Source organism: Microcaecilia unicolor, chromosome 1 (assembly GCF_901765095.1).
Source record: "Microcaecilia unicolor chromosome 1, aMicUni1.1, whole genome shotgun sequence".
Classification (NCBI taxonomy): Eukaryota; Metazoa; Chordata; class Amphibia; order Gymnophiona; family Siphonopidae; genus Microcaecilia; species Microcaecilia unicolor.
The window spans coordinates 262625277-262747172 of NC_044031.1; the positions used below are offsets into that span (position 1 = coordinate 262625277).

General features: G+C 44.9%; 1 protein-coding gene across 1 annotated transcript; it reads left to right on the top strand.

The window, feature by feature from the left end:
• The first annotated feature begins 27311 nt into the window (after positions 1–27311).
• CMTM7 (CKLF like MARVEL transmembrane domain containing 7) lies at positions 27312–120511 on the top strand. Its single transcript, XM_030190022.1, has 5 exons — positions 27312–27480; positions 89409–89582; positions 101414–101512; positions 109050–109131; positions 119310–120511. The coding sequence occupies exons 1-5, from the start codon at positions 27358–27360 to the stop codon at positions 119321–119323; spliced, it is 492 nt and encodes a 163-aa protein (XP_030045882.1). The 5' UTR covers positions 27312–27357; the 3' UTR covers positions 119324–120511.
• The last annotated feature ends 1385 nt before the right edge of the window (positions 120512–121896 follow it).

Genomic DNA, 121896 nt, shown 5'->3' on the forward strand with positions numbered 1-121896 from the left:
CCTTATATAGTGTTTAGCCCTGCCCAGTGCATCCCAGAATGCACAGGGCTGGGATGCCACCATTTTGTTTCGGGCAGGCCCGAGGCAGGAGGAAGGAGCTGTTGCTCCTGCCCTCCTGCCTCCGCCTTGTTGTAAAGGTACAGGGAGGGGCGAGTGTGTGCCTGTACAGGGGAAGGGGTTTGGTCCACTGGACCACCATGGAAAATTTACAACAATCAGGTGCCCTTTTGTATCTTTGTAAGGCTGAAGGGTATAACAATCCACCATTTATTGCCATCTTGTCTACTGAAGCCACCTGCCAACAACTGGAGGCTGGGGAAACTGTAAGTGAATAATAACTGAGCGCTGGTACATGTTTAACATCTGTCCATATGGAAAGCAGATATTCTAAACTGTTTGCTTTAAAGACCCTCACCAACCAGGTAAGTAGGTTTAACCATCTAAGGGATTTATAATAACCATTAATTGTATTTTCATTTATGCCTGGAAAGAGGAGGAAAGAACTGTACATGGTTACTACTTGATCAGTGAAGATAAATGCACTGTGCCTAAAATAAAGTTTTGTTCAGGCATAAAGACTTTGCGTGGATTAATGGGGAAAGTACATGTAAATTTTAATCCCGCCCAAGCTACACCTAAACCATGCCTCCTTGAAATCTTTGTTTGAGAGGTGAAAACAGCACATTTTTAATAATCTTCGTAGGAGTCACAAAAATGAAGACCCAACCTGAAAAGTTCTGTTTATTTTACAGTATGTTGTCTACATCATTCATTTTTTTCCCAAATACATACACACAGATACATATACTCCATATTTCTTTGTCAGTCCCCGAGTTGGGGATACTCTTCCAAGCTATCTATATTTTATTGGTGGCCCTCATAATGAGGTACCTAAACTTTCCTTTCTATACGATCAGTGCGGTGAAATCTGGGTTTAGCACCTTCTAATGTGGGACTTTCCCATCAGTGGCGTAGCCAGAAGGCAATTTTTGGGTGGGCCAACAGGTTGGATGGATGGGCACTAGAAAAATACCTGCCACCTGATATGCCCTTCCCACGCCCCTACTCCTACCACATACCTACCCCATTCCCAATAACTTCAATGGGAGTAGCAGTGCTGGCCTCAGTGGCTGCAGGCCACATTGAGAGCTAGGGTAAACATAAGAGGGTGCACTCTTCATCCTCCACTGAGCCACGGTGCTCCAACACACATATGCTTCCCCCAAATATGCCCTAATTATTACAGTGGGGCCCTAAAATATCAATACATCTATCAAGAAAACTGAACAAGCCAAAGTACTATAGAATACTACATAGAAAATTGATGCTAAAGAAAAACTTCGGTCATGCACACAGAACACAAATTCCAAATACAGAATAAGTGATCACAAACCATAAACAAATTAAAATCCCAAGAGGCCAGACCTTGCATTTAGCACAGCACAGAGAAATACAAAGAGATGCATTTTCTCCTATACTGTGCAAAATATGATAGCACATGCAAGAGACAGTGTTAGGGGAGGTACAACTAGGGCAACTGCGTTTGGCCCCCTAGCCAGAGAGAACCCCAGGCCAACTGGAAGCTGAAGAAGGTGCAGCCTGTTAGTAAGCTTTTGTGTCTCCTCCCAAATTTCTGCCTTGGGCCCCAGCCATATCTAGCAGGATGTACATTTCAAATCTGACATATTCTAGTCACAAAATAGAAAAAATAAATTATTTTTTCTACCTTTTGTTGTCTGCTCATTTTATTTTTCAAGTCATGTTGGTCCCAGGCTCTGGTTTCTACATCCTTCTGTCTTCTCTTAACTCACTCATCAAGGTCTCATGCCCATTTGATATTTCTACTCTCTCTCCATATCCACTATCCATCTTCTTCCATCTCTGTACCTCTATCGTCCTCCATGTTTAGTATCTCCCTTTCTCTGTGTCCCTATATTTCTCTGTCCAGCTTCTCCCCTCTCTTTGTCCCCAGTGCTAATATATCTCTACCCTCTCTGACCCTACTCCATCCAGCTTCTCTCCCTCTCACTCCCTCCCCTTTCCAGCATCTGGTTTGGTTGCTTGATTCCCTGCAAGCCCACCCACCCCACCCTGTCCTCCCTCCCTCACGCTGTAGGTTTAGTATTTGTTCCCTTTTCCTTCATCTCCTTGGTCTGGTATCTCTGTTTCCCTTCCCTCCCTCCTTGTGCTGTACCAGCAGTTCTCTCCCTTGCCTCCAGTTCTCCTCCCTCTCTTCCTCCCACATCCAGCAGCTCTCTTCCTTCCCTTCCCTCCAGCCACCTCTTGCTCCCACATCCAGCAGCTCTCTCTATCCAGATCCCCTCCTCCTCTTACTCCCACATCCAGCAGCTCTCTTTCACTCCAGCCCCCTCCTCCTCTGGCAGCTCTCCCCCTTCCATCCAGATCCCCTCCTCTTCCTCCAACAGCTCTCTCCCTTCCATCCAGGCCCCGCCTCCTCTTCCTCACATGTCCAGCAGCTCTCTCCCTTCCATCCAGATCCCCTCCTCCTTTTCCTCCCACCTCCAGCAACCCCCTTCCATTCAGATCCCCTCCTCTCTCCCACATCCAGTAGCTCTTTCTCCCTTCCCTCCAATCCCTTTCCTCCCACAAGTCCGGCAGCATTATCCCTTCCCTCCAGCCCCCATCCTCCCCCCCCCCCCACAAGTCCAGCACTTAGTTCTGCCTTCCTGATCCTGCCCCCAACCCAACATCCCTCGCTGTCGCTGCCTTTTCTCCCGTGGCTCCGGGTACAGCCGTCCGGGAGCGTTCAGTGTTGTCTGCATGCCTGCCCTGAAATTCTTCTCCCCACCAGTGCTGCCTCAGTCCCTGCAGCATTATTGTTTTCGCCCATCGCCGACAGCGCTGCCATTCACACAGGCAGCTCCGCTCCCCTTTGCCGCGTCCATCCGGCCCTCTCTGATGCACTTCCTGTTTACGTAGGGCCAAATGGACGTGGCAGAGGGGAGCAAAGCTGCCTGTGTGAATGGCAGCGCTGCCGGTGATGGGTGAAAAAAAGAATGCTGCAGGGACCGAGGCAGCGCCGGCGGAGAAGAAAAGAATTTCAGGGCAGCCACACAGGTGACACTGAACGCGCCCGGATGACTGGAGCCACGGGAGAAAAGGCAACGACATGCAAGGGATGTTGGGTGGGCGGGCCTCGAGGGAAAGTGGCTGGGCATGGGCCCGTCCAGGCCTGCCTGTGGCTACGCCCCTGTTTCCCATGAACTGAGCCCAGATTTACTGCAGCATTAAAGTTGGGCATTTTTTTTGAGGGTCATGTGCTATTCTCATTAATATGCAGCACCTGCAAAAAAAAAGAAAAATAATAATAATGCAAGTGCACTTACCACCTCCTATCTCGGAGATGCTAAGTGCTCCCTGTTAACTCAGCATATGATAATCCTAACACGCTAGCTGGATAATACAGGAATGCCTACTCTGCAATGCTCCCTCTAAAAATGTTATTAAAAATGGTGAATGCGTACTTAGCATGGGCAAACAGAAAACTTACTGCAAAATGCTTTAATGCGTTATGTGGTAAGTCTTTCCTCACATGGTAACCACATACTAGGACTTAAAGCCCTTTAGTAAAAGGGCTCCTAAAATAGTAATCCACAGTGTTAATTAATCTCTGTATATAGTATAATGGAAGGATACAGATCAATAATGTGGCAATTGAATGCATCCCTGCTCTATTACTCCTAGCAAGTTACTGCATACACAGGGTTTCACTGCTGCCACCTGCTGTGTTTGCATGGTATTATTGCCGTACTTGAAGTGCAGACAAACAGGCACACAACAGAGGAAGACAAAAACAAAACAAATGAAGTTTCCCTTGTCTCGGCCATCTCTGGGTTCTCGTACAGTGTACCAGTTTGGATCAGATTTCTTGACAGTTCTTCCTCCGGGGAGGATCCAGATCGGAGTGGTGTTTTACACTCAGTCCTGAATCCACCAATTAAACAGAGTGCCCATTTGCCAATTCTTAAATTAGTGTTCAATGATTTCTTTTTATTACTGGGTCATTGGGACTAAAAGCAGTGTAGGTTGGATCTACGAGCATGCAGAGGTATGTCTCCTCTCTTTACCCAGTCATCAGGCTTCAGCTCTACTACGCTCATGATGGCTAACACATAAGGATAGTGGACCTTCTTACAAGTGTGAAACAAACCTTTGCATCACCCTCACTGCCTGGCTCTTATGTGACAGCTTACCTTCAGCTGTTCCTGACTCAACCAAAGGTCCCTCACCAATTCAAGTAGAACAGGCACAGTAGTTAGATCAAGCCCCTCAGGCAATCCTTCCTGGTTTGGAGGGTGAGGTTCCCAGGCAACTGCTGGTCCCTCCGAGAGACCCGGTCCCTATGCCTGATAATTCATTCTCTCCACTTCAGGGCTCAAAATACTCCATTCAGATGAGACCCCAGATGATGGGCTCTTGGTCAGATTTTCCAATGCTGACACACATTTTATTTTTATTTTATTGAACATTTGTTATATTGCCATTCATTATGCACATCTTGACAGTTTACAGGCACCTTATGAGTAACAGAACATTAAACTAGCATAAATAATACAACAGACATAGGGATATACAATTTATAAAATAACACGAATATTAAAAAGTAGATTAAATGACACATGAGATTAGGGATACATAGCACAACAATTTGTTCCAAATTACATAGAGTGTATAACAATATGCATAAGGTCTAAAACCAGGGGAACCCATTGATTCATGTATGGAGAGTGTGGTTGCTGAACAACTGACTACCTATCTTGACCAGCATAAGAACATAGTGTAATCATGAAGGGTTAAATATTTTACATACTGGGGGGGGGGGGGGAGGAGGTTCTGAGGGGTCTGGCCCTGTTTCCATCGTTGATGACCAGCGGAGGCACCCATTCGGGGTCCATTTTGTTTCTAGGGGGTCCGTGGGTCTCTATGGCAGAGTTGTGCTCCCTGCGGCTTGTCATGTCAGCCCAAATCGTGCTGTTTCTGGGCCAGGAGCACTCAGGGAAATGGCGGGGCAGCGATCTATGTCAGGCTCCAGAGCATACGTGTTGTTTTGCGCATGCACGATGGTGTTCTGGAGCCATGACTAGGCCCAAAACGGAGCCAGGGCCTAAATTTTGAGGCCTGCCCAGCCAGAGTTCTGCAGAATTTACGGTTTTCAGACGCTGGCATCCGAGGTTGCTTGGGGTCCATCAGGACCCAAACGAAAGGTGGACGCCAGGTGGGGGGCCCTGGGGAGCAAAGTAATGGATCTGGTGGCCCAGAAAAATTGTGTCACGTGCGCACGGTGCGCTTGAATGTTAGGTGGGAGAGTGGGAAAAAGTTTTGGAAAAAATATTTTTAAAGTGGTGAAAACCTAAAATTTACGTGGAGGGGCATAATCGAAAGGGGTGCCCAAGTTTTCCTGAGGACGTCCTCACAGGACGTCCCGGCAAAGGGGCAGGGAAACCCGTATTATTGAAACAAGATGGGCGCCCATCTTTCGTTTCGATAATACGGTCGGGGATGCCCAAATTGTGAGATTTAAGTTGACCTTAGAGATGGTCGTCCCCGATTTTCAGCGATAATGGAAACCAAGGACGCCCATCTCAGAAACGACCAAATCTAAGCCCTTTGGTCATGGGAGGAGCCAGCATTCGTAGTGCACTAGTCCCCCTGACATGCCAAGACACCAACTGGGCACCCTAGGGGGCACTGCAGTGGACTTCACAAATTGCTCCCAGGTGCATAGCTCCCTTATCTTGTATGCTGAGCCCCCCAAAACCCACTCCCCACAACTGTACACCACTACCATAGCCCTTATGGGTGAAGGGGGAGGCACCTACATGTGGGTTTGTGGTGGGTTTTGAAGGGCCCACATTTACCACCACACGTGTAACAGGTGGGGGAGATGGGCCTGGTTCCACCTGCCTGAAGTACAGTGCACCCACTAAAACTGCTCCAGGGACCTGACTGCTGTCATGGAGCTGGGTATGATATTTGAGGCTGAAAAAATATTTGTAAAATGTTTTTTTTGAGGGTGGGAGGGGGTTAGTGACCACTGGGGGAGTAAAGGGAGGTCATCCCCGATTCCCTCCGGTGGTCAGCTGGTCATTTAGGGCACATTTTTGTGGTTTGGTCGTAAGAAAAAAAGGACCAGGTAAAATCGTCCAAGTGTTCGTCAGGGACGCCCTTCTTTTTTCCATTATTGGTCAAGGTATGCCCCAGTCCCGCCTTCGCTACACCTCCGACATGCCCCTGTGAACTTTGGTCGTCCCTGCGACAGAAGGCAGTTGAGGACGCCCAAAATTGGCTTTTGATTATGCCGATTTGGGTGACCCTGTGAGAAGGATGCCCATCTTCCAATTTGTGTCGAAAGATGGGCATCCTTCTCTTTCGAAAATGAGCCTGATAGTAACATAGTAAATGATGGCAGATAAAGACCTGAACGGTCAATCCAGTCTGCCCAACAAGATAAACTCATTTTACATGGTATCTGAATGAAAGAAAAGGAAGGCCAGCGAGGAGCATGCCGAGCAGCCGCACATAACATGGCGGCTGCCGCACGGCAGCTCCCCGGCCTGAGTGACCCTTCCCTTCCGGCTTCCCTCTGACGGTCTGGGTGACATGGCAGGAGGCCCTGCCCGCCATTGGTTGGGAGGCCGGAAGGGGGCAGGGCCTTGGGGATGACCATGCACCACATAAGAGCTGCCAACAAGACGGGGGAGGTCTCTTTGTCGGCAGCGAGCGGTGCAGGAGTTTTTGGTGGAGTTTTCAAGATCCACGTGTTTTCAGAGGTCCCGGGTTCCACCAACGCAGTAAACGCAGACTTTTTCCCTGCTCGCGGCAGCCAACTGTGAAATGTTGTGGCCGGCCATTCGATCAGCTGACTGCACAGCCGCCTTTTTATTTTGGCTGGTTTTCCACATAATCGGCCATTTGCGCGTTTTGATTCCGCTAACGCGACCTACGCGGTAAACAGGCTGAAGCATTACAGCGGAGAGCAGTTGTAGCGGCCCATTCCGCTCAGCTGTTTAGCGGCTGCCTTTTATTTTGGCCAGTTTCCCGCATGGCCGGCCATTTTACCCGTTGTGTCCCGTAGCCTCCTAATTTTGCTGGCCCTTGTTTGGCCGGCCCTCTTTGTGGCCGGTCCTGCAAGCATCTTTTGGCCGTTTTTCTCAACATAGTTGCTATTTTGTTGTTTCTTTCATTCTCGCCTCGTGGCGTTCATTTTGGCGGTGTACCCTCACGCTCCTCTAGCGCGCCCCTCTATCCTACCTTACTCTGCAGCCAACATGCCTCGCCATGCATGGGTCCCGGGCTGGCCGCGCACCACTTCTGCCCTCCTTGCCGCAATCACCGAGCCAGGGAGGTGTCGGCGGTCGGGGCCTGGACAGCGGGGAACAGATCTTGTGATCGTGAGGTTGCGTTTCGGTTTTCAGGCACAGATGGAAGGAGAGGGCTCGGGGGATCTGCCATCAGAATCCCCTTACGGTGCTCCACAGTATGCCCGCTATTTAAGTAGAGCGGTGGCCGAGTGGTTAGAGCCGGGTTCATATCCCACTAGTAATTTCTTCACCGCATTGTCCTGCACCGGGTGAGGGTCCAGGCGGCCGCGCTTGGACAGCATTGTAGCTGCCCATGCCGCTCAGCTGTTTAATGGTATCCCCCCTTTTATTTTGTTTGGCTAGTTTTCCGCATAGCAGGCTAATGCACACATTCGGTTCCAATAACGTGACCTACGCGGTACGCTGACTGTTTCGTGACTCCAAAGAAAGTTTTCCAGCGGAGAGCGATTTTCGCCGCCCATGCCACTCAGCTGTTTAGCGCCCCCCCCCCCCCCCTTTTTATTTGGCCAGTTTTATTTTGGCCGGTTTTCCACATAGTCAGCCATTTCATGCGCTTGGTGACGATAATGTGACCAAGTACAGCTGTGGCTGAGTGGTTAGAGCACTGGTCTCCTAATCCATAGGTGGCGAGTTCAAATCCCACTGATACTTTTAAGCGGTAAACAGACTGTGTTTCGCAGCTCCACTGGTGTTACCCGTTTACAGGCTCCCTTTTATTTTGGCGGTTTCCCAGAGTTCAAATCCCACTATTCCTCCTCTCCTCGGCATGTCCAGTCCCCAGCTACTAGGGTGGGCCGGGAGCGGCATCACACCCTCTCGACCGGTGGACAAGAGGTCCCACAGTCACAACCAATCGCAGGGACACGCGCTGCGGGAGACGGCAATCCTTACTCCCAGGCATCAGGTGCTTAAGTGGAGGAAGAAAGATAAGAAGCGCAAGCACTACAGACGGTCCAGCACAACTTCATCCTCGTCCTCTTCTTCCTCCGCACCATCCCCTGCTAGAGACAAGAACGCTATACCCTTTACACTCGCGCCTGCATTCACATATGGTGTCCCCCCAGAGCGCTTTCCCAGGACCCTGAGGAAAAAGTACTTTGTCGGCGGTACTTTGATATTCTCAAGCTGGCGGACAGCTGACGCAGGAAATCAGCCTCCGCAAATCGACGCCATGCTCTGTTGCCTGGAAACAGTGCTTACCATTTATCGGGAGCACAAGGTACCTGCTATTGTGTAATTACGGCCAGAATTGTTAGACCTCTCTTCCAAATCACATCAGTACTGGTATGACAGGTTGCATGCTATTCTGATTTTCTCCCATGCAGCTCCCCTTATATATGTCTGGGCTAATTCAAGTGCCATCTCCCTATCTGAGGTTCCTTTCATATGGTACAGTGTACGTGCTAAGGAGAGACTTGGTGTTACCCGGTGGCCTTTTGAGTGGTTTTCATGCATACCGTACACTATTATTTTCCATCCGCTTCATTGTCCTTATCAGTCATAGGTACCTCTTCCTTCCTTGTTATGGCTGAGCTGCTAACCTTTTCACCTTTCATTTCATGCTTACTCGCTCTTGCTTATGAAACCCACAAGTATGGCTGATTCAGAGTGTTACCATTACCGTACAGATCACGAAAAGGCTGCTTGCTGTTGTATTTCCATGGATCCGTATCCTTGCCTGATTCCAGCATTGCACTTCTCTTTTCCCTACCCAAGGATTGACAGTTAAGCAGCACTGCGACTTCTGGGTTATCCTCCCCTAGCCCTTTATCTCCTCTACATGAATAAAGTGACGTTACTTTATGATACAGCTGTCTCTACGGCAGGCATATCACAGGGACAATAGTTGCATCCTTTGACCTTTACATAGTGGGTTCAAAATTATCAATTTCCCATGCTCAGTTTTGGAACTGCACTTGAACTACTGGTGGTTCATCTCCATAATGTTGTGTTACTTGGAGGGTACGAGACAAGTAAGGTTTCCTTGCACTACATGAAGTCAAATTCCCCCTCCCCCCGCATACAACATTGGCCCAATATTCTGTCCTTTGTCAGCCTTGCCTGGTTGGGAAAGATTCCTGAAATGCGCTATGCAAGGCATGCAGTTCCCACGTAGTGCAGACGCACTTGCTTACAAATTGTAGTTATTGGAGGGCTGGTGCCTCGACCTTTTCTCAACCTACCTTGTCTCTGTGCTCATGGGTCTTTGGACTCTGTGCTCTTTCTGACTCACTTGGTAACGGTCTCCGCAACATTTCTGTCCACGCTTGCCCTCATAGACTCCCAGATTCCTTGCGCCTTGTGGGGAATGCAGGATGAGCCTGAGTCACTGCGGCAGACTTTGTGCAAGGGCAAGTGGATTCAGTTCCCTTGGAAGCTAATTTTACCACTGAGTCAGCTTCCACAATAGGAAGACCCTTTACTAAAAGGCACCTCTTCTGACTTGCGAGCGAACTGTTTGTTATTCTATACATGACCATTCCGAAAAATACGGAGGCTTCAGGGTGTATTCCTGTGCTGGGGTCTACCTCAGGACACTTTGATCTTACAGTACCAGATCTTAAGCGGCCTGAACACCTGAAGCTTAGTTGTTCTTCCAATTGGTTGGAGTGAACGGTACAGAAGTGCAATATGTGAGCTTACACTGCGGAGGACGATCCTTTAGAGTCTTGACACTACTGATTTGATAGGCCTAGGTCTTGGAATAAAACACCCCGTTAGGCCTCGTAGACACTAACGATATGCTAGGTCCAGGTCTTGGAATACAACACCCGGTTAGGCCTCGTAGACAGTAACGATATGCTAGGTCCAGGTCTTGGAATAAAGCACTCCATTAGGCCTTGCGGCTGCTCTGGCAGGAGCTATACCATGCCTTGGTCAAGGTACCAGACACTGAGTGTGGAGCCTCTGGCTACGGAGCCCACGGCAACGGTGATTGGTTCTCCGTTCCTTGGCCGCTACACTGGACATGCTGTGGCCTCACCAAGACCATCACCTTCCTTGTATTATTCTCCCTTTTGCAGCTGCACTGGACACACTGTGGCCTCACCAAGACCATCACCTTCCTTGTATTATTCTCCCTTGTTGCAGCAGTCCGCATTTGGGGGGCCCGGCACCAGCTTACGGACGTGCAGCCGTGGGGGATCTCATAAGCAAGCAAACAGCACGTTGCTCGCACACTGCAGCACTCCTCCGGCATTTTGCTCCGTTGCACGTAACTTAAGTCGATCACCAGACGACTGGTGCTCTCTTCCGTTTCCAATTTGCACTCTTTCAACAGCTGACCCTTCGGCAGACAAGGAACCAACTCCAGTCCCCGAACACCTATGGCATTTGGTATCAACACCGCGCACTTGGCATTTGGTGTCGACACCGTGCACTTACTCATCAACACCGTGCACTTGCTCATCAGCAGATCATTAGCCCGTCCTGCTCCGTGCTCATACAGATGGGCATTTCATCGAGTTTCTGCATACCTCCTATGCCATGGGTGGCCAAATGGAGTGGTTCATGCTCACCTCATTGCACGTTATATCACGGCTGCTTTCGGGCAAGGCGCCTTCAGGTAAATGGCCATCTTGCACATTGCAGACCCCTCCGGCTTCTTCTTTTGCCAAGCTCTGTGGAAGGCAACCCTCGTGCTAGCTTACTGACCAGGACTCTGTTGGGAGGATGCGCACGGTTATCCTTAGTGACATCATAGGAGCCACCTTTTCAAAATTATTGGGGGTGATAAGCCCAATGGAAATGACCCCTCCCTGGACACATACAAGGAATTTTCTCAATATTGGGGGTGCTCAAGCACCCACAGCACCCACAGAGTCGGTTCCAATGAGTAGCATGATCCTGCATTGCCTATGGTTCGCCCTTCACACACTGTGCAACGATAGCTACAAGGCTGCATTGTTCAGGCCACCTCCTTTTGACCTTCTTCACTGCTCTTAGGTGAGCTTATCGCGCACGCTGGAGGCCTGCAGATGGCCAGCATCTCAGTAGCATGGGAAGTCTGATCAGGCGGGCAAAGGGCTCGCAGGCGGGCAAAGGGCTCACCATTACCCTCATAGACTTGCTCACTAGTCCGCTAGCTAACCTCAATGCATACCTAAACAAACAGATCGCCAGCTGGCTCATGACAGTCATCCTCTCATGAGTTTTCAGTTCAAGGCTGTCTTTCGACAAGCTCTTCTGTAAATGGAAACTGGCAGTGCCCCGACAATTACGGGACTCACTCTTTCTGATCTCCAGCTACTGACAGGTGCGGTGTGGATCATCGGGTCCGCATACCTCCAGTGCTGGCAAATGTTTAACGGCCTGGAGACCGGGTTTACATCTTGGGCTAGACGCTAAATGGCTTGGAATTCCTGGTATGAGTTAGCTCCGGCTTTTGCCACTGCTGTTCACCCCATGCCACCGCCTGATTGCCATGGCCAGGCAGAATCCCCTAGCATTCTCGGCTACTCTGGAAGGGACCACCATACTCCAGCGGATATCATCCTGCGGTGGCATTGCAGTCCAGAGGCATGACTAAGGTCACAGGCATGACCAAGGTCACACATGGGTGGTGCAGCCCGGCGGAGCTCAGATCTGGCATCATGCGGATCCCAGGCTTGACTAAGGTCACAGGCATGACCAAGATCACACGTGGGTGGTGCAGCCCGGCGGAACTCAGATCTGGCATCATGCGGAGCGCCATTCCTGAAGGGGGGACAGGGGGGGACCCGTGGACCCTGATTCTCAGGCCCCCCAGGTTGTGGCGGAGGCACCCGAGCCTAGGAACCCTGGGATGTGCTGGAACAACAGCCGAAAGGAAGATCGCTCGCTGCAGGCAAGGGACAGGAGCACTCACTGCTGGCAGACTAGTCACCTCGCTGGTTGCACAGGGCAGGTGGGATGCTGGTCTGGGGGAGGCTGCCCCAAGCAGATGGATGCTCGACCACACTGGGGGCGGAGACAGGGCTGGCCGCAGCATGGGCGGTGATGCTGGCTCTCTAGCTAGATAGGCACGGCAGAGAGCTGAAGCTTATGATACGTCAAACCCAGGGCTCGGATGCTTCCTAGGGATTGATTAATGTGTTGTTTCAATAAAGCTGTGGCCATTTATTCCCAAACCTGTCTCATGCTTGGTCTGTGAGTACGCTAGGGGTAAAAGCGAGGGCAGGAGCGATAGGGCGTGCAGCCTGCCTATGTTAAGCTTTATAAAAAGAGTTCAAAAGGTCTGGTGAATGTGCTGGAGGTGTTATCAGAAAACGTTAAATCAAAAGCCTTAGGGGTCCTTTTACTAAGCTGCGGTAAAGGGGGTCCTGCGCTAGCATCAGCGCGTGTTTTTAATGTGCGCTGAGGCCCCCTTTTACCACAGCGGGTAAAAGGCTATCTTTTTTGTGTTAAAGAAATGGTCGTGCGGTGTGAAACACTGCACAGCCATTTTGGGGGGGAGCCCTTACTGCCACCCATTGAGATGGCGATAAGGGCTCCTGTGCTAACCTGGTGGTAGCCAGTCAGTGCATGGCGCTGCCCGATTAACACCGGTTAAGTTCCGGTGCTATAAAAATAGGACATATTTTTGTAGTGCCAGAAATGGTTCACGCTAGGGTTGGGAACTATTGCTGGGCTCCTGCAATAGCCTGGCAGTAGTTCCAGATTGGTGTGCAGTAAGCCCGTGGTGGGCTTAACACTGCTTTGTAAAAGGGCCCCTCAGTGAGTGAGAGTGTATGATTGAAAGAAGACAAGAGGTTTAGGAATAAATTCTTTTGAACTAAAAAGTGAAGTGTAGAAGTTTGGGGTGACTGAAATCAAGAATGTATAAGTGAGTCACTAGTATTTTTTTGTATGAGAGGACTGTGAAGCAGAATAAGCTACAAGCTCTTCTCCAGTGTCAAGGAAAAGTAAATAGAATAGGTCCTGGAAGTCAGGGAAAGTAATTAGCTTTTATTTAGTATATTTCATTAACTACAGTGGCCACAGTGTTTAAAATTTGAGTCCCAGTTCCTTTCCCTTTGGGGTATAGGCAGTCAAGGTTTTATCTCATTTGAATTTGTAAACTGTGTCTTTCCACTTATCTGATATAATGTTTGTTCAAGGCAAGTCCCTTGTGGTGCTATGTTGTCTACAGCCGTAACTCTCTTCCACCAGAGTAAGTGTTCTTTCGTGATTAAAAACAATTCTGAAGGTAGGATATCTTTCCCTTGAACAGGCAGGATGTTCCTTGGAGGTAGGATGTTCTTTGCCTTGAACAAACATTATATCAGATAAGTGGAAAGAGGATTTTTGCTGGGGAGATCCAAGATGGCGACGGTTTGACTCGCGCCGACGGACGTGCTACCAACCGGTGCTCAGGCAGTACCTGGAAAGAGCTCCTTTACCTGTCAAGGAGATGGGAAAGCGACGAGGAAAAGTCAGGGATGTTCCCTCCGACCCTGGCGGGAAACCTCAGCTCTCACAGCCGACGCTTGAACATTTTGGAATTGCGTCCGGTTCTGCCTTCACTTCTACTCCCGCAGCTGGTGCCAGCGTCTCGGCGCTGACCGACAGTGGTGACGGGGCTTCTCTAAGCCCTGTTTTACGTATAGCGCCCCCTCAACCAGGAGGAGAGAGCTCCCAGACAAGTCCTGCCACTTCCAACCTAAGTGGTGAAGGGAGCGAGCAGGGAGGGAACTTGCAGGCAGCAGGAACATCAATTGAATGATTGACTGAACCAGAGAAGAAAACAACTCCGTTTGTGGCATCTACAATCGTGAGTACCCTGGAACAAGTTGTTCAAGCACCTCCCCTGGTTTTTATTGAAGGGAATATTGAAAAACCAGCTATAGTGACTTTGGAGTCACTTTGGGACCTGAATTCCACAACTCTCTCGGCTTTGAAATTATCTATTTCAAAGAATTCTGAAACTATTAAAGTTTTAGCTGAGACTGCACTTAAACAATTGCAAATTAATGAGGTTCAAGCAGCTGAAGTAAAAAGCCTCTCTGAAAAGTTTGAAAAAATGGAACTTGTGGAAAAATCATTGATTAAAGAAAGGAATTTTGCTTCTAGACGCATGGAATATTTGGAAAATCAATCTAAGAGACTTAACCTGCGTTTCATAAACTTTCCAAAATCACCATTACTTTCCCCGGTACAAATGGTTAAGAAATATTCTGTCGATATTTTGGGAATGCCTGAGACTTCACTGCCACCAATTACAAGAGCTTATTATATTCAAATTCCTGGGCAACTTCCAGAAAATTTAAATCCTCAGAATGCAATGAATCTGACGGCTTTCCTGGAATCATCTTTGGAGTTGGTCATGCAAAGAACTACTTTGTTAGTGACTTTTGCACTAGAACTAGATAGAGATGCAGTGCTTAGATTATCTCTAAGACATTTAAATTCTTTATTTATGGGTTCAAAAGTAAGGGTTTTCCTGGATTTGTCCAGGGAAACCCAAAAGAGACGTAAGTTATTTCTAGATTTGCGTCCTAGGGCAGTGGCTCTGGGAGCAAATTTCCTTTTGAAATTTCCCTGCGTGTGTAGGATTCTCCTCCACACAAAACAATACCAATTTTTTGAACCCAAACAGTTGGATGATTTTTTGAAAGGTAAAGAGAGTATTATTGTGAAAATTTAGACCCGAATGTAACACTGTAAAGCAGCTTTGAGTAAGTCGGCAGAACATGGCGCAGTCTTGGTTTAACAGAATTGATTATAAGCTGGGTACTAAATAGCTTGTTTAATATTTCTAAATTCTTGGATCATTTACCTTATTTGTGGACGATAACACTTCGTTAATTTCGTATTACTTATTTTTCCTTATGCTTTTTTCAGTATTGTGTATTATTATTCTTGATTGAATATTATTATGTATATTAAAATGTTATAAAGAAATAAAAAATAAAAAAAAGATAAGTGGAAAGAGAAAGACACGGTTTACACTTTTAATGTTTGTACAATTTACATTAAGAACTGAAGCGTTATGACCATGTACTAAGGAGGATAGGCAGGCCCAGTGCGGTGATGTTTGAAGTTGGTGCGCTGTTAGCAGTTACCGTGACCAATGGTATAAGGTACAGTCAGATAGGAGGGGAGACATTGGTAAGCTCAGCTCAGAGGAAGGACCTTGGGGTGATGATGTCTGAGAATCTGAAAGTGATGAAACAGTGCGACAAGGCAGTGGCCAGAAGGATGCTAGGCTGCATAGAGAGGGGTATGGCCAGGGGTGTGCTGGTAAATTTTTAACAACAGGCTCTTTCTCCGGACATAGCCAGCTCTGCAGTTGGAAGGGTCAGGGGCGGCCAGGGGGTGGGGGAGCAACACTTGCCTCTCTCTCCTCCCTCCTTTCGTGCGGGCATGCTAGGCATACCTTTGCTGGCAGCCAATAAATGGACTGCCACCACTCCCAACTGTCTTGCTCTGACCAGCATGCTGGAACTTCTCTCACATGCTCAAGAAGTCCCAGCCAGCTGCCTAGAGCTGGAAACAAGGAGCGGGGAGCAGCAGTAGTCTATTTACTTGGCTGGCAGGGCTCAGCATCCCCACCAGCAAAGTAAAAGAGAATTCAGCAGGGGGCCCAAGCCCACATTTTGGGAGGGCCCTACTTTAACAACCGGCTCCCAAAATTCTTAAAAACTTAACAACCGGCTCTTGCGAGCCTGTGAGAGCCTGCTCCAGCACACCACTAGGTATGGCCAGTAAAAGAACGGAGGTGTTGATGCCCCTGTACAAGTCGTTGTACAGGGGCCCCTCCTGGAGTATTGTGTTCAGTTTTGGAGGCCGTATCATGCTAAGGATGTAGAAGGACTTGAGGGGGTTCAGGGAAAGGCAATGAAAGTGGTATAGTATTTGTGTTGTAGGACATATGAGGAGAGACCTATTGACCTGAACGTGTATACCCTGGAGGAAAGGAGAAGCAGGGGTGATATGATACAGACATTCAAATATATGAAAGGTATTAATACGCAAACAAACCTTTTCCAGAAATGGGAAGGTGCTAGAACTAGAGGACATGAATTGAGGTTAAAAGGAGACAGACTCAGAAATGATGGGAAGTATTTTTTCACGAAGAGGGTGGTAGATGCCCGGAATTCCCCCCCCCCCCCCCCCCCCCACGTGAGGTGGTGGAGATGAAAACGGTAACGGAATTAAAAAATGTGTGGGATAAACACAAATAGATCCAAAGAAGCTTAGCAGAGAGATTAGGAAGCAACACTGGTAACTGGGAAGCATAGCTAGTACTGGGCAAACTTTATGTCTGTGCTCTGATCGTGGCTGGACAGATTCAGCTTCAGAAGTTGGAGAACAAGGACAGTGCTGGGCAGACTTAAGTAGATAAGTACATAAGTATTGCCATATTGGGACAGACCAAAGGTCCATCAAGTCCAGCATCCTGTTTCCAACAGTGGCCAATCCAGGTCACAAATACCTGGCAAGAACCCACGGGTTCTTGGGGACCGGATTTCCATCATTGTTGCCAGTGTCTCAGGAATATGGACAAGCTGGTGTGGAAACTTTGAAGGTTGCATCTTTGCAAATTCATTTGCCGGGTACTGAGACTTTTTCCTCCAACAGGAAGTGTGGCTGGAGTCGCTCCTATACTGAGGCTGCAGGTCTTCAATTTGGAAACTATATGGGAAGCTATTTCTTCCCTTCAGAGCTCTCTGGGAACGCAGATGCAAAAATTAAATTCACATATGAATATTATTACATCTGACTCGGCAGCATTAAAGAATAGAGTGACTTATGGAGAATAAATAAGTTTTTTAGACAAGGCTGGAAACATTGGAAATGGGATACTTGGATGAAAAATGTATATGCTAAAGCAGAGAACTTGGAAAGTGCTGTCAAATGTGAACATCTTAGATTAATTAATTTTCCTATACTTTATTCTATTTCAGCTCTTGATATGTTTAAGAAAGATTTGTCAGAAATTTTGAAGGTTCCGGAAACCTCCTATCCGCCTGTTTAAAAAATGTATTACCTTCCTGTTTGGTAAGAAGCAATCTCAGCCTGACCAACATGGTTTACCTATGGATCAATGGCGTAACCAAGGGTGGGCCCAGGCCCATCCACGTTGGGCTCAGGCCCACCCAGTAGCAGCACACCTATGATGTGGCTGGCAGGGATCCCCAAGCCCCACCAACTGAAAACTCCCAATAACTGTCCCTCCTGCCTACCTTGAAAAAAGCAGATCTTCGCCTGCCTAAAGCAGCGACTGGTACATACTGCTCGCACCGGCCCCACAGCCTTCCCCTCTGTTGTATTTCCGCCTTTGCAGAAACAGGAAGTTGCATTAGAGGGAAGGCTGTGGGATCAACATGAGCAGTGTGTATTAGTTGCTGCTTGCTGCCGGTGAAAATCTGCTGTTTAAAAGATATGCAGGGGAGGGAGGGATGTTTGAAAGACCATATGGCATGCAGGTGAGAGAGGGAGAGACCAAATCACTTGTGGGACAAGGCGAAGTTCTTCTGCCCACCCATCTTGGGCCTAGGCCCACCCAAAATTAGGTGTTTGGCTACACCCCTGCTATGGCTAGTTTAGATTTGACTAATTTCTTAGAATGGTCAGCTATGGAGGTTCTGGCCCTTGTAAAGTTGTTACTACAACTGGCTTTGGAATCTGACAGGGAATGGCTTCTGAAGCTAATCTTTAAATGTAAATATGTTTTATTTATGAATTATAAGATAAGAATGTATCTTGATGTATCGAGAGTGACTCAGAAAAGGAGAAGTGTCACTAAGACCAAACGTACTACAGTTATGGGTGACTTATGTTCTTTGCTTTACCTGTAAATGTATAATTACTTATTAGGGTGTGAGATGTGTTTTCTTTGATCTTGGGTAACTTACTACTTTTATAATAAGTCCGTTGTGTCTTCTAGTACTCCCCAATGAGTGTCCGCTGATCTTCACAATAGAGAGCCTTGGCCCATTAGCAGGCAACCTATTTTATTTTCCTTATTTCTGGCTCTGCCTAAGTCGCTGCTCTCCCCAGTATTATAGACTTAATAACAGTTTGTGGAAATGTAAATTTGTTGTATTTCGTTGTTGTTTACGTGTATTTCTTCACTTACTGTTAATTTCTTTGATATTATGTCATGATATATTTTCAAACTGATAAATCAAAAGTAAAAAAAAATGTTTTGCTCTTTTGGAATCTTGCCGGGTGCACCTGTATTGAAAGCACTTAATTGGCTTCCTATAGAACAAAGAATAACATTCATAATGTTATTACTGGTGTTTTAAGGTGTTTAGGGACCCTTTTACTAAGACACGTGGAGGGGCATAATTGAACGCGAACGCCCATCTCCATGGGCATCTATGTCCGAGAACGGGTACGTGAAGGGGTGGGACAGACCGTATTTTCGAAAAAAAAATGGGCGTCCATCTTCCGCTTTGAAAATACGGTTTGTACGGACCAAAATGCCATGGATTTAGTAGTTTCCGAGCTGGGCGTTTGCTTTTTTTAGCGATAATGGAAACTAAAAATGCCCAGTTAGGAAACGTCCCAGTCCAAGCCATTTGGTCGTGGGAGGAGCCAGGATTCGTAGTACACTTGCCCCCCTGACATGCCAGAACACCAACTGGACACCCTAGAGGTCAGTGCGGTGGATTTCAGACAACGCTCCCACATGCATAGGTCCCTTACCACGGGTGCTGAGCCCCCAACCCCCCTCCCCCAAAACCCACTACCTACAAATATACAACACTACCATAGCTCTTAGGGTTGAAGGGGGCACCTACATGTGGGTACAGTGGGTTTTGGAGGCCTCCCATTTACCAGCACAAGTGTTACAGGTAGGGGGGATGGGCCTCGGTCCGCCTGCCTGAAGTGCACTGCGGTACCCACTAAAAGTCCTCCAAGGACCTGCATACATGCAGGCCTCTAGGACTTGTTGCTGCTGTATAATCTTGGCACACCAGTTGACACCTGAAGACTAATGTCTCTGAAAACGTCCTTTATTGGAATAAGCACGTTTACTCACAGTTAACTGCAGATCAGAGGTTATGCCCCACTGGCAAAGAGTCTCCCTGGTACTGAGATGAGCAGTAGGTCAGAGCTGGCAGAATGCTGTACAATGCCCTCTTTCAGCCACATTCAAGGGAAGAACTAAGTTCTGTAACGTGGCTAACACATGAATGGGATGTAAAACTGTCTTACAAAAATGGCCACTACCTCATGGACTACCGAAAAACAAAACAGGGCACACTCTGACCCAGTAAGCAGAGGGAAAAGCACCATGGGAGTAGAGCCTACCAACTACCAACATCATGAGCATGTAACACAAGCTAGTGGAATCACGGAGTCCAATACCCTACACCCACCACAATGCATTGCTGATGTGACTCTACAGTGCCCTTAAAAGAAAAGGTGTCACACTCACCTGAGACCCGCATCAGAACCAGGGAAAGGCTGCCAGAGGATAGAACACATTCTGCTGTCATGGAGGTGGGTACGGCATTTGAGGCTGGCATACAGGCTGGGAAAAAAGTTTGTAAACTGTTTTTTTTTGGTGGGAGGGGGTTAGTGACCACTGGGGGAGTCAGGGGAGGTCATCCCCGATTCCCTCCGGTGGTCATCTGGTCAGTTGGGGCACTTTTTTGGGACTTGGACCTGAAAAAAAAGGGTCCAAATAAAGCGGACCAAATTCTCGTCCAAAACGCCCTTCTTGTTTCGATTATCAGCTAAAGACGCGCATCTCTCCTCGGCCAATAACCACGCCCCAGTCCCGCCTTCACCACGCCTCCGACACGCCCCCATCAACTTTGTTCGTTCTTGTGATGGAGTGCAGTTGAAGACGACCAAAATCGGCTTTCGATTATACCAATTTGTTCGCCCACGGGAGAAAGACGCCCATCTCCCGATTTGGGTCGAAATATGGGCGTCTTTCTCTTTCGAAAATAAGCTGGATAGGCACCTACATGCGTACAACATGTGTCAATTATAACTACCACCTGGCTACCATGTGACCTGGGCAGTAATTCTAATTTTGACCTGTGTCCAAAATGGACGGCAGAAAATAATTTTTATTTTCTACCCTAAAGAGAGGTGAGAAATTCCTATTCAGATTGAGCTAACATCAGAAATGCTGCTACAGTGAAAGTCTGTTTTAAAATCACTCTTTTTGGAACAGTACTGGCCTGACAACAGCTAGCAATGTCTAAATCCATTAACCAAACTTGCAGTAAGCTAGAATAAATATGTGGTATTGGCTGTATGGAAACATTATACATAACATCTTATTGAAACACAGATTGTAAGTTTCTACATATTTCATTAATCAGACCTTAATTACCTTTGTTAATTTGTGCATCTATTAATTTGAACTAAATAAAAGCCGTATATTAATTCCCAAGCAAAGTTGTATTCACTGAGCACCTCTTGCTTATTTAAAGCATAGCATTGGAAGGGTTTTCAAGTGTTGCCTAATAAGGTATAAACAGATCTTCTAACAATACCTCTAACGGAAGGAGTGACATGTACAAGTTTTACAGTGGATGTATTCTGTTATTGTTCTCAGGGGATGCAGGGGGGCAAAGGGATATATAAATGTAACTTTCTATGGGGATGTTTATAAGGTTTGTTGGAGGGGGAGGAGGGATCCTAAGTGAATGTGTTTATTTTTTTTTGTTACATTTGTACCCCACACTTTCCCACTCATGGCAGGCTCAATGCAGCTTACATGGGGCAATGGAGGGTTAAGTGACTTGCCCAGAGTCACAAGGAGCTGCCTGTGCCTGAAGTGGGAATTGAACTTAGTTCCCCAGGACCAGAGTCCACCACCCTAACCACTAGGCCATTCCTCCACTTATTGAAATATTGGGAGTGCTGACAGGTGCTGCCTAGCGATTCAGCCGCAATAAGCTGTGGTTGGTTATGGGGGAGAGTGTGATGGGGAGGGAGGTATAATGGGGGGGGGGGGGGTATTGGAAGGGGAGCTGTGAAATTCTGGAGTTCATGGTTCTCTTGGGTCATGAGTAGTAAAAGTTTTAGAGTAGGCACCCTAAATGTTAAGGGGTTAAATTCACCATGGAAAAGGAGCTTAATGTTAAGGAGTTTCTTAGATTATGGTTAGATGTAATTTTTATACAGGAAACTCACCTCACTAATTTGGGAGTGAAAATGCAGGCACTTAGGTAATATGTCCACATTATAAGCCATTCCAGTCCCAAGGGCAGTAAAAAAAAAAGGGGGGTATAGCTCTCTTGCTCCATAGGAAGCTTCCTTTACACTAAGCAAATAGAAAAAGCTATGGATGGTGGGGTAATCATTGTCATAGGGGAGTTGCAAGGAGCCATAGTTACACTGGTCAATGTTACTCTCCTGGTGATCATCAGAGACCATTTTGTCAGGCTGTTTATGAGTTTATAGACAACAAAGGTCAGGGTCATATTTTACCTAGGAGGGGCTTTAACTTGGTATTGAATCCTAAAATGGATAGATTGTCCTCTACAGTTCAGAGCAGGGGACGCTCCTAAGTATCACAATGTTATTGCATTATTATAAGCTGGCTGATTATGGTATACAGTACATCCTTGGGGGAGGCAATACTCTCTGTTCAGCTGTTCAGGACAGCTATGTGAGGCTGGACATGTTGCTGGGCTCAGCATTTTAGCTGGAATGTTTGAGTCAAATTCTGAACAAACTTCCTTGGAACCGGTAACATTGGCAGGCTCTTTGAGTGTTGCACTGGGGTAGGGTAGGTAGGAGTGGGAAGGGGGGAGGGGGGATGGCCATGACCTGTTATGGAGCTCTGAATAAAGTTGTGTTGGGAGGTTGGGGGAGGGAAAATCATAATCCTAGTAGGAAGCTGACTGGAATTCATGGTTAGCAAACAGTATATGGTGTTGTGGAATGATGTACTGATATGTCTGGAACAGTTGCAATCAGCGGAATGCTGTGGTTAAAATTGTCTAACCATAAGGCGGGGGGGGGGGGGGGGGGGGGGGGGAACAAGGAGAGGGAGAACTTGTAAAAAGTTTGATGATGAAGCTCTAGTTATGTCTAGTTAGTATGGATGTCATAGCAACATCAATTATGTATGTTTTGACAATGCTGTTTGAATATGCAGTTTCATCAATAAAAATACTTAAACATAGCTGGAATGTTTGGAAGATATACACATTGAGCCAAGCACATGGTCTAACCATGCACTAGTTTGGGCAGGATATACATTACCAGAGAAGAGGCATAGTAAGACTTATTGGTGCCTAAATGAAAGTTTATTAAAGGATAGATGAGTGGTGGAAGACATTACATTAGACCTTTGGAATTACTAACTAACTAAAGATAACGGAGAGATTACTGATGCTACATTGTGGAGTGGTCTAAAGATAGTGATCAGGGGATCATTGATAAAATGGGGAGTGAGAATAAAGCAGAAACGGGTGCAGAGAGAGCGTTAGTTACTGACCCATATAGCTGAAGCAGAACTGAGATATCAACAATTAGGTATGAAATGGGACTGACAGTATTTGGATAAGTTGCACAGTGATTCACATCGTTTGCGCCTTCATGTTGTTGAATAGCAATTAAGGTGGGAATGGCAAACATACTTTGAGTCTGGGGATAAGACAGGCAGACCGTTGGCTAGGAAGCTTCAAAGGAGACAGTTGCAAGACCACGTTTTGAAAATCATGAATAACAAAGGAGATTTAGTCTTCAAGGAACAACAAATTCAAAATCGGTTTTTAGAATTTCATACTCAATTATAAAAGCAGGACCTTAATATTTGAGAAGCTGATATCACTATTTTTTGGGTTGGTTTCTCTTTGTCTAGAGTGGTTACAGGGGTGTTACAGATTTGGGAGAGAGGGATAACAGGGGAGGAAATGAGTGGGGTGATTAGACCCTTGCGAGGGGGGAGGGATTCCCAGGACTAGATAGGTTTTCTAATCTATTTTTTTTTTTTTTATAAAACCTGTTCTCATCTGGTTTCTCCTGTATTAGTTAGGTTTTTTAATTCTCTGCAGGAGGGTCAACGTCTTGCCCAACAGGATAGTACTGCAGGAATTAGAATATTGTGGAAACGAGGAAGAGACAACACCTGCTGTGATAGGCCGATTTCATTGGTAATTGTAGACCTAAAAGTTTTGGCTAGACTGCTGGCTAATTGGCTGGCAGGGATGTTGCCATCAGACATTGGATAATATTAAGCGGATCATTCGGATAAACGTGGGTAGCGGGTCCATCAGCGTCTGCCAGCCATGCTTTTGGCCATAGACATGGAGAAAGCTTTTTGACCGCATTCACTGGCCCTTCATATTTGCCATCTTAGACAAATTTGGTATGGGGTGGGTTTCACTTCTTGGATTGCAGCCTAGTATAGTTCCCCGAGGGCTTGAATTAAGTCAATGGGGGTGTACTGTATCTTTTGAGCTAGGGAGAGGTACATGACAGGGTTGTTTCATTTCACAACTCCTGTTTGCACTTGTAATGAGCCATTTGCTCAGAGAGGTCAAGAGACCACCAGGTCCAGGGGATCCAGGTAGGGGCTTGTACCCACAAAATATCTATGTTTGCTGATATAAATTAAGACCTTCTGTTTATCAGTGTGTTGCTTTGAAGCCAGAGACAATCCCATAAGCCTAATTTCTTGTATTAATTGCTTGGACAGAAACCCTAAGATGGGTAATAGATAAAATAACAAGGTCTTAATTTAACTTTAGAGCAGGAGGAATGGAATTATAAAACCCAGATTAAATATTTAGGGGTCCAAATAACTCCTAATTATGCAGACTTATATAGAGCAAATTATGTCCTTCTGATAACACAGTTGCAACAGGCATTTGAGGAAATGGAATAGAGGTTTTCTCTTGGTTGGGGTCATATTACCATTATCAAGATGAATGTCTTAAGTAGGTTACATCACTTTTCTCGAGCTCTGCCCATTATGATACCTAGACCTGTGCTATCTCAGTGGCAGTGCAGGATTACTCAATTATATGGAAAGAGCCATATAGCACCACGAATAGCACATTCTATTTTGTCTAAACATAAGAACCTAGGTGGGTTGGGGGTTCCCGATTTAAATACATATTATCTAGCTGCTCAAGTTTGGCACCTTTGGGACTGGAGAAGGACAGGGGCCCCCAAGCCCTGTGTTAGCATTGAGCAGCATTATTTACAATATATCCCTCTGAAGGGAGTCCCTTGGGGGAGGTGGAGCTCTGCCTGGACTGCGGCTGTAGTGAACCCCTTTGCTAAACAAATCGTACAGCTTTGGCAGACAGTCTTGTGTAATTTATGGGGTGGACATTGGAAATCTAGGTGTTTACCATTGTCATTACTTTTTGGAAGTGCCAATCCTATATTTGATAGAAGGTTCGCTTCTTGGGCATATGAGGGTTTGCACTCTGTGTACCAGGTGTATGAAGGTAAGATCCTGAGGTCATTTTCAGCCTTACAGCAGGAATATAACTTGAGTAAACATGATTTCTTTAAATATTTGCAGATATGACATTGTTTAAGTGGGGAGGGTTATACAGTATTATGCAAAATAAGCTGCATCCCATAATAGAGTTTTGGCTTCTTAGGTCCTCAACTCGGGGGTTAATTTCTCATTTATACAAAATTATTAGTCAATATGGATTTACTAAGTTGAATTATATGCTTCAATGGATCTGGGGGTTTTGTTTCCTGATGCTCAATGGGAGGACATTGTTATTGTTACTAATACATTTTTAATTTCAGCATGACTGAAAGAAATAGTTTGAAAGGTTGCTTATGAGGTGGTATCTTACCCCATATAGATTGGCAAAGTTCATGCCTTTTAGATCTACTGAATGTTGGAAGGGCTGTGGGGCTACTGGGACATTTTTACACTTACGGTAGCACTGCTTGCTGATGCAACGTTTTTGGCAAGACATACAGCTCACGCTTTCCAAACTTTTTTGGAGTATCATTACACTTTGCAGTGTAACTCCATCTTTTAAATTTGAAGCCCGTACAGCTGGGTTATGAGACCTGGGAGTTTCCTGTGATATTTACGCAGCTAGAGCTCTTATTGCTGCAGACTGGAAGGCGAGCACTCCTTCCATGTGTAGGTGGCACCTACAATTCCAGTTTGTCATTCCCATAGAAAAACTCACAGTTGCGGCACATAATCGGGAAAATCCTTTTGAGCCCATTGAGAACTATTACAGAAGTATTTGATGGACATGTTGATAGGGGTGGGGGAGGGAGAGGGAGAGGGCAATGGAATGGGAAAGAAAGAAGGATCGGGGTTACAGTATTTCAATTTGTTATGTAGTTCTTGTTTAAGCTTGTACTGCACCGTGGTGCATTTTGTTGTGTAGTGTCTTTTGTGTTAAATGTTAATAAAGACTCAAGTTTCAAAGAAAAGCCAATATAATTTAATGCTATCTTGATTAATTTGCAAAGCAGTACTACACTTAAATCATTCTAGATGTATCCCCTGGCCTGGATGTACCATCTGAAAAATGTCATTCTCTGGCCTTCAGTCTCGCTTCTTGGTGTGGTAAACTTCGCTCTTTAGGATGGCTCACCCTTGGCATCTCTGCTACTTTTTTCATGGTATGATAGCATCTTAATGTTGGCGCATAAATGCCAACTTATGCTGTATTCAATATTGGAATGTGGGCGTCCAGATGTCGTTATAGAATTTGAATTTAGTGCTCAAAATCTGGTGCCCAAAGGTGGAGGACCTTTCTAGAGTTGCCCTTTGTTGTGCACTTATGGATGAATTTACTTTGTATAGGTGGCTACATATAAGTTTGCAATTGACGGTGCGAATGTGGCACCCATAGATGTTCCTTATTTGTCCTGTCTGTCTGGCCTGATTTAGATTGTAAGCTCTTTTGAGCAGGGACTGTCTTTCTTCATGTTAAATTGTGAAGCGCTGCGTACAACTGGTAGTGCTATACAAATGATTTATAGTAGTAGTAGTAGTATATGGATGTTCTGTATCCTCGCTATACATTTTTGGAATCTGGTATGATTTTCACAGTAAAGCAGAATATAAATGTCCATACTGAATAAAAACAGGCTAAAAAATAGGTGTTTTTTTTCCACCTATGCACCTTGTTATAAAATTACTCTTCACCTGTGTACTTTCAGCCATCTGGCTTAAAAGTGTAAGATGGCTGAAGATATGCATAAAATTATATGGATAAATTATTCGTATATCTTTGAGTTTGTTACTGAACTGTGCTTTAATACTCTGTTGCTCTTTTTTTCTTTAACAATAGAAATCAAACAAAATAAAACAGGGAAAAGAAATAAGATGATACCTTTTTTATTGGACATAACTTAATACAATTCTTGATTAGCTTTCGAAGGTTGCCCTTCTTCGTCAGATCGGAAATAAGCAAATGTGCTAGCTTACAGTGTATATAAGTGAAAACATTCAAGCATTACTATGACAGTCTGACAGGGTGGGAGGATGGGGGTGGGTAGGCGGTATGCATGGGGACATCAAAGCATATCATTGATATTCTAACAGGATGGGTGTGGATAGGTGAGGGGTAGGGTGATCAACAGAGACATACAGCTTTATGGTTTATAATGGGCTAGGAACCCCAGGTCCTTGTTAAGTCCTTTCTGTTGGGTGTTAAAATATTCAATCATTCTGACTTCAAAGTTCTTGTATTAAGTTATGTCCAATAAAAAAGGTATCATCTTATTTTCTTTTCCATGTTTTATTTTGTTTGATTTCTATTGATAACCTTAAGAGTGGACTAACACGGCTACCACACTCCTTTTCTTTAACAAAAAATCATTGTCTATTAATACATTCTTGTTTCTTTCAGTGGGTGAGATTAGTTGGTTTGGTTGAATTATTATTCTGAATAATAAAAAAAAGCCCATAACTAAGCGGAGAAGGGGAGTGTCATTGCGATTGCGGACGGAAGAGGGATGCAGGACATACTAGACACACTCCCACCATTGCTTGAGGCTGCCTGAAAGTTCTTAGAAACGAGCGGGGAGGAGCCAGGAAGTGGAGAGGTGGAGCCAGGGAGGGGGAGGGGTCCACCCGCGGGCCCGTTTCGGTATAGGTTGTACGGTGCCCGGAGCGCAGGGAACGATGTCTCACGGGGTGACCATGGTGAGGACCACTACCAGCAGCCCCGCTGTCTCGCTGGAGCCGGGGTTTGTAGATTACGGCTACGCCAGGTCCTGCTCGGCCATGCTCAAGATCGCGCAGATGGTGAGTAAATGGAGGGATCGGGGGTGGGGGGCTCGCTAAAGTTTGTGAAGACCCTCAGAGCACACTAGCCCTTCAGAGGATTTTCCCTCCTTCCGTTACAAATCCCTGGATTTTAAGGCAGAGGATGGGGAGGATGACAATTTATGCAGGGGCAGAAAAAGGGGGAAGTTTGCACTGCAGTGCTGCAATAATGCTAAGAGTTCAGCCCTATCTCTTCCACGTTCTGCCTAAAATGGGAAAGAAAGAGGTGAGGCACGTGATTCCTTGAACGCCTTACTTTATATCTTCCAAAGGAAAGCATCCTCGGATGTTACTGTAAAGAACACGGGAGCCAGCTCAGTGGGTGCTGAGCACTCCCAGTATCGAGCAAGCACCCTTTATGTCCAGGGAGAGGCAATTTGTATTGTGTTCTGCACCCCCAGTCGTTTTTAAGTATGTTTAGGTATGTTGGTAATTTGTTTTAAAATGATGCACAAGTTAACGGGCATACGGTGACAAATCTTTTCTTCTCTGAAGGTGGCTAAAAAGTTTCTTTTTACAACCATGTTTGCTGTGGAGCATTAATTTATGTAAACATTACGAGGCAGGTAACAAAAACTACTACTTTTTTTTTTGTTTTGTTACATTTGTACCCCACGCTTTCCCACTCATGGCAGGCTCAATGCAGCTTGCATGGGGCAATGGAGGGTTAAGTGACTTGCCCAGAGTCACAAGGAGCTGCCTGTGCCTGAAGTGGGCATCGAACTCAGTTCCTCAGGACCAAAGTCCACCACCCTAACCACTAGGCCACTCCTCCACTAACCACTAGGCCACTCCTCCACTCTCATTCATATCTCTTTTTACAACCATGTTTGCTGTGGAGCATTAATTTATGTAAACATTACAAGACAGGTAACAAAAACTACTAGGGTTACACAGCGCGTACACAACCATTAAAACAGTTCACATATACATATATAATTAATCTTCATATATAATTCAGAACATTATTTCTTCACCCTCATAAAAACATGTAATCATATCAGGTCATCTACAAATATCTACGTCCCAAAGTATGCCTATGGAAATAACAATGCCTAATACCAAGACCCTGCAATAGACAGAGCCTCAGTGGCAATTCATTCCACCCAATGGGACCCACATAGGAAAACACCGCTTTCGCAGTAACGGAAAGGTGCAAACAGTCAATTGCTGTAAATTCGCAGAACGCAGTGCCCAAGTACACATATGACATAGCAACACCTTTTTAAAATAGGCAGGAACTGAGTCATATACAAAGTCTCTTGGCAATGCCGACACATCCCATTCAAAGAGAATGGACTGTGTCGGCATTAGCGCTAGAGAAAGACACAGGGACGTGATGGGGACAGACTTTGTCCCTGCGTCATTTTCTATGTTGAAGCCTATTAATGAATTGGACCATAGGAGCCGACTCTGTGGGTGCTTGAGCACCCCCAATATTGAGAAAATTGCTTGTTTTTGTCCAAGAAAAGGTTATTTCCACTGGGCTTAGCACCCCCAATAATTTTGAAAAGTTGACTCCTATAAATTGGACTGTTATTTATGTTTGAGTGATGCAGACGATAGATTTTTTTTGGAAAAATAAGCAAACATGTTGGACACAGCTAGCAAAATGTGCATGGGAGATCCTGTACATCCTACTATCAGCACATCGTCTAAGAAAACACCTTTTATTGCAGGAAAGACTGTGGAAGAAAGGAGAGCTAGACTGAATCCTGAGATTATTGATGATTTATTATTAATCCACAGATTAAAAAATCATAACAGGGCTTCATAGGGCATATTTCTCCCCTCTAGGGCATACAGAACGGGTTGTATTTTGTACCCCTGGATTAGGATTCCTTAGGGTAGTAGAAATCAGCTATCGTTGGGGTTGGAAGGGTAGAGCTGCTCACTGTTATTATTGTTTTCTATTTGTAATTTATACACAATAGTTGCACAGCATATGTTCCTTTTTATACTTTAATAAAAAGATTTAAATATAAAATCATAATTGTTCGAGGCTTCTGCAGAGAAGGACATAGCCCATGGGAATGGGGACGGAGACAGAACCCACGGGGACGGGGACAAACTTAGCACACCTGCAGCCACTGCATGGCTTTGTAAACACGGGGGATGGAGTCTTAAAAGCCACCACCAATAACCATTTAAAACAAACTATACAATTGTTAACACCATGCTGTCTTTAGCTTTCAAGGTAATTTTTTTTGCATTGGAAATCCTTGGATCAGACCACCTACCAAGAATAGTGGAACTTATTGTTTCAAACTTATATGAAGCATGTCTTGCTAAAAAATCATTTCAATTTGCTCTGCATGAGGAGAAATGGTGTCCACTTTTATCTTTCTTTAAAGTTGCCTAGTGTGATATGTTGTGCTAATATCACTATCCACTGCTCTTTGGGTGTCTATGGATTATGCATGAAATGTACTTTGTTATGTATCCTCCACTTTTGTTTCTTCCCCTTTGATTTCTTAGCAGTTTTGTACAATTGTTCATTGTTTCATAGTTGTTATTTCTTGATTTACTAAGACTGAAAACAAACTATAAGCAGCTGGCGGCCAATGAAGAGTCTTCATCTCACCTGTAACAGATTCAAAACGACTCAAACCAAAAATCATACTTACTGCAGCATGCTACACAACTTGCAGTGCATGCATTCTACTTTTTCACATCCCTAAAACAAACTATTACCATAATGCAGTTTTGTAAGCACAAGGCTTTGAACCACAATCTGAAACTCATATTGGCGATAATGGTTTCAGTTTACTCAAAACTTTTAACTGAAAGAAACATAACTGTACCAGTCTAGGAAACGTGCTTGCATTGTCAGCTGCTCATCAATAATAACACCCAAACTCACAATTTGATTTTTAATTCGGATCTGCATCCCCTAAAAAAACAGGGCTATAATCCCCATCGACAAAAGACCTAGTCACAATCATCACTCCAGTCTTTCTTCTAGCGAAACCTGCAGGTGTCAGCGGGTAGCTGAGAATAACAGTGCATTTTTCATTTACATATTCAAATGTTGCGCAATCAATCATTAGTCATCACAAATTAGAGACCTGGTTTTGTATTGCATGCTTGTCTTTTTTTTTTTTTTTTTTTAAATCTTGCCGCCCAACTTAGAAAGTGTATAGGTACACAGTACCCTGCACTGTGTAAAGTGCAGTGAATGAAATTTCTGTTGACAAAACCTGCTTCTAGAGGTTTAAATCAAACTTCATATAATGGGTTATGGCCCAAGGTGTAGTTTGTCTGCTTAAGGGTAAGAAGGTCAGATCGGGTAGGTTTTAGCCTCCGCTTTGCCCTCCCCCCCCCCCCCCCCCCCACCATCCTTCTCCACAAACGATCACTTCCTTTTGCTTCAGCAGGGTGGTGCAGTGCTAACCCCTTTTCCTGCAGGCCCAGCATCTGGGCTGACATGAGTCCTTCCTCTGGCTTAGGCTGATACCTCGATGCTAATTCTCATTGGAAATGTCAGTCAATTCAGCAGTTGGTGGTGAAACTCCACCTATAGTTGTGGCTTTGTCTTCCTCTGTATGATTTGTTTTGTGATACTAAAACCTACCTCTAGTTTATTTGCATATGAATGGGGTTATAATTGCTTGGATCCTCTTTGGCTTCCTTGCTCCTACTTAAATTTTTCATTAAAAAAAACCCAACATAATTTGTATTTCTGTTTAGACTTGAATCCTAGCTTACCCAGGGCTGGCTCAAGGGACTGTGATGCCTTGAGCCAACTTTTGCATTGGTGCCCCCCCCCCCCCAATGATCTGGTAGCTCCCCCTCTCTTAAGCCCCCCACCCCCTGATGATAAAGGGCACTCTTCTCTGTACTCTCTTGCTCCTGCTCTCCGCTGGGGATATCAATCCCAATCCTGGCCCTCCACATCAGCTCTCATCCTATTCGTGCAGGTCACACCGTGAGGTCTCCAATCTAATTTCTGTTCCTCTCCTCCCCCTTCTTCCCTGCCTTTTTCATGTGCTCTGTGGAATACCTGCTCTGTCTGCAACAAAACTTTCCTACATCCACAACCTCTTTATCTCCCATACTCTCCATCAGCTTGCCCTAACTGAGACTTGGCTTTGACCTGAAGACTCTGTTTCAGCCATGGCCCTGTGTCATGGAGGTTACCTTTTCTCCCATACTCCTCGATCGGTTGGCCGCAGAGATGGTATTGGGCTACTACTTTCATCCTCCTGTAGATTTCAACCTCTTCTTCGAAGTCCACTCCATCTGTCTATTCACTCCTCTGCCTCTCCAAGTAGCTGTCATTTATCAACCCCCTGATAAGTCCCTTTCTTCCTTTCACGCCTGGCTTTCCTTCTTTCTTGAACTTTCACCTCCTTCTCTCATTCTTGGGGATTTTAACATTCATGCTAATGATCCCTCTGACTCTTATGCTTCTCAGTTTCTCCCTTTAACATCCTCTTTCAATCTTCAACTGCACTCCACTACCCCCACTCACCAGAATGGCCACTGTCTTGATCTTATCTTCTTCTCAAACTTCTCACTCTCCAGTTTCTGTGCCTCAGCTCTTCCCCTCTCTGACCATCATCTGATGACTTTCACACTTAAACACCCTCCCTCCCCCCAGTCCCATCCAATCTTAACTAATACATTTAGGAATCTTCAGGCTATTGACCCTTCTACTCTGTCCTTCAGTGTTTCAAATCTCTTCTCAACCACTATGTTATCCAAGTCTGTCAATAAGGCTGTCTCTGCCTATAATACTACTCTCTTCTGCTCTAAATACTCTCACTCCTCTCATTCCCCGTTCTGTAAGGTGTACCAAACTCCAGCCTTGGTAGAGCTCTAGAACCCGCTACCTACATTCCTGTGCCCGCTCTGCCAAACGCCTTTGGTTGAAATCCCGTGTCCATGCTTACTTCATACATTTCAAATTCTTGATGACCTCCTTTAGTTTCTCCCCAGACTCTGGCTTTCATGATAAGGTTCACAAGATTAAACTTGAATTCTCAACCAAGTCACCTGTCCTTCCCTTAGTCCATTCTCTCAACCTTTCTTCAACCCCTGCCTCCTTTTCTGAAGAGGAAACTGCACATTTTCTTTCCTCCTCGAAACTAACTACCTGTTCCTCTGATCCTATTCCCACCCATCTACTTACCATTATCTTTCCTACTGTCATATCCTCAATCTTTCACTTTCCACTGCCACTATTCCTGATGCCTTCAAACATGCTGTAGTCACACCACTCCTCAAAAAACCTTCATTGGACCCTACCTGTCCTTCCAACTATTGCCCCATCTCCCTCCTCCCTTTCCTATCCAGGGTACTTGAACATGCTGTTCCCCGCAGTTGTCTTGACTTCCTTTCATCTCAAGCTATTCTTGATCCACTTCAGTCTGGTTTTTGCCCTCTTCATTCAACTGAAAAAGTGCTTGCTAAAGTTTCCAATGTTCTGTTCCTGGCCAGTTCCAAAGGACTCTATTCTATCCTCATCCTTCTTGATCTGCTGTGTTTGACACTGTTGATCACCACCCACTCCTTGATACACTATCCTCACTTTGATTTCAGGGCTCTGTGCTTTTCTGTTTTTCTTCTTATCTCTCACCTCACACTTTTAGTGTATACTCTGACAGATCCTCCTCCACTATCAGTTGGTGTACCTCAGGGATCTGTCCTGGGACCTCTTCTTTTCTCCATCTATACTTCTTCCCTTGGTACTCTGATCTCATCCCATGGTTTTCAGTATCACCTTTATGCCGATGACTCCCAGATCACCCTCGCCACACCATACATTTCAGCAGGAATCTAGCCTGCCTGTCTGACATTGCTGCCTGGATGTCTCACCACCATCTGAAACTAAACATGACCAAGACTGAGCTTCTTGTCTTTTTCCCCTAAACCCACCTCTCCTCTTCCCCCATTCTCTATCTCTGTGGATAACACTGTCATCCTCCCATTCTCATCAGCTTGTAACCATGGGGTCATCTTTGACTCCTCTCTGTCCTTCTCTGCCCATATTCAACAGACTGCTAAAACCTGTCATTTCTTTCTCTATAACATCATCAAAACTCGTCCTTTCCTTTCTAAGCACACTACCAGAACCCTTATCCACACACTTATCACCTCTCGCTTAGACTATTTCAACTTGCTTCTCACATTTCTCCCACTAAGCCATCTCTCTCCCCTTCAATCTGTTCAAAATTCTGCTGCACGACTTATATTCCACCAGTGTCACTATACTCATATTAGCTCTCTCCATTGGCTCCCTATTTGTTTCCGCATATTCAAACTCCTCTTATTGACTTACAAGTGCATTCACTCTGCAGCTCCTCAGTACCTCTCCACTCTTCCTACACTTCTCCCCGGGAACTCCGTTCAATGGGTATATCGCTCTTATCTGCCAATTCCAGACTCCACTCCTTTTATCTTGCTGCACCATATGCCTGGAATAGACTTCCTAAGTAGGTACGTCAAGCTCCATCTCTGGCCGTCTTCAAATCTAGGCTAAAAGCCCACCTTTTTGATGCTGCTTTTAACTCCTAACCCTTACTCACTTTTTCAGTACCCATGTTTTATCATTCCCACCTTAGTAATTCCCTTATCCCATTTTTGTCCTGTTTGTCCTAATTAGGTTGTAAACTCTGTCGAGCAGGGACTGTCTCTTCATGTCCAGTGTACAGCACTGCGTATGCCTAGTAGCACTATAGAAATGATAAGTAGTAGTAGGGAAGAGAGAGATTGAGAGGGATGCCACACTGTGATTTTGGCACCCTTTATCACTGGCACCCTCAGCCAGTGCTTCACCTGGTCTATAGATTGAAGTTATACCCCTCACCTGTTCTTCATGGTCTCCAGCAACATTCCATACTAAGAAGAATCTGTTTACATCCTGGAAACCTAGCACTTCCTTTATAGCCCTGCAAGAGGGCGCTGGCTGATGTCATCACTTCTAGACAGGAAGTGATGACATCAGCCAGCGCCCTCTTGCAGGGCTACTGTCTTATATACTGTCCTTATATACATCCTTATATACTGTCTGGAAGTATATAAGGATGTTCCTGACTCCCAGCCAGTGCCTTTGCAACAGGTGTCCTAGAGTGTTCTAGTGTGTGTTGCAGCCTTGTTCCTGTTTGTTCCCTGTTCCTGCCTGTGTCTTGTTCTACTCCTGCTCTGTGTTCCAGCCTTGTTCTTCCCATGCTTCCTGCCTTGCTCCAGCCTTGTCTTCAGTCCACCCTTGCCTAGATGTCTCGCCCGCCACTAGTCAGGGCCTTGCTAGCCCTCGGGTTGGCTAGATAGCGTCAACTCAGCTGCAGCTCAAGGGCTCACCCCAAGTCATGACAAATTGGAAAGGCCATGAGCTTGAGTGAGTCACCCACCTTGCAGCTGGTCCAGCAACTGGCCCTTCAGCTCCAGCAACTTTCTGACTCTGTTCAGGACCTGACCAGCTGCATGGCCCAGCACCAGCATCTCCAGGACCTCGACCAGGAGGTCCAGCAGCAAAGACACAACTTCAGCAGATTACAGAAAACCTTCTGGGAGTCTGTGCTCAGTTTGCAGCCATGCACACCACAGGCCCCCTAGGTCCAAACTCACCTCCAGGATCTGCTTCAGTGGTACTACCTCCGGCTTACCCGATGTCTCAGCCTCAACTCTCGGCACCACTGCCCTTTGATGGGAACCCCAAGGCATGCCAAGGATTTAGTAACCAGTGTTTGATGAACTTTGAATTACAGCCCTCTAGTTTTCCTTCGGATTGAGTCAAGATTACCTTTATTTTCTCTCTCCTTTCTGGGAGCAGAATGACCCAACTTGGACCCTGGAAAGATTCTTGCTGTCTCCCAGATCATTGTACCTCCAGAGAGTACTCCGGACCCCAAGCAGTCAAGGATGCAGGCCTTGCACAGAACATACAACCTTCAGTCTACAGGATACTCAGGTTTCCAAGTATTATCCTCCTTACCCTTCTGATGTCTAGAATATACTATCAGTGTTCATACCCCTGCACTTATAAGACATAATCATCATTTTTATTTCCCCAAACCTGAACCTACAGGTTCAGGAAGGGGGGTACTGTCATGACCCTCATCTGTTGATATTATTAGGAAAGGAATGGAAAACAAAAATGAAGATGTTATAATGCCTTTGTATAGCTCCATGGTGTGGCCGCACCTCGAATATTGTGTTCATTCTGGTTGCCGCATCTCAAAAAAGATATAGGAGAATTAGAAAAGATACAGAGAAGGGGACGAAAATGATAAAGGGGATGGGATGACTTCCCTATGAGGAAAGGCTAAAGCGGCTAGGGCTTTTCAGTTTGGAGAAAAGACGGCTGAGGGGAGATATGATAGAGGTCTATAAAATAATGAGTGGAGTTGAACAGGTAGATGTGAAGCATCTGTTTACACTTTCCAAAAATACTAGGACTAGGAGGCATGCGATGAAGCTACAATGTAGTACATTTAAAATGAATCGGAGAAAATGTTTCTTCACTCAACGTGTAATTAAACTCTGGAATTCATTGCCAGAGAATGTGGTAAAGGCGGAGCTTAGTGGAGTTTAAAAAAAGGTTTGGATGGCTTCCTAAACAAAAAGTCCATAGACCATTATTAAAATGGACTTGGGGAAAATCCACCGCTTATTTCTGGGATAAGCAGTATAAAATGTTTTGTACTGTTTTGAGATCTTGCCAGGTACTTGTGACCTAGAACGGCCACTGTTGGAAACAGGATGTTGGGCTTGATGGACCTTTGGTCTTTCCCACTATGGCAGTACTTTTGTACTTATGTTCCCTGTGGTCTCCAGCAGCATTCCATGCCAAGAAGGATCTGTTTACTAACTGAAAACCCAGTACTTCCTTTATAGCCGCTGCAAAAGGGCACTGGCTGATGTCATCACTTCCTGTCTGGAAGTATATAAGGAAGTTCCTGACTCCCAGCCAGTGCCTTTGCAACAGGTCTCCTGGAGTGTTCTAATGTGTGTTGCAGCCTTGTTCCTGCTTGTTCCCTGTTCCTGCCTGTGTCTTGTTTTAGTCCTGTTCCGTGTTGGAGCCTTGTTCTTGCTCTGCTTCCTGCCTTGCTCCAGCCCTGTCTTCTAGTTCCAGCCCTGCCTTCCAGCTTTAGTCCTGTTTCCAAGCTCTAGCCTCGTCTTCAGTCCAGCCTTGCCCGGGTGCCTAGCAAGCCCTTAGGTTGGTTAGGTAGCGTCAACTTGACTGCGACCCAAGGGCTCATGTACTTCCTAGATCTATCCATTAAGTAATTTTGGGTCTTCCCTGGTTGCAGAAACATGAACCTTGTATTGACTGATACTCTGGTGACACTCTAGCCGGGGGTCTTAGTCTAGCCTGGGGTCTTAGTCAACGTCTGTTTAACTTCAGTTTACCGTGCCTAAGATGGATTTACCCCAGGGCAAGCCTTCCATCTTGGAATCCTGACCCAACTTGGACCCTGCAGAGATTCTTGCTGTCTCCCAGATCATTGTACCCTGGAGAGAACTCTGGACCCCAAGTGGTCAAGGAAGCAGACCTTGCATGGGATGCACAATTTCAAGTCTACAGGATACTCAAGATGTTCTAGATGTCAGAAGGGTAAGGAGGATAATACATGTAAACCTATTAGTGTTTACACTTCTGCACTTATAAGACGTTGTCAACATCTTTAGTCCCTCAAACGCGAACACACAGTCTGTCTTCAAGCGCCACCCTTGTCTTCAGTCCAGCCTTGCCCAGATGTCTCGACCGCTGCCAGTCGGGGCCTAGTCAACCCTCAGGTTAAGTAGGTAGCGTCAACTCAGCTGCGGCCTAAGGGCACACTTGTGATGGTTGAGTTGGCCCTGACCGGAGCATACAACCAGAGTGGCTTACAGACTAATAAAAATAAAATGAAAAAAAAAAAATAGAGTATACTCCTCTCTCTCCCACCTCCATCTACCTGGAGAGAGGGAAAGGGATTGGGATTGATACATTTGTTGGAAATAGCAGACTATATTTATCTGCATTTTTATAACAAAGCCAATAGATTTCACTCATATAACAAAACATACTTGTGAAACAAAACATCTGATGTCCTACTCCCTGCGCTCACTAGGGGGTGGTTTAGTTAAAGTCTGGCACATTTAGGTTAAATATCCTCTGAGACAAGAACTTTGTGAGAATGTGTACAAAAAAAATCATGATTACCAACTTTTTATTCTTACTTAAACTGTGCACATGTCGCAAGAGACAGTAGCATTGATATGTTTCCCATTTGTGTTTAGTTATTGTTTATCATTTATTTTGCTACAAGCTGTAAAGCCCGTTACAACGGGCGCCATTTCTGTAGTATGTAATGAAGTAGCCAAATGGTCAAGCTTTTTTATTTTAGAAATGTAATTTATTAGATGATGAATGTAATTTTAGTTGATGTCTACAGTACACTTTTATATACTATGTTTCTGGTGTAAGTAGCATTAGATCCTTCAATTAATTTACCTTGTTCTAATGTTTGTTTAACTAAAACTTTTACATCTGAAGCATTTCTTACTCTCGAGAATGTGACATACAGCTGTCCATGGCTAAATACAGGGTTTGGTAAGTAGATTCCCACCTTGTCCAAAGTTTGTCCTTGTGATGTATTTATAGTTATGGCAAATGCTAAATTTAGTGGGAATTGACGTTTTCTAAGTTGAAATGGTAATCCTGAATCTGTTATGAGATCAATTCTTGGAATGAATACTGTTTCTGATTGTGCATTGTTACTTAACTTCGTTGCTATTATTAAGTTTGGTTTTACGTCTACAACAATCAATCGTGTTCCATTACATAAACCTCTTTTAGTGTTTAAGTTCCACAGTAGCATAACAATTGCTCCCTTCTTCACTTTTAAAATATGAGGTGTTGTTCCGGAAGGACTTAAAGAATTGAGGAATTCAACTGGGTAGTCACTAATGACATCTCCGTCTTCACTGATGAGATCGTCGTAACTTAGATATGTTTTCTCCTCCTCTTCTATTTTGCTTAGTACTTCAAGATTTATTTCATTGACATCTTCATTTTTGGGTGATAAAATAGCAATTTTAGAATATGCTGTAATATCTTTGGATGCTAATGTTGTGCCAAAAGTATCTGTAATAATATTGTTGGTTACCATAGCAGATGGAATTTCGATTATGTCTTCATAGAGGCCCACATTATTTGTTAATTCTCCATTACCAAGCTTAATAAGCCAGTTACTGTACGTTAAGTCTGTACACCTCATATTAGTTTGTAGGTTCAATTGCTTAAAGTGTTTCCAATTGGTATTAAACTTTAGGGACGACTGAACTACTTCTGATGAATTTGCTCTGGTATAACAGATAAACATTGTCTGAAGTCACCACCCATTAATAGTAGTTTTCCACCAAATGGAAGAGTTTCATAACGTGTTATTTCCTTCAGCAAACGATCTACAAAATGAAGTGCTAAGCCGGGTGTCATGGTTGCTTCATCCCAAATGATTAGTACGGAATCTGTGATTGTTTTTGCATCTTTTGATGTCATTTTTATACCTGATACAGATGTTTCGTTAAGTGTTAAAGTAGTGAGTGGTAGGTTCTCCCAGATGTTAGAAGATTAGCTGCAATTCCTATAGACGCAACTACCATTACAACGTGTCCAGTACTTCTAATGTAACTTATTAAAGCTCTATATAAATTGTTTTTCCTGTTCCACCTGGCCCATCTAAGAAGAAGCAGTTAGTTTGCTTTGTGGTACAATTGATACCACTTGTTATTGCATCAAACACTATTCTTTGTTCATGGTTTAAACTTGCTTGCAATTGTTCAGATACTTGTTTCTCAAGTTGGACATCAATTGCATCATTAAATTGTAAAGGTAGGTTTGGCAAAGGTATTTGCAGAGAGAAGTCATTGCATGGTTCCCATGTGTTTTCAAAATGTCTTCTATATCTCTTAATGCATATGATGTGCAGACATTGCAGGGAATGTTAAGTAAATGACCATGTTTTGTGCAGTAGTCTTCAATTAAAGTTCGTGATGATTACCCCATAAAGTGGGACATGTCAGTGAGCCCACTAAAATACAAATGTAGGCAAATAACTCCCTTAAACTTCTGGGCATAGCTGCTCCTGCAGTATCTAATTTTCTTCTTCTATAAATAGGATATCCGTCCTCATTTGCAGCTGTTTCATTTTGAAACTTCTTTGGAAACCCTTTACAGCACTTTCCATTGACTAAGCATGGGGAATTTGGATTTCAGTAATCACATGGTCCATGTATCTTAGTGGTTTGATAATGTTGTGGTAACGTAGGCTGCAAATTAGCATCTGGTATTTCTGCGGAAATTATTTGATCGATTGTGACTACTTCTTTTGGTTTGTCACTTAAAGCCAAAGTAAAGATCATATGTGCATGTGGTAGTCCTCTTTTTTGAAAACTCTATTACTTGAACGTAGGCGTTACCTTTCCAAATATTTCTTCTTTTGCAATGTTGTCCATAAGTTGTTTAAGTTTCAGTTTAAATACCCCTATCTACCAAGTCGGGTCCTATTTCTGGTGTTTCTGCATTTGCCATATTTTCTGTAATTTCTTTCCATTTTGGATTACATGTCATCGTAATGAAAAGGTCTGGTTTTCCATATCTCATTGTTATTGCCATAGCATCTTGGTAACATTGTTGCATGTTTCTTGGACTTCCAGTAAACGTAGATGGTAAAATTGTTAGTTTTCCAGCATTTTGTGCATCAGCATCGTCTTCAATATAGTTCAATTCATAAAGTTTTTCTGCTCTTAGTTCTTTTTGTTTGCTTCTTATGAAGTTCAGATCATTGCCTTCTGCTTTTACATAAGCATCGACAATGTATTGTTGTGTCAAGCGTCCTGCTCTTAAGAATGGATTAAAATTGTCTCTAATTTGAAAATAATATGAATAGTATTGTTTAAGTGATACTTGCCTTGCGCTGTTAGTTTTTACATTGTGTAAAGCTAAGCCAATACCCCAACTTGTTCACCGTTTGGAAATAAAAGTCTATTCTACTTGTTGCAGGTACATTTCCGTTAGGTCTCAAGTGAACCAATAAGTCTCTGTCGATTGGGGGTTTGCCATCGGGGCACACAAACACCATAGCAACCTCATTGCAATGTTGTGGATTGTAACGTCTTGGATCTGTATTTCTGGTTTTCAAAATTCTCATGTGTATACTGAAAGTGTTGACATTATGTATTTGTTTCTGTTCTTTTTCCACCTCATGCATCATTTTGTATGCTCTTGCTAAAGGATTAGACCCAATAATGTTTGCTAAGTGTTTACATGTGGTTTGCAAGTTTTATTTGCAGGATTGTTCATCCTTTCCTCATTTGCAAGACATTCGTCTAAAAATATATAACTGAGCATATTTAGGTTCTTTATGTTGTGGTGGATGAAGGGTTCCTGATAGATGATACATTTGTCCGTGTATTTTGAAACAGTATGGTCCAAAACCTTTTGGAACATTAATATTAGCTCCCACTGATACAAAAGCTAATGCACTATTATACGATCGTATATTTTGCATGAATAGTTTAGAATCAGGATGTTGTCCAGTCATGAGGATTATAATGTAATCATTGGTACTTATAGGTGATAAAACAACAGATCCTTTATTGCAGCAGACATTAAACTTGTGGTCATTTGGGCGCTCAGTTGTAAAATGTTTAGCCTTACAATGTTCACAGATGTCATTCAAACTGCCCAGGTAGCTAATTAATATATAGTTTTCTTTAAAGTTCTATACGTTTGTTAAACCTTTTTTTCTTGTCATTGAAATTTGTAGTAAGCGATTTGTAATCCTGGAGGTTTTACGTCTCTATATTTCTGCCTGTCTTTGGTCTTCATTTCTCTGTGATCTTAATTTCCGTACTCTTTCTAGGTCTGCGTGTCGTTGTTGTGGTGTTCTTTTTTGACATCTAAATGTTTATTTTTCTGCTTTCCTCCCTTGTTTTGTAATTCATTTTCTGTACAGTCATTTGGGTTTTTTGTTTTTTTTGGTAGGTCCCATATGTCTTCAGTTAGGCAGATTGTGAAGAGAAAGTGTGTGTGTGTGTGTGTGTGTGTGTGTGTGTGTGTGCGTCTGTCTGAAAGAGAGAGTGTGTGAGTGCGTAGAGAGAGAGTGAGAGTGTATTTGTGCATGACAGAGAGAGAGAGTGAGCTGTTAGAAGACTCTATGACAGTGGAGGTTCAGTTGCACCTTATAGGCTGTTGCTTATTGTTGTATTAATTTTTGTCTGTGTGTGTGAGAGAGAGTGTCAGTGTGTCTGAGAGAGAGACAGAGAGGAAGTGTGTGTGTGTGTGAGTGAGAGAGAGAGAGTCTGAGAGTGAAGGTGTGTGCGTCTGAAAGAGACAGAGAATGTGAGAGTGAGTTCAGAGAGAGATAGAGTGTATATGTGTGTGTGTGTGTGTGTGTGTGTGTGTGAGAGAGAGAGAGAGAGCTGGTAGTAGTTCCTGTGACAGTGGAGGGACAGATGTTCCTTATAGGCAGTGTTTTGTTTGTGTAATATGTTTTGTCTGTAACAGAGAGAGAATGTGTTTGTGTGTCAGAGAGTGAAAGTGTATGTGTGTGGGTGTGTGTGTGAGGGAGAGTCAGAGAGAATGAAAGTGTGTGTGTGTTTTTGTGTTAAAGAGACAGACAGTGTGAGAGTGAGTTCAGAGAGAGATAGAGTGTGTATATATGTATGTGTGTGTGTGTGAGAGAGAGAGAGCTGGTAGTAGTTCCTGTGTCAGTGGAGATGCAGTTTTTCATTGGGGGGGAGGGTTTCTGTGTGTGTCTCTTTGAGAGATACACAGAGTGTGTGTGTGTGTGACAGAGAGAGAGAGAGCGAAAAAATGTGTGTGTGTGTTTGAAAGAGAGAGGGAGAGTTATAGAGAAAAGGTGTGTTTGTGTCTGTCAGAAAGACACAGAGAGTGTGAGAGTGAGGTCAGAGAGTGTATGTGTGTGTCTCTCTCTGAGAGTGAGAGAGAGAGTGAGCTGGTAGTATGTGTGTGTGAGAGACGGAGAGAGCTCGTAGGAGTCCCTGTGCCAGTATTTTGTGTGTGTGTGTGTGTGTGTGTGTGTGTGTGTGAAACAGAAAGATAGGGAGTCTGTGTGACAGACAGAGAGAGAGAGAGAGAGAGAGAGAGAGAGAGCTGGTAGGAGTGCCTGTGACAGTGGAGGGTCAGTTGCTCCTTATAGGCAGTTGTTTATTGTGTAAATAAGTTTTGTCTGTGTGTGTCACAGACAGTGTCTGTGTGTGTGAGAGAGACACAGGTAGAAAGTGTGTGTGTGTGAGAGAGAGAGACAGTCAGTGAGAGTAAAAGTGTCACAGTGAGTTGGTAGTAGTACCTGTGACAGTGGAGGGTCAGCTGCTCTTTATAGGCAGTTGTTTATTCTTGTAGTACTTTTTTTCTCTGTGTGTGAGAGAGATATAGGTAGAAAGTGTGTGTGTCTGTCTGAAATAGAGAGACAGTGTGAGAGTGACTGTAGAGAGTGAGAGAGGGAGAGACAGATATAGAGAGTTTGTATATGTATGTGTGAGAGACAGTGACAGCTGTTAGTAGTCCCTGTGCCAGTGCTTCTCCTTGTAGCAGTTGTTCCTGGTGACCAGTTTGAAAGGGTTAGCGTTTGAAAAGGGCAGGTGCAGGAGGTGGGTGTGGTTAGGAATATGAGTGGTGTGGTGTTGGTTATTAATCAGGGTTTTCCACTGGCTACTGATTTGAGGGCGTGCGCAGGAGGTGGGTGTGGTTAAGAACATGTTTCTCCTGTTCGGTTTTTTTCGCGTTTGCAAAGGGCGGGAGCAGGAGGTGGGTGTGTTCAACAGTGTGCTTGTTTGAAAGGGGCGGGCATAGGAGGTGGGTGCGGGAGATCCATCAGTGTTCTACCCGGAGGCCAGGCCAGCCCCACTGCCACCAGTCTCTGTTCTCCAGTGTCCAGAACAGGTTCCACCCAGGCTACCCAATGTTATTTCTGATTGGGGGAAACTGTCGCGAATTGCAACCTTTCAGGGCGGGACGGAATAGTGATTGGCCCTTACTGGCGTGAATGGGGTCTTTGACCGAGGATCTTGCATGGGAATGGGAATGGCTGTGGAGCTTGAGTTGGCTGAAAGAGCGGACAGTAGAGTTTTATTGTCCACCATGTTGGCTATGGCATATTGAAGAGAGAGAGAGGGAGAGACAGGAGGTACTTTAAAAAAAACACCTCAGAAATCGGCTACAGAAAGTTAGAGCCTCTATCAACGTCAGGACAGATCTGTGACGTGCTGCACATGTGCAGTACAACGCGGCTGCAGAAAGGTAGAGCTCTAACAACGTCGGAACAGATCTGTGACGTGCCGCACATGCGCAGAACAGCTGCTGTTCTGTGCATGTGCGGCACGTCGGTCACTCTTCATTTATATAGTAGGATACCATAATTTATTGCAAAGCAAATAAGAACAGTTCAAAAAGTACAATATAGAATAAAAACAGTACAATATACAATAAAAAGGATTAAAATACCTCCAATTTAAAACAGGAAAGAAGACTGACATACCTTTCATATAAAAGAAACACTGAAAAGCATTCTAACATTCATATTATCAATCATAGCAAACCAAACAAGTAGTACAGTTTTAAGTCTGGGTGGGTTTAAGTTTTAAGGCTGGGTGGGGCGCTGCCAGAGAGGATGTTTTTATTGTTGCGGGGGGGGGGGGGGGGGGTATGGCGGCCGGGGTGGACGCCCATCCAGGAAGGAACCTCCATTTTCGCTGTTGTTCCCCCTTGCAGTGATGGAAGGACATCTTTTTTGGCAGTGCTTCACTCGGCTGGGACCTGGGGGTCCCTGAGCCAATCGTGGCGCGTTTGGCTGAGCTGGGCGCGCTGTGGTTGGCTCGGGGACTTCCAGGTCTCTCGGCTGGGTGGCGCACTGCCAAGGAGGACGTTTTTATTATTGCAGGGGTGGGGATGATCAGCAGGGAAACCTCTTCTTCTTCAGGGTTCAGCAGCAGGGTTAAAGACTGCGGGGGGAGGGGGATGACGTTTTTTTTTTAGCGGAGCATTTTTTTGTTCCCTGATTTTTTTTTTTTTGTTACTTTGGGCCAAGTTTTATCCCGCACAGCCCCAACGAGAGATGCAGACCTCTCGTTAGATTTTCCAGCATTAAGGCAATCGGAAAAGGTTAGTGCATCTCATTACAATAGGGTTTCTACACAATTTGCTCATCTGCATTCCGTTTTCATTAGCTGCTAGAGTCAGAAAAAAGTCTTTAGTGCATGCCAGGGTTTACTACTTGTTTGTTAAGGGCTGTTAAGTTTAGTGCATCTGGCCCAGAGTCCCCACCCTTGCAATATGTCATTCTGCTTTCCTGTCTTGTCTCTCTCCATCTCTGTCAATTGCCTTGCCTCCTTCACATGGTAATTAGTTCTTATCAGATGGAAACCTAACTGCAGTCTAAAAAGTATCCAACTAGCCTCTTTGAACACACTTATCGAACATGAAAAATAGAAAATAACAAGAAATCAGTAGCAGCAGATAAAAAGCAGGGTAGGGAGGGAACATGGAAATGGTTGCATATTCCTTAGTCTGTTGAAACAGACTGAGAAAGATTTTCATTGACCCCCCTCTGCCTTCCAGACCAAGCATTTATATAGGGTTTCTCAGCCCAAAGTACAAAGAACTGTTTTTTTTTTTCAGGAATACATCATATTTGATATGTCAATTGTTTGTTACAATTGCCAAAAGGTACATAAAAAATATTGCATTTTCTTAAAAGATACATTTCAGTTCTTTTATCATCCTCTCTTTAATATTCCCTTATCTCTTGTTTGTTCTGTCTGTCCTAATTAGATTGTAAACTCTGTTGAGCAGGGACTGTCTCTTCAAGTTCAAGTGTACAGCGCTGCGTACATCTAGTAGCGCTTTAGAAATGATAAGTAGTAGTAAGTCCAATTGAAGGGTTCTATGCAAAAACCTTAAAGGGAGATTTAATCATCAGCAAGAGCCAAAGCTAGTTGAAAGTAATATGTCTTTAAAGCATCACTGAAAAGGGGATAAGACCTTTCCAGTCTAATTGGTTGTGGCAGTGAGTTCCACAATGCTGGTGAAAGAAAATAAAAGGCCGAAGCATACATAGATTCCTGTTTCGCACTGGAAGGCAATGGTAAGACCAATCTGTTATCAACAAGTGAACACAGAGTACAGGCTGGTGTGTAAGGAATAGTCAGAGTAGCAAGATAAGATAGAGTTGGAGTATGGAGAGCCTTATGTGTCAAAGTTAAAATCTTAAACTTAATCCTAAATTTGATGGGAATCCAATGTAAGCGTTGGAAGGAGAGGAGTAGCCTTGTCAAATCTAGAGGCCCGACAAATAATGCGAGCTGTGTTCTGAATCGTTTGTTATCGTTTTAAATTAGTTTTTGTAATACCAGCATAAATAATAGTACAGTAATCATATCATGTGGTAATATACGAATATGATAAAGTACACAGAGAATCCAAATCAAGCATATTTCTGACTGATCGAAGGAAATAGAAAGATTTCTATACAACATCTGAAACCTGAGGGCTGAAAGAAAGAGCAGAATCAATGATAATTCCAAGATATTTAAAGGAGGATACAGGGGTAATCTGTCTATCAAACAGTGTGGGTACTAAAGGAGGCTATTGTTTTGTCTGGGATTAAGACAAGATGATGTTTATTAAGCCATCTGGCCACCTCCTGGAGACATATCTGGACTGGTTTCAAGTCGATAAAATATGGATCTGTGTAATGTAATCATCAGCATAGGAGTATGAACTGATTCCAAATGATTGAATAAGCAACGCCAGGGGGCTTACATATAGATTGAATAGTAACAGAACCGATCTCTGTGGAACCCCACAGAATGAGAATGAGAGACCCTAAAAGAGTGGTAGAATGAGAATGAGAGACACTAAAAGAGCCATCATCCAGAAATGAGGAAAACCAACTGTAGACCGTGCCAGAAATACCGGGTGAATGTAGACGCTGTAGCAAGAGGTTATGATCAATTAAATCAAATGCTGCAGAAAGCTGTAGAGAAATTATTAATGCTGCCTGGCCCTGTTCTAGACGGGAGTGCAGTTCACTCAAGAGAGCTGTTATTACTGTTTCTGTACTATAGCCTGGCCTAAAACTGGATTGACATGGGGTGCAGTGCATTAACTGATTCTGAAAATGATTGAAGGATAAACATGATGTGGAGGGGCATTTTTGAAAGAATATCCAAGTCAGAATTAGGACCAGGGCTGGTTCAAGAGGTTGTGGTGCCCTGGAACATCTTTTGTTTTTGCGTCCACCACCTCCCATGCCCCCACCTCACACCTGTCCCACCCCTTGACCTACTCCCTACATTGAATATTTTATTCCTCTTTTCCTAGTTTTAAAGCCACGCCCCCCCCAATCTTTTCTCCTGCTGCCTCAATGTACTGGAATGTCCTTGCCTTTCAACAACCCCCCGCCAGCCCAGCAGTTTCTAGAAAACTCCCCCCCCCCCCCCCACCCAGAACAGCAATTTCCATAATTCCACTCTCCTTTCCCCCTCCAACAACAACTTCCACAATTCCGCCTTCCATTCTCCCCCAACAGCAACGTTCACAATTGCACCCTCCCTCCCCCTCCTCCAACAGCAATTTCGTCAATTCCACCCTTCTCCCCCCCCCCCCCCAGGGGACTCAGAACAAGATCGGGCCCCTTGCCTGCTGAAGCTGTGGTGGAAAAGTTGTTCTTTTCAGGTCAGCAGAGCAGTGGCAGCAGAGACAGTCGGCAGAGACAGTCGGCAGTGGGCCAAAAAAAAAAAAGAACATGGTAGACACTGAAGCAGTTAAATGCTTCAGTGTCCCACTCCTCCCTGCAAGGCACACTGGGATTGGATGTTGGGGGTCCAGTCCCAGCGTGCCTTGCAAGTTGCAACTAGCATGTTGGAAGAGGGGGAGTGGGAGGGGGCTGTTCCAAGGTGTTGTGTGCACCTATCAAGAGGCAAGCTCCAGGTCAGCATCCAGCGGAGGGAGGAGGGAGGAGGAAAGAGATGAGGAAAGCATGAAGCAATCTGCCTGGCGCCCGTTCCTCCTCCATACTGGGAGTCGGGACCAATGGTAAAAGAAGGGGTTTTTTTTTGGGGGGGGGGGGGGGTTAACCTATGGGCCAGTGAAATAACGGGCTCAGTCTATTGGTGCCCTTTAGCACCGGAACCCTGGGCGACAGCCTCACTGGTCCATAGGCTGAACTGGCCCTGAATGGGTTGTCCCGCTCATAACATCTTTAAAAAAAAAGAAAAAAAGCAGCAGCCATCCTGTGGCCATTTTCAAACAGGAAAAACGTTGGGGTTTCTTGTTTGAAAATACATGAGAACCATCCAAAATGAACAGCCATGTCCCAAAATAAAACGTACAAATTATGAACAACAAAAAACAGTGACAAGGATGTCTGGCAGAATTTGTACAGAAATGGCCACATAGATATCCCTGCAGAGCAGAAGGGCAGCCTACTGGTCAGTGTACTGAACTTCAATCCAGGGTGCCCAGGTTCATATTCCACAGCTCTGTTTATAACAGGAGCTCAGTAAAATAAAGCAGGAATTAGATGCAATTAAAGCAACTTCTAAGACTGCACAAAATCATACTGCACAGAATCAAGCCAAATTCACACCACTGCCTCAAAGGATAAAACCACCTAAGAATAGAGGGTTCACAATAGGCTTAGGCAGGCTTCGTTATGTGCCTCACAAGTGTTGCAGAATTCTTTTGCTCCATTACAGCACTCTGATGTTCCTGAAAATAGAACTGAGGCAGAAGAAACAGCAAAAGCAATGAAGGTGGAACAAAAAGATATGAAGGTACCCAAAGACAAAAAACACCCCCAAATCACTAATGTTGAAACACATACCAGGAAATGTAGATGGAAAGCGATGACCACAAATGCTCGCAGTCTAAGCAATAAAGTTCATGACCTTCAAGCCCTGATGTTGGAGGCAGACTTAGACATTGTTGCAATCACAGAGACGTGGCTCAGTGGTTCCCACGAATGGGATGCAAACATACCAGGCTATAATCTATTTAGGAAGGATAGAGAGGGTCGTAAAGGTGGAAGAGTAGCTCTGTATGTGAGAAATGACATCGAGGCAACTGAAATGGCAGGGACCTGGGGAAAGGAAGAAGTGATATGGATCACCTTAAAAAGAGATGATAAAACCTCTATACATGTGGGTGTTGTCTACAGACCTCCGACACAATTGCAGGAACTAGATAAAGATCTCATCACAGATATTCAAAAGTTGGGAAAGAAGAGAGAGGTGCTGTTGCTGGGAGATTTCAATCTGCCGGATGTAGATTGGAAGGTTCCGTCTGCGGGATCGGAAAGAAGTAGAGAGATCGTGGATGCTTTTCAAAGTGCTCTGCTCAGGCTAATGGTGACGGAACCCACGAGGGAGGGAGCGACGCTGGATCTGGTGCTCACAAATGGGGATAGCATATCAAATGTCAGAGTGGGTGCCCACCTGGGCAGCAGTGACCATCAAATGGTTTGGTTTGATATGACAGCTGAAGAGGAGGTCAGCCACTCAAAGTCCTGGATTTCAAGCGTGCTGACTTTAGTAAAATGGGGGAATACCAGAGGAAGGAGCTCATGGGCTGGGAGGATGAACGAGAGGTGGAAGGACAGTGGTCTGTCCAGACTGAAAGAAGCTATAAATAGGGCCGCAAACCTTTATGTAAAGAGAGTAAATAAAAGCAAGAGAAAAAGGAAACCGATATGGTTCTCCAAGCAAGTGGCTGATAAAATAAAGGCTAAAGAGTTAGCATTCCTGAAGTACAGAAAAACTCAAGAAGAGGAACACGGAGAGGAATACCGGATAAAACTGAAAGATGCAAAGAGAGAGATACGTCTGGCGAAAGCACGAGCGGAAGAACAAGTGGCTAGAAAGGTAAGGAGAGGTGACAAAAATTTCTTCAGGTATATTAGTGAAAGGAGAAAGACTAAAAATGGAATTGTGAGACTGAAAGATGCTGCGAACCTCTATGTAGAAAATGATGAAGAAAAAACAAATTTGCTAAACAGATACTTTTGTTCTGTTTTCACAGAAGAAAATCCTGGAGAAGGACCGCGATTGACTAACAAAAGTACATATGAAAATGGAGTGGATATAGCACCGTTCACGGAAGAGAGTGTGTATGAACAACTTCAAAATCTAAAGCCGTGGGACCGGACGGGATCCACCCCAGGATATTGAAGGAGCTCAGAGAGGTTCTGGCGGGTCCTATTAAAGATGTGTTTAATAAATCCTTAGAGACAGGAGAGGTTCCGTGGGAGTGGAGAATGGCGGATGTGGTCCCTCTTCACAAAAATGGTGATAGGGAAGAAGCTGGAAACTACAGGCTGGTAAGCCTCACTTCGGTTATTGGAAAAGTAATGGAAGCAATGCTGAAGGAAAGGATAGTGAATTTCCTGGAAACCAACAAGTTGCAAGATCCGAGACAACATGGTTTTACCAAAGGGAAATCGTGCCAAACGAATCTCATTGAATTCTTTGACTGGGTGACCAGACAATTGAATCAGGGACATGCTATGGATATAATCTACTTAGATTTCAGCAAAGCTTTTGACACGGTTCCCCACAGGAGGCTTTTGAATAAACTAGATGGGCTGAAGATAGGTCCCAAAGTGGTGAACTGGATTAGGAACTGGTTGACGGACAGACGCCAGAGGGTGGTGGTGAATGGAATTCGCTCGGATGAGGGAAAGGTGAGTAGTGGAGTGCCTCAGGGATTGGTGCTGGGGTCCATTCTGTTCAATATATTTGTGAGTGACATTGCCGAAGGGTTAGAAGGTAAAGTTTGCCTTTTTGCGGATGATACTAAAATTTGTGAGAGTCTGATAGGTACGGACAGGGAGAGGGATCTTGGGGTGATAGTATCTGAGGATCTGAAGGCGACGAAACAGTGTGACAAGGCGGTGGCCGTAGCTAGAAGGTTGGTAGGCTGTATAGAGAGAGGTGTGACCAACAGAAGAAAAGAAGTTTTAATGCCCCTGTATAAGTCATTGGTGAGGCCCCACCTGGAGTATTGTGTTCAGTTTTGGAGGCTGTATCTTACGAAGGATGTAAAAAAAATAGAAGCGGTGCAGAGAAAAGCAACGAGAATGGTATTGGATTTACGTTACAAGACGTATGAGGAGAGACTTGCGGATCTGAATATGTATACCCTGGAGGAAAGGAGACATAGGGGTGATATGATACAGACGTTCAAATACTTGAAAGGTATAAATCCGCAAACGAACCTTTTCTGGAGATGGGAAGGAGGTAGAACGAGAGGACATGAAAGGAGATTGAAGGGGGGTAGACTCAGGAAAAATGTCAGAAAGTATTTTTTCACAGAGAGAGTGGTGGATACTTGGAATGCCCTCCCGCGGGAGGTGGTGAAGATGAAAACGGTAACGGAATTCAAACATGCGTGGGATAAACATAAAGGAATCCTGTTCAGAAGGAAGGGATCCTCAGAAGCTTAGCCGAGATTGGGTGGCAGTATAGCACTGTGTGAGTCTGGTAGCGCCTTGGAAATGTTGAGTAGTAGTAGTAGAGCCGGTGAGGGGGAGGCGGGGCTAGTGCTGGGCAGAATTATACGGTCTGTGCCCTGACAATGGCAGATACAAATCAAGGTAAGGTATACACAAATCGTAGCACATATGAGTTTATCTTGTTGGGCAGACTGGATGGGCCGTGCAGATCTTTTTCTGCCGTCATCTACTATGTTACTATCCAGCTTATTTTCGAAAGAAAAAGACGCCCATATTTCGACCCAAATCGGGAGATGGGCGTCTTTCTTTCTCCCGTGGGCGTCCAAATCGGTATAATCGAAAGCCGATTTTGGGCGTCTTCAAGTGCAATCTGTCGCGGAAACGGCCAAAGTTGACGGGGGCGTGTCGGAGGCGTGGTGAAGGCGGGACTGGGGCGTGTTTATCGGCGAGGAGAGATGGGCGTCCTCGGCCGATAATCGAAAAAAGAAAGGCATTTTTAGCGCGAATTTGGGTCACTTTTTGGACTCTTTTTTTTCACGAGCAAGTCCCAAAAAAGTGCCCTAAATGACCAGATGACCACCGGAGGGAATCAGGGATGACCACCCCTGACTCCCCCAGTGGTCACTAACCCCCTCCCACCCAAAGAAAAACAACTTTAAAAACTTTTTTTTCCAGCCTGTATGCCAGCCTCAAATGTCATACCCAGCTTCATCACAGCAGCATGCAGGTCCCTGGAGCAACTGTTGTTAGTGGGTTCAGTGGACTTCAGGCAGGTGGACCCAGGCCCATCCCCCCCCACCTGTTACATTTGTGGTGGTAAATGGGAGCCCTCCAAACTGCCCCCAAAACCCACTGTACCCACATCTAGGTGCCCTCCTTCAGCCATAAGTGCTAAGGTAATGGTGTAGAGTTGTGGGGAGTGGGTTTTGGGGGGGGGGGGATTTGGGGGGCTCAGCACCCAAGGGAAGGGAGCTATGGGCGTCAGAGGTAGTTTGCTTTGTTTTTTTAATTGTTACAAGTGCCCCCTAGGGTGCCCGGTTGGTGTCCTGGCATGTGAGGGGGGACCAGTGCACTACAAATCCTGGCCCCTCCCACAACCCAATGCCTTGGATTTGGTCGTTTTTGAGCTGGGCGCCTTTGGTTTCCATTAGCGCTGAAAAACGATACCGCCCAGCTCAAATCCGCACAAATCCGGTGCATTTGCCTGGCACAAACCGTATTATCGAAAAAAAGATGGACGCCCATCTTTTTCGAAAATACGGTCTGTCCCGCCCCTTCACGTACCCGTTCTCGGAGATAGATGCCCATGGATATTGGCATTCGCGTTCGATTATGCCCCTCCACGTATATGGTGAGCCCTCTAGAGAAAGGGAAATACCTACTGTACCTGACTGTGCCCCACCTCAATAGTCCTGTGGCTTGTAGGTGTCTTCAATATTTAGGTACAGTAGGTATATCTCTGTTTCTGGAGGGCTCACAATTTAAAGGTTAAAAAGAAAATTATTTCTACTAATATTGGACAATAAGTGTGTTTCCAACGAAATAAATTGACTATACACTGTTTTGGGTTTGAAGAAGCCAACCAGACGATCAATGTGGAATAATGATTCAGATAAATAATAACTGTGGATAATCAGGTTAATACCACATTTTTTTCTATTTACTGTTGTTTAATTGATCTCCTTGTCTTGTTTCAGTCTCCCTATTTTGTGGTCTAAAGAAGAGTATAGAATTACCGGATTGAAATCATTCTTGTGTATTACTATTGTTTTGTTGCCCTATCAGTTTCCCGTTGTTTCTTTCCATTGTTCCATTGTTCTTTTCCATTGTTCTATTCCCTTAACGATACTTTGACTTTGTCTTCGCATAACTCCTCACAATGTAATCCATAACCGAGTTGTAACAAATTGTATTTCCATCTTTCACAATGTATTGTAAGCCACACTGAACCCGCAAATAGATGGGAAAATGTGGGATACAAATGCAATAAATAAATAAATAAATACTTTCTCTGTATTTCTAGCAAGTTATTTTATTGCTTGTAAATTTAAATTCTTATAAAAAAAAAAGATAGTTGAAGTAAGATTTCATCCTGGGTTACCGGATTTACAATCCACTAGCCTACCCTTCAAACCTGCTTTCTGCTGTGTTCAGAATGCCCATAATACCTGATGTTGTCAGGGAGCCTAGTTTCCCTTTCATGGGTGAGGGAGGGGGAGAGTAACCACTGAGGGATTCATGAGGGGTCGTACCTTAATCCCTCCAGCGGTCAGCTGCTCAATCAGACCACCTTTTTGTACCCTGGACATAACTGAAACAGGTCTAAATAAAAATGTTGCCCTTTTTAGACTTGGACATTTTGTCCTGTTCAGTTATTGCTGTTGGACATCCTATTTTTGAGAGAGGGTCAGTGACCACTGAGGGAGTAAGGGGGGCATCCCTGAATCCCTCCAGTTGTCATCTGGTCATTTAGAGCATCTTTTTGTGTCTTATTTGTTATAAAAACAGGTCTAGACCAAAATGTTGCAGTTTTTGCCCTAGACTTTTTGGTTTTGTTCCATTATGGCTGTAAAACATCCAAGTGTTAGGCACATCCTAATCCCACCTTTGAAGCACCCCCAACACGCCCTCTTTATGTCTGCAAAATAGGTTTTGAAAATACAGATTTGGATGTTTTGAGAAGAAATTCATCCAAATGGGGCTTTATGACATTTTTTAGATGTTTTTCTCATTTGAGAATGAGCCCCATAGGGGTTCATTTTCAAAGCATTTAGACTTACAAAGTTCCATAGGTTACTATCTAACTTTGTAAGTCTTAAGTGCTTTGAAAATGAGCCCATAGGATTTCTTACAGTATGAATCCAAATATATTTTTCTTTAATTGTGACCAGTTTAAGGGTGGTTCGGGCACCAGCATTTTAATCCCCTTTAATTTTTTCCCTCATGGCCAGATCGGAAGAACTGATTACATTTTATTTATTATCTAGAAAATGTGCAATCAAGGCAAAATACTTAACCCCCCCCCCCCCTTTTTACAAAGCTGCGCAGTAATGCCGACACAGCCCATTCTCTTTGAATGGGCTGTGTTGGCATTACTGCACCTGCAGCCGCTAGCATGGCTTTGTAAAAAAGGGGGGGTGTTAGTGTCTTCTTAGTCAATCACCATAAACCACAAATAGTGAGACAGAGGACAAGTGATTGAATATATATCAAGAGGTCTGGACTTGGAATAGATGTAGTCCAATAAGAGGCCCGATGACCCTGTGTTAAGTTATATTCTGATGTCCTTACAGCATTTTCTATATTGAAAAAGTATAGACTACCACAGATGGTCTTCTCAGTTTCACTGTTTGTGGTTTGCATTTAATTTATAACAGTGTTGATCTATTGAACTGCAAATGGAAAAGTAATAGGGCCTCTTACAGGATGTTTTAACTTAACTAAACATTTTATACTGTGCTCCTGCCCATTGCTTCCTGCCTGCTAGAAACATGGTGCTTCCTGTCAGTGTGGCACACCTCAGAGGAAGTGATGCTTGCATTCTGCTTGACTGATTTACAACTGCAGCACTAACAAAGTGTGTGTGTGTTTTTTTTTTTAATGTAATCAGTTTGATATGAAATTTGTTTCACTCTCGCATAGCTCTTACAATTTAATTTTTTCTACTTAGTCATTCCCACATTTCTGAATCAGAAGAGAATAGGAGCAGCCCTGCTGCAGTGACCCTCATTGAAATGTCTTCACTGAGGCATGTGATGTGTGATTTCCGCACACACTAGCTTTCTAGAGAGATTTATAGCTACCCTATGGCATAGTCATAGTAATTGTGTATTATCTGCAGCGTCATGCAAGATGATTTTAACTTGCTGCCAATTCCTCTCTTCCTGAGAGGAATCCACTGTACACTGTTATTTCTCTTATTGACTGGACAGGAAGGAAAGTTTTGGGTTTTTTTTTTTTTTATAGAGTAACTAATTACCATTCAATTAGTTATAAACAGTACGAATAGAGTAACTGAACAAATGTGTAGTTTGGCTTCCGTCAGTGGAAGAGGTTAAGCAGGAGCCCAGGCCTACCCAATCTCAGCTCAGGCCCACTCAGTCTCTCTGACCCGCCAATCGGTGCCTGTGTTCTTAGGCATCGGTTAGGCTGCACAGCAGCATGCAGCCACGTGGAAGCCTCCATTACCATGGCAGCAAGCAAAGAGAAGCCCTCCTGCCTGTCTTTTACATTCTTGCTGCAGCGCTCAGGAAATCGGGCATCGGGACCTGCACTGGTATGCAGCTGTATCTACCTCTGTCATCAAGGCTGCTGCTACTACATGCTTGTAGATGTAGCCTGCCACCAGACCCACGGCCTGCAAACACAGCATCTGTCTGCCCCCGTGGCCCATGCACACAGTGCCAGTCTCCCCCCACGGCCCGTGCACATAGTGTCTGTCTTCCCCCATGGCCCAGGCATACAGCGCCTATCTCCCCCCACGGCCCGTGCACACAGCACCTGTATCCCTCTGCAGTCCGTGCACACATCGCCTGTCTCCCCCTGCGGCCCGTGCACACTGGTCTGCCACGGCTTAGGTCTCCTTCATACCAGGCAGACACAGCATGTGAGCACCGAGCAGTATGCTCCTAGAAACCGGACTCCTATGTACAGAGTCATCAGGGGCAGTAGACTTCTATAAGAAGCTCAAGGCCAGGTAACAAAAAAGAAAAATAGTTTTAATATGTGTATTGCTGGTGGGCTGCTGGGTGGGGGTCGGCTCTGCACTACCCAGGTTAAAAAAAAAAAGTGTTTAAATATAAAACTTTTTTTTTAACCTGGACGTTGCAGAGCTCACTCCCACCCAGAAATTCATCAACATTAAATATAAATGTTGGTGAGTTTCTGGATGGGGATGGGTTCTGTAGTAGCCTTTCCATAAAATATTAAACTTTTCTGGCGCTCTTACTCCCTTGTTTTTGGTCTGTTTTGGTTTATCTTCCGCCTTTTTTGTGTTTTGTTCTGTAGTAGCCAGCACGTGTTAAAAAAAAAAAAGGTTTTGTGTTTAATTCTGGTGTGCATCAGGGTGGGGGGGTGGCAGAGAGATTGGGAAGGACAGGGGAGATGCCTGGAAGGAAGACAAAGAGAGAATTTGAAAAAAAAGATTGCATTGGAGGCAAAAACATATCGTAAACATTTTTTTTTAGGTATATTAAAAGCAAGAAGATGGCAAAAGAATCAGTAGGACCGCTAGATGACTGAGGGTTAAAAGGGGCAATCAGGGAAGACAAAGCCATAGCAGAGAGATTAAATGAATTCTTCCCTTACCGATCAGGAAAGGTGAGCCTGACATCAGTGCCGGGCAAAATGGTAGAGACTATTATAAAGAACAAAATTACTGAGCATATTCAAAAGCATGGATTAATGAGACAAAGCCAACATGGATTTAGTGAAAGGAAATCTTGCCTCACCAATCTGTTACATTTCTTTGAAGGGGTGAACAAACATGTGGATAAAGGTGAGCCAGTCAATATTGTGTATCTAGATTTTCAAAAGGCGTTTGGCAAAGTACCTCATGAAAGACTCCAGAGGAAATTGGAAAGTCATGGGATAGGAGGTAGTGTTCTATTGTGGATTAAAAACTGGTTATGATAGAAAACAGAAAGTAGGGTTAAATGGTCATTATTCTCAATGGAGAAGGGTAGATAGTGGGGTTCCCCAGAGGTCTGTGCTGGGTCCGCTGCTTTGTAACATATTTATAAATGAAATAGAGATGGGAGTAACTAGTGAGGTAATTAAATTTGCTGATGACACAAAGAGGGGGATAATCGAATGGAGGCGCCCATCTCTAAGGATGGCCCCGTAAAGGGGCGGGGCAACCCGTATTATCAAAACAAGATGGATGTCCATCTTTCGTTTCGATAATACGGTCGGGGACGCCCAAATCATGAAATTTAGGTTGACCTTAGAGATGGTCATCCTCGGTTTTTGGCGATAATGGAAACCAAGGATGCCCATATCAGAAACGACCAAATCCAAGCCATTTGGTCATGGGAGGAGCCAGCATTCGTAGTGCACTGGTCCCACTAACTGAATGGAAAAAGCCCTTCCCTTACCGATCAGGAAAGGAAAGGGCATGCATGAAGGAAATTGCATGCAAATGAGCTGCTTGCTGTTAGCTTATTTGCACATGATTTCCTTCCTAAGGAGGGGAAGCAACAGCAGCTGAAGACGTCCCGAATGTGAATGTTTCTGTGAGAAGGACATCCATACTTTTGCTATGCCTCCGACACCCTCTTTATTTATTTATTTGGATTGTGGATCACAAGTAGCAGCAGCAGTGGGATTTGAACCGGCCACCTCTAGATTGCAAGACCAGTGCTCTAACCACCAGGCCACTCCTCCATTCTACTCCACTCCCTTGAAATTTGGCCGTGCCTGTGGGGGGGTAGTTGAGGACGTCCAAAATGTTTGAAAGAAGGACGTCCATGCCTTCGTTATGCCTCCGCTGACACACACATACCTCTCCCCCCCCCCCCCCCCCCCTCCACAGGGATGGCCAAATTTCAAGGGAGTGGAGTGAATTGGAGGAGTGGCCTTGTGGTTAGAGCACTGGTCTTGCAATCCAGAGGTGGCTGGTTCAAATCCCACTGCTGCTACTTGTGATCCAAAATTCAAACAAATAAATAAAGAGGGTGTTGGAGGCATAGCAAAGGCATGGATGTCCTTCTCACAGAAACATCCACATTTTGGACGTCCTCAACTGCCGTCACAGGGAAGGAGACATAGCAAAGGAAATACTCTAAAAAAAAAAAAAAAAGACAAAAGTTTTTGAAGTTGTTTTTTTCGGGGTGGGAGGTGGTTAGTGACCACTGGGGAAGTCAGGGGAGGTCATCCCCGATTCCCTCCTGTGGTCATCTGGTCAGTTTGGGCACCTTTTTGATGCTTGGTCGTGAAAAAAAATGGACCAAGTAAAGTCAGCCAAATGTTCGTGAGGGACACCCTTCTTTTTTCCATTATCGGCCAAGGATGCCCATCTGTTAACCACGCCCCCATCCTGCCTTCGGTACACTGCCAACATGCCCCCTTGAACTTTGGTCATCCCCGCGATGGAAAGCAGTTAAGGACGCCCAAAATCGGCTTTCGATTATGCCGATTTGGGCGACCTTAGGAAAAGGACGCCCATCTCCCGATTTGTGTCGGAAGATGGGCGCCCTTTTCCTTCAAAAATTTATTTATTTCAGTACATTTATACCCTGCCTTTTGCCACAGTGTTGCGAAAAATAAGCAGGAAAGTTATTAAAGTTGTTAAATAGCGAGAGGATTGTGAAAATTTTCAAGAGGACCTTATGAGACTGGGAAACTGGGCGTCTAAATGGCAGATGATGTTTAATGTGAGCAAGTGTAAAGTGATGCATGTGGGAAAGAGGAACCCGAATTATAGTTATGCAATGCAAGGATCCACAGTAGGAGTCTCCGATCAGGAAAGGAATCTAGGCGTCATCATTGATAATATGTTGAAACCCTCTGCTCAGTGTGTGGCAGCGGCTAAGAAAGCAAATAGAATATTAGGTATTATTAGGAAAGAAATGGAAAACAAAAATGAGAACATTATAATGCCTTTGTATTGTGTCTTGTGTTCAATTCTGGTCACCACATCTCAGAAAAGATATAGTGGAATTAGTAAAGGTACAGAGAAGGGCTACGAAAATGATAAAGGGGATGGGACGACTTCCCTATGAGGAAAGGCTAAAGCCGCTAGGGCTCTTCAGCTTGGAGAAAAGACAGCTGAGGGGAGATATGATAGAGGTCTATAAAATAATGAGTGGATTGGAACGGGTAGACGTGAGTCGCTTGTTTACTCTTTCCAAAAATACTAGGGCTAGGGGGCACGCAATGAAGCTAGAAAGTAGTAAATTTAAAACAAATTGGAGAAAATATTTCTTCACTCAATGTGTAATTAAACTCTGGAATTAATTGCTGGAGAATGTAGTTAAAGCAGTTTGCTTAATGGGGTTTAAAAATGGTTTGGATGGCTTCCTAAAGGAAAAGTCCATAAACTATTATTAAAATGGACTTGGGGAAAATCCACCGCTTATTTAAGCAGCATAAAATGTATTGTACTGTTTTGGGATCTTGCCAGGTACTTGTGACCTAGAACGGCCACTGTTGGAAACAGGATGCTGGGCTTGATGGACCTTCAGTCTGTCCCAGTATGGCAATACTTATGTACTTATGCCAGACTATGGGGGGCAAGTAAGGGGCAGGGTGGGGCTGATGCTAAGCTACTGGCAGGAGTGGGGGGGGGGCAGGGCAGATTCCTGATTGAGGGGGTAGGAAGAGAAGGGTAGGGATGATGCTGGGCTACAGGACAATTTCAAATTTTGGTCCTTTATTCTCCAGTTAATGATGGTTGCTCTGTGTTCTGCATGTGACCGAGAGCATGTGGTGTTTGTAGGGATCTATATCAGTCTAGCTCTTCCAATGGGACACGTATTTCTATTGCCTTTTTAAAAGCGCAGTTACGTATTTGAGTATTCAGAATTGGTGTTGTTAAGGTTTGCAGCATAGGTTCTGAATATGTATGTGGTTTATGTTGTAGGGCGCTGTTGGGCAGACTATTAAAAATTATTTAGGAGTATCCAAAAAAACACTACTCACACCTATATATACATAGTGCCCACCCATGTTAGCTTGGGATCCACCTAAAATGTCAGGTCTAGCTACGCCACTGGGGTTTAATAGAATTTGCTAGACAAGTCCAGTAATTGGGGAAATAAGGCCAGACTTCTATGGTCTGTACCCCAGTTATGGCTAGAGAGATCTGGATGGGCTGGAGTGGAGTTTCAATGGCAACTCCAGTAGATGGGGAATAAGTAGTAGTAGTAGTAGTAGTAGTAAGACCAGTGTTGGGCAGATTTCTACAGTCTGTGCCCTGAAAATGGCAAGGACAGATCAAAACCAAGTATATGTTATATCACATCATACCATATGCAGTGAGTTTATCTTGGTGGGCAGATTGGATGGACCGTGCAGGTCTTTATCTGCTGTCCTCTACTGTGTTACCACGTAATTTTTGTATTCGTGTATTTACTGTAGGTGGCACTTCATTGAAAGATAATGTCTTTCTCTGCATAACTCTGAATTCATCTTGGGCCACTGTCTTTCCTATCTGGCTCCGCTTGGGGGGGATAGGGGGTCCTTTGGCCCTGCTGTTCTTTCAGGGAAGACTTGGGGCAGTAGTGACTGTCCTTTTAAATAGGAATTTGCTGCCGGTGGGGGGGGGGGGGGGAGAACAAAAGGGTGATGGAACAAAGAACACATTTAGCAGCTGGATGTTCAAAGTAACTCAGGCAGTTCTAGGATGTTGAAATGCTAGCTGATTTGGGCTGCAAGGCCTTTACACTGAAGCATTGTTAACAGACTTTTTCTGGCAGACTGCCTAGGAAGGGGGAAGTGTGCAATGAGCTCATAGGACTTTTCAGCATTCCTGGTGATCTCAGCACTGGTAGAGCTATGTATGAATTTGTCATTCGCCCCACTGGAAGCTTTCCGGAAAGAGCGCTAAGATCCTGAGTTACTTCATGGGGTGTTCCAGGCACCCCAGCCTATATTTCTAATTTTGACTTTAACCCCCCCCCCCCCCCCCATTATTTCTTCCTTGGATACCATCTGGAAAAAGTTATTCATGCCTCCCAGGAACTTAGGGACACAAAGACACAGAGCATGACAGCAAATAAGAGCCAGAGCTGGTTGTAGGCTAACTGGTGCCCTGAGCAAAAACTGAAATTGGATCAAGTAAGGGCTCAGGAGTGGAAGGAGGAGGAAAAGGAAATCTCCAACACACAGAAAACGTTCTTAAATTAGAACCACCAAGGGTCACCATGTACTCCAACATGAAGCATTTAACACATTTTGTGAGTCAAAAACTATGTAAAGCAACTAACTGTGTGCCAGGCAGTAATAGTGGGCAGCCAAAATAGTTTTTTATCATTTTTTTCCATTCCGAAATGAATGCCGTCAAGAGGGTGCAGTCTGTGCAGAGAGAGTGCACCTTTCTTAGAGTGTGCACTCTTTACATATTTGGGTAAACTCTCCATAGATCACCTACAAATTGCAAAAAAAGTGATCTAGAAAAATGTCCACGCTGCAGACTTCACTTACCTAGGAACCAAATGATGGAACTCCTTACCACCCAAAATAAGAAATATACAGGAATATACTAGATTCCGCAAAATCCTCAAATCGTTCCTGTTCAAACAAACCCTCACAAAGAACAACCGTATCTCAAACAACTAATTATTACCTGAATTGATTATTGGTGTACAGCGCTGCGTCTGCCTTGTAGCGCTATAGAAATGATAAATAGTAATAGTAGTACTCTATTTGCCATTAACTTTCTCTTTGCTGCCTGTACAATTTCTCATTCATAATAGATTTTCTAAATGTTAAACATCCATAGCTATCCCAGTATGTTTATGATATTGTATTGTAAAATTGGATTCTTACAACAAATTACTTTCTTATGCATTATTCTGTGTTATGTATCCTATACAGTTTGTTGTAAGCCACATTGAATTCAAACTTGTTTGGGATAATGTGGGATATAAATGTCACAAATAAATAAATAAGTTTCGGGATGATGCATGCTAAGCGCAAATTCTATTTTGGCAATTGCAGTTATAGAATACCAGTGAGAGAGTCTGCATCTGCGCTCCTAACTTCAGGCATGAACACCTAAACGGCTGGTGCAAAATGCTTGTGCCTTAATGTAGGCAGTTAGGCACCTAAATGTTAGTATTCTAGAGCCCGTATGCATAAGTGCCACCCCTGACCCACCCATGCCCCTCCTTATGAATTTTAAACATGCAGTTTTCAGAATCCTGACTAAGGTAGCATTTTTCGCTCGCCATATAAATCAGCTGGCGGTAAACTCAGAGACTACCATAGGAATATAGGGCCTTATTCTATAAAGGTTATGCTCCTGAATTTACGCTCCTAAATTACGAGCATACTCTATGCTCCAAAAATAGATTATGTTTGTAATTTAGGAGCATAACCTTTATAGAATAAGGCCTATAATGGGCATCTCAGCAAACTGTGCCAACACATATCACAGGACCCCACAGTCACTCTCACATGGGAAAAACAATCAGCATGAGGGGATCTTACACATGCTCACCTTCAAATGCAGTGTATATTATTTAAAGCAAAAATGTAAAGAAAGATGCTATGTTGGAGAGACAGGCCAAATTCTTAAAACAAGACTGAACCCATATAGATACCACATGCTAACCAGAGAGACACCTCTGTAGAACAGCAGTTTGCCAGACCAGAGCACTACATGAATGACCTTATAGTGAGAAAATACTAAAAGGAAATTTCAAAACTATCCAGGAATGTGAAACCTTTGAAGTTAAAATGATGAAATATGTTGACACCCATCAGATAGGATTTAAGAAAGATCTGGGTTTCCTATCACATTATAAACCACAAAATTATACTGCTTTGTCACCCTCTGATCACCCATCTATCTCTCCTTGTTTCTTGCACTTCCCCCCCCCTACTTTTCCCCATATGACTGTCATGGGGATGCTTTTATGTTTATATATATATAATTCTCACTTCCAGCGTTCTAATGTGCCTGGTACCGTGGCTCCCTTGGAGGTGGTCTGCTAGGCAGTTTAGAATGCACTGAGGTCAGTGATGTCACTGACAGCTGATTCCAAGGCAAGGGGAGGAGTAGGGAAACACGTGGAGCGTGTTTCCCTACTCCTCCCCCTGCCTGGGAACCAGTTGTCAGTGCCCCCCCCCCTCGGCGTAACACCCAAGCCCATGCCCTGCAAAACCGCGAGCCAGGCAGGGGAGGGTCTGCGTGTTTCCCTACTCCTCCCCCTGCCTATCAGTCAGCCCTCAGTGCCCCTCCTCGGCGCAGCACCCAAGCCCCTACCCCCCCTCGACGCATCACCCAAGACCCTCCCCGGCGCATCACCAAAGCCCCTACCCCCCCTCTCGGGCACATCAACTCCCTCGCCACCCGCAGCCGCCAATACTAACGCTGTCCGGCCGCTGCTGCTACTCCTGTGGAGCAGCAGCAGCCGGTACAAAAAGAAAAAAGCCAAAAAAATATTTTTAACCTGAAACGCGGCTCCGTAGACAGCCAGCTGGCATTGGCTGTCGTCACTGCAGCCGCTCCTCCTCTCCCCTCCACGTCACTGCCCCTGCAGGAAGACCCCGGAGGAGCGCAGCGACGTCAGAGGGGAGAGGAGGAGCGTCTGCAGAGATGACAGCCAATGCCAGATGGCTGTCTACGGAGCCGTGTTTCAGGTTTAAAATCTTTTTTTGGCTTTTTTCTTTTTGTACCGGCCGCTGCTGCTCAACAGGAGACGCAGTAGCGGCCGGACAGCGTTAGTATTGTCGGCTGCGGGTGGCGAGGGGGTTGATGTGCCCGAGGGGGGGGTAGGGGCTTGGGTGATGTGCTGGGGGGGGGGGGGGTTTGGGTGATGCGCCGAGGGGGGAGGGGAGGGTCGCTGGACATGGGTGGCTGGAGGGGGGCAGGGGGAGGGGAGGGTCACTGGACATGGGTGGCTGCGGGGGGAGAGGAGGGTTGCTGGACATGGATGGCTGCGGGGGGGCAGGGAAGAGGGAGGTGGGGAGGGGGTCCTGAGACCAGATGGGTGGCTACAGGGGAGGGTAGGGGAGACAGAAGGGACGCTGCAGGGGGGGGCAAGGGGAGAGGAGGGTCACTGGACATGGGTGGCTGCAGGGGGGGCAGGGGAGAGAGGTGGGTCGCTGGACATGGGTGGCTACAGGGGGGGCAAGGGGAAAGGAGAGGAGGGTCGTTGGACATGGGTGGCTGCAGGGGGGGCAGGGGAGAGGAGGGTCACTGGACATGGGTAGCTGCAGGGGGAGCAGGGGAGAGAGGAGGACTGCTGCACATGCGTGGCTGCAGGGGCAGAGGAGGGTTGCTGGGGAGGGGGTCCTGAGACCAGATGGGTGGCTGCAGGGGGAGCAGGGGAGACAGGAAGGATGCTGCGGGGGGGTATTACCTTGCTAGCACCTGTTTCATTGCCTACCGAAACTGGCCTTTTATACCACTATATATTTATATTTCCTTGTCATCAAACAGATGAAGCCATTACGTATGGGTTGTGTCCATCAACCAGCAGGGGGAGATAGAGAGCACTCAACTTTTCACAGTGCCTCATGCCTCGTCAATATTCTCTATCTCCCCAAGCAGGGTGGCTGCAGCTTCTTCGAGCAAAAATCTGCCTGGGGGTGGCTCCTGGCTTGCCAGTTGTTAGCCGGGGTGTTAGAGGCTATAGCAGCTTCACTTTGAAGGCACATAGGTCAGCCCTTTTCCTGCCTTACCCATGCCCCCGTGGATGTGGACATATTAGCTTGCTTTTCCCTGTCCTTTCCCACTCAGTGGATGCAGGCACATTGGTTCGCCTTTCCCTGCCTTTCCCACTTATCTGAGCCTCCGGAATGTTTTTATTTACCTCTTTTGCCTCTGCTTTCCTCACAGCATTAAAAATAAATAAATAATAAGTCACGTCGCGCATTAGCGCAGCGATCTTGGAACAGAGGTTTTTTTTCTTGAGATTCTTCTGCAGGACTGGAGCTGTGATACTCGGTCTAGTGAGGTAAGAGTGTTTTCTGACTCCTCCAGGGTGGGCCCGCGATCAGGACGTTTTTGGCGCAAACCGTCATTTTTTAATTTTACCGCTGTTTTCGGCGATGGCTGCGGAGACTGTAAAGCGCTGTTCTAAATGTGGCAAGCGCAAATCAGCAGCGGGGCTCTGTAATTCGTGCTGTACAGATGGTAGAGCCGGCCCGAGCATGGCGAGCGGTGATTTTTTGCGCTCTGAGCTGGCAGCGGACGCCATTTTGGATTTTCCACATGGCGCGGCCTCCGTTGCGACGGAGAGCCCTGAATCTGGGGGGGGGGTCCTCTGAGTGAGGCTAATAATAGAGCTGATAGCCCTGGGCAGATCCAGGCAGTCAGGGAGCGGTTTTCTCCCCTGATTTTGTTTTAATGCTGCATAGGGCGTACATGTTTAAAAGAGCTCTTCCACAGGGATCTTTGGACCCTCTGCCTGCCCCCCCGGTGGATCCTGGCCTTTTGGAGTTGACTTTGCCTGTTTCTTATCCTCCTGATAAACGCAGAAGGGCTAATTCCCCTTCTGAGTGTGGCGCACCCCCTTCCCCCCGTGGCCGGGCCTGGCAGAACTTCTTGGGCTGAGGAGCCAGAGTCGGGTGCAGAATTGCCACAGGAGCTTGATGATCCGTCTGCGGTGAGGATTTTCCACCGCGAGGAGCTGCCAGCGCTTATTTCAGATGCCTTACAAGCCCTCTCGATTGAAGATCCTGGGAGTGGCACAGCCTCCGCTGTTAATCCAAGGATGGCTAGTACCAGAAAGCCTGCTCGAGCCTTTCCTTTGCATGACTCCATCCAAGAGCTTATTTCGGCTCAATGGGCTGACCCCGAGGGACCTTTGAAGGTTGCCAGGGCTATGGGGCAATTATACCCTCTGAGTGAGGAACATTTGGCTCGCTTTGCAATGCCTAAAGTGGATGCCCTGGTCACGGCTGTGACAAAGAGAACTACCCTCCCTGTTGAAGGAGGTGTTGCCCTGAAGGATATTCAAGACCGCCGGTGTGATTCAGCTCTGAAGCGGTCCTTTGATTTGGCAGGTCTCACTGTTCGGGCATCTGCATGCAGTTGTTATGCTGCTAGAGCCTGCCTGGCTTGGTTACAACAGGCAGTGGAACAGCCCGGTGATGGAGCGGAGACCTTATCTGAAGTGGCTCCGCGGATGGAGTCGGCCTTGTCCTTTTTGGCTGACGCCCTTTATGATATGGTCAGAGCTTCAGCTAAACAAATGGCTGTAGCAGTGGCGGCTCGCCGCACTCTTTGGCTATGACATTGGGCGGCGGACATGGCCTCTAAGCAAAGGTTGGTGAAGTTGCCCTTTCAAGGCCTTCTCCTGTTTGGTGAGGAGCTGGAAAACATTGTTAAAGGCCTGGGGGATTCCAAACCTCAGCGCTCTAAGGGTCAGGCGGTCCGCTTCTCTTACAGACCTCACTTCCATGAAGCTAGAAGGTACCGCCCGGGGTGTGCTGCTGGGTTCACTTCGCGTGCCCGCTTTCAGCAGAGAAACTCTTTTCGCTCGGACAAACGTTCCGCAGCTGCCGGTTCAAGGTCTGGAGTTCAGGGGCGACCCTCTCAATGATGGTGCGCCGGCCCCCTCCTCGTTTCCTGTCATCGGAGGAAGACTTTCCCTCTTTTTCGAGGAGTGGGCCAAAATCTCCGCAGATCAGTGCATCTTGGACCTGATCAGAGACGGATACCGAATAGAATTCGATGCCCCAGTGAGAGACGTGTTGCTTAATGGTAGCTGCACCCCTGGCCATTTTAGCCTTTATTTCTCATCTACTATGTTGTTGTTCTTTTGTAGGTCCTTTGTAATTTCTTTTGATCTTGGCATGATGAGTACAGACTTTTATTTAGATACTAGTGAAAAAGGCCTGTTTCTGACAGAAGTGAAACGGGCACTAGCAAGGTTTTCCTCAGAGAGTGTGTGAGAGAGAGTGAATGTGCGAGTGTGTGTGTGACAGAGAGAGAGTGAGACTGGGTGCGAGTGTGTCCTTGAGAGAGAGAAAGTGTGTGTGTGAGAATCAGAGTGTGAGCCAGGGGCCCCTCCCTCCTCCGTCCCAGTTCCAGGGTCCCCCCTCCATCCCTCCGAGTTTCAGGGTCCCCACCCTCCCAGTTCCAGGGTCACCTTCCCTCCCAGTTCCATAGTGCGCCTCCCAGTTCCAGGGTCCCCTACCAGTTCAAGGGTCCCTCCCCCTCCCTCCCAGTTCCATGGTCCTGTCCTCTCCCTTCCTCCCTCTGAGGTGCTTGGGGGGGGGGGGGGGGTTGCTATTTGCTGTCAACCTAAGGAGACACTGCTTCTGGCGTCCAGCAGCTAAGTCCTGTCGTGACCCACAGGCAGCCGAAGCTCCCTCATACCCTTTCAGTGACACACATTGACAGGGAACAGCTGGATAAACTGTTTTAGTGATATGTAAATTTCAGCAATTTCCCCACCCTAGCTGTCTGTTCATCTGTCCAATTTAGATTGTAAGCTCTGTTAGCATGGACTGTCTTTTCATGTTAATTTGTACAGCGCTGCGTAAATCTAGTAGCGCTATAGAAGTGTTTAATAGTAGTAGTAGTAGTGGAGTCCCGATGTGGTTCTGCTGCCAAACGGGCAGCGGTAGAGGAGACTTTGCACAGTCTGTGCCAGATAGGGGCTGTGACCCCGGTGCCTCCCGCCGAAGAAGGTTTAGGCCGCTACTCCATTTACATTGTGGTGCCACGGAAAGGTGGGTCTTTTCGCCCGATCCTGGACTTAAAAGAGCTAAACAAGTCCTTAAGAGTGCGGCATTTTCACATGGAAACCCTGCGCTCCGTCATTGCGGCGGTACAGCCAGGAGAGTTTCTCACGTCTCTGGACCTGAAAGAAGCTTACTTGCACATACCAATTTGGCCCCCGCACCAGAAGTTTCTGCGGTTTGCGGTGTTGGGAAAACATTTCCAGTTTTGGGCCTTGCCTTTTGGCCTCACCACAGCTCCCTGAACCTTCTCCAAGGTAATGGTGGTAGTAGCTGCCTTTCTCAGGCGAGAGGGTATCCGGGTTCACCCGTACCTAGACGACTAGCTCATCAGAGCAGACTCAGAAAAAGAGAGTCATCTGGCTACAGCCAGAGTGGTTTCAGTCCTGCAATCTCTGGGCTGGGTCGTCAATATGGCCAAAAGCTACCTGACCCCCTCGCAATCTCTAGAATATTTGGGGGCCAGGTTCGACACAGCCTCGGGCTATGTGTTTCTTCCCGAGCAAAGGCGGTGCAAGCTTCAGAATCAGGTCCATCTGCTCCTGAGGATGCCGCGCCCGCGAGCTTGGGACATTGTCCAGCTGTTGGGATCGATGACGGCCACCTTGGAAGTGGTGCCATGGGCAAGAGCGCACCTGAGACCTCTACAGTATTCTCTACTTCAATGATGGTCTCCAGTATCTCAGGATTATCAGTGCAGACTTTCTTGGCTCCCTGCGGCCCGCCTCAGTATGGAGTGGTGGCTCTCAGACAGCATGTTGCGGCGGGGAATGCCGCTGACGCTCCCCGATTGGTGCCTAGTGGTGACAGATGCCAGCCTGAAGGGCTGGGGTGCACATTGCCAGGGGAAGCATGCCCAGGGTCTGTGGACGCCCAACAAGTCGGAGTGGTCTATCAACCGTCTGGAGTTGAAAGCGGTGTTTCTGGCTCTTCTGGCCTTTCAAGTGACCCTGGAAGGATTGGCTGTCCAAGTGATGTCGGACAACACAACAGCAGTGGCCTACATAAATCGACAAGGCGGCACTCAGTGCAGAGCTCTAGCTGCGCAGGCCGAACAAATTTGCCACTGGGCCGAGCTGCATCTACAGTCCCTGTCAGCAGCTCACATTGCAGGTCAGAGCAACGTGCAAGCCGACTATCTAAGCAGGCATCAGATCGATCCAGCGGAGTGGGAACTAGCAGACGATGTATTCCTGCAGATATGTGCCAAATGGGGCAAGCCAGTGATGGATCTTATGGCGACCAGTTCCAATGCCAAAGTCCCGTGCTTCTTCAGCAGACGGAGGGATCCTCGCGCTGCCGGGTTGGATGCCTTGGCTCAACCCTGGCCCCTGGGCTTGCTGTATGTCTTCCCTCCGTGGCCCTTGATAGGGCGAGTGCTCCTGCGGATTCGGCTGCATCCAGGAGAAGTGGTGCTCATCGCCCCGGATTGGCCCAGGAGGCCTTGGTATGCGGACCTCCGACAGATGCTGTTGGAGGCTCCCTTTCTGTTACCTCTGGTTCCGCACTTGTTGTCACAGGGTCCGGTGGCCATGGAGGACGCCTGTCGCTTTGGTCTTATGGCATGGCGATTGAGAGGGCGCAATTGAGAGATAAAGGCTACTCAAATAAGGTAATTTCCACTCTCTTGCAGGCCCGTAAGCACTCCACTTCCGTGGCTTAAGCCAGGATTTGGCGCCAGTTTGAAGTCTGGTGTGTTTCAAGAGCGCTTTCTCCATTGCGGGCTCCTGTCTCGCCGATTCTGGACTTTTTGCAGGATGGTGTACACAAAGGCTTGGCCTATAATTCCCCGCGGGTGCAAGTGGCAGCATTGGCCTCCCTGCGTGGCAAGGTTGAAGGCGTGTCCTTAGCTGCTCATCCAGATGTGGCACGGTTTCTTAGAGGGGTGCTTTGGCTCTGTCCTCCCGTGTGGGCACCTTGTCCAGCTTGGAACCTGGGGTTAGTATTGAAGGCTCTTCAGGGGGCTCCCTTTGAACCGCTTCGGCGTGCTTCAGAGAAAGATTTGACACTGAAGGCAGTCTTTTTAGTGGCCATTACCTCGGCGAGACGGGTGTCAGAGCTCCAGGCGCTGTCCTGTAGAGACCCTTTTCTGCAGTTCTCAGAGTCAGGGGTCACGGTTCGGACCGTGCCTTCCTTCATGCCTAAGGAGGTTTCAGCGTTTCACCTAAACCAGCCTGTTTTTCTTCCCTCCTTTTTTGAGGAGGAGTTTCCAGATTCATTTGGGCAGTTGCATCTTTTGGATGTGCGCAGGACTCTGTTGCAGTATCTGCGAATTACAAATTCTTTCAGGACCTCTGATCATCTTTTTGTGCTGTTTGCAGGTCCTCACAGAGGGTCTTCAGCGTCTAAAGCCACTATTGCCCGTTGGCTCAAAGAAGCTATCTTTTCAGCATATCTGCTGTCTGGCCGGGCTCCGCCTGAAGCCTTTAAGGCACATTCCACAAGAGCGATTTCCTCTTCCTGGGCGGAAACTGGAGCACTATCTCTTCATGAGATTTGCAGTGCTGCAACATGGCTTCTAAGCTCTCTTTCGCCCGACATTACAGGCTGGATGTGGCTGCCAGGAGGGATGCGCGTTTTGGAGCACAGGTGCTATCGCGTGGTGTGGCTTGTTCCCACCCTATTTAGGGATTGCTTTGTTACATCCCATACATAATGGCTTCATCTGCTTGATGACAAGGAAGGGAAAATTAGGTTCTTACCATGATAATTTTCTTTCCTTTAGTCATAGCAGATGAAGCCATGAGCCCTCCCTGTATGATTGTCTGTATTGCAGTGATTCTGATTTTAGGTGCTGTTCTTGTTTCCTGAAGTTATATTCCTTACTTGGGGAGTCGGAAAACAGTCTTCAGGATTCTTGTTACAGTTATAGGAGGATGAGTTCATTCCCTCCAGTTCATGTTTTGGGATGATGAGTTTATTCCCTCCTTGTTTGGAGTTTATGCCCTTGTTAAGGGGCCATCGTTCGCTGTGAGGAAAGTTCATGTTATTCCCATTGCAGTTTGCCATACTGCTTTGGAAGCTTCAAATACTGAAGAGGCAGTGGAGCTAGCTGGCCATGAGGCACTGTGAAAAGTTGAGTGCTCTCTATCTCCCCCTGCTGGTTGATGGACACAACCCATACGTAATGGCTTCATCTGCTATGACTAAAGGAAAGAAAATTATCATGGTAAGAACCTAATTTTCCCATATATATATATATATATATATATATATATATATATATTCTGATTTGTCATCATTTGCTCATTTCTAATCTGATGAAGAAGGTATTGCCTTCAAAAGCTAATAAAACAAAAATGTATTAAGTGAGTCCAATAGAAAAGGTATCATCTTATTTTCTTTTCTTTGTTCTGCTTTATTTCTGTTTATCACGTTTGGATTAACATGGCAGCCACACCATTTCACTCAATGATAGGTTGCAGCTTGCTGATAATAGTACTCCTGTGGGAATTCTGTGCTATTACACAATGCAGAATTTGAGCAGAATTCCCCAGACTGTACAGAATTATACCTTTCCCGTGCTTAATTCTGTACAGTGTCCTGTTGCGGTGCAGTGCAGCAGAGATGCTCAGTTTCTGGCTGCCTCCCTCTCTCTCTCTCTGCACACATACCCACTCCAGCACAGCAAGAGGAGGAGCTACATACTTGCACATTGAGCTGCTTCCACCTTCTGTGCAGCCTTGATCCCCCCCCCCCCCCCCCCCCCCCGACGGTTCCTTTAAGCCAGGGGTTTTAAACCTAGGCCTTGGGACACACCCTATCAGCCAGAGTTTTCAGGATATCTCCAATGAATTCTATGTACTATTTTGGGTATCTCAATTTCAATATAGTTACAACTGTTTCAATATATGAATGACAAGTAACTATATCATTCAATAATATATTCTTTATTCAATACAAGCTTCATACATGTTTTTTTATAACTTTCTTAACACATTTACTTACCATTCACCCCTTCTAATTAAAAAAAAAAAAAAAAATTTTCACTCAGCTCACTCAAAATACACATAGTTAAGCCTGCCTTCCCTTCTGTCTCAGCTCTGCCTCTGATCCCGCCCTTCCAGAAACAGGAAATGAGGGTGGGGGGGGGGGGGGAAACGACTGAAACAAGGTGCCTGGTGTGTTGTGTGACTGGAAGGGGGATGGGCTGGGATAAGGTAGATGGGTTGATGGGCACCATTACAGGGAATGGTGAAAAGTGGATAGTGTGTTCATGTGTGTCTTGGGGGAGCGCTGGAGAAAAGTCAGGTGGGTGTTTGCCTGGCAGAGGGGGAAGAGACCTTGTGGGTGGACAGAACAGGGGTCTTGCTGGGAGTTAGAGGGAGAACACAGGGAGGGCAGTGAAAGCTGAGGAATGGGGAGAGAGAACACTAGAAGGGTCCTGCTGCAGATAGCTCGAGCTAAGCTTTAGTAAACAACCCCTTAAATATTTTGCATAAAGGCTGGAGTGGTTTAGGGGCCATTTTACAAAGGCGCACTGAAAAATGGCATGCAGTTGTGTAGGCGCAAGTTTTGGGCGCGTGTTGATTCACTTTTTAGCGCACTTATAAAAAAGTCCTTTTTTTATTTCTGCTGAAAATGGACATGTGGTGTGGCAAAATGAAAATTGCCGCATGTCCATTTTGGGTCTGAGACCTTACCGTCAGCCATTGACCTAGTGGTAAAGACTCACACGGTAACCGGGCGGTAATGACCTACGTGCGCTCGAAAATAAAAAATATTTTCCAGCCGCGCGTATCGGACGCACACCGAAAATGAAATTACCGCAAGAGCCAAGCAGTAGTCGAGTGGTAACTCCATTTTGGCGCGGGTATGGGCATGCGTAGACGCTTACGCAGCTTAGTAAAAGGACCCCTTAGTGATTAGAGCACAGATATCTGAATCATGATATGCCATGATCATAAGTCTGAGAGTTTTCTCTTTTGGTTTCTGTGACCAGAATGTAAACAAGGTATTTGACGTACCTGAGCACAGCAGGCGAGCAGGCTTTACTAACATAGAGACTATAATATATTCTTTCAGGTTCAGCTTAATAGTGATGCTCCATGCTCCTGTCCAGACATTTTCTAGTTTTATCGGCTTTGTTGGCTTGACGGGAATTTTGGAGCCTTTTTACTATAATGCGCTAAAATTTGCAGTTTCCGTGGCTTAATGTAGGATTTTACCATGCGGTAGCTGCAAGTTTTACACGGCAGCTTCTGGGGGCATTCTCACTATTTTTATTGTAGGTCGTGTTAATGTTCCCATTTGCACATGGTACCTTGCTGAGAGTTAACGCTGGACCACTTTAGGAGGTGGTACGTGGTCCCACGTTAACTCTGTGTTAGCCAGTTAGCGTGCGGTAAGTGTAACTTGCTAACTGTCTAATGCTTCCACACCCACTCTCTGCCTATGTCACACCTCATGAGGGAAAAACAAATCTCAAAATACAGTAATGTGGAGTTTAATGTGTGGAAATAGGCAAACTACTGCAAAACCCTCTTAACCTGGTCACAGCTTAACACCCTTTAGTAAAAGGGCCCATTTATTTATTTTTCTGGGATCACTACATGAGTTTCGATACTGAGACAAAAATAGTCCACAGGAAATATTAGGTTTATTTTGTTCTTTAAATGTAAGCATTTTATCCTAGATCATTTATGAAGTACAGCTTTTCAATAAGAATTCTAACAAATAACTTTGCATGTGTGTGTGTTAGGAGATTATAATCTTTTTAATTTTTACTGTTTTGCTACACTGGGTTTGCCCTTGGTTGTGTACGCCATTGTCAGGCCTGAATGCAGTTCAGACTTCCAGTTCTGTCATGTGCACTAGAACATGTTAAGATTTATGCTGCTTGAGTTTATGCAGATCCGGAAATGTATTATTTTGAGGAAGTTGTAAGCTATTTCCTGTACTACTGCCAGACCCGTATATCTTCCTCATATAGGTGTAATATATGTTCATCCCTCTGCAGAGAAAATTGAAACAAAGGTCAAATCTGTGTGTGTTACTATTTTGCTCACTTCTTTTCAGTGGTAGCTCAAAGCTGTCAGACCTGTGAGTTCTTGTACCAAGTAGAGCGCTGCCGAGCCCGGTACTCGGACCAGGTTCTGCTTGGCGGCCGGACAACCCCGGGTTTCACCTGTGCTGACCGCCGTTCCCCAGAGTTTGAGCCCCTAGGTGCAGGCGGCCTGCAGGGCTTATGAGATGGAACAGGAAGTGGGGTGATGAACATGACAGGCATCAGGCAAGAGAGTGATCCAGGTACAGGCAGAGTCAGTAGGCAGGCAGCAGGTCAAGAGAGTAATCCAGGTACAGGCAGAGTCAGTAGGCAGGCAGCAGACACAAGAGTAATCTAGATACAGGCAAGGTCAGTAGGCAGGCAGCAGACACAAGAGTAATCCAGGTACAGGCAGAGTCAGTAGGCAGGCAGCAGACACAAGAGTAATCCAGGTACAGGCAGAGTCAATAACGAAGAACAAAGTAGAGGAGAAGCTCACTACTGAGCAAGAAACACCTACCAAAGTAGAAGCCGAAGCAAGGAGACTAGGGAGAGCTCAGTGATCGCCATTACGGTATAATGTAAGCCACATTGAGCCTGCAAACTGGTGGGAAAATGTGGGATACAAATGCAACAAATAAATACATAAAATAAAGTGCTGGTGTCTGACATCAGCAGGGACCAGCAGGGAGAAGGGGCACAGCCATAGGACAAGAGCAGGGGAAGGAGGAACCGGAAGACCAGTAGGAGAGAATCAAGGGAAGCCAGGCAGAGGAAGAGCAGAACCAGGTGGGTGGAAGCAAAGCAATTAAGGAGCCTGCAACCACCGCTCTCTGAACAAACCCAGAGAGGACTATACACACATGGCTCAGGCAGTGCCAGTTAAGTGTGCGTGTCGACGGGACCCCGCGCAGCCCGAGGACGCCGCTTGTGTTGAGGTAGGGGACATGACAAAAGCAGGGTACTTTTCAGATACAGTAGATATTTCCCTGTCCCCAGAGGACTTTCAATTTGAGGCTCTCAATTACTAGGTTGTGTCAAGGTACTAATGTGTAAAAATGCTATTTAATGCATATTACATCACACAAATCCCATAATGCTCAGTGGGATCTATTTACGATGTGCAATGTGTGTGAAAACAGAAATGCAGTTTAGTAAGTGAGGGCCTAAGTTTGTACCTGATAGGCATCTGCATTCATTAATGTGCATTAAGAGGTCCTTTTACCAAAGCTCAGTCATTTTCGCACTTACTTTTTCTGGTAAACATGGGGTAACGTGTGGTAATTGTAAAGCTTGCCTGGTAAATGCAGAGGGCCTGAAGGGGAGGGTGAGGGTGAGAATTGTGTCAGGTGGGTTCAAGGCCTTGGGGGGGGGTGGGGTTGGGGTAGTGTTCTCGTGTGACCAGTGACAATGTGCTATGCTACCGGACTGCCAGTCACACAGCTGTACTTACTCCTGCTTCTTCAGGTGGTAGTAATTTCATCTGCACTATCAGCAGTTGTGACAGCTAGTGCAGGATACTGAGCCACAAGCAGCCACACCTCCATCTGCCCATGTCACGCCCACTCCCATATTAGACAGCTAACAGGAGATTTTTAATGCAAAGGCTCACTTTTTAGCACAATATACAGTAGGTACTACTCTCAACCGAACTGAAAACCCCCTGTTAGCTACTTAAAATGGTTAGTGAAAGGGGTCCCTAAATCAATATAGCACGTATTAAATCTATGATACACTCAGGGCTTTTTTTGTGGGGGTACTTGGGGGTACTGAGTACCGGCACCTTTTCCATTGTCTGCTAAAATTGACCCAAGGACCCCAAGTTTTAATGAAAGAGCTCAGGCTCTACACACCAATTCTGCTTTGTCATAGGTTCTGTGATTGGTTGCAGGGGGCCTGGCTGTTGTGGGGTGGATCCCTCAATGATCACCCCACCCTTGAAGGGTAGCCTAGCATTTGAGTACCGGCACCTTTTTTGCTAGAAAAGATGCACTGGGTACACTAACACACTAATTAATTCATTCATTATTTACTGGGATTTATTAACCATCTTTATGAAGAGATTCACCCAAGGGGGTGTATGGCAGTGTTGCAATTTAGTGAAGAGCATAACAATAGTAAAATGATCAAATGAAAGCATAAATACAATCAATAAGATAAACTTGGAAATGGAAAATTGAATTTAAATAAAAGAAATAGCATGATATAGCATCAAATATACACTTTAAGACCACAAAGTAGAATAACCATATAAAAGAAATATGGTAAGTGCCTGCAAGGTTCAAATGATACATGATAGGCAGCATGGAGGAACATTCAAATAACACAGCTTGATTAATAGGCAATGATGAGTGAGGTAATTGTATTTGCAGATGACACAAAACTATTTAAAGTTGTTAAAACGTGTATGGATTGTGAAAAATTGCAGGAAGACCTTGGGAAGTTGGAAGACTGGGCGTCCAAATTGCAGATGAGATTTAATATGGACAAATGCAAAGTGATGCACATTGGGAAGAATAATCCGAATCACATTTATCTGATGCTAGGGTCCGCCTTGGGGATCAGCGCCCAAGAAAAAGATCTAGGTGTCGTCTTAGACAATATGCTGAAATCTTCTGCCCAGTGTGTGACAGTGGCCAAAAAAGCAAACAAAATTCTAGGAATTATTAGGAAAGGGATAGAAAATAAGACAAAGAATATTATAATACTTTTGTATTGGTCTATGGTGTGACCTCAGCTTGAGTATTGTGTGCAATTCTGGTTGCGGTATCTTAAAAAAGATATAGCAGAATTAGAAAAGGTTCAAAGAAGGGTGAAGAAAATGATTAAGTAGATGGAACTTCTCCCATATGAGGAAAGGCTTAAGAGGTTAGGGCTCTTCAGCTTGGAAAAGAGATGGCTGAGGGGGGATATGATAGAGGTCTACAAAATACTGAGTGGTGTAAAACGGGTAAACGTAAATCAATTTTTTACTCTTTCAAAAGGTACAAAGATTAGGGAGGGACACAAAAAAATGTTTTTTTCACTCAACAAATAGTTAAACTCTGGAACTCGTTACCAGAGGACGTGGTATCAGTGGTTAGTGTATCTAGGTTAAAAATGGTTTGGACAAGTTCCTGGAGGAGAAGTCCATGGTCTGCCGTTGAGAGAGACATGGGAAAAGCCAGTTCTTGTCCCTGGGATCAGTATCATAAATCTTGCTACTTTGGGGGATTCTGTCAGGTTCTTGTGACCTAAATTGGCCACTGCTGGAAGCAGGATACTGGGCTAGATGGACTGTTGATCTGACCAGTGCGGCTATTCTTATGTTCCTATGTATTTGAACAGTCATATAGCATAAATATGAGAAATACAGTGTCAGCACATTGCAAATGGAACATATTTAATAGGCACACATTAGAGCACAGCTTCCCAAACTGTGGTTTAGGGCCCCAAATTGGGTCACAAATCTTGCTTTTGGGATCACGAACTAGGTAGGCTGTGTATAGATACATCATTTTTCTGTATCTCCAGGGTGCTCACACAGTTTTATTTGGTTGCAACCATGGGGGTCAGGCACAAAATGATTTGGAAGCACTTCATTAGAGCATTCAAACAGATATGATGATCACGTTAGTATGATACAATGAAACATCTTCATAGGCAGTCAAGGGGGGCAAGTTCATTTGAGACATAAACATATATAGACGCATAGACAGGAAAGTTGTTGGAATAAATAGATGGGCAGCTAAGCCAAAGGCAGATTTATATGTACTGTTGAATAATGTATATGGAACTGGGCTTAGTTACAAGGTGTATGGCAAGCTAGTCCAGATGCTGAGCGAGTAGATAATCAGTTGCCACATGTATTAAAGCCTTTCATGTTCTTATTGCCAAATGGCTACTGAAATACTATAGGCATAATCAAAAACAGGGCACCCACGTTTTCCTGAGGGCGTCCTCGCAGGACATCCTCGGGAAGGGGCGGGAAACTACTACTACTACTACTTATCATTTCTATAGCGCTACAAGGCATACGCAGCGCTGTACACCACTACTACTACTATTAAACATTTCTATAGCGCTACTAGACTTACGCAGCGCTGTACAAATTAACATGAAAAGACAGTCCCTGCTCAACAGAGCTTACAATCTAAATTGGACAGACGAACAGACAGCTAGGGGTGGGGAAATTGCAGTGGTAGGGGTGATGTGAGGGTGTTGAGTAAGAGAGTCATGGTTAGGAGTCGAAAGCAGTAGCAAAGAGGTGGGTTTTAAGCCTAGACTTGAAGACAGCCAGAGACTGAGCCTGACGTACTGGCTCAGGGAGTCTATTCCAGGCATAGGGAGCAGCGAGATAGAAGGAACGGAGCCGGGAGTTAGCAGTGGGGGAGAAGGGGGACGACAGGAGACATTTACCCAGCGAACGGAGTTCCATACACAAAAAGACAGTGCCTTCTCAAAGAGCTTACAATCTAGATAAGAAACCCGTATTATCGAAACAAGATGGACGTCCATATTTCGTTTCGATAATACGGTTGGGGATGCCCAAATCTTAACATTTAGGTCGACCTTAGAGATGGTCGTCCCCGGTTTTCAGCGATAATGGAAACCGAGGACGCCCATCTCAGAAACAACCAAATCCAAGCCATTTGGTCATGGGAGGAGCCAGCATTCGTAGTGCACTGGTCTCCCTGACCACCCCCACCGCCCCACCCTTGGTACGCCACTGCAACCAAATCTAAGCCCTTGGGTCATGGGAGGAGCCAATATTCGTAGTGCACTGGTCTCCCTGACCACCCCCACCGCCCCACCCTTGGTACGCCACTGCAACCAAATCTAAGCCCTTGGGTCATGGGAGGAGCCAATATTCGTAGTGCACTGGTCCCCCTGACATGCCAAGATACCAACTGGGCACCCTAGGGGACACTGCAGTGGACTTCACAAATTGCTCCCAGGTGCATAGCTCCCTTACCTTGGGTGCTGAGCCCCCCAAAACCCCCGAAAACCCACTCCCCACAAATGTACAACACTAGCATAGCCCTTATGGGTGAAGGGGGGCACCTACATGTGGGTACAGTGGGTTTCTGGTGGGTTTTGAAGGGCTCACATTTACCACCACAAGTGTAACAGGTGGGGGGGGGGGCTGGGTCCGTCTTCCTGAAGTGCAGTGCACCCACTAAAACTGCTCCAGGGACCTGCATACTGCTGTCATGGAGCTGGGTATGACATCTGAGGCTGGTATAGAGGCTGGCAAAAAATATTTAAAAAAAATTTTTTGAGGGTGGGAGGGGGGTTAGTGACCACTAGGGGAATAAGGGAAGGTCATCCCTGATTCCCTCCGGTGGTCATCTGGTCAGTTTGGGCACCTTTTTGAGGCTTGGTCACAAGAAAAGTTGGACCAGGTAAAGTCGGCCAAGTGCTCGTCAGGGACGCCCTTCTTTTTTCCTTTATTGGCCGAGGACGCCCATGTGTTAATCACGCCCCAGTCCCGCCTTCGCTATGCTTCCGACACGCCCCCGGAAACTTTAATCATCCCCGCGATGGAAAGCAGTTGAGGACGCCCAAGATCGGCTTTCAATTATTACGATATGGGCGACCCTGGGAGAAGGACGCCCATCTTCCGATTTGTGTCGAAAGATGGGTGACCCTGGGAGAAGGATGCCCATCTCCCGATTTGTGTCGAAAGATGGGCGACCCTGGGAGAAGGATGCCCATCTCCCGATTTGTGTCGAAAGATCGGCGCCCTTCTCTTTCAAAAATAAGCCTGATGGTGGGCCAGATTATATAAAGGTAACTGAAAATTCGGTGCTCAGTGAATTTGGTGCTGAATTCAGCAGCACTCAAACTGAAACCTGGTGTAAATCCTGGTGGGCAAATTGGGCACAGATCCCCGCTTTTCTGTAACACTGTGTGCATCTTTTGTGAATGTCCCTGACCCACCTAGGCCGCTCCCATGGCCGTGCACCCTCCCCTTTGAGTTGTGCGCAGTTCAGTTTAGGCACCTATTGTTACAGAATAGTTCATTGCCAGATTGGCACCCAAATCATAATTTAATGCAAATTAAGTACTTGTTAGCTCCAATATCATTGAAGCTCATCAACTAATTATTTTGAGTGCTGATCTGGGATCTGTGCCCAGTTTTGGGCACCCAAATTTGGGCAGCCTTTATAGAATCCAGGGGATTGTGGGCATGAAAGGGTTCAAGGTTTGGGAGAAGATCCAGTCTGTCACCTGCTTCGTGAAGTAGAGGTGGCATTGATTTAGCCCCTTTGAGAGTGAGTTCCAGAGTGTGGGGGCCGCTTCTGAGGAAACTGCTTGCCAGATATCACCATGTGATTTCCTTTGACAAAGGTACTGAGAAGCCTCAAAACCATGTAGAGGGCTAACTTATTCTTTAGGTACTTTGACCCATTTTGCCTGAGAGCCATGAAAATCAAACATAAAGTTTTAAATGTATCTGTAAGCTGGAGGCTATCAGGACAGAAGTGCTGGAAATGAAGCTTAGGGTATTTGGGGTGGAAGGCAAGATGCAAGCACTTACGTCTGTTTTTGAAAGGCAAAACAATGATCATCAAAAATATCTCAAGTAATAAAGTAAAAGACAATAAATAACAGAAAATTATATACTTAGACCACAAGGGGAAAAAATAGCTTGAGAACAAGCTGCAGGCAGATGGGTTTAGGAGGAGTGGCCTAGTGGTTAGGGTGGTGGACTCTGGTCCTGAGGAACTGAGTTCAATTCCCACTTCTGGCACAGGCAGCTCCTTGTGACTCTGGGCAAGTCACTTAACCCTCCATTGCCCCAGGTACAAATAAGTACCTGTATATAATATGTGAGCCGCATTGAGCCTGCCATGAGTGGGAAAGTGCGGGGTACAAATGTAACAAAAGAAAAAGGAGAATGAGTGGGATACAGTGGTCAAAATCTTTAGCCCAGACACCCAATGTTGGATGGGCCTGGGCCCAAGATGGGTGGGCAGAAGAACCCCACCCCATCCCACAGGTGATTTGGTCTCTCCTTCTCTTGCCTGCATGCCATATGGTCTCTCAAATATCCCCCCTCTCCTGCACACCTTTTAAATAGCAGATTTTCACCGGCAGCAAGCATCAACTAATACACACTGCTCATGTTGGCCCCACAGTCTTCCCTTTGATGCAACTTCCTGTTTCCGCATAAGTGGGAATACATCAGAGGGAAGGCTGTGGGGCCAGTGTGAGTAGTATGTATCAGTCACTGCTCACTGCAGGCGAAGATCTGCTATTTACAAGGTATGCAGGAGGGACAGTTGTCGGGAGTTTTCAGCTTGGGAATCTCTGCCAGCCACATCATAGTTGTGCTGCTACTGGTGGGCCTGAGCTCAAAGTGGGTGGGCCTGGGCCCACCCAAGCCCACCCTTGGCTACGCCACTGCTTTAGCCCAGTTTGACATCTCATCTATTAGATCTAATTTTCTTAGATGTAGGAGCCAGAATAACTGGAATTATTTACTTATACAGATTCAGGCTTGCAGGTGGTATATAAGAAATAAAATAAAATGAATCGCACATTCATAGTATTCTCAATGTGATGTACTCAAGCTATTGATTATAGTAGCAGGGAAGGAGTGATTAAGAAGCTATTGCTTTCCCCATTGCCCAACCACCTGCAGTGTATCTGGCAATAGGGGAGAGGCAAAGGCTTCACCACCCCCTATCCCCCAAGCTGCAGTCTTAGCCTCTCTCCATTGCTCACCTGCCCCCAGGATCTTTTTTTAAATTATTTATATAAATAACACATACAACAAAAACTATATAACACAATATTTGAGACAGGCATATGAACAGTGGGAAATTTGTACCGTTCCATGTACATAATCTTAAGGACTGGGAAATAAATAAGAAAAATGTTGCGTTTTTAGTATTTTAGGTTTGGTTGGTTAGAACTATGTTGAGAGGGTGCTCAAGGAACATGAACTTTCTGACTGTGGAGTCAAAATTAGAGGTAGGGGGGTAAGGAGAAGGAACTGGGGGTCCAGTTAGATATAATCTAGACAGTGCTTAACTGGGTCAGGAATGTTGTAGGTCGTAAGTACATAAGTAGTGCCATACGGGGACAGACCAAAGGTCCATCAAGCCCAGCATCCTGTTTCCAACAGTGGCCAATCCAGGTCACAAATAACTGGCAAGATCCCAAAAAAGTACAAAACATTTTATACTGCTTATCCCAGAAATAGTGGATTTTCACCAAGTCCATTTAATAATGATCTATGGACTTTTCCTTTAGGAAGCTGTCCAAACCTTTTTTAAACTCCACTAAGCTTTTACTTCATTCTCTGGCAACAAATTCCAGAGTTTAATTACATGTTGAGTGAAGAAAAATTTTTTCAGATTTGTTTTAAATTTACTATATTGTAGCTTCATCGCATGCCTCCTAGTATTTTTGGAAAGCGTAAACAAACGCTTCACATCTACCCGCTCAACTCCACTCATTATTTTATAGACCTCTATCATATCTCCCCTCAGCGGCCTTTTCTCCAAGCTGAAGAGCCCTAGCCGCTTTAGCCTTTCCTCATAGGGAAGTCATTCCATCCCCTTTATCATTTTTGTCGCCCTTCTCTGCACCTTTTCTAGTTCCACTATATCTTTTTTGAGATGCGGCGACCAGAATTGAACACAATATTCGAGGTGCGGTTGCACCATGGAGCGATACAAAGGCATTATAACATCCTCATTTTTGTTTTCCATTCCTTTCCTAATAATACCTAACATTCTATTTGCTTTCTTAGCTGCAGCAGCACACTGAGCAGGTTTCAACGTATCAACAGCGATGACACCTAGATCCCTTTCTTGGTCTGTGACTCCTAACGTGGAACCTTGCATGACATAGCTATAATTCGGGTTTCTGTTTCCCACATGCATCACTTTGCACTTGCTCACATTAAACGTCATCTGCCATTTAGACGCCCAGTCTCGTAAGGTCCTCTTGTAATTTTTCACAATCCTCCCACAATTTAATTACTTTGAATAACTTTGTGTCATCAGCAAATTTAATTACCTCACTAGTTACTCCCATCTCTAGGTCATCCTCTATAATAATTTGCACCTCCAACGTTTTACATCTGGATGCCTAGGTTCGTAACACAATTCCCATTGGTCCGCCCTCGTGTTGGAATGTGATGACATCAGAGAGCGGATCAATGAGAGGGAAGGGAAACCAGCACCAGCCAGCCACAGAACATTGGAGGTGAGAATTCAATCGTGGGAGAATCGCCCCCCTCTTTCCCCCCCTGTCCTCCGAGTTCCAGACCCCCCTTCCCTGCGAGTTCCAGGCCCACCCCCTCCCTCTCCTCCCCTCCTCTCCGAGTTCTATGCCCCCATCTCTTCTCTGAGTTCCAGACCCCCACACCTCCCTCCCTTTCTCTCCCCTCCGAGTCGCAGCCCGACCTGCGTTGCCCGCCCTCTTCTCCCAGACTTCCGCCTGCCCCTCGCCTTCCTGCGTGCTGGCCTGAATTAAAAAGTTCTTACCTCGGGGTCCGCCGGCAGCAGTGAAAGGTGAGCAGGCACAACGCTTCAGCCTACCTTCCCTTCTGTCTCAGCTCTGCCTCTGGTCCCACCCTTCTGGAAACAGGAAATGAGGGCGGGACCAGAGGCAGAGCTGAGACAGAAGGGAAGGCAGGCTGAAGTGCCATGATTGCTCGCCTTTTACTGCTGCCGGCGGACCCCGAGGTAAGATTTGCTACTCTTCAATTTGTAGAACTGCCCCATTACATCCTCCAGGTTTATAGAGAATTCATTCAGTTTCTCCGACTTGTCAGCTTCAAATACCATTTCTGGCACCGGTATCTCTCCCAAATCTTCCTTGGTGAAGACCAAAGGAAAGAATTCATTTACAGGCTTATTTTCAAAAGAGAAGGGCGCCCATCTTTCAACACAAATTGCAAGATGGACGTCCTTCTCATAGGGTTGCCCAAATTGGCATTATTGAAAGCCGATTTTGGGCGTCCTCAACTGCTTTCCATCGCTGGGATGACCAAAGTTCACAGGGGCATGTCGGAGGCGTAGTGAAGGCGGGACTGGGGCGTGCCTAACACATGGGCGTCCTCAACCGATAATGGAAAAAAGAAGGGCGTCCCTGACGAACACTTGGATGACTTTACCTGGTCCTTTTTTTCTTATGACCAAGCCACAAAAATGTGCCCTAAATGACCAGATGACCACCGGAGGGAATCGGGGATGACCACCTCCAGTGGTCACTAACCCCCTCCCACCCTCAAAAAATTATTATATTAATAATATTTTTTCCAGCCTCTATGCCAGCCTCAAATATCATACCCAGCTCCATGACAGCAGTATGCAGGTCCCTGGAGCAATTTTAGTGGGTGCAGTGCACTTCAGGCAGGTGGACCCAGGCCCAATATTATTATTATTATTAGCATTTGTATAGCGCTACCAGACGTACGCAGCGCTGAACACCTGATACAAAGAGACAGTCCCTGCTCAAAAGAGCTTACAATCTAAATAATACAGACAGACAAGACAGTTACGGGTGAGGGAGTAATGGGAGCTAAAAAGCAGCAGTGAAAAGGTGGGTTTTCAGCGTAGATTTGTAGAAATGGAGCTAAACGTATAGGTCCAGGAAGTCTATTCCAGGCATAAGGTGCTGCGAGAGAAAAGGAGCGAAGCCTGGAGTTAGCAATGGAGGAGAAGGGGGATGACAAGAGAGATTTATTACACTTGTGGTGGTAAATGTGAGCCCTTCAAAACCCACCACAAACCCACTGTACCCACATGTAGGTGCCCCCCTTCACTCATAAGGGCTATGATAGTGGTGTACAGTTGTGGGGAGTGGGTTTGGGGAGGGGTTGGGGGGCTCAGCACCCAAGGTAAGGGAGCTATGCACCTAGGAGCAATTTGTGGTCCACTGCAGTGGCCCCTAGGGTGCCCGGTTGGTGTCTTGGCATGTCAGGGGGACCAGTGCACTACGAATACTGGCTCCTCCCATGACCAAAGGGCTTGGATTTGGTCGTTTCTGAGATGGGCGTCCTTGGTTTCCATTATCACTGAAAATCGGGGACGACCATCTCTAAGGTCGACCTAAATTTCGCTATGCACTAATTTCCCAATTAGCACATGGCTATTAGCAAGGGAGCCTTTACTGACATCTGTTTTCTGGGTGGTAAGGGCTCTCGCACTTACCATATTCTAATCGGTTAGCGCATGGCGATGTAGTTGCACCAACTGATTTGTGCTGGTCACGCCTACTCTCTGCCCCCTAACATACACCGATCCAAAAATTGCCATGGGACACCTGAGCGCACCCTGCAGTAGTGCATTTAGCATGCGGTAAGCATGTGTTAGTGCTACCGAGCTTAGTAAAAGGGTCCTATAGGCTCTAAAGCTTTTGCAATAAAAACCCAACTTGGATAGATTGAAACCACTATGGTTTATGGTTTATTATATTTGATGTACTGCCTCTCATATATGACAGTAAAGCAATTCACAATATTTTTATTTATTTGTTACATTTGTATCCCACATTTTCCCACCTATTTGCAGGCTCAGTGTGGCTTACATAGTACCATAAAGGCGTTCGCCAATTCCGGTATGAACAAATACAGTAATGTTGTGGTAGAATAAGGTTCATGTGTACAGACATATTAGGGATAAAATAGTAATAAAAGTAACAATAAAAGAAAAGAACTCCATTAAAAATTAAGATAGAGAAAACAGAGCCAGAGGAAAACGTAGGGTTGATGAATACACAAGATAGAGTATAGATGGAAGCAAGAGAACATGACGCTATTGGATCCACTCAGAACTTGGTCCGAACAGTAGTTTAAAAAGATGGGTTTTAAATAATGTTTTAAATTTAGGAAAGTTAACGTTCTATAGTGGCCTCTTCCTCTCAAATTCGCTCCCTCCCTCACTTTGCACAGAAGAAAGCGCTGTAACATGTCAAATCAAATCGAACACAGGAGACTGGTGGAACATAACAATGACCATCATGATAGAAACACAGGGTTCTAACGGGAATGTGGAATACGATAAGCAAAGAGAGATAGCTAGGGATACCAGAATAGAGAACCTTATGTATTACAGTAAGGATTTAAAACTGAATATGGGTTAGTATTGGTAACCAATGATTTATTTATTTCAATCTTTTCTATACCGCACAATCCAATAGTTCTTGGCGGTTTACAGTGTCACATACATAATATACAACTTACAAGCATAAAACCATACTAAAATCTTTAAAAACATTCTAAAACTGCTTGCCAATATGCTCTTTATCCTTTCTCAGCTCCATACGCTTGTACAAAGAGCTAGATCTTCAATTCTCACTTAAACTGTTTAACGTCTTGCAATTTTTTTAGCCTTAATGGTAGATTATTCCACAAAGTAGAACCTGCTACATAAAATATAGTTGTTCTGTACTCATTTAACTTTATAACTCGATATGAAGGTACATCAAGGTATAATTATTGTGCAGATCTCAAAGACCTTGAGGGCTGATAGACACTCAGGGCTTTTTTTATAAAGCTGCACTACCGATTCCCGAGTGGCAAATAGGAATTGAATGGGCTTCCTCTCATTTGCCGCACTGGGAATCGGTAGTGTGGCTTTGTAAAAGAGGCCCTCAATTTCGCCGATAGTGCTTCCGACACCTGACCAGTTAAAATCTTAAACACTAAAAGAAGAATTTTGAATTTGATACAAAACTCAATGGGTAGCCAATGTAAAGATTTCAGTATGGGCGTAATGTGCTCATCTAGCTTTTCATGCATCTGTACATAACGACACAACGATGGAATGAATTACCAACCACTATAAGAAAAACACGCGACCTGATGACCTTCCGGAAACTATTGAAGACTTACTTGTTCAAAAAAGCGTACAAAATGGATCCCTCAGAACGATCTGACTCCTAAACTACACCAGACACAATGTATATTGGAACTCTTTCATTTTGCCTATTTTATTTACACCCTAATTACCGATAATCATACCCTGTCCTGATATCATTATGTTATGTTGTTATCCATTTATCCTAATTACTGACAATTATCCCTTGTCCTTATATCATTATGTTATGGTGTTATCCATTTACCCACTTCTTAACATAATTTTCCAATGTACTTAACAGCAATAATTCTGAAATTCTTCTCCGTTAATACGATTACCATAATATTCCTATGCACCTTATCTGTTATATATATTCTGATTCTCTATTCCATCAATGTGATTGTAGTTGTATTATATTGTAAGCCAAATTGAGCCTGCAAATAGGTGGGAAAATGTGGGATATAAATGCAGCTAAATAAATAAATAAATATCGTTAGGAGAGGTGTAATTCTAAGAACCATATTCTGGATGGTCTGAATACACTTAATAGAATAAAGAGGAAGTCCAGCATATATAATATCACAATAGCTGAGTCAAGAGATGGTCAGAGTGTAAAGGAGGGTCATCTGGGATGAGGTTTTGATAGGAATGAACTGAACGGAACAGGTGCAAAGCAAGAAAACAATAACGCTGATAGAAATATATTCAGTATCAATAATCATCATAGAATATAAAATGCCCTACCCCCCCCCCCAACCTAGTAACAAAGATGTTTGGATACTGTGTCCCTGTTTTTTCCAGCCACCGCTCCTTGGATAAGTCCCCTATGTGTTAATTTTCAGTGACATTATATGATTAGTGCTCCTGAAAATGTCCTCTGACAGCTCTGGCAGTATCTATATAGTAGAAAATAAAAGAAATGCACAAGTGTAGCCAAACTAATTTTAATATGTATACAGGCTTTCCCCTCTAAGCCCAAAGACCTGCTAACTTGTTGCCAGCACACTGTCAATCATCGGTCTTAAAATCTCCTCTTTTTATTTCTTTTATCAGTTCTATTTGTGATTCATTCAATAATTACCATGCAGCGATTCAAAACACACAAGGGTGTACGAGGACATTTTGCCCAGCTGTACAAATAGTGCTGATATTAGCTGCAGTCTGTATAGCACTTTGTTAGGCTAGAAAAACTGCTACCTTAACAGCTTTGCTGTACGTATTGTGGCTTCTGCCGCACTTAGCCAGATAGCTGCACTGAATTTACATATTTTTTTTTTCTGTTTTTAAACTCCACAGTTGTGTTTTTTTTAAACAAATACTTGCTGCAAATTACCTTTCTGAATATTTCTTTACCTGTTCTTTTACACTGAAAATGAGAGTATGCTCCTTAGATCAGTGAAATTCTGCCATCCAGAAGTCCAAATTCAAAATGCAATGAATATGTAAAGCTTACAAGGGTTTGAAGACTTTTGTAGGGCTCTGTAGCTATGTTTGATATATAGGAGGAAGAAGAGGGAAGAGGTGAAACTAACTTACAAGTATCAGGCACAATGAGAGGAAAAATATTGGGAGTCAGCAGAGGGGGGGCTAGAAGGCCCTCAGAGTTTTTGGCAGTCTGATCCCTACTCTGTGAATTATAGGTTGTTAACTTTTTATAGGTTATCTTATGTGATTGTGACTGTCCTGTTCAAATAGGAGTTTTTTTTCTCTTTCTATATCTTGGATTGTAAACCACCCTGACCTGTTTGCCCAGATTGGCCAGTGTATCGAATAACCCAGTGGTTCCCAAACCTGGTCCTGGAGGCACTCCAGCCAGTCTGGTTTTCAGAATACCCACAATGAGTATTCATGAGAGAGATTTACATACAGTAGAGATTTGGGAACCACTGGAATAACCAATAAGGAAGGACACCAGATGCAGAAAAGAAGTTATGCTTGTGTCTATGTGAAATATAAGGAGGGTGAACTGCATTGCAAGGTGGGTTTATATAATCGTATGTGTGTTGTGAGGCGGTCTGAACCAGTGTGCAGTTACCCAAACTGGAGCATAGGAGCCAGCAGTGTGGGTACCCCCCCCCCCCTAATATTGAATAAACCCTTTGGCTGTGCCCAGTGAGGGGCAATTTACGTTGGTTTTAGCACCCCCAATTATTTTGAAAAGTTGGCTCCTGTGGAGTACACATCAGTACTAGATTATGCCAGTAGTGTGTTTGCCCCTGTTAGTTTTTTTTCTTTTCTATTTAAGCGGTGAACTCATGTGCACAACATGTTTGCCAATTAAAGCTTTGTCTGCAGGAGCTGAAGGTGTGACAATATACACTGAGAACCATTTTTAAAGGAAAAAAAATACTTCCCCCTCCCATTTACTAGACAATGCCGACACAGCCCATTCAAAATGAATGGGCTGTGTCAGCATTAGTGCACCACAGCCGCTAGTGCGGCTTAGTAAACAGGGGTGGGGGTTGGTTATGAAACCAAGAGGTCCTTTTACTAAGGTGTGCTAGAAGGGTGTTTCACAAAGGCACTGTAACATTGTTAGTGCACACTAAATGCTACAGATGCCCATAAGAATATATGGGTGTCTCTAGCATTTAGTGCATTCTTATTTTTAGCGCACGCTAAAAACGCTAATGCGCCTTTGTAAAAGACCCACTAAATGCCATCCAGCCCATTATATTCCTACACACTGCATGGCATTTAGGGGTGAATTCTATAATTGGCACCTAAAAAAATCTCAACAAAAAAAAATGCTTAAGCAATATTCTATAAGCCACACCTAGTGCAGTTTACAGAATAATGCTTAAGTGGAGAGGCTGCACCTAAATTTAGGCACTGCCATTAGCACCAATGAAAATGTGGTGCAAATGCCTGCATGGAGACCCCATATTCTTATAATTATGCTCGTAACTGAAAACCACTCCCCAGAATGCCCATGACCCTCCCATTTCTTGCTCCTTTTTTCAGGCCGCTCATAAATTTAAGTCCCTAGTGTCAATATTTGTTTAAAAAGCCAATTATTGGCACTAATTGGCTTGTTATTTTATTAAATTGCACATGCAAATCGGGGATGTGCCTAAATTTATTCATGCAATTTTTGGCGACTTTTATAGAATCAGTGGGTTAGTGCACACTAATCATTAGCGCACCTTAGAAAAGGACCCCTGTGTGGCCCATAAAATCACTGGAACTGGTTAAAATGTAAATGAGCTGCAATTTGGTCTTTTATTCTTGTTAGCCTTTATTGTTAACAGTAAAATTCTCTGTGAGTATCTAAATCATGTTTCGTTTTCTTTGCAGGTATGTTTGTTGATTGCATTCATTTCTGTGAAGTGTTCATTCTGGACCAATTACAGCACATACTGCTTCTTCACAGTTGTTACCATTTGCGATTTAATCATGATTTTCATCTTTTACATGATCTGCGTTTTCAGAATGTACAGATCACTCACGTGCATTTCCTGGCCACTTGCGGTAGGTAGAATTTTGCAGTAGAGGTTTTATATAGACATCTTATGTTTTTGGAATAATTTTTTAACTTGTTTGGATGTCAGTTTGACTACAATCTTTTCTTTCTTACCTAATCAAATGTTTGGAAAGACGAAATGCATGAAAGGGCTGAGGAATCTGTCTGCCTGGAAGGAAAATAACTCCCCCCCCCCCCCCCCCCCCGTCCCCTTCCCTCCCATCTCAACTCCCCCCACACCCAAAATCCAAGTACCCCTGAGAATTAGCTTGAATGAAAAATCTGTGAGAGGTTTTGGTTTCTTATAACCCCTCACCATGTTTATAGAAAGAGTCATTCAAACCCCAATATCAGTACCCAAGACAGCCCCCCTCCCCCACCCTCAGTGTCGTAGTGGAAAGATGGGCCCATTCCTAACAACTCTGGTACCCAGCCCAGAACTCCGCCAAACAAAATCCCCCACCCCCACAACAAAAAGAATAAGATGAAAAGGAGAATAAAAGAGGAAGGATAGAGGGGGGGAAAAGTCCTTTTCCTCTATTCCTCCTCCCTCCCCCCTCCTTATTGGAAAATGGAGACCAACTATGAAGAATCAACTAATAGGGTGAGCAAGAGTGCCCAGTTGATTTAAGAGATAGCTACGAGCTCTTGGTGCCAGAGAATGAACATAACACCCCCCAAAAGAATAAAAGAAACACTGAGATTTAAGGGTGAGATGGATAGCTCTAAGCTCCATTAAAATTAAATCATGCAGTTTATTCCTCCAGTGCCAGTATGATGGTACATCCTGTTTATTCCAGGACTGCAGTATACACTTGTTCCCCAAAACACACTCTTTCATTACCCAAAATTTGGACCCCTTACCTCTTGCTCCCAGAGCAGAAATTTGACCCCAAAGTATACCCCCAGGGAAAATTGTATTTATTTATTGCACTTGTATCCCACATTTTCCCACCTATTTGCAGGCTTAATGTGGCTTACAAAGGTCTGTTATGGCAGTGCAATAACAGGGAAGAAATACAATTGTTGTAGCAGAGAGATAAAAGAAGACAAGAGGATCTGGTTATGCAGCTGTACAGTGAGACATTCTGAGTAAAGGAGTGTAAAGGTTGTGTTCAAGTAGTTAAGGGTTCTCTTGGTAGGCTCTGTTAAAGAGATAAGTACAAACGTATATTGATTCACGCTATGTAAGCCCTCCTGAGGCTATATGGATGCAATAGATTGTTGCAGGATATGTTCCAAATACCTAATTAAAGATCTCCAGAAAATCCTAATAACTACGCAGCACCAAAGAACGTGATAGGTGGTGTTGGGAAGAGCTCTTAATTTCAAACATATTGGGTACTCTACTTGGCCCGAAGAAGAACACGGAATTGACACTCCCTAAGTTCAGCACTATGCACCCAGTAAGGTACACAGCAGATGCACCCCAATAAATCCTGTGAGCTCAGTTGCAATTTAAAATCCAGGAAAAATTTAAAGGAAAGGGACCAAACTTGACACGAGGGTAAAACTAGAGGGAAAAAAAAAACTTATCAAGTTGTTTGAAAATGGGCCAGGTCAGACTAAGAATTCCAAAGAAGTCCCCCACAAAATGTATTTCTGTAGGAAAGTCAGGTTAGCAGCTGCAGCATGGAACAGTAATACAGTACAGTCTCGATTATGCGACCTTCGCTAATCTGACCATCCGGCATATCCGACAGGCCTCCCGATGATGTCATTGTGTTGCCATTAAGAAGTGCACGGTTTCTCTTCCTGTTGTCTGGCTTCACACGCTGCAAGGAAGCCATGTTTGAGCTGAAACCATGCTTCTCTGCAATGGGGCCATGCTTTGCAGCTGATACTCTTTCATGCACCCCTCATCACCATTAAGAAGCATGTGGCTGATTAGTATTAATAAATAATATTTTAAATACAGATACCCTGTGCCTGTTCTATATGCATAAAGTATGTTTTCCATACAGTTTTTAAGAGATTACCATTGTTTTCCATATTATCCAACTTTTCACTAATCTGCTAATGGGTCAGTCCCATTTATGTCTGATAATCAAGACTGTACTGTACAGTGAAACCAAATGATTCTTTTCATATTCCTCTCCCAAAAAGGAAGGATTAGGGCTGCTGTTGAGTTGTTGATTCCATCATTTAAAAATATAGATAGTTGGATGGCTGGTGGAGGTGAGTATTGCTTAGTGACTTGCCTGACTGGTACAAAGGGGTGAACCTCACGCACCACCTAGGTAGGATTTTTAGATGGTGCTGAGGACAAGCTGGCTGTTGTGGGTACATGTGGCTACTGATGATATAGAAAGGTGCAGGAGGGGGAGGTTCTGGAGGCCTGATTTATGATCCCTGGAAGAAAGCTGAAATCCAGAGCCTCAGAAATGGTACTCCTTCCCTCCCCCAGATTCTTTATATGGTGGCAGCAATCCAACCAAAGATCGATACTGTTCACAAAAATTGATACTCTCAAAATACCCACACTGAACAGTTTAGTTGTGTCTGCAAGGGAAAAGTCTCAACTTTACGGCAACAACTTTGAACTGTTGTGTTGCACGTACAAAAAGTCATCATAGACACGAGGGTTTTTTTGTCTATATATGGTGCCCACAGTTGCAGATGCAAATTTGGGTGTGCGCTCAATTCACGTGTGAATTTAATTAACGAGCCAATTAGCACCAATAATTGGGCCCTAATAATCTATTATTGGATGTTAATTGGCAATAATTTGGATTTGCATGCACCTCTTGCTACATGGTATTCTATAAAAATGTGTGCATGAATCTTATAGCATATAACTGAAAAGGGGGCATGGCCATGGAAGGCAGGCTCTGAAGCTCAGTGGCCAGAGCAGTGGTCTCGTAAACCAGGGGTCATGAGTTCAATTCTAGGAGGGAGGAGTGGCCTAATGGTTAATGCAGCGGGCTTTGATCCTGGCAACCTCAGTTTGATTCTCACTGCAGCTCCTTGCGACCTTGGGCAATTCATTTACCCCTCCATTTCCCAAGGTACAAAAACTTAGATTGTGAGCCCTCTAGGGACAAAGTACCTGCATATAATGTGTACGTCCAGTATCACTATAGAAATGATTAGTAGTAGTAGGGTCAGGGGCATTCACTAAAGATGCGAGCAGTATTATAGAAGTCAGGGGATCAATGCCTAATTTACTTGCGAGAATTTACCCAGGTTTCAGTTGGTATAAATCCTCGTGCCCAAAGTTGGGTGCGGATCCCAGTGCTACACGTTATTCTATAACTGGCATCCAATTCGGCTGTCCAAATTTGAGTGCCGTTTACTGAATCTAGTCCTCCATGAACAAGATCGCAGAGGTAGGCAGAACTCTAGTATCTCAATGTGTAGATGGGATGGTACGCAGGGAATAAGGCTTTAGCTTTGTTAGGAACTAGGCAATACTTTGAGAAGTAAGAGCCTTTTTTGAAAGAGTGGGCTCCAGTTCAAGTAGGATGGAACCAGGCCACTAACCTTATAAAAAGGAGAGTAGCTTTTAAACTAGATCACGGGGCAAAGCCGACAGTTGCTCATAAACACATGTTTGGAATATGGTAACTTCAAAGTGGAAAATGCGATGTTAGAAAGTCCCAATAAAGTGCTTGTGGTAAAAAACAAAGTAGCCCAGGTATAGAACCTGATACAGATAGACATAGGGCTAGATTCTGTATATAGCACCTGAAAAATCCTTGTGTTAAAAAAATACACTTAGGTGTATTCTCTAAAGTACGCCTACATTTTATAGAATCGGCTTAAAATTTCATGCAATATATAGAATACGCCAAGTGGCTCTCCATGCTGCCAAATTTGGTTGCGTCCATTTAGGCCATGTTTTACTTGGCCTAAAACCCAACGCTTAAGTTAGGCACAGAACAGGTGTATTCTATAATAATGCACATAGATTTTTGAAATGCCCACAAACCGCCGTTAACCATGCCTCCTTTTCAGCTATGTGACTTGGAATTTATGCACATCATGTTACAGAATACACTTAGCGATTTGTGCGTGTAAATATTAATGCCAATTAGGCTGATAATTGCTAGTTAACACCCAATTAACAGCGTTGATTAGCTCATTAAACAATTAAGTTACCGCATTGTTGTAGAATATGCTTCGATTACCTCACAGAAATTAAGGTGTGATATATTTATATATATATTTTTAAATATATATATTTGGGGGATATTTTAAATTGCCTGTATGTGATTTGCCAGAAGTTTAAAAAAAGATTGGAGAGTTAATATATATGGCACTAAATGAAGGTATTGACAGAATAGGTATCTAGTAGAAGGAGGAAAAACAGTGGGACAGTCTTTCCAGGAGGTATAGTGAGCACCATAGTAGTCAGCACTTCCTGGTTATGGTGCACTAAGGTGCCCTTTTACAGAACAGCGTTAAGCCCAACACAGGTTTCCCTCTCGCTGTTCCAGGACTACACCGGCGGTAATCCTGCCCCGAACACGCACTATTTCCAGGGGGGAAAGAACCCCCCCCCCCCGGAAATGGCTTGTGCGGCGGTAGTTGGGCATCGCCGCATGCTACCCAATTATTGCAGGAACCCTTATCGCCACCTCAGTGGGTAGCGATAAGGGCTCCCTGTTGCATGGCCATGTGGTAGCAGTTCTGTTACCATATGGCCATGTTTGCCTGAGGTCTTTTTACCTGCTGTGGTAAAAAGGGCCCTGGTGCGTGAGAAAAACAGCCCCCACCACTAGCGTAGGGCCCTTTTTCCCGCAGCTTGGTAAAAGGACCCCTCAATACTTTGCATCTTTCAGTAAGAACTTCAAAACAGAAAGAAGTTTAAATTAGTTACTAATTCAGGACAATGAGATATTGTCTTTCATAAGTACAGTATGCAACATTTTTTTATACTGGGTATAGAATTTAAATTTTTTTACCCAGAGTTCAGGAAACGTGCATATAGGAGGCAATTCTATAAATAGGTGTGTACAGCAATTAGTCATCTGAATAGTACTTTATTTTTTTCTAAAGCCATCTTGTTCCTCACTCAGATTTTCTTTGAGTGCATTTCCTAATCTCTCCTGCTGTTCAACATTATTTTGTATAAGTGTAGAATTTAATACTATTCTTCTACAGTTTTGCACAATTCATCAAATCTCCTTTCCTTACTAGCCACCACCAGGATGGATCTATACCAATTTTTTGGCCATTTGCCCATTTCCCAAATTTCATCACAGATCTTCCATACTTCGATACCCCAAGATCCTCCTGCCTTAATTCCATAGGTATCTTGTCAGCTTCACAGCTTTTGTTGTTTTTCAACTTCCTGATTCCTGATCACTCAACTTCTGACTTTAGTATATCTTGCCTTTCTCATTTCTAGAGCCTGCCGTTTCTTTCCTTTATTTCCTCCAAGACACTGCTGGTGTAAGTGTTCGTACCTGTGTAGAGCTCCTTGATGTATTCAGCCCATCTTTGAGAGATCTGATCATTGTTTGTGAGGATTTTTCGTGATTTGTTTTTGGTGGCTCTCCTGACTGGATTGAATTCTCGTGAACACTTCCCTTATCTTACAGCTTCCGGTCATCTTTTCTATTGCATCACATTACTGTTCTGTCCATCTCCTCTTATCTGATCTTGCACTTTTCTTGATAACTTTGCATAACTCCTTGTAGCCCTCCTTTGTTGTTTTAGCTCCAATTCTTCTCCTTCTCTCCTTTCTTCCACCAACCTCACTGTTTCGTTGCTTATCCACTACTTTCTCTGCGTTTTTGCTTCTTCCTTTCCGGCTGCTACTTCTTATCTTGTTTGCCCTTTTCTCCAGTCATAGGTTGTCTTCCATATTCATGCTCTCTTCAACACACTTCCTCACCACCTTCTTTTCCTCTTATAATTTGATCCTGTCATAGATCGTGGCTTTCTGCACGTTGCTGCTTCTTTTTTTCTTCAGCATCATTTTGATGTTGCATAACGCTATTGGTGATGCAAGATAGTCCGGAATATAAATATAGAAATAAATAATTTCTGCACTTCGGGAGCTGAGAAATTGTGTTACCGTCTTGGTGAACTTCTTGTCAACCAGAAATGAGTTCACCGTGTTTGTCTAGCCATCTGGTGATTTGCATGTCACTTAACATTTTCCTGCACTTTGTAATTTGGTGTTCACCACATACAGAACATTCGCCTCTTTTATTCCTCTTACCAATTCCATATTTTCCCATCGCATCTTTCATATCTGCTGTTATACTTTCCGATCTTTGTATTCCATTTTTCCATTGCTTCTTTAAGTTGCTCATAAAAATGTTGTCGCATTTGCTCATCACTGCCATTGGTTGGTGCATATGGAATGGGTCACATTCATGTTCCTTAGATAACCTTGGAATCTTGCATCACTCTTTCCCTTATTGGATTGTATCCAATCAGTGCCTCTGTTGCTCTCTTTCCTAATACTATTCTGTCTTCTATTCTCATGCTTCTCTCCACCAATTATCTTTCCTCCATCCGTTTCAGTGCTTCTTTTTCATCTCACGTCACTGATGTCTAAATCACTCCAGTTTGTTATTTAATAAATTGTAGTTTCTAGCTTGGTAGGGCATTCTTACATTCCAGTTGCCAAGCGTGATTCCTCCTTTTCCCTTTTTTGCTATCTTTCTCAGCTTTTCCCCTTCTTGACTTCAGGAATCTGTAGTACACTGTCACCTCAGCACCTAGTCTCCAAGGCTATAGCATGATCCTTGTTGACCCAGGTAATGAAAGAGCCAATACATCTTTCCTTGATCTCCCCCACTATTGTATTGTTTCACATTTTTATAGCAATGGAGTGACCTCCTGCTAACCCTCATCAATTTATAGGCCTGATATTCAAACTGCGGGAGACAGCCCACATAAGTGCGATCAGCGCTGACCCCAAATATTTAATGCTGGGCCATTTCCAGTGACCAACATTGAATATCCTTTTTTTTTTGGGGGGGGGGGGGCTCAGACTTAATCAGCTATGTGAATATTCAGCATAGGCCTATTAAGTTTATAGCGGCCAAAAATAGTACTGCTATTTAGGCAGTCTGATTTGCTTGCTAAACTTAGCCAGCCAGCACTTGAATATTTGTGGATAGCTGGCTATATTGCGTGATATAGCTGGTTAACCACTAGCCCCTTGATTCTGTATAGCGTGATTTAAGTTGCACGCACCAATACAGTCGTATTCTGTATTTGCGTGTACAGCTTAATTAGTTCACAAGTCAGTCTGCACTGATAATTGCCAATTAACAAGCAATTATTAACACTAATTGGCATTAATTAGAATTTACACACAGAATTGTCTATAACTTGATGCACCTAAATTCTAAGTCGCATAGTTGAAAAGGGGGTGTGGAATGGGTGGGTCGTGGGTGTTTCTAAAATCTATGTGCATTGTTATAGAATGCACCCAGTCCACTCCTAATTTAGGCGTTGGGATTTCAACCAAGTTTTACTTGGCATAACTGCCCACAACTAAATGTAGTCACATGGATGGGCACTTGGCGTATTCTATAAACTGCATGGACATTTAGGCTTATTTTATAAAGTATGCCTAAATTAAGACGTACTTTATAGAATGCACTTAGGAGTATTTCATTTTGGCGCTGATTATTTAGGCGTGGTATATAGAATCTAGTCCTAAGTGCTGATATTCAGCAGAGATAATCAGCTATCTCATACTGAAAATTAGTGCTTAGATCTCAAAGGCTGCGTGAAAAAAGGCCTTTAAATGTAGGAAGAATTAACATTAGGACTTGCGATGAAACTACAGTGTAATAAATTTAAAACAAATCGGAGAAAATCTTTCTTCACCCAACGCGTAATTAAACTCTGGAATTCATTGCCGGAGAACGTGGTGAAGGCAGTTAGCTTGGCAGAGTTTAAAAAGGGGTTAAACGGTTTCCTAAAGGACAAGTCCATAAACCGCTACTAAATGGACTTGGGGAAAAATCCACAATTCCAGGAATAACATGTATAGAATGTTTGTATGTTTGGGAAGTTTGCCAGGTGCCCTTGGCCTGGATTGGTCGCTGTCGTGGACAGGATGCTGGGCTCAATGGACCCTTGGTCTTTTCCCAGTGTGGCATTACTTATGTACTTATGTACTAGATCCTTTACTAAGGGAAATACAGGAGAATCCAGGCATTAAGGGAGCCCCAATAGACAACAGGAATTTAAGATAGCGACATTTGCTGATGACCTTTTGGTACGCATTACAGATCCTCGAAATTCTTTGTCAGCCCTAATGTAGAGAGCTTTAGGTATGGGGATTTTTCAGGCATCATGCTCAACTTATTAAAATCTAAAGCTTTAGCTGTTGGGAAGGGACTACAGAGGTCTTTGGGAGATTTGTTCCCACTGAGGTGGGTCGATGGCTTTTTTTCACTATCTAGGGGTCTATTTGACCACAAATATGTGGAAACTTGACTCTCTTAAGTGAATCATTTATTGGATATTATCCAGTGGCAGTTGGAGGCTGTTGCCCTTATCATTAAGTGGTAGAATTAGTCTGTACCAGATGGCCGTTTTCCCCAAGTGGCTCTGTTTCACAAGTCCTCCCCATTAGTTTCTTTAAAAAATATCTAAAGAAGATGAACGGGCTTGTTGAAATTTTATGTTGGAGAGGGAAAAACCCCAATATGAAATTACCTTTTTTGTATGGCAATTGGAAAAATTGGAGATTGGACTTTCCGGAAATGAAAAAGTATAATCAGGCTTGCTTGGTCCGTGATTTAAAAGATTGGTTAATGTAGTCACTATACACCTGTCAGTAAAGCAAAAATGCATGGCCCTTTGGCATTTTAATTACCTTTTGAATGTACACCCTTAGCAGCTGCCTGTTGTATTGAAGCAGAGCTGCTTATTGTGGCCGCTGCATGAGTCTTGGAAGGAGTTGGTTGGGATGTGGATTTGAAACCCAGAAATACAAACCAGCTACCTACCTTGGGTAATGTGACCTTCTTCCCTGGCTTGGCTGATGAAACCTTTGTGCACTGGGAGACAGTAGGGCTAACACCAGTAAGACATTTCCTACATGAGGATGGAACACTAAAGACATCTGCAGACCTTCAACAACAAATATTGAGTAGCAAGGACAACTGTTACACTTACTGCCAATTTACGCATTACATCAGATTCCTGGGTCTTCATGGCTTCAGCCCCATCTTAGAAATAAACTTAGGAAACTTTATTTCAGAACAGGATCATTGGGCATCTATTTCTGGGTTGCATAATTCTCTTCAGGCTTTAGGGGGATACACAAATTATAGACAAGTACAGTGTTCTAAGGAATGGGAGTACCCTTTGAGATCATTTAGGGGGGAATTTTATATATGGCACTTAAAGTTAGGCACAGTTTAGAGAATAGTTCTGGGGCCACATGTAAATTTAGGCACAGCCATTTATGCCAACGAAAACATGGTACAAATGACCACACCTAAATTTGTGTGATGCCCCAATTACGTGCAAAATGCAAAACCACACCTACACTTCGCCCTAAAACACCCATAACCCTCCCATTTCCACACCCCCTTTTTTGAGCTGCAGATCCTGTGCCTACATTTACACAGGTACATAATAATTAAATCTAATTAGTGCCAATAATTGCTTGTTAAGCCAATTATTGGCACTAATTGGCTCATTATTTAATTCAATTCTGCATGCAAATTGGGAGTGCCCAAATTTTTACATGGAATTTGTGCAGCTTTATAGAATCAGAGGGTTAATGTTCTAAAACTAGAGATCACTAATATAATGCACAGTGCCGACTTATGGTAGAGTCAATGTAGGATTCTTCATATAGTCTAGTTTTCCCAATCCGAAGCATACAAGGCAAAAATAGTGGAGTCTCCAGTGTGTGGGAAATGTAGGGAACAAGATAATACTTTTTCATGCTTTTTGGGCCTGTACTAAAATTCAGATCTTCTGGGGAGAAATTGTCCAATGTCACCATAATGAGCTAAATCTACATCATTTGTTGGGGGACCAGATTCAAACCACCCTAGAAACAATAGGTAGTGTGGTTGAGCTGGGGGTTCAGGGTAAAGGTCACAGGTTATTTGTTCAGAAAACCACACTAGTGGGAAAGAAATGTATCCTCCAACAGTGGGTGCAAATGAATACTCCATCATTTTGACAATGGAGGATTCAACTGCACACTCTTATGATGTGGGAAGCGAAAGAGGCAAATCTTACTCTTAAGCGAAGAAAAGGGTTTTCTTTTGATATGAGACACTTACTCAGTCATTGACCCTGAGAATTAAGAGCCTATTTTAAATAAGTTACAAATGCAAAAGTTAATAATTGTAGTTCATTCTGTTGCGCTCTCCACTTTGTTCAAGCATGCATCCCTTCTGAAATTTGATGGTTTAAGAGGCATAAAAGGAATGGGGAGGGGGGAGAGGGAGGTTAGGGATGGGTAAGGCTTAAGTGTAGATCCTGTTTGGAATGAGAGAAGTCTTGAGAGGATGGGAGGCTATAAGAAATAAAACCTCTCATCTTGGGATTTAGTCAGGCTGTATGAGTTTCAAAAAGAAAATGAGTTGTGTTTTTTTGTATATGAACATGTTTTGTAGAATGAACTGATGTTTTGCATGTTCTTTTGCTCAATCCTATATAATAAAACGCACCTCCAACGTTCTGAAGCTGACTGCATGGCTGAGGCATTCCTGCTCTCTGATTCCATCTCCTGAATTGACATCACGTACTTCCGGGTTCGTCACAAGCAGAAGTGACCAACCACACGAGGATTCTCGGCTTCAGAAATTTGAAGGTGCATTCTATTAAATAGGATTGGTCAGTTCCTTGAAGCACAGCCAGAGCTCAGCGTCCTGCACAGTAACGCTCAGACACCAGAGAGAGAGGGGGGGGAGGTATCTCTGTCACACACACACTCTCTGTCTCTCACAGTCAATGTCTTTCTCTCTCTCACTCTCACACACTGTCTCTCACACACTCTATGTCTCACACTGTATCACATTCATACTCTATATGTCACACAGTCACTCTCACACTCTCTTGGTCTCATACACTCAGTCTCACAGAGAGTCTGTGTCTTACACACACTCTCTCTCTCGCACACACTGTATCTGTGTGAAACACACTCTCTCTCTCTCTCACACTCTGTCTCACATACGCCCTTGCACACACACACTCTCTCTCTCACAGACACACTTGCACCCAGACTCACTCTCTCTCTCACACATACACACACTCGCACATTCACTCTCTCTCTCACACACAGTCACTCTCACATACACTCTCTCAAACATACACACTCCGAGGAAAACCTTGCTAGCGTCCGTTTCATTTGTGTCAGAAACGGGCCTTTTTACTAGTATATAAATAAAAGGTTTCACATAAAGGGCCCTGTTTACTAAGGTACGCTAGCATTTTTAGTGTGTGCTAAAAATTAGCGCATGCTAACGTTAGAGACACCCACATATTCCTCTGGGTGTCTCTAGCGTTAACGCATGCTAAGTTTTAGCTAAGTTAGTGCGGCTTAGTAAACAGGGCCCAAAATGCAGGAAGAAACTGCTACCGTATCCATACCGCCAAACCATGTACAAAACAACATATTTTCAGACTGTTCAGAGGTTATGGATATCTACATGGTTTATATACACATTTGTATTTCGAATCCACAGCTTTATTCAAATAATTATACTAAATCAATGGCTCACTAGGAGAAGTCTGACCCAGATGTGCTTTTTCATTGATCCTGAAAAATATGTGCCCATCTTCACTGCTTACTGCATTACATTTTAACAAATGTTGATATTTTATCAAGGCTGCCCAGCCTCCTGTAGCCCAAGGTGGTTCTTTTAAATTATTTTTGTTTTCTTTCTGGCAGGAATTTTTCCATTATGCTATCGGTACGTTACTACTTTTGATTGCATCGATAGTGGGGACATCACAGACTTATGGCTTATCAGGACTCGTAGCTGGAATGGTGAGCCTGTGTTTTTTATTGCATCACAAAATATAATGCCTGTTGTGGGCGGAGGGAAGAGGAGATATACTACTACTACTTATCATTTCTAAAGCGCTACTAGACATACGCAGCGCTGAACACTTGAACATGAAGAGACAGTCCCTGCTTGACAGAGCTTACAATCTAATTAGGACAAACAGGACAAACAAGAGATAAGGGAATATTAAAGTGAGGATGATAAGGCTCAGGAAGTCTGTTCCAGGCATATGGTGCAGCAAGATAAAATGAACAAGATATGTAATGCTCAAAGTCAGAAAACAGCACATGCTGTTCAAAACATTTGTGGAGCTCAGGTGATAGGAGGTGATTTTTATAAAGTTTTTTTGTGCATGCGTGGCCACATACACACATAAATAGCCTCTTAGAAACACTGATCAGCATAAATATGCGGAACGACAGAGGTTTAAGTACTTCTGTGGCTTACATGCACAGGAAGTGAGTTTCTTTCAGTTGAAAGAAAGCCCTGGAATGAGGGCATAGGATGAAGGTGAAAGGAGACAGGCTCAGGAGTAACATGAGAAAATACTTCTTCATGAAAAGGGTGGTGAATTCATGGAATGGCTTCCCGGGGGAGACAAAAACAGTTACTGAATTCGATAAAGCTTGGGACAGATGCATAGGATCTCTATGCTTTGCCATTAGGCATGTTCGAGGTCACAGTTTGGACGGAGTGTGGGTAGTGTTTGCAAGTATGCATGTAGATTATAAATTACTAGTAAAAAAGGCCCGTTTCTTAACGCAATGAAACGGGCGCTAGCAATGTAATGAGTTCCTGCCATTAATGTTTCCACGGTTGTATTCTGAATATAATTGTTGTTTACATGTGTAAGATTCTTTATATACAGTATTTTTTGTGTAAACTGTGTTACAATGTGGTAAAAGGTTTCCTTGTTCAGGCCCTTCAATCAGTTTAACAATCACATCAGAAGAGCTCCTTACTCGTGAGAATGCAACATACAGTTGCCCATGTGAGAGACTGAGAGTGACAGTGTGTTTTACAGACAGTGTAAGAGAGAGATACACAGAGTGTATGTGTGTGTGATGTATGTGAGTGACAGAGTGATTAAATGTTTGTCTTCCCTTCCGTTCTGTGCACTTGCCTCCACTGATGTTTGTACCTCCCTGTATATGATTGTTTGTTAGAGATTCAATCCACTCCACTTCCCTCCTCCAAGTTCCGTTCTGTCTGATTGGTTCTTCGTTCCTGTGATGTTGCGTTTGTTTGCTTGGCAACTATGCAGCGTTTCGTTTCCTCGACGTGAGGGCGGGGACAGTGAGAGCCAATGAAACGCTGAACTACAGACTTACGAACCCTACACTGCCACAGTGCCACGGAGTCAGCTTCAGAATGTTGGCGGTGCTTTTTATTATATAGGATACTAATGTGAATGTGAATAAGCTAGGTGTGGATATTTACACCTCCTTGAGAGAAAATGTAGTTGTCTATGCTTGTAAGCACTACCAATAACTGTACACCACTACCATAGCCCTTACAGGTGAAGGGGGGCACCTAGATGTGGGTACAGTGGGTTTCTGGTGGGTTTTGGAGGGCTCACTGTTTCCTCCACAAACGTAACAGGTGGGGGGGGGGGGCCTGGGTCCGCCTGCCTAAAGTGCACTGCACCCACTAAAACTGCTCCACAGACCTGCATACTTCTGTGATGGAGCTGAGTATGACATCTGAAGCTGGCATAGAAGCTGGCAATCAATATTTTGAAAGATATTTTTTGAGGGTGGGAGGGGGTTAGTGACCACTGGGGGAGTAAGGGGGGGGTCATCCCCGATTCTCTCCGGTGGTCATCTGGTCATTTTGGCCACCTTTTTGTGCCTTGGTCGTAAGAAAAACACAACCAGGTAAAGTCGTCCAAGTGTTCGTCAGGGACGTCCTTGTTTCTTTCGATTATGGGTCAAGGACATCCAAGTGTTAGGCACGCCCATGTCCTGCCTTCGCTACGCCTCCGATACGCCCCCTTGAACTTTGGCCTTCTCTGCGACGGAAAGCAGTTGGGGACATCCAAAATCAGCTTTCGATTATACCGATTTGGACGACCCTGGGAGAAGGACGTCCATCTTCCGATTTATGTCGAAAGATGGACGTCCGTCTCTTTCGAAAATGAGTCCAACAGTGTTCCAAGTTGCATGAACTCTTACCTTCATTGAGTGGAGGTGTTTTGGTAGTTGGATTAGGGCAAGAATTGAAACAGAGCTTCAGCGGAGTTTTGTATTTTCAAAACTACATACATTTGTTTTAGTCTGAAAAAGTTCCTGTAGAATAAAACAGGTGCAGGTTTCTGTGGATGCTTTCACATAGTCAGATTTTGAAGTGTAAATAGTACCCATTGAAGTGCAGCAGTTCAGAGTATATGAAATCTTCCTTCTGCTTTTCTGCTGTCTCTCTATGCCTCTGTCTCAGCGGTGGGCGACTTCAGTTCTCAAGGGCCACAACCCAGTTGGATTTTCAGGTTTTCCCCAATGAATGTGCATACATCCACACTGGAGAAACCTTAATTCCAATATATTTGTTAACATACAAACATGTGCAATATATTCACAGCTATGGTTAATCATCAAACATTTATTCCGTATTGAAAAATATATTAAAATATCTTACTACCTGGAAAATGTTACAGTGTGAGTGTTATGTTGTTTTGAAAAATCATAACATTTTCCAGGTAGTAAGATATTTTAATATATTTTTCAATGCAGAATAAAACTTTGTTGATAATACATAGTTGTGAATATATTGCACAATGAATATGCATGAGATCTATTTGCTTACAGTGGAGGCAGTGCATGCAAATAGATCTCAAATATATTCATTATGGAAATTTTTAAAACCAACTGGGTTTCAGACCTCGAGGACAAAGGTTTCCTACCCCTACTCTATCATATCCTCATTCTATCCTCAAGTGCCTTGCAGAAGTGAAGCCACACCCTTTCATTCCAGTCCTCAGGACACACCCAGCCATTCAGATTTTTTTTTCTGGATACCCACAATGAATATGCATAAGATAAATTTGCATGTGCTCCCTCCATTATATGCAAATCTAGCTCATGCATATTCATTGTGGGTATCCTGCAAACTTGACTGATTGGGTATGTCCTTGGGCTGTGAACCACCACTGTAAACGAACAGTTTCCAGATGTAGTTCAGTTTGGTACTGACTTTGTTTATTTATTTATTTTTATATTTGTATCCTGTCTTTACTTAAAGCGGGTAACAAAAAAACCCATAAATAAATATAATAAAAACAAACAGAATACAACAAACAACAATCTTCATATCTTATATAAATAATTCTCACCTCCAACGTTCTGAAGCTCACTGTGTGGCATGGAAACACTGAGCCCTGTACTGTTGGTAGGCTAGGCTGTAGCACCACTCACTCTCACTCATAGACCCGCCCTTAGCCACGCCCCATCCAGACATAATTCACAACCCCAGCGTTCTAATGAAGCCGGAAGCTGCAAAGTCTCCAACTTCCGTGGTGGTGTAGATCGCTGTTCCCCCATGAGTGTGTGCCCCGCCCTCATGTCACAACGTTATGAAGTCGAGGGCGGAGCACTGACACTCACCGAATGGGCTGCAGTGTAGCTCTGCCCTCGCGTCAAAACACAATGACGGCGGGGAAGGCACAAGGCACGAGTCGCAAAGAAGGTCGGATGAATGCAAAACCACAGAAAACCGCGAGCCAGGCAGGGGGAGCCTAGGAATCAGCTGTCAGTGCCCCCCTCCTTGGCGCATCACCCAAGCCCCTCCCCCCCCAAGCACATAGGAATCTGTACAAACGAGCCCCAACATTTCGCCACCGCGGGCCGATTCCAAGTCACAGTCCACCACCGACCGCCTCCACACTCCACCCTTCTTTGTCAGATCTCGAAAGTGAGTTCGCCACAGCCCAAACAGAGGCCCACCAGCAACTTCGGTGGGCAGAGAGCTTACAATCATATGCCTAGGACAGGCGGAGCTTCGCAGCAAGCAGGAGTGGTTGGAGGTGGTGTTGAAACAGAAGTTAACGGATGCCGGTCATCAACACTAACAACAGTGCGCAAGTGAACTCGGAGCTTCACAACATTAGAGGTCAGAATTATTTATATATACATCGGTGTCAAGCAAGTATAGGAGATGATAGTGTCTTCTTCCTCCAACCCGCCCCCTTCTTTAAAAAAAAAAAAAAAAAAATCTTGCTATAAAAGAGGACAGGCTGAGTTCCAATGGCAGACCCCAGAGTCAAAGCACACAACTTACCCAGCTCCACCAGACTCCCTCCCGCCCAAAAGCATCTCTCTCACTCTCACACACACCTATGTAGCTCAGTCACCCACACACACCCTCTGCCCCCCAACCCCTCCACAAACAACAGAAACACATACAATTATGTGGAACAACGGTACCCTCCCCCAGGCAAACCCCCAACACCAAAATGGCAGCACTGATTGCTCATGCAACTCACACACTCCCCAACAAAACAATAACTAACCCATGCTCAAAATCCACCTTCTGCTACAGAGGGGAGGAGGGGGTCCTCAGACCTGAGAGGGGGGGAGGGAATCCTGACACCAGAGGAGGAGGTGCACAGACCACAGAGAGAGGGGGAGCTATCTCTGTCACACACACACATTCTCTCACAGTCAGTGTGTTTCTGTCTCTCACTCTCATACAGTCACACTGTGTCTCACACTGTATCACATTCACTCTCGATGTCTCACACATTCTCGGTGTCACACACACTCTCAGTCTCACACACTCGGTCTCATACACTCGCTCTCACAGAGAGTCTGTGTATCGCACACATAGTCTCTCACTCTGTGTCACACACACACTCTCTCTCACACAGTGTATCTGTGTGAAACACACTCTCTCACACACACACACTCTCTCACACACATGCTGTGTCACACACTCGCACCCAGACTCACTCTCTCTCTGTCACACACACACTCACACATTCACTCTCTCTCTCTCTCACACACTCACTCTGACACACACTCTCTCAAACATATACACTACGAGGAAAACCTTGCTAGCGCCCGTTTCATTTGTGTCAGAAACAGGCCATTTTTACTAGTAACAAATAATACACCAACACATTTCATAAACAGTGAGGTGAAACATCAGTCACCTCAGTAAACTTCATTCTTCTAGAAAGGCTTTTAAAAAGCAATGGGTCTTCAGGTATCGCTTGAACTGTTGAATATTTTCACACTGGTCTGGCAGACCATCCCAAAGCATGGAACCAGTTACCGAAAATGCTTGCCTTCTTCTCTCAGCATGATGATATGTTGAAGATGAAGGTAGACAAAGTTACTTTGATTTCTTAGATCTCAAAAATCAACCAGGACAATACAATTTTAAACCTTACCAAAGTATCACATTATCAAGACTCTTGAGGCTAGATAACTAGAGGCCCCAATATCTTGGAGTATAACCTTGGCACACCAATCACCCGAAGTCTCTATTATTTTTATGAAGTCTCTTTTATTGAATAAATCACATATAATTTACTCACAGTCAGATGTTCAGAGGTATGGCCCCAGGTCATAGAGACTCCGTGGTGCTGAAAGCTGGCAGTTCTATTGCATAGGTGAGGTGCGATTGAAGTCAGGTAGAAATAGCTCAGCGCTGGGTGACTGGAGAGTGCAATATCTTACTGGGAAGATATATTCAAGGTAAAAAACCAGGTTCGTTACAGGGAGTTTCAGCAGGACAGAGCTGTCTGGAATGAGATGATCCGTGCTCTGTGTCTCTGGCTAGATGGTGTTGGAATGCCTCATGGCTGAAAGGACAAAGAGGTGTTGAGGCTTCACACAGGCTCAGGGAGGAGCAGATAGAGACCAATGGGGACAGAGCCTGCCATCGGGTAGCAAGGGGTGGTCCTAGAGGATGGCTCTCAATTGGGGGGAAAGGTCATACCTGGCTGACCTCCCAGGACAGAGATAGTGAGAATGACCAGGAAATGATAGCAGGAAGACAAAGGAGCCAAGCTTGGCAGAGCGAGGGAGGAGGTCTGGGCAGCCTCACAGCCAGTGGTAACAGTTCTTACACAGCCAAGCAAGTGTGGTTGCACTGCCTGTGAACTGTATTACCCACAGTGCATTGCTCATGTATCTTTGCAGTGAGAAAGTGCAGCAATGATAGTCCTTAGAACTGAGAATAACGAGTAAAAGCATTACACACATTTTAGGATCACGTTATAAAGTAGTGCGAGGTGTCGGAGGACAGAACACCCATATACCTCAAGCCCACACTCATCTGCTTCAGGAAGGAGTTGTCTTGCAGTTTGCTCTATCCTTTAAATTTACAGCTCAAGGCCTGCAGGGGTGGGTGGGGGGAGGACAATGAGCTTTTATTCACCATTTGCAGTTCCTCTCCTCCTGTGCAACCTCACTTTTGCAGTAATTATTTTCTGGCTCATAGGCAGAGGCTAGGGCTAAAACCACAGCACAAATGCACTCTTGAGTCAGCCAGTGGGTATCACCTCTCAGGTGCGCCACTTTCAGCATCCCCACATCCTTCCATCTTTAAAGAAGCTGCATCTGGAAATTAAGGGGCCCTTTTAAACACTCTGTTAGTATGCGAGAAAAGGCTTACTGCAAAATGCATTAAAGCGTTTTGAGGTAATTGCTCTCCAAGCCCAGTATCCTGTTTCCAACAGTGGCCAATCTGGGTCACAAGTACCTGGCAAGATCCCAGAACAGTAAATCAGATTTTATGCTGCTTATCCTAGAATATGCAGTAGATTTTCTGAAGTCCACCCTGCTAAGCTAACTGCTTTTAACACATCCTCTGGCAATGAATTCCAGAGTTGAATTACTCGCCGAGTGAAGAAATATTTTCTCCGATTTGTTTTAAATTTACTATTTAGTAGTTTTGTTTGTGTGCCCTGTAGTCCTAGTGTTTTTGGAGAGGAAACAAGTGATTCACATCTACCTGTTCCACTCCACTCAGTATTTTATATGCCCTATCATATCTCCCCTCAGCTGTCTCTTCTCCAAGCTGAAGAGCCATAGCCACTTTAGCCCAGATTTTACCACAGCTTTGTATAAAGGCCTTTAAATATGTGATTCCCTCCTGCACTATTGCTGCGATGTTAGGCTGGCCTGAGATGCAGATTTGACTTTGAACACTCAATGACATCAGTACAGTATCAATGTATATATATCAGTTTTTATAATACTATGAAATCCTGTTTCATTGTTGTTTACGGAATACATTGTCTACTTTGATAAGTAAACTTTTTTATTGTTTGTATGTTAAGTATTGAATGTGTTTTATAGATCACTTTAGCAATTCAGAAATTTGAACTCTAAAATTAAAAAAAAAAATTAAATTGCTTTGTCCTGGTTGCAATAGAAATGTTAAAAGGCATTAATATAAATTTTAAAACTATGGGAAAGCAACTTGTTTTCAGTGAGTAAAGCTAATGATTCTTGGATACATATTTCACTGCTGAAAATATTTTTGTTTGAATTAATCCCCTCTCTGTTTTTGCAGGTCTTTGGCTTTCTAGCCACCTTCCTTTGTGTTGTGAGCATGTGGTTCTCCTATAAGATCTCCTGTGTTCCTCAGACGGCAGGTAAGTAGCAGAGCCGACCACAGATATTAACATGCTGTGTAGAAAGAAAGCAAGATTGGAGAAAAGTATGGTGGGGTGCACACAGTTTCCAAAGGAATTCTGTGCAACAAGCAGAAACTTCCAAAATGTTTACTGCATGAACGAGAGCAACATAAGAGAGATTGCATACAGTGGAGGCAGTGCATGCAAGTTTCATACTTTTTCGTTGGAGCGCGCTGCTCTCCATCCTCCTGTATGCAGCCTGACGGTCTCGGCGAGATTCAAAATGGCCGCCGAGACTTCAATTCTCTGCGGCCATTTTGAATCTAGCCGAGACCGTCAGGCAGCAATGCATACAGGAGGATGGAGAGCAGCGCGCTGGGCAGGAAAGACGGGGCTTTTTCCAGCCCCGACGTCACTAGACCACCTGGGAAGATCGCGTGAGTAGGGAGAAGTGGTGACAGGGCCGGGGGGAGGGCGATCCCGAACTCGGAGGGAGGGATTCGGACAAGACGCACCGGAGCACCTAGGTTTTAGAGGAGGGAAAAAGGAAAAAAAAAATTTTCCTATTTCCCTCCTCTAAAACCTAGGTTCGTCTTATGGTCCGGTGCGTCTTATAGTCCGAAAAATACAGTACAATACTTCATCCTCCAAACAAAATTTCATTCCTAGGAGCTTTTCTGGATACAGTTAAAGTGAAAGATTTTCTGCCACAAGACAAATTATAAAAACTAACGCATCATGTCCAGAAGATTCAGTGCCGCAGGACTAACACAGCCGCGACCTACTTGCAGATGTTAGGTAATATGGCCATTGCAGTCCATATTTGGCTGTATGCCTACCAGGGGCGTATCTGCATGGGGCCACAGGGGCCTGGGCCCCCACAGATTTCGCCCTGGACCCCCCTACCATCGACCCTCTCCACCTCCCCCTCCCGCCCGCCCGCCACCAACCCATCGCCGATCTTTGCTGGCGGGGGACCCCAAGCCCCCGCCAGCCGAAGTCCTCTCTTCCATGCAGGATGCAAGTTGCAACGCTTCCTGTTCTTCTGAGTCTGACGTCCTGCACGTACAACGTGCAGGACGTCAGACTCAGAATTTGGAACTCAGTCTGACATCCTGCGCGTTGTACGTGCAGGACGTCAGACTCAGAAGAACAGGAAGCATTGCAACTTGCAGCCTGCATGGAAGAGAAGACCTCGGCTGGCGGGGGGTTGGGGTCCCCCGCCAGCAAAGGTAAGTGACAGCAGCGGGGGAGGGTTGGCGGCGGCGGGAGGGGGTGGAGAGTGTCATTGGTGGCGAGGGGGGGGTCTGGCAGTGGCGGGGGGGGTCCGGAAATGGCGGGAGGGGGGATCGGTGGCGCCGTGGGGGGGGGCTAAAATGTGCCCCCTCCCTCTGGCCCCCCCTACCACCAGAGTCCAGATACGCCCCTGATGTCTACTTGAAAATGAGAAAGCCACAATGAGATATCAGGTTCCAGTGGAATCGACACAACCAACCTGTATCAAAATTTCTATCAGTTTCCCTTTTGACCATGCTCCTTTGGTGAATGGTGAAACTCAGCCTGACCAGAAGTGTCCTTTTTTCCACCACAATATCACAATGGATACTTCAGCATCAGTTGAGGAGCTAACCTTGTCTGTCAGTATTCTCAAGGATCTTGGCTACAAATCAAACAACTGTTCTATATCAATCATTTGGAGACTCAAACAAAATTTTCCCTCTCAGTGCGTGTACATCATCGCCAGAATCACTTGGTTTTAATTCAGATGGTCAATCAAGTTGCCTTATTTTATATCAAAATTTAAACACCACTATGTCTTCAACTATAGAAGTTTCATTCATATACCACTGATTATTCTGATTCTAACTCAAAAGTATGTTTTGTGGGAGGAAAAAAGACTTCAGACGCTTGATTAACCTGGCTAACTATACTTTAGCTAGTATCGTGCTGCTCAGTGTTTACGTTGAACACTTGATTTTCTTAATGTAAACTTCCTGGCTCGCATTTTCATCAGTCTTAAAAAAACCTCTCCAAACGTTATGCTATCTTTATATTATCTTGCACTTATCTTTTGCATTTCGGACTGATGGGTGACGCAGGCATGGAAGCATAGGAAGGACGTTGCAGGCAGGGAAAGTTTTTAAAGTTGTTTATTTTGGGATGGGAGATGGTTAGTGACCACTGGAGGAGTCAGGGGAAGTCATCCCCGATTCCCTCCGGTGGTCATCTGGTCATTTAGGGCACATTTTTGTGGCTTGGTCGTAAAAAAAAAAAGGACCAAGTAAAGTCGGCCAAGTGTTCGTCAGGGACGCCCTTCTTTTTTCCATTATCGCTTGAGGACACCCATCTGTTAGGCACGCCCCAGTCCCGCCTTCGCTACGCGTCCGACACGCCCTCGGGAACTTTGGTCGTCCCCACAACAGGAAGCAGTTGAGGACGCCCAAAATCGGCTTTCCATTATGCCGATTTAGGCAACCCTGAGAGAAGGACACCCATCTCCCGATTTGTGTCGAAAGATAGGCGCCCTTCTCTTTCGAAAATAAGCCTGATTATGTCCCTGGCAATTTACAAAGCCAAAACATATGCGAGTAATCTATATAAGCCGGGTTTAACATTTTTTTGTATATTTCCATTGTGTTCCCTGATATTGAGTGGCTCTTAAAATAAGGGATCTTGGAGAGTATTACCAGAATGTTTTGAGCTCCAACTCCATTGGTTTCCACTTTTGTATTAAATACCAGAATGTGTAAGAGCACTGGAACTCCTCTATGGCCAGATTTCTTTACTGATGAGGGCAGTCACTAATGTGAAGAGGATGTGGAAACTTGCCCCCTGCTTAAATAAAGAGGTGAGATTAGCTGCACCGGTCTTACGAGGCACAATTTGGACTTCATGGAATATCAAATGATAGGGGGCTTTTAAACAGGTTCTGAATGGGCAGCTGAAAAGTCCAGACTTCGGAAAAAAAAAAAGCAGAAATTGGAAATGCCCCCGTGTTGCATGCATGTCTCTCTTATGATTATCCAAGTTTGATAATGTGCCAGAACTTCTGCCCATTGCAGTAATCAGGGGGTTTGAAGTGCTGTAGCCTGTGGAAATAATGCCGTGAGCTACTAGTTTTATCAAAGGTGGATTTAAATAGGCAGCATCCTGCTCTTTCAGTGAAAATGGACAGGCAAATTTCAGCCATAGTGAAACACCCCCCCCCCCCCCCACACACACACACACACACACTTCATCAGCTTTTATCTAAAGTGGATTTTCTTACAGTAACACAAGCACAGTTACTCCCAGGATAGACTACTTTAATGAACTGTATCCTTGGCTACAGAACAAAAAAAAAACACCCTTCTTAGCCCCTAAATGTAAGTGCCAGTTGTACACTAAAGATTATAGAATACTAGCGCTTACATGTGTGTTGGGTGCTAAGTGGTATTAAGAACATAAGAATAGCCATCCAGGATCAGACCAATGGTCCATCTAGCCCAATATCCTGTTCCAACAGTGGCCAATCCAGGTCACAAGTACCTGACAGAATCCTAAATAGTAGCAACATTCCATGCTACCAATCCCAGGGCAAGCAATGAGTTCCCCCATGTCCACCTCAATAACAGACTATGGATTTTTCCTCCAGGAACTTGCCCAAACCTTTTTTAAACCCAGATATGTTGATCACTATTACCACATCCTCTGGCAGCGAGTTCCAGAGCTTAACTATTCTTTGCGTGAAAAACTATTTCCTCCTATTTGTTTTAAAAGTATTTCCATGTAATTTCATTGAGTGTCCCCTGGTCTTTTACTTTTTGAAAGAGTGAAAAATCAATTTACTTCTACTCGTTCTACACCACTCAAGATTTTGTAGACCTGAATCATATCTCCCCTCATCCATCTCTTTTCCAAGATGAAGAGCCCTAACCTCTTAGCCTTTCCTCATATGGAAGGAGTTCCATCCCTTTAGCATTTTGGTCGCTCTTCTTTGAATCTTTTCTAATTCCGCTATATCTTTTTTGAAATACAGCCACCAGAATTGAACACAATACTCAAGGTAAGGTCGCACCATGGAGCTTAGCACACAACTGCAAGGAGGTGTACATAGAGGGGTGGAGCATGTGCGGGTCCTACATTTACACGCATATCTTATAAAATACTATAAGTTACGCACTCAAATGCACATTCATCTACTATAATAAAAAGCGCCTCCAACGTTCTGAAACTGACTCCGTGGCACTGTGGCAGTGTAGGGTTCGTAAGTCTGTAACTCAGCGTTTCATTGGCTCTCACTGTCCCATCCTCACGTCGAAACGTTATGATGTAGAGAGCGCAAGACTGACCGACCCCCTCCCGAGTCACCGCTGGACCCCCCTCCACCCTCTCCCCCCTAGAGCCCCGAGTCTGGCCGCCGCGCCCCCCCCCCCCCCCCCAACAGGGTGGCCGCTCGCCCCACCCCCAGGGTGCCACTGGACCACCCTCCACCCTCTCTCCCCTACAGACCCAAGTGTGACCTCCACCACCGCACCAACCCAACCCCCCCACAGGGTGGCCGCTCACTCACTCACCCCCCCCCCCCCAGAGGTCACCGCTCGCCTTCCTGGGTGCCGCCCACCTAGAATTAAAAAGTCATCTTACCGGGGTCACGGCAGCAGCAGAGAAAGGCGAGCAGGCTCGGCAAGTCGGCTGCCTTCCCTTCTCTTCGCTCTCAGCTCTGCCTCTGGTCCCGCCCTTGCAGAAACAGGAAATGAGGGTTGGGACCAGAGGCAGAGTTAAAAGCGAAGAGAAGGGAAGGCAGCTGACTCGCCGAGCCTGCTCGCCTTTCTCTGCTGCTGCCGTGACCCCGGTAAGATGACTTTTAAATTCTGGGTGGGCGGCACGCAGGAAGGCGAGGGGCAGGCAAAGGACTGTTGTGGGAGTGGGAGAAGAGGTCAGCCTGGAACAGAATCGAGTCGGGGGGAGGGAGGGGGGTCTGGAAGGAGGGGGGTCTGGAACTCGTAAGGAGGCGGGGTCTGGAATTCGGAGGGAGGGGGTCTGTAACTCAGAGAGAGGGAGGGGGGTCTGGAACTCAGAGAGAGGGAGGGGGGTCTGGAACTCGGAGGGAGGGAGGGTCTGGAACTTGGAAGGAGGGAAGAAGGGAGGGGGGTCTGGAACTCAGAGATAGGGAGGGAGGGAGGGGGGTCTGGAACAGAGAGGGGGAGTCTGGAACTTGGAAGGAGGGAGGGATGGGGGGGTCTGGAACTCGGAGGGAGGAAGGGAGGCGGGGCCTGGAACTCAGAGGAGAGGGAGAGAGGAGGAGGGAGGGGGGACTTGGAACTCAGAGGAGAGGGGAGGAGGGGGGAATGCACCACCTGTAAAAAAAAAAAAAAACAGCACCCCCAATCATTTTGAAAAGTCGGCTCCTATGACCCCCAATGCGTCTGAACTGCCACACACCCGTGCTTTCAAGACGTTCCACCCTCTGTCACTTTCACCCCATCCCCCCAGCAATGCTGACCCCCCCTCCAAGCCCACCGCCACTCCCTCACAGTTCGCCATCAACGCACTCTCCACACAAACACACAATCTGTCTCCAAGCACCACGCCACACCCTCCCACCTCGCCAGCACCGCCCCCACCCCCCATATAACATTCTCACACACACACACACACACAAAGTCTATCACAAACACACACCACAACGCTACAGTAATGACAGCGACAACACGGTCTGAAGGACACGTGAGCATCGCAGCGCAACCCACCATCAAACATTCACACACACACAATCTCTCTCCAAACACCATGCCACACACTCCCACCTCGCCAGCACCCCCCCCCCCCATATAACATTCTCACAGACACACACACAAAGTCTATCACAAACACACAACACAACGCTACAGTAATGACAGACAGCGACAACATGGTGTGAAGGATACGTGAGCCTAGCAGCGCAAACCCCTTCAAACCCCCCTCCCCCCACCACACCCTCCCAGTTTGGAAGCCACGCCCCCCCCCCCCCCCCCATTAACATTATCACACACACACACCAAAACGCTACAATAATGTCAGCCAGCACCAACAGCCTAAAGGATCCATCCACCTCCCAGCAAACCACACTCCAAGCCCCCCCGCAAATCCCTCCCCATTCACCAGACGCACCCCCCCTAAGATTGTTACACAGATACTCGCCCCCACCCTCTTTCACTTTCACACACACACACACACACACAATCTATCTCTGTGACACACATGAAAATCTCTCTCTGTGACACACACACACACACTCCCATGCCCCCCCTCAATCTCACACACACACACACTCTCACTCTCTGTATCACCCCAGTAACGCTGACCCCCCCTCCAAGCACCCCGCCACTCCCTCCCACTTCACCAGACCGGCAAACCCCCACCCCACCCCCAAAAAAAAAAATACACACACACAAAATCACTATCACACACACACAAAAAAACAACACTAATAACAGCCAACAACAACACAGACAGAAGGATCCCTCCGCCTTGCAGCGCAGCACCCTCCAAGCCCCCTGCCACAACCTCCCAGCTAGCCAACCCGGGGCACCCACCCCCCTTCCCCCCACCCCCCTCAAACAACATTCTCAAAACAAAAACACAATATCACACACACAAAAACACTTCACTAATGACAGCCAACACGACCTGAAGGCGGTGGGGCACCCCAAGCAGGCGGCGGCGGCTGACTGCAGGGCTGTAGAGAAGACCTGGAAACTTATGGACAAAGTGGTGAGTTGCAGGGGACTGGGAGAGGGGAGGGAGAATGGCCTGGAAATCAGAGGGCAGGAAAGGGGGGCGTGGGACTCGGAGGGGACAGAGGGAGAGAGCGAGGGGGGGATAACCTTGCTAGCACCCGTTTCATTTCATACAGAAACGGGCCTTTTTTACTATGGCACCCTGGCACACTCATTCTCACACACACACACACTCTCTCTCTCACAGTCACACTCGCACCCAGTCTCACTCTCTCTCTGTCACACACACACACTTGCACATTCACTCTCTCTCTCTCTCTCTCTCTCTCTCATACAGTCACTCTCCAAGGAAAAACCTTGTTAGTGCCCGTTTCATTGGTTTCAGAAACGAGCCTTTTTTCCTAGTGCGCTAATATTTCTCTAAACTTGTGGGCACTTCACTGATTCTCTAGAGCAAATCATATCAAGCTCCCTAAGTCCTTATGCTAGTCTGTAAGTGTCAACAGGGACTGGCTCCCTCTGACTTGACTTGAAGTCTTATTTCCTACCTTCCCAGTCAGGCTTTAAGATCTTTTGTGATTCCTACAGTAGTGTTTTTGGCACCGAGGCGTTTTTTGCACACATTTGGAATCTGTGTATTCAACACATTTCCTTTTGGACACCACTGATTTCTAATTAATTCAACAACAGATACCATATTTTTGACCCCTGGGGCAGGGGGTTCTTACCACCGAAACTCAGCCCTGTGTCAGGTCTGTGTTTGGTACAATAAAGGAATTGTGACAGTTGACCAGTATACCAGTATATGTAAATACTAAAATACCCTGTGGCTTCTCATAAAGCAGGTAGGGGAGTAAGAGAGAGGAGATAACACTAATAAAAGGTCAAAATTAGTATTCTAAATCTTGAGTTTTAAGGCCCCAGGGCCTGATGCATTAGAACCCCCTGCAGGGCATACCTATATTTGCAATTTTCCGCAGACCTCTTGAGAAATCTGGGGGATAATTAGTGGAGGGACAAAAAAGGCATACTGGAAGCTTCCAAGAGGAGGGGATGGGAGGAAATGAAGAAAGAAAATAGATGTTGGATTTGCATTGCTCAAGGGTGGGATCATTAAACTTGGTACTTGGACCACAAGAATGTGTAGCTGTATGTATGTGAATACATGTGGTCCAAGATCTTTACAATCTGCATAATTTAGTACCTAGAAAGTCAGACCTACTTATAGCCCTTGAGGGCAGGAGTAACAAACCTTTAGATTTGGTCATTGTTTCTCAAGACCTTCCTGGAATACCCTGTAGGTCACTGGTTCCCAACCCTGGTCCTGGAGGCACCCCATCCAGTCAGGTTTTCAGGATATCCACAATGAATATTTATGTCCTATTTTATTTCATTTATGGACTTCCTTTCCTTCTTGTATATAAATTACTTTGACCTCACCTATGTAAAGGCGGTATATCAAGTAAAGAAATAAATAATAATGATAATGAGAGATATTTACATACACTGCCTCCACTGCATGCAAATCTCTCTCATGAATATTTATTGTGGGTATCCTGAAAGCCAGACTGGCTGGGGTGCCTCCAGGATCAAGTTTGGGAACCACTGCTGTATATAATCTGATTTTCAGGATATGCACAATGTATCTGGGTTTAAAAAAGCTTTGGACAAGTTCCTGAAGGAAAAGTCCATAGTCTGCTATTGAGACAGACATGAGGAAGCCACGGCTTGTCCCTGGTATTGCTAGCGTGGAGTGTTGCTACTATTTGGGATTCTGTCAGGTACTTGTGACCTGGATTGGCCTCTGCTGGAAGCAGGGTACTAGGCTAGACGGGACCATTGGTCTGACCCAGTATGGCTATTCTTATGTATCACCAGGATGTGCACATAGGAGGTATTGTCATCCCATCATTATGGGTACCACAGAGTTCATTAAAAAGAATTTCCAAGCACATTTGGATAGGTTGCCTATATATGGTACATCTTATGAACTCAGAAGGCAGCTGTCTTTGGCACAATGCAAGTACTACGGTGAGTGTTAGTAGTAAATTTGAGAGACTGAGATCATATTTCACACCCATTAGTGCCAACAGTTACACACCAGTGACACAAGGTTTAGAATACGAGCATGTATATGTGCACATACACGCATTAATGCCAAAGATGTGCCTAAGTGCTGTTCTGTAAATACACACATACCATACAAAGTGTGCATTTTACACATAGGTACAGGACTCACATACACATAACTTACACACATATCTCTGACATTTATGCAGCTCCAGGTGTGGCACCGATCTCCCCTACTGCTCACATTCCCCAAGCTCTCTTCCCTCCAGAACATCCCTCAGGCTTGGCCTCTTCCCCACTAAAGGGCAGATTGGTAACACCAACCCCCTCCCCCCTAATATGTCTAATATGTTAAATGACCATTCTACAGTGTTGTTAAATGTGTATATTTCTGATCCTGTTTCATATTAGTCCTGTTACTAGGTTTCAATTTGCCGTTTTTGAGTTTACCTCATTGATTATATTTATGCTTTATTTGGTCATTTTACTTTAACAGAATTACTACTACTACTACTATTACAAATCATTTCTATAGCGCTACCAGTCGTTCGCAGCGCTTCACAATTTAACATGAAGAAAAGACAGTCCCTGCTCAAAAGAGCTTACAATCTAAATCAGGACAGACAGACAGGACAAATAAGGGATAAGGGTAGGACAGACAGATAGGACACATAGGGAAAGGGACTATTGAAGAGAGGAAGGAAGACAAGATAAAGGTTACGAGCAGGTGACAAGTTAGGCGTTAAAAGCAGCATCAAACAGGTATGCCTTTAGCCCGGATTTGAAGGCGGCCAAGGATGTAAGTTTTATGTTAAAAGTTTTATGTTAAAACTATACCTACTGTACACCACTTTGGATGAACCTTTTCATAAAGGCGGTTAATAAATGTCTGTGAAGGTGGTGTAAGTGCTTGCACCTCGCAGCATACGTACATATCTACCCGGTTATGCGAGATGTCTACTTGCCTTTGTAGAATAGGTGCCATGTAGATGCATTGTTCTAGAACAGTCTTCGGGACACACCCAGCCAGTCAGGTTTTCAGGAGATCCACAATGAATATGCATTAAATAAATTTGCATGCAGTACCTCCATTGTATCCAGATTTATCTCATGCATATTCATTGTGGGTCTCCTGAAAACCTGACTGGCTGGATGTGTCCCAAGGACTGAGGGTGAGAACCCCTGTTCTAGAATTCTCCCCCGTACTGTCTCCATTCATTGTGCATATCCTGAGAATGTTTCAAGACTGACTTAAATACTAGTCTGGAAGATAAAATCACTTATGGTGGGCCACCTACCTGACCATTTCTGAAACTAAGGAAAAAATTAGTCACAAGGTAAAACTATATGTCTTCATTTTCTGATATGGATGATGTTCATGTTGCTCATGGAATCCCAGACTGACACTGACTTTCCCTTTTAAAGGTTCCATCGCATGACCACATGAAGAGTATGTCTGAAAAGTTATAAGAGAAAAGAGAATGCATTTCAGAAAGAGACATTCACTGTACGCCTGAGTAACTGCTGCACTTTTGACGTTTGTTGAGGTCAGATTTTGTACGTGCTGTTCAAACAGATGCAAGTATTCTCAAGCACAAGCGCCAGCTGCGTTGAACATTTACTGAGGTGACATTTGTCATGTTCTCCAGCAGCCTTCAACGAGATGGACATCTCTCACCAAGCGAGACTTTTACAGAGTTCACAGATGTGCAGAAGAGACACTTTTTTTTTTTTTTTTTGGAACTGTTACCATGATGATTGAAAACTGCCTTGAGCTTCTGAAAGCTGATTCTCCTCTCCAGCACTACGCGTGCTTGGGAAGATTTGTAGAGATTTTGTAACTTCTCTTTCATGGTCTTGTTATGTCATCTGACATAACCTATTAGAAACAATGCTTTTTAAAAAAACAAAACCTTTGTTACGCTTTTATACTCCCAGCTATCTTTTACCTAACTACATGTTTTAACCAAGTGCACTCAGGGGATCCTGAAAACATTACTGTAAGAAAGTGCTTCCAATGATTTTTTAATAGTTTGCTGTTACCTAGATCAGATTGACAGGGGGCAAGTAGTTCAAATTTAACTTTTTAATTGCCTCAGGCAGCTGTGTGCTTGTGTAGGATGAGTTGAAAAAACATGAACTCATGTGTATTGTAGTTGGCTGGTTTCAATATGAATGAAAGGTAATTACACCCCCTGATGTTCTGCTTGCACAGTGAAGTACCAGTACTAGGAAGGATATGGTGGTTTTGAGACTCTTGCATATGATCCCACAGGGCCAGTCCACTTAGGGTGGCAGAATTTGGAGGGGGGGCGCATGCAGCATCATTGTGTGCTAGAGCCTTCCTCTCCCTGGGCTGCTGCTGTCCCCCATCCTCCTACAGTGGCCAACTTAAAAGGAGATTGAGCAAGGCGCAGGTCTTATGAGTACAGGCCCATGCCAAAACGTTGTCTTGTCCCGTTGCTTTCCTAGGCAGACTTCTTATTGGAAAGGGGCGGAAGGCAGCAGCACTTTAGTTCAGGCCTGTGCTTACAGGGCCCATGCCATGCTCAATCTTCTCTTAAGCTTGGGGCCACTGTGGGAGGAAATACCAGGGGCAGCAGTAGTATGGAAGGGGTGAGTAAGGGAAGGGGAGGCACTGTCAACTTGGGGGGGGGGAGGGGGTAAAAAGTGGAAGAGGAAATGCTGACCACAGGGCTCAGTGGGGGGTGGACTGGAAAGGGGGGGTTGCTGGCCCTGGGGATGGGGGAGATAGTGAGGAGATGCTGGCCACAAGGCTGGGTGGGGGTGGAAAATGGAAGGGAGAGTTGCGGCCCTGGTGATGGGTGAAGTAGCAAGAAGGGGAGATGCTGGCCCCAGGGGTTGGAGGTATGGGTTTGAGCCACTCCGGGGGGGGGGGGGGGTATAGCTGGAGGTTTTCCTAGTTCACCTGATAACTTTAGGCCAGCCCTAGAAGTCCTTGCTTACAATTCATATGATATGGTTCTGCCAAAGAAGTTGGCCATGTTCTGTTACAGTCTAAAATCCAGCAGGCTTAGCTGCAGAATGTGTGGCTTTTTCACAAGTCTGCAAACATTCCAGCAATCTCTCCTCTCCTCTCTCTCTATTATATATAGGGGTCAGTATTGAGCCGGTAGCGGTGAGTGTTTTGCTGACCATTGGTTGCATTGTTCCGGGAAATTCAGTGCTGGGCCATGTCTGTTCTTCGGGTTTTGCAGAGCCGGCTAATGCATAGCTGGTTAAGACGATATTCAGAACTTAACCAGCTACGGGTTGCCGCATAAAGATATTCTGATTTTTGTGCGGTCTCATTTTTACGGTTACCCTGACTGGTTAAGTGCTGAATATTGGCACTTTTAACCAGCCAAGTGCTGACTCCACCCACGGAATGGACCCAGAATAGTTGGTTTTGTGTTAGGGGCTAACCGGTTATTTTCAGCGGCAGTAACCAGTTAAGTGGCATTGAGAATTAGCGGTTACCCCGAACAGGCTGTTTCTGGCCAATTAAATCATTCTGAATATAGACCAGATTATGCCGTCTTCTACCCATATTTATTGTATTTGATGTTTTTTTATATATTATATATGTTTTTGTTAAAACAATTTTTCTCTTTATTTTGCTGGAAGCAGCTGGCAAATATAAAAATCAAGCAAAGTGAATGCAAACAGACAAAGCTCATAATTCTCACTCATTTTCCTGCAACCTTTGTCCTATCATTCATTTACAAAATGTGAACGTCTTGCTGTTCTGTAAATGTAAAATTACTATTTCAATAACACACATCAAGCGTTGGTATTTCTTAATCCAGATTATCCAGTTACTGGATATGTTGAGTTGCTCATACTTCCTATGAAGCCGATTCAGGGTGTCCCCATATAACGACAGTGCAGCTACACAATTTGGTAATGAGTTATGTGAAATCTTTCTGGTCTCTTGAGGGTAAACATCAGGAAATCTTCAGACTCTCATATAAGTGGAAAACTTAAAGTGAAGTATATTATATTTGGAACA

Coding starts and splice junctions, on each gene's coding strand:
- CMTM7 (XM_030190022.1), top strand. CDS start 27,358: ATGTCTCACGGGGTGACCATGGTGAGGACCACTACCAGCAGCCCCGCT. Junction 27,481..89,408: donor TGCTCAAGATCGCGCAGATG/GTGAGTAAATGG, acceptor TTTTCTTTGCAG/GTATGTTTGTTGATTGCATT. Junction 101,513..109,049: donor CAGGACTCGTAGCTGGAATG/GTGAGCCTGTGT, acceptor CTGTTTTTGCAG/GTCTTTGGCTTTCTAGCCAC.